The sequence below is a fragment of the Salmo salar genome, chromosome ssa23 (assembly GCF_905237065.1).
Source record: "Salmo salar chromosome ssa23, Ssal_v3.1, whole genome shotgun sequence".
NCBI classification, from domain to species: domain Eukaryota; kingdom Metazoa; phylum Chordata; class Actinopteri; order Salmoniformes; family Salmonidae; genus Salmo; species Salmo salar.
Window position 1 is genome coordinate 30,335,670 of NC_059464.1, and position 144,179 is coordinate 30,479,848.

The 144,179-nt window shown below is 44.0% G+C and overlaps 6 protein-coding genes across 9 annotated transcripts in view; 1 reads left to right on the top strand and 5 right to left on the bottom strand.

Annotated features, from left to right (window-relative positions):
- Positions 1-519: 519 nt before the first annotated feature.
- LOC106584257 (forkhead box protein E4) lies at positions 520-2,151 on the bottom strand. Its single transcript, XM_014169307.2, has one exon. The coding sequence runs from the start codon at positions 2,149-2,151 to the stop codon at positions 901-903; it is 1,251 nt and encodes a 416-aa protein (XP_014024782.1). The 3' UTR covers positions 520-900.
- Positions 2,152-12,930: 10,779 nt separating this feature from the next.
- On the bottom strand, positions 12,931-25,662 carry LOC106584236 (UMP-CMP kinase-like). Its single transcript, XM_045705911.1, is given in 7 exon segments — positions 12,931-13,030; positions 14,300-14,491; positions 19,154-19,252; positions 19,368-19,444; positions 19,736-19,888; positions 20,082-20,228; positions 25,630-25,662. Coding segments are annotated over 7 exon segments (801 nt in total).
- On the top strand, positions 25,108-30,586 carry LOC106584378 (protein FAM78B). Its single transcript, XM_014169614.2, has 2 exons — positions 25,108-26,439; positions 27,639-30,586. The coding sequence occupies exons 1-2, from the start codon at positions 26,177-26,179 to the stop codon at positions 28,159-28,161; spliced, it is 786 nt and encodes a 261-aa protein (XP_014025089.1). The 5' UTR covers positions 25,108-26,176; the 3' UTR covers positions 28,162-30,586.
- A 79-nt stretch (positions 30,587-30,665) lies between these two features.
- On the bottom strand, positions 30,666-34,076 carry LOC106584379 (UDP-N-acetylglucosamine transporter; the record flags this gene model as incomplete). The annotated part of the gene is made up of 7 exons (XM_014169619.2): positions 30,666-31,706; positions 31,808-31,941; positions 32,301-32,419; positions 32,975-33,149; positions 33,265-33,369; positions 33,586-33,740; positions 33,938-34,076. Coding segments are annotated over 7 exons (918 nt in total), but the record flags the coding sequence as incomplete, so codon positions are not given.
- Positions 34,077-42,107: 8,031 nt separating this feature from the next.
- On the bottom strand, positions 42,108-100,308 carry LOC106584380 (neurogenic locus notch homolog protein 2). Of its 3 annotated transcripts, none has more exons than XM_014169622.2 (34): positions 99,925-100,308; positions 90,762-90,843; positions 70,350-70,615; positions 69,449-69,790; positions 64,596-64,718; positions 64,194-64,427; positions 63,886-64,041; positions 63,545-63,730; positions 63,348-63,461; positions 63,137-63,250; positions 62,772-63,005; positions 59,491-59,601; positions 59,188-59,380; positions 58,948-59,093; positions 58,710-58,823; positions 58,474-58,593; positions 58,214-58,366; positions 57,803-58,031; positions 57,344-57,545; positions 57,102-57,255; positions 56,746-56,930; positions 56,513-56,645; positions 56,116-56,367; positions 55,903-56,015; positions 54,725-55,266; positions 52,234-52,587; positions 51,982-52,124; positions 51,554-51,758; positions 51,188-51,269; positions 50,288-50,441; positions 49,844-50,163; positions 48,994-49,141; positions 47,601-47,698; positions 42,108-45,951 (listed from the first exon to the last, which is right to left on the bottom strand). In XM_014169622.2, exons 1-34 carry the CDS (start codon positions 99,995-99,997, stop codon positions 44,578-44,580), a joined length of 7,449 nt encoding a protein of 2,482 aa, XP_014025097.1. In that variant the 5' UTR covers positions 99,998-100,308; the 3' UTR covers positions 42,108-44,577. The 3 variants fall into 3 exon arrangements, with proteins under 3 accessions (XP_014025097.1, XP_014025096.1, XP_014025095.1); XM_014169621.2 differs by having other exon boundaries at positions 51,194-51,269; positions 63,545-63,742; XM_014169620.2 differs by having other exon boundaries at positions 63,545-63,742.
- A 36,443-nt stretch (positions 100,309-136,751) lies between these two features.
- Positions 136,752-144,179, bottom strand: part of LOC106584381 (vesicle-trafficking protein SEC22b-B) — an 8,005-nt gene continuing 577 nt past the window's right edge. Inside the window, exons 1-6 of one of the 2 annotated variants that reach the window (XM_014169623.2) lie at positions 143,931-144,179; positions 139,979-139,990; positions 139,678-139,787; positions 139,332-139,492; positions 138,614-138,760; positions 136,752-137,690 (exon numbers count right to left, since the gene is read on the bottom strand). The exon at positions 143,931-144,179 is cut by the window's right edge and continues 577 nt beyond it. In XM_014169623.2, coding sequence (XP_014025098.1) covers positions 137,536-137,690; positions 138,614-138,760; positions 139,332-139,492; positions 139,678-139,787; positions 139,979-139,990; positions 143,931-144,005 — 660 coding nt within the window. In that variant the 5' untranslated portion in view covers positions 144,006-144,179 and the 3' untranslated portion in view covers positions 136,752-137,535. The remainder of the gene's footprint in view (positions 137,691-138,613; positions 138,761-139,331; positions 139,493-139,677; positions 139,788-139,978; positions 139,991-143,930) is intronic. The other variant, XM_014169624.2, reaches the window with a different exon arrangement.

Below are 144,179 nucleotides of genomic sequence, written 5' to 3' on the forward strand. Positions count from 1 at the left end.
AAACATTTATGCTGTGACATTACTTCCAATAACTCTTACTATAACAACCCATACAAATGATCTTACAAGTCATGCAAATACAATACTGCCTATATTCCCTAGAAGTTTGTAATAAAACAAAAGGTTAAATTATGAGACAGTTGGGTAGGCCTAATTCAACACGATACACTCGGCCCACGATTCCTGATTTGGTCATTTTTATTTACACGCGGGAAACGAATTATATCAACACCATTAACGAAGTTATAAAGTAAGTATGTAGCCTATATTTCAGAATGAATGTGGAAATTCCCTTGCAGGCCTATATCTGAAATATTAATAGAACATATTTTGTTTGGGTAATTTAAATGTACAGGCTATTGGGTACACAGGAAAAACAAATACGGTTTATGGGAATTGGATTTAAATTATTATAATGAGCAATCAAATATTAATTTAAAGTAGGCATAATTTAAATCAGAGGGGTACGTGCAGATCATAGGCATATTCAGTTCAACAGATGCAAGGAACAAGACCACGCTTATCAAAAAATGTATTTATTACACGAACCAAAAACGGTAAATAGCAATGTAGGCCTATTCAACATAATTCACAAACAAATAAACTATTTACTTTTCACAAAATAGAACAGTATATGTGGCTAATGATATTGTTTAAGAAGTCTTCTTTTTGACAGGTGACAATGACTGGAATTGTCCTCGGACAAAAAAGTATACGCAGATACACATTAATATTAATTTCATAAAACACATAAGGTAAACGAACCAAAATCACTGAGAAATGAGCACAACTATAATGGAATGTATTTTGGCATTTCAAACAAAGAAGAGGCGTCACACCTATTCAAATGGAATGTATTTTGAGGCTCTATTGTTGTTTGTCTCTATAGAAATCAGGTCCTCACATATACCGATCTAGTCCTGACGCAAAGTTGGCTTGCCTCATGTAAGAGTTGTTGTAAGAGTTCATTGGGCTGGAGAGACCCAATAGTTGCTCAGTGTGTTCGGCGCAAGATCCGGAGCGCACGGCCGGTAGAGACATCCGGTTCCCGGTGCAGTACACCTGAGAAGTACCTGGAGAGAAACTGGATTGCGTCATGGAAGGCAGGTGGGGAGGGGATGCTGAGGAAGAGTATGGGTAACCGGGTGCCAGGTTTGATGACAGTCCCCCACCGCCTCTGCCCAGTGAATTCCCTGAGGGATTGACAGTCTGCGTCTGGAAGCAGTTGGAGGGGTCAGTGCCAGTGAGGGAGCAGCTAGCTGACATGGTGTCCAGGTCTCCACCGCCTAACCCCAGCGGGTTGAGCTCTCCTCCCTGCATCACTGACTGCTGGCTGATGATGTTGTCGATGCTGAACATTCTTGGCTGTCCTTGACTGACCCCGGCAGAGGTCTGATAATGATGCAGCATCCCCGGGTGGGGGGAACCTGCCAGCTGTGATCCGTAACCCGATCCTATTCCTGGGTACAGGGTGTTGGGGTATGCCGGTCTGCCCATGGAGGTCGAGGTGAACGCGCTAGAACTCTGCAAGTAACCAGGATAAGTGCTTACGTCAGTGCGCTTGAATCTTTTCCTCCTCCGCAGAAAACTCCCGTTGTCGAACATGTCTTCAGCGGCTGGGTCCAAAGTCCAATAGTTTCCCTTACCAGGCCTTCCAGGTTCCCGGGGAATCTTGACAAAGCAGTCGTTGAGGGTGAGGTTGTGGCGGATGGAGTTTTGCCACTTCTTTGAGTTCTCTCGATAAAAGGGAAAACGTTCCATGATGAATTTATAAATACCACCAAGTGTGAGTTTTCTCTCGGGGGAGTTGGCGATGGCCATGGCTATGAGAGCGATGTAACTGTAGGGTGGTTTCCCTCTCTGAACGGGCCTCTTCCTCCGTCGACTCCCCGTGGGCATGAGCTCCTCGGTTTGACCCAGAGCAGCGCCCTCCTCTCGGTCCGTGTTCGGACTAGGTCCCCGGGGCTCAGACTTGATCAGAACCCCGTCCTTCGTCCGGGCCTGCAGCATCAGTGGTGGTGGCGGTAACGGGGAGTCCAGACTCACGTTAGGCGACAAGACCAGCGGGCTGGCCGCCTCGGCTGGCGACTGCTGGGACTCAGCCGTCATGTTACACATGCCCGAAAAGTAAGAGAAATTTGCAAGATTCATAAAAAAATTATGTTTGATGTATGCTTGAAAGGAAAAAAATTAATATTCAAATTGCACCTGAAAAAATGCAGGCACCATAAAGTGAGAGGGATGTCTGCTATTGTTTTGCACAGAGACGGTGCGTGCGTTTTGGGTCCCTCCCTATGTTAATTTGAGTCCCTGTCCACCTCGCCGTCAGTGAGCATTCTCTCTTGCCAGGTGAGTGGCGTGGACAGTTTTATAAACCAGGGTCGAGTGACGACACTGGCGATGGAAAAGGGGGGGTACTGCCCCCTGACAGATCATGATTTTCAGATACCGGTATATCTACTTTTCTAAATTATATGTGGTAAGGAAGTTGCACTGTAACTCCAGGGTAAATAACGTAATGATACTTGACCATTTAATTCCCAGAGTAGGATGAAGTTTGCCTCTTTTTTATAGATATGCCCAAATCCTAGTTTTTTTTCTTGTGACCCATGTCAGTTACATTAAAACAGCTAAAACACTTTTTGTTAATGACATATTCTGAAGTTGGAATGCACAGGGAGCTCTCCCTCCCTCTCTGTCCTCTCCATGTGTCTGAGGCTCTGTGGGTTTGCTCTGGACTGCAGTGTATATCTAGGCCAGAAACAACATGGACAGAGCTGCTCTATGGGATTCCAAACCCAACGCTCAATCCACCAATTGAAAAATAATAACAATCCATTAAAAACAAGCGATTGAGCTGTGAAAGCTTTTGGGGAAGAAAATAAAAATATCCCTCCATTTCATTAGGATGTTTGGAAATTGATAATCAAACTTTCCTCAAGGCAGAGGGGAGGGGTTGTGTTTTGGGACATTGTAATAAGAAACAGCATATTGCACAAAGTCACCATACAGACAAGCTATTAAAACACTATAACATGATAGCACTCCTAATTGATTATTTTGTCAAATTGGGGGTGTTACATTAATAAACCAATAAAAGACACAGAAGATAATGTACCAGGACAACTATTTTGATATACGTTTTCAACATAAAAATTATATTAAATAGCTTCAATGGCTTTATTACAAAAATTATTTGAATGGCATCAAATGGAGGACATACATTTTGCCAGTGAAAATAATAATCTGAAGGTTTGTTTATCTGAGTGTGACAGTGTTAGTAGGTGTGTGTGCATGCGTGTGTGTGTGTGTGTGAGAGAGAGAGGCTAAGAGAGGGGGGGACAGTCAGAGTGTGTGTGAACGAGGTGCAGCGAGACACTGTGTTCAAAGCAAAGGTTAAACCAACACGGCTCATTTATCGGCTCTCTCACAGGCTGATATGAAAGAAATGGTGTAATGAATCAAACCAAAGTCATAAACCATAAACGCCCTCCCTTCTACACTTCTCCACTCCCCACTAAGCATTCCCAACACAAAGTCCCCCCCCCCAGCACCCACCCCAGCACCCACCCCTCCCACAGCTCAGACGCACTAAGCCCAGCTAGCCACTCTCAGCCAGTGGCTAACAGCTTCAGACAGGCGTGGGAGCAGGGGTGTATCCAAGCAGGATCTGCCCCCAGAGCTGTCAGGTCAGGCAGGACAAACAGAGGCTATGGCCAGGAAACAGCCCCTCTGCCCTGGGGCCTATGGCCTCACTGTAATCCCTGTACCCTCCCACCTCCCAGTGTTCACGAAAAACAAACACACACACACACACACACACACACACACACACACACACACACACACACACACACACACACACAAAATCTTATTTTCCCTAACCCTTAACCTTAACCCGTAATCCTAAACCTAAACCTAACCCCTAACCGTAATCCTAAACCTAACCCCTAAACTGTGTAGGGTGCCGTCTTTCAGATGGGACATTAAATGAGTGTCCTGATTCTCTGTGGTCACTAAAGATCCCATGGCACTTATCATAAGAGTAGGGGTGTTAACCCCAGTGTCCTGGCTAAATTCCCAATCTGGCCCTCAATACCATCATGGCCACCTAATCATCCCCAGCATCCAAGTGGCTCATTCATTACCCCTCCCCTCCCCAGTAACTATTCCCCAGGTCATTGCTGTAAATGAGAATGTGTTCTCAGTCTACTTACCTGGTAAAATAATGGTAAAATAAAAAAATACAAGCTTAAAATAGCCCTTGTCCTCATGGGGATGTGGATAAATGCCCTTGTTTTACTATCCTTGTGGGGACATTTTGGGATTTCTGGTCCCCGTGAGGATTGAAGAACAAGTCAAGACCACACACACAGTCTGCCCCTTCACCAACACATTGCACCAGTGCACTCCAGGCACTGTGAGGGAGCAACAAATGTATGGTATATGCAACATGCAAGTGTTTATCTTCATTCAATTCAATTGGTCACTAATTTACAATATGACACATTAACATGAATATTGATAGTTCTGTTAAGAAACCTTTGAGATGCTGTTTGTAACTAATGTAGAGCTAAGAAGAACTCAAGGTGTCAGATATCTCCAAGCATGTCTGAATGCTACTTTGAAGTTCTTACTACATCAACTCACAGACTCCACAGAGACATTTAGAATTTTCACAGCCAGAAAGAGAATAATCATCTCTCCTCTGTTTCTCTCTCTGTGGGTACATGTTTAGCATCACCACATCTGTCTCTCTTCCTCTCTTTGGGAGAAAAAGAGGAAACGGGAAAGGGAAAGAGAGAAAGAGGTCAGGAGGGAAGGAGGGAAGGAGTTAAAGAGAGAATGAGAGAAAGAGAGAAAAAGGGAAAGAGAGAAAGAGGGAAAGAGAGAAAGAGAATCAGGGGAAGAGGGAAAGAGAGAAAGAGGGAAAGAGGGAAAGAGAAAGAGGGAAAGAGAGAAAGAGAGAAAGAGGGAAAGAGAAAGAGAGAAAGAGAGTTGCTGAGTAAACACTTAGAACCCATTCATTCGCGAAGCGGCTCCAGGGGTGGGGGGGTGGGGGGGGGAGCATGAGAAAAATAGGGGGAATGAAAGTGGGACAGAGAGAAAGAGAGAGAAACGCGCTAGAGAGAACGCTACCCTTTTCTTGCCCAAGCTCATCAAGTACGGGCCAGGGCTCCTGAAAACACAGGGATTATCAGAGTACTGGGGCTCTATTGGGCCGGCTAGGCCCTGCTCGCTCCTGCACTGCATGCCTCACTGCCCTGCTATAGCACCGCATATGGTTCTCACACACACACACACACACACACACACACACACACACACACACACACACACACACACACACACACACACACACACACACACACACACACACACACACACACACACACACACACACACACACACACACACACACACACACACTACCTCTCACTCTAACCCACATACATTGTGGAGATCAGACACCAAAATAACTGAATGTACAGAGTGCACACAGAGTCAGAAAGTGAGACAAAGGACTTGTTCTGTTACTCAACTTCACTGTTACTGCCTCAGCGTCAAGTCCAACGGCTAAAGAACTGGGTTATTTGAGGTCATAGGTAATATAGAAATCAAACAAATGCTAACAAAGATTGTGAAACCTCTATGAAACCTATAATGTACTGAAATATAATTCCACTGTCAACTCTTTTTATAATGGCCACAGCAGCTGTCACTGGTTTGTTCAGACTTTGTCCCCGAGGTCGCTGTCAGGTCAGGAAACCCTCTCTGACAGGTATGAGCAACTCACACCCTGCAGCGCTGCACTCATGCCTCAGGAATGAACTACTGACACCAAAAAGGAGGTGACGTCCTGTTTTCAGATACGCAGAGCAGTTCAACAATCAGGTGACGAGGTGGAAGATGTTGAGACGCCAGGATTACTGGAGAACTGGCCAAGCCCTGTTGGCCATGTTTTACATGATCATTATTTTGGGTCATTCTCACTCTCCCTTTCCTACCTATAAAGCCTAGCTAGTTAGCAAGCAATACAAGCAATAACAGATGATGTGTTTTAGTGTTGTCATTGTTTCCAGTTCTGAGTGGAGCATATGTAGGCCTAATTGACTTACCAACTGTGGCCCCAGCTCTTCATTACTTACCCATTTACCTTATAACCCTTCATCCTCTCCTTTCATTTGGTCTGAAAGGAAATACGGTTTCAATTGGCATAAAATACAATTATGACTGTGTTTTTTGTGTACTATATCAAAGCTAAATACACACCTTGTCGAGTGAACAGTTTTTTCCCAGTCAAATCAATCTCCTGGTAGGATTGGAGAGCCAGTGATAGGCCCACCACTCACAGGCAACATGCTCCCACATACCGTCTTTGAAATAAGCAGGTGGCAATAGCCGAAGTGCATGTTTGCAAAGTAGGCTATTGCTACCTGCTTACTTTGCCTACTTTGCAGTTAAGCACTTAAGGCATACATTTGTTTGCTAAATTTTGTTGTTACATGTCACAAACCTCTACCGCAAAATTGTATGCTGTTTACATTAGTCCATGAGCCAGACCCCCACATTTGGGCCGTCGGGCTCACCAATGTCTCGTAATGATTTTCTTCAAGGTCTATGACCCTAGAGTTGGAAAATGTGTGATAACAGTGCAGCAATGACAGCTTTCTCTGTGTTATCACTCTTTCTTTCATCCTTCCATCACATTCATTTTTCCCATAGGGATTTTACCCCATGACAATGTCAGTATTCAACAAGTTATTGCTTACATAATACCCTTTAATCATATGTCATTGGAAAGCTTAGATTCACAGCTATCCATCAGGCACCTTGTCAGAATGTTCAGGTCAACAGAAGTTTGAACGTTGACCTCTAGGGTACATATCAGAATGACCTGTATAAATTGCTTTGAAAAAGGAAACCCTGATTCATTTGTAACTATCTGTACCATTGACATTAGAATGCTGGAAGCTTAGCCATAGAATTCCATCTAGTGGTGCAGCTATATTTTGGAATGGGAACTTTGATGATACAGGCAGCATATTACACACACACAGCTAGAACAGGTTTTAAAAAAAAGATTTGTAGATAGAGGAACATTACAAGATCCAAGCATTAACCCCACATCCACCAACCAACTTAATGGACCAAATTCGCATGACCATACCTGTATGAAATATAATTGTAGTATGCCCAATAATATCTTAACATGTTCATAGTGATGTAGAATACACAACCAAACAAGACAGGTGTGCCGAGTATATAAATATGTTAAATTATTCACAGAATTGTGTTAAGAATGTGCCACAAAAAAACTGTCTGAATCAAATATTTTTGAATATGTTATGATCAATAATTGGAGATAATTTTGATACGTACTCTAGAGGTCAAATGTCAAAGTTCTGTTGACCTGAGCATTCCAAAAATGATATATGATTAAAGGGTATATGTGAGTGTTATGGAATAGGTTAGGTAGGTCAGGTGTTCGGAGCATGATTAGACACTACCACTACCACTTCTACACTCCATCCCCAGGGGGCAGCAGCAACCGGTTTAGTTGATGTGCTCTGCCAGGAAGCCTTGGTAATTATTCAGGTGTGGGCAATCAGAATGATTATCAGTCTGGGAGAGATAGGAGGCCAGAAGCTTCTCAGCCAGCCTTTGCTTGTTTCTTTGTGTTAGTTAAGCCTCTTTAGTTGGCATGCCTTAGTTTCGTTTTTTGTACTTATTTATTTTGTCACCATTAATATATAAATAATCTGCTTGGACTGGCAAACCAAGAGGTCAAGACGGAGCTGGCCCTGAACTCGGAAAGTTTGCTGTCTCTTGGGTACAGATACATATGTTAAATCAGGTTAACTAGGCCTAAGACCCCGAGTGCAACAAAATCAGTAGGCTAGTTATTTGTTTTGTAACATGAGCATTGTCATGGGGTAAAATCCCTATGGGAAAAATGAATGTGATGGAAGGATGAAAGAAAGAGTGATAACACAGAGAAAGCTGTCATTGCTGCACTGTTATCACACATTTTCCAACTCTAGGGTCATAGACCTTGAAGAAAATCATTACGAGACATTGTCACCCTAAGTGAGCCCAACTGACCCTCTGCATGGACAAAATGTTTAGCTGATTATTTGGCGCCACAATACTTCCGGTATTTTGCACCTGTGACATGCGTCGCTTAGTTATTGCACACCCAATGAGCGTTTGAACAATTGGTCATGTGACATTGTTATTCTTATGATTCCTTTTATCTGTGACAGGATGAACTCAAACGTTCAGTCATGAAGATCATCAATGTAATCAAGAAGTACATTTACTTAGGTCTGTATGAAAATAGACAGATTTTGTCAACATATTAGGGTTTTCCTAATGTAGTCTACCCAATAACTAATAATAATAATTTGATGGGTGCTTATATTTGTCCTATTTCACATATGTACAAGTGTGTATTAATACAAATGTGTGAATTGGAAATGTGTTTTTTGTACACCCTCGGAGAGTGGGGTCACGACCAGGGTCTGCCGTTATCAACGGTGACCCTGGAACAATTAGGCTCAAGGGCACATCAACAGATTTGTCACCTTGTTGGCTCGGTGTCACGTCCGTCATATGAAGGAGACCAAGGCGCAGCGTGGGTATCGTTCCACAACATTTATTTTAATGTGAAACTATGCAAGACATACAATAAACTATAACCAAAACAACAAACCGTGACGAAGAGGTGCAACATGCACTAACTCAAAATAATCTCCCACGAAACACAAGTGGGAAAAACAACTACTTAAATATGATCCCCAATTAGAGACAACGATGACCAGCTGTCTCTAATTGGGAATCATACAAAAAGCCCAACATAGAAAAAGGAAACTAGAACATAACATAGAAAAATGACACTAGACAAAACCCCCCAGTCACGCCCTGACCTACTCTACCATAGAAAAATACGAGCTCTCTATGGTCAGGACGTGACACTCGGGGATTCAAACTATCGTCCCAATGCTCTAACTGCTAGCATAGGCCTAATGTAGGCCTAGCTTATGTTATCACTCAAAGTTATTATTCATGTGAATAATGCATGTGCAAAATAACATTTATAAAAGTTTTTAAATAGAAAGCCTCCCATGCATTTCAACAGCCTTTCATGTGAAGGTCATGGAATAGCCAAAAATACTGATCTGATCTAGATTTAGAGTTTTTGGGAGACTGAATGTCCTGCAGAGCTCGGAGAATGGTGTTTAAGATGTTGTAGACATTCCCTTAATACTCACTGTTTAAAGTTGCTACTTCCATTGTTGGACTTCTAATTATATATACCCATTGATTGTTGAAGAATATAATTTTTAAATGCCTCATGAGCTTAGTTCAACTGTCGTACCCCATCAGAACCCCAAATTATAAGCTTGTTTCACTCCAATGTTTGTGAATAATGTAAATGTAAAGCCTCAAAACATGGTTAAAACTATACTTTTGATATAATGGATGGTCAGTCCTTGCATCCATAGCTCTGTATATGAATTTGAGAGTGGTTACATTTCTCCCATCCCCCAGCTTTTTACCTTTGCTTTGTTATTTTTACAATAAAGACTCTAGCTTTAACTTGGCACACACCAACAAAGAGGGCCTAATAACGTAATGCTCTGAGCTCCTGTCTGACAGGGTGGGTCTCGTAGGCCTACCTGCTATTCATAGGGCCACCAAGGAGAAAGATAAGCAAGAGGATCATACTGCATCAGAGAGTTTCTAGGGGAAGAAGAAGAACAGGTTGTTTAGATCTTAAAATAAGATTTTGTCCTTTTCTATGAGATGAAAACTCTCCGAATCTTTCTACAAGCTGTGATGGAGCGAAATAAGTCTGTGTGGAGCATTCCTGGGGGGCTATGTGGCCCAGACTGGAGGAGGATGAGTAGCGGCTTTTGGCAGGAGTGGAGGGGATGAGGTTTGGATCGGGTGGCTGGGTAGTCTTTGTGGGTGTGTGCGTGTGCATGTGTAGAGATGGGGAGGGGTTGTCGACTGAAGATCTATGAAAGTAGCCTAATCTACCTTTCAAATGTCAGAACACAAGGTTCTGAAGATGGGAGTTATTTCCCCCCCATTTTATCAAGCAATATTGTTCTGCGGGACTAAATTAGGTATCAGTGAGGTGACGCAGGCAGACGCGTCATTAGACGTCAGAGTTTCAAAGGACAGAGGAATGAGAGAGAATCACGCTCTGTGAGAGGGGACAAGGAGATCCTTTCAAAGTCTCCTCGCCATCTCTTTTCATAGTGCTAGCTGTCAACAGGTACTTCTCACTCGCTCCCTCTCTCTTCAACGCACTAGACTGAATTCCACTCTATTCTCCACTGAAAAGGGGGTAACAACTAAGAGTTGATCTATCATAACATCCAATATTTCATGCATACAATTTATAACTATTTATTTGATTTACTGAATATCCAAAGTATCTCAACACAAATGAAATCATTATATTGCATGGTTAATACTACAGTATAGATGTAGGACCTTAATTTGAGCCAGTTTACTATAGCAGGAAAATAATCCTCCAGCAACAGGAAATATGAATTGTTATGTGGATTATAACTAATGGACATTTTTGTAGTAGTTGACACATTTTTCGTAAAGGAAAACCAAGTCTGAAATTTCAAAGTGGAAATTACGAACTTCAGAAGCTTTTTTAAACCTCAAACACGATACACATTTTACCTTTCCATCATTGCAGAAAAATGGTTGTCCTGCAACAGGGTGATCAAATTAAGACCCTACATCTGTATATGACAGTGCATCATACAAAAAGTAGACACAAAGTTGTCTCCTGTTGTCTCCATTGCTACAGTATATTCCGCATGCAAATATATTTATTAAATCCAAGGCCTAATCGATTGAATGAGTGCCAATCTAGCCTACTGTTATCACCCTAGACATCAGCAGCAGCACTAGCTGTTCACCTCAAAGCACCTTTTGGCCCTGGCATTACCTGGTGATGACAGACAGACGGACAGACAGACAGTCCACCGGCAGACACCCAGCAGCCCTGATCCTTTATTCCCCAGAGAGAGGGAAGAGCAGTGATAAAACACGGCCTTTACACACACAGACTCAGACAGACAAGATAGGGAGAGCTACACACACGTACACAAGCAATCACAATGTCCCATCCCAGCCTACACATTTATACTTGTGCAAACGCACAAAGGCTCACCCCACATGAGCAAGGAGAGGAGCGCACAAGCACGTGTGAGCTCGCAAACACACGCACGCACGCGCGCACGCACGCACGCACGCGCACGCACGCACACACACACACACACACACACTCACACACACACACACACACACACACACACACACACACACACACACACACACACACACACACACACACACACACACACACACATACACACACTGAGGGCTCCAGTCCCAGAGTTCAACCTTTATCTCCATGAAACTTCATTAAAGCAGAAAGGTCAGCAGCAAACAAGTTTCACAGGTAGACAGGCTGGGTGGTTACACTCTGTACACCCCACCTCCCTAGTACACAGGCAGACAGGCTAGATGATTACACTCTGTACACCCCACCTCCCTAGTACACAGGCAGACAGGCTAGATGATTACACTCTGTACACCCCACCTCCCTTGTACACAGGCAGACAGGCTAGATGATTACACTCTGTACACCCTACCTCCCTAGTACACAGACAGGCTAGGTGATTACACTCTGTACACCCCACCTCCCTAGTACACAGACAGGCTAGGTGATTACACTCTGTACACCCCACCTCCCTAGTACACAGACAGGCTAGGTGATTACACTCTGTACACCCCACCTCCCTAGTACACAGACAGGCTTGGTGATCGCACTCTGTACACCTCACCTCCCTAGTACACAGACAGACAGGCTGGGTGATTACATTCTGTACACCCCACCTCCCTAGTACACAGACAGGCTAGGTGATTACACTCTGTACACCCCACCTCCCTAGTACACAGACAGGCCAGGTGATTACACTCTGTACACCCCACCTCCCTAGTACACAGACAGGCTAGGTGATTACATTCTGTACACCCCACCTCCCTAGTACACAGGCAGGCTAGGTGATTACACTCTGTACACCCCACCTCCCTAGTACACAGGCAGGCTAGGTGATTACACTCTGTACACCTCACCTCCCTAGTACACAGGCAGGCTAGGTGATTACACTCTGTACACCCCACCTCCCTAGTACACAGACAGGCTAGGTGATTACACTCTGTACACCCCACCTCCCTAGTACACAGACAGGCCAGGTGATTACACTCTGTACACCCCACCTCCCTAGTACACAGGCAGACAGGCTAGGTGATTACATTCTGTACACCCCACCTCCCTAGTACACAGGTACTGTCTAGAGACCTATTATTGTTTTTTTATCACTTTCGGTACTATTTTCACAAATCTTAGTACAAAACTCCAAACTGGTCACACGTGTAATGCGGCCAGTCTTTCATTTAAAACCTGTCATTGTGCATTCGGGGCGGCAGATAGCCTAGTTGTTAGAGCATTGGACTTGTAACCGGAAGTTTGCAAGATCAAATCCCCAAGTTGACAAGGTCAAAATCTGTTATTTAGCCCCTGAACAAGGCAGTTAACCCACTGTTCCTAGGCTGTCATTTTAAATAAGAATTTGTTCTTAACTAACTTGCCTAGTTAAGTAAAATACATTTATTTTGGATTGTAAACATCTCTCACCACACAACCATTGATTCAAAATCTAAGTTTGTTGTGAAATGTAATGAGAACATTGGTTTAATCACCACAACATAATGATATCTTTTCAAGTGAGTTGTTTTAACTACCAGTTACCTCCTGAGACGGCCTTCAGCGGCGGCCTGCAGCCCGGATCCTCCAGCGGCGGTCTGCAGCACAGAGCTTCCAGTAATGATCTACAGTCCGATTCTTCTAATAATGATCCACAGGTTGGTGTTACAGAAGCGGAGGGATCTGCGGGCGGAACGGGGGTTACGCCCGGTGCCACCTCCGTTGCTGGAGGATCGGAGGGATAGGAAGGTTCTGGGTTTAGCACCAGAGCTGCCATAGACTTTTGTCACCCTCCCTAACCTCCCCTTGTGTTTTTGTGGTTGTTTTGTTGGGGTGGGGTTTTGTGTGCAGTCGGGGTCTGCACCTTTGGGGGGGGGGAGGTACTGTCACGTCCTGACCCTTGTAAGAGGTAATTTTCTATAGTAGATGGGCCAGGGCGTGACAGGGGGTGTTTGGTTGGTTTTCTGGTTTTCTATTTCTATGTTTTGCATTCTATGTTTTCTATTTTTATGTTGGGTTTTGTTTGGGTTGATCTCCAATTGGAGGCAGCTGGTCCTCGTTGCCTCTGATTGGAGATCATATTTAAGTAGGGTTTTTTTCCTTTTGGGTTTGTGGGTTGTTAATTTTGAGGTGTGTTTTCCTCTCTGCGTCACGGTTTGTTGTTTTAGTATTTCAGTATTTGGTGTATTGCAACGTTTCACTATAAATAAAAAGATGTGGAACTACAACCATGCTGCGCGTTGGTCCGATCATTCTGACAGCCGTGACAGAACAACCCACCCTTAGAAGAGCTGAAAGTAGATTACACCATTTTCACATTATACAGTACACTTATATTACCCAACAAAATGTACCGAAAGTCTATCATTTCCATAATATCTATCCAATGTGTAATCAAAAGTGTGATCAATGAAGACATGCAAAAAAAAACATTGTATTTTTCAGATATAATTGCAACCTATGTGTACTGTCTGTAATGAAAATGAAACAACATTTGGCGCGCATTAATTTGCATCAAGCATGTCTTGAGCATCTGGCCATACATTCTCATCCACATCACAGTGAATGTCCTCATTATTCATGCACCTCGGGGAAAAACCTTTTGGCATGGTGAATCCAAGCTTGACATGGGTCTACATTGATGTCGTCCATGCCTCATCCATGGCCAGGAGGGTGGCACGCTCATGGGGATGGCAATCTACACCTTCCATCTCTATGCTGAAAAGAAAATAGGGTTGAGGAAAGGACAGCATGGGGGCAGGTATAGGTTCATGAATCGGGATGGGCCCCAAACCATGCCTGAACCACCTGCATCTGCATGGTGGAACCTGATATTGTTCCACACAATAACATAGGTGACCCCATCACCTTGACAGGCCTGCTCAATTTATCTGAGAATCACAATGGGTGTGCAGAGTTTTAGGATCCAAGTAATGGCCGATGTCCAACCACACCATCTTCATAGATAGCGGCACACATGGAGATGTTTCCCACATGTTATCCAGGCACTTGGAAGGTAGGCTGATGGATTCCCCATTGGCAAAGTTGTTATTGTTTTCCTCAATGGACTGCTTTATTTCGGCGAGGCTCATGTCATTCCTGGCCATTACCATTTCCACCACGGCCCAATCCTGCTGGTTGGTCTGCACACGGCCACGGCCACCACCATGGGGTCTTCTGTCAATTCTGAGGGTAGAACAGAGTATACCGTCAATAGATCATACTGTAAGACTACTGTAACATGATTTGTGAATTTACATGCATTACAATATGTAATTTACTGTAAGCGTAATGGTAAAGCATAGTGCATATCATGCAGACTTACAGCTTTTCTTGGCAAAATGTTCTCATGATCGAATTGACACTTGATCTTTTCAGATTGAGGTGAACTAATCTGGCAGCCTCTGCCATGGTAAGGCCTTTGTTTACCACATGGTCAACGACGATGGCCCGGACTTCATTAGACACAACAGTTCCCTGCCATCTGCCTCCCTCTCTCTGATGCCCACCTCTTTGACCTCTTTGACGGGGCCCATGCCCACCTCTTTGACCTCTTTGACGGGGCCCATGCCCACCTCTTTGACCTCTTTGACGGGGCCCATGCCCACCTCTTTGACCTCTTTGACGGGGCCCATGCCCACCTCTTTGACCTCTTTGACGGGGCCCATGCCCACCTCTTTGACGGGGCCCATGCCCACCTCTTTAACCTCTTTGACGGGGCCCATGCCCACCTCTTTGACCTCTTTGACGGGGCCCATGCCCACCTCTTTGACCTCTTTGACGGGGCCCATGCCCACCTCTTTGACGGGGCCCATGCCCACTTCTTTGACCTCTTTGACGGGGCCCATGCCCACTTCTTTGACCTCTTTGACGGGGCCCATGCCCACCTCTTTGACCTCTTTGACGGGGCCCATGCCCACCTCTTTGACGGGGCCCATGCCCACCTCTTTGACCTCTTTGACGGGGCCCATGCCCACTTCTTTGACCTCTTTGACGGGGCCCATGCCCACTTCTTTGACCTCTTTGACGGGGCCCATGCCCACCTCTTTGACCTCTTTGACGGGGCCCATGCCCACCTCTTTAACAAGTCCCTTGTCCACTGGCTCTTTAATTTCTTCCTCTCCCTTGCTGTCTATCTGCTCTATGTTGAAAGAAATTGCAAGTGTTCACACACCCCCTTTCATATGGAGACCAACTGTGCTTACCACTATGTGAAATCAATTAGCAATAAGCGTTGGGCTAGTCATTATGTATGGTTATCATGTATCATAGATGTTTATACTTTACAAACACACATTTTATTTCTGTAGTTCTCAAAATCTATGTATAGTAGACAACCTGTTTAAAATCTATAGGTTTACCTAAGCGGTTAAGTGATTAACCATTAAGCACAGTTGGATTAAGTGATGGTCAAATGTATTTAAACAAATGAGAAGAGAATCGTATGAAAAGTATTGTGAGCATTGCATTGTGAAAGGCAATAACGTTATATGAAAGATATTTCTAGATGGAACACTGCTTGGTGAAATAGTTACTGTGTATTTGTTACTGTGTAATAGTTAATGTGTGTTGTACTTTGTCAATTGAAAATGTATTTAAAGTTTTGAAAAAACAGCCTTTTTGATGATAGGTTTCTAGTTTTGTACTGAGTTGTGGAATTTTACCACATACTTGTGAAAATAGTACCAGAGTGATAAAAAAAAACTATATTACAAAAATAGATTTCAAACAATTTTATGTTAAATATTTAAAATGTTGGTATAAATGAAATTTGTCCCCTGCACAGGATTATGGTCATTTTAACATCTCCTTAACAGCAAGTAAAGATCTCCCTCCCCCACACCCCTCGCCCTGTCATTCCATTGTCCTTTACGAGCCCAAGCCCAGCTCAAAGAGCTGGGATCAGCACCCATTATGTTCCACAAGACTTTAGGCACACAAATGGCCATTCACCTGGTAGACACCTAGCTAGCCACCAACACACACCCCTCATTAGTGCAGTGTCAGAAGTTCTGTTTCGCTGGTGCATGTCATCCCAGTCTTCACTTCCTGAGGTGCAAGGTTCCAAAGTAGCAAAGCATTCAATCCTAAGACTCTGAGAAACCCCAGGAATTATGGGATTGTAGACTGCACTCATAAAGCTCACTTCCTTACTATCACTTTATTCAAACAGAAATATGGATTACAAAATAGATGAATGAGTTCTAGGGTTAATTGTAAGGTCAATGTATTTTTGGTCAGGAGGACCATCAAACATTGAGATAGGGAATAAAGAAAAAGGTAAGCATTATATGACAGAGGTCAGGTCAGGATGTCAAAACTAGGACTCCTTAGAAAGATGTCAGCAGACAGGCTATCTGTACATGGAGACAATGGATAGTAAAAGACACACCCATACTACCCTCTATTGGACTGTTGTAGTCAGTGCAGAGGAGCACTCCACTGGCCACGTCAATTAAAAACGTTTACTTTGATCCAAGGTGGTTTATTATATGAAGTAATTCTTCGCTGCTTAGATTACATTGTTGCAACTATAACAGAGATTCTGTAGTAATAGAGTTAACAGTGCACAGTAAGACTCACTATATATACATAAGTATGTGGACACCCCTTCAAATGAGTGGATTCGGCTATTTCAGCCACACCCGTTGCTGACAGATGTATAAAATCGAGCAAACAATCTCCATAGACAAATATTGTCAGTAGAATGGCCTTATTGAAGAGCTCAGTGACTTTCAACGTGGCACCGTCATAGGATTAAACAAGTCAGTTTGTCAAATGTCTGCCCTGCTAGAGCTGCCCCAATGAACTGTAAGTGCTGCTATTGTAAAGTGGAAACGTCTAGGAGCAACAACGGCTCAGCCAAGTGGTAGGCCACACAAGCTCACAGACCAGGACCGCGAGTGCTGAAGCGGATAGAAAAAATAATCATCTGTCCTCGGTTGCAACACTCACTACCAAGTTCCAAACTGCCTCTAGAAGCAACGTCAGCACAGTAACTGTTTGTCAGGAGCTTCATGAAATGGGTTTCCATGGCCGAGCAGCCTCACACAAGCCTAAGATCACCATGCGCAATGCCAAGCGTCGACTGGAGGGGTGTAAAGCTCGCCACCATTGGACTCTGGAGCAGTGGAAACACATTCTCTGGAGTGATGAATCACGCTTTACCATCTGTCAGTCTGACGGACAAATCTGGGTTTTGCGGATGCCAGGAGAATGCTACCTGCATAGTGCCAACTGTAAACTTTGGTGAAGGAGGAATAATGGTCTGTGGGCTGTTTTTCATAGTTCGAGCTAGGCCCCTCAGTGCCAGTGAAGGGAAATCTTAACGCTACAACATACAATTACATTCTGTACGATTCTGTGCTTCCAAATTTGTGACAACAGTTTGGGGAAGGCCCTTTTCTGTTTCAGCATGACAATGCCCCCATGCACAAAGCGAGGTCCTTCCAGAAAAGGTTTGTCAAGATCGGTGAGGAAGAACATGACTGGCCTGCACAGAGCCCTGACCTCAACCTCATCAAACACCTTTGGAATACATTCCAATGTATTGGAATGTATTCCAAAGGTCCCCGCAGCAATGTTCAAATATCTAGTGGAAAGCCCTCCCAGAAGAGTGGAGGCTGTTATAGCAGCAAAGGGGGGGACCAACTCCATATTAATGCCCATGATTTTGGAATAAGATGTCCGACGAACAGGTGTCCACATACTTTTGGTAATGTAATGTACAGCATATCAAATAAAAATGAAAACGTGGTTGCTATTTGCTATGGACCTTTATATAGATAAAAAATATATATCTTGACACAATAGGTTGCAGTGCCCCACACACCAATGGCCACTGCTTTACAACAATCCTCATAATTAAACCCCTTTGCATAACACACTCATTCAAAATAATCATTATTGGCTTGTCATAGAATGTTCTCTCTGCTACCGCACGGCAAGCGGTACTGATGCACCAAGTCTGGAACCAACAGGATCCTGAACAGCTTCTACCCCCAAGGCAATAGTTAGTTAAATACTTAACCAAATAGCTACCCGGACTTTCTGCATTGACCCTTTTTACAAGGACTTTTATGGACTCATTACATATTCTGCTGCTACTGTTTACTATATATCTCTTTATTCCTAGTTACATATCTACCTCAATTACCTCGTACCCCTGCACATCGACTTGATACTGTAACCCCTTGTATATAGCCAAGTTATCGTTAGTCATTGTGTATCTATTATTATTATTATTAAGTGTTTAAGTTTTCTATTATTTCTCCATTTTCTTTCTTGTTGGGAAGGGCCCGTAAGTCAGCATTTCATTGTTAGTCCACACCTGTTATTTACAAAGCACGTGACAAATAAAATAGGCTTTAATTTTATTTGGTGGTGGTAACCATAACCTCAATAGACCCAACTTGCTGTTAGTGCAGGGTTAATTGCATCGGTGGATAGACTGGAAGTTGCAAAATTCTCTTGACTTCAGCAAATACCTGGAGGAGACAGGATACGATTAATTAAGCTTTTCGAAGACAATAATTATTTTCGATTAACAACACCACAATCACACAACACTGTACATAGAAAGAATGAGAGGAGTGTTTCACTTGTCAGACACACATGTTCGGAAAGCTGGGGTGGCCTGCTGAGTTGCCCCAGCAGCTCATAGTGATGTGGCGATCCACATGTGGTCATAGGAAGACAGTGCAACAGATATGTGACACTCTCTGTGTGACTGTGAACAGCCTGGGAACATATTACTCTGCATGTAATATACAGTATTACATTTTGACTATATACAGTATATAGTGTGTGTGTGTGTGTGTTGTGTGTGTTGTGTGTGACCTTACTGACCTCCTCCACACACTGCGAGAGGCATCCACGGCGCATACTTTCCTCTGTTGTTCATACAGCTCTGTGACGGGCCGTGTTGACTGCAGGTATGTCTGGACCCTTCAGCGCAGACCAGGAACATACACGAGACACACATCTTGGCATATCCATAAGACAAGACATCTCAGTACCACAAGAATAAACGCCTGGAGGCTTGTTGTAGGTGAGGCCCTACCGCTTCTCTAGACACCCTCTGTTGTCGTCTTAGCGTCCACTGCTCTTCCCTCAATCCAGACACCTGTCAAAACACAACTGCACACACACACACACACACACACACACACACACACACACACACACACACACACACACACACACACACACACACACACACACACACACACACACACACACACACACACACACACACAGGCAACCCTGCTGACTTTACCATTCACAATACCACATACACAATAGAGACTGACCCCTTTGTCTTGGGTCAGGTCATTTCTTCATATGGACTGCTGCATTTAGAAGAAACGTATCAGAGATCACACAGCTCTTTCCCTGCTATTCCAGGAGATGTAGTTAGTTGCCTCCCACCTGATTGCTGTAGTCAAAGAAGAGGACGAATTGGACGTCAGCCTTCCCCTCCATGACACAGGTCCAGCCCTGGAAGTTGTCTTGGTTACGCAGAAAGCCATCAATTAGGAAGCGGAACTTTGACTGGTCCAGCTGCATCGTTTCCTCCATCGCCTGGGAGAAGGACGGGGGCAGGGGAGTTGGGAGGGTACAAACAAGATCTGATGACTGTATGTAGGTGTCACTCAATTCCTTCTAAAATAATGCTTCGTCCAGCCTTTCTACTCGGCCCAGGAGCAAACTGAAAAAAGGAAAAAACAATAAGGCAGGGTTTACTCAATTAACTGCAAACAAGATGATGAGGTACCTTCCTCAGTAAGTTGATTGTGATCTCCACAGGAACAATCTTGCCATCCTTGATGTGGCTTCTGATCAGCTGTCCATATTCAATTCCCTCCTGACACCTCTCGGCCCACAAGAGGTTGCCTGCAGACAGGTGAGTGCAGCCATAAGCCTGGAATACATGAACAAGTGAAGACCTAAGTAAAAAGGAAAATACACAAGACAAAGCAATGAATTGTTTCATTAAGAAGGACATTGGAATGCAGTGAATAGTTAATACCTGCACTGTGACTTTTCAAACTAGGTTATCCTCTGTTGGATGTCAGTAAAGGGAGGGACCGTGTATGACCGATATGACTGGTGTTTATGTGAGTGCTTATGCCCTTTGAACCCCAATGTTGACATGTCTACATTCCAGCCTAGGTCAACCCAGGTCAGTGTAGAACTTAAACCCCACGGGAAACCCCTATTGGCTCCCAGGGTTATAAACTTTTATAAACTGTAGGTATTACAGAGTTCCAGTCCTCTCAGGAGGACACCTATGACTTAAAATCAGTTGTGGTCAGTGCCATTTAAGATTAGGGACGATTTTTTTTTTCATCCAGAGGGAGCGCTCCTAGTGGCCGGGGACTTTAATGCAGGAAACTTGAATCCGTTTTACCTCATTTCTACCAGCATGTTAAATGTGCAACCAGAGGGAAAAAAACTCTAGACCACCTTTACTCCACACGCGTACAAAGCTCTCCCTTGCCCTCCATTCGGAAAATCTGACCATAATTCTATCCTCCTTATTCGTGCTTAAAAGCAAAAACTAAAGCAGGAAGCACCAGTGACTGTGTTAATAAAGAAGTGGTCAGATGACGCAGATGCTAAGCTACATGAGTGTTTTGCTAGCACAGACTGGAATATGTTGCGGGATTCCTCCGATGGCATTGAGGAGTACACCACATCAGTCACTGGCTTTATCAATAAGTGCATTGATGACGTCGTCCCCACAGTGACTATACGTACATACCCCAACCAGAAGACATGGATTACAGGCAGCATCCACACTGAGCTAAAGGGTAGATCTGCCGCTTTGAAGGAGTGGGACCCTAACCCGGAAGCTTATAAGAAATCCCACTATGGCCTCAGATGAACCATCAAACAGGCAAAGTGTCAATACAGGACTAAGATTGAATCGTACTACACCAGCTCCGACGCTCGTCAGATGTGGCAGGGCTTGCAAACTATTATAGACTACAAAGGGAAGCACAGCCGCGAGCTGCCCAGTGACACGAGCCTACCAGACGAGCTAAATCACTTCTATGCTCGCTTCGAGGCAAGCAACACTGAGGCATGTATGAGAGGTGTGATCGCGTTTACCGTAGCCGATGTGAGTAACACCTTAAAACATGTCAACAATCACAAGGCCGCAGGGCCAGACGGATTACCAGGACGTGTCCTCCGAGCATGCGCTGACCAACTGGCAAGTGTCTTCACTGACATTTTCAAGCTGTCCCTGACTGAGTCTGTAATGCCAATATGTTTCAAGCAGACCACCATAGTCTCTGTGCCCAAGAACACTAAGGTAAACTGCCTAAATGACTACCGACCCGTAGCACTCACGTCTGTAGCCATGAAGTGCTTTGAAAGGCTGGTCATGGTTCACATCAACACCATTATCCCAGAAACCCTAGACTCACTCCAGTTTGCATACTGCCCCAACAGATCCACATATGATGCAGTCTCTATTGCACTCCACACTGCCCTTTCCCACCTAGACAAAAGGAACACCTATGTGAGAATGCTGTTCATTGACTACAGCTCAGTGTTCAACACCATAGTACCCTCAAAGCTCATCACTGAGCTAAGGACCCTGGGACTAAACACCTCCCTCTGCAACTGGATCCTGGACTTCCTGACGGGTCATCCCCAGGTGGTAAGGGTAGGTAACAACACATCCGCCACGCTGATCCTCAACACTGTGGCTCCTCAGGGGTGCGTGCTCAGCCCCCTCATTTACTCCCTGTTCACTCATGACTGCATGGCCAGTCATGACTCCAACACCATCGTTAAGTTTGCAGACGACACAACAGTGGTAGGCCTGAGCCCCGACAATGAGACAGCCTATAGGGAGAAGGTCAGAGTCCTAGCCGTGTGATGCCAGGATAACAACATCTCCCTCAGCGTGATCAAGACAAAGGAGATGATTGTGGACTACAGGAAAAGGGAAACCGAACACGCCCCCATTCTCATCTACGGGGGCTGTAGTGGAGCAGGTTGAGAGCTTCAGGTTCCTTGGTGTCTACATCACCAACAAACTATCATGGTCCAAACACATCAAGACAGTCTTGAAGAGGGCACCACAAAGCCTATTACCCCCCAGGAGACTGAAAAGATTTGCCATGGGTCCTCAGATCCTGAAAAAGTTCTACAGCTTCACCATCAAGAGCATCCTGAGTGGTTGCATCACTACCTGGTATGGCAACTGCTCGGCCTCCGCCCGCAAGGCCCTTACAGAGGGTAGTGCGAACGGCCCAGTATATCACTGTCATGACGTTGGCCTGTGGGTAAGGTTTATGACCCCCCCCCCATAAATACCTTTCTCCCTTCCCCTCGCTGACCCTACTGAAAGACTTGAATAGCCTGTGTTAAATATAGAGAGTCTGGGAACATCAAACAAATGGGGAAAAGGAACCATATTTTGGTAATAAAACCAGTTGGAAATATGCTTGGGAACGTAATGAGTTTGTATGTCAGTTCGGTTGTCATCTGAGACATTATGACTGATGACAGGACGACATAAACTGTACCTGAGAAAGTATACACCCTCTAGTTATCAGAGTAACATGGAATTGTTATGCAATTGAAATGTTTGATATTGAAATTGTTTGTTAGGAGATTAAATGTAATTTTAGCTTCCAAATGAGAGATTTGGGTTTTCATAAGGAAAGTGCCCTGCTTGATCAGTGGCCCATCCCTGTGAAGAGGAGGGGTTATAAACGATGAAACACATCCTTCCCCCTCTCCACTATATAAGCCTTTGACGAAAAGATAACCAGGTTGTTCCAGTACGTGAGGTCTGCAGCCTCTACGTTAGAAGGACACACGTCAAGTACAGAACTAAGCCAACCTCGGCGTGAGCTTTGGTGGCGAATGGTATGAACTTTGAGCTTATTCACTACAGAAGTGATACTTCCTAGCCGTTGAGTTAGCAGCGGCCGCTGTAGACGGGGGCTAGGAAAGGACGGGCGACGGATCCAGTCTAACAGACAGACAAAGATACCACCACGTATCCAATTTACCACCAGAGACATTCTTCCGAGGACAGGAAGATCTGTTGGCCAACCCGGCCAGCATCTACGACCAATCTACCGAAGCGCAGCTCAGAGTAAATATTTATTGCATTTTCCTTTTCCAAATGGGCGGTAATTTAGAATGCATAAGATAATGTATTTACGATAGCATAGCTGCTGTTTCTTCGTTCCTAAGTCTTCCCGCTCTTTCATTCAAGCCCAACCCCCTTTCCTTTGTGTAACCAGCCATGATACAGGTTCCATCCACCAGGACGTTTTCTGTATGACATCATTTGTATTCTGTGTATATGTAATTCTGTGTGATTAGTTTAGGTATTTAGTAAATAAATAATTAAACCCAATTTTGTATTGCTGATTCAACTTGTTAGCCAGGGTTCGTGAAGATAGCCAAGAATTTACAACTTTCATTATGAGACTGAAAATAAGATAAGGGTTAATATTGACTGCTATCGATGTAAAATATGACTAAGTATTTTAAGAGTTTATTCGGAAGATAACGACTCTATAAACGTTCTTCCGTGGTGCCCCGACTTTCTAGTTAATTACATTTACATGATTAGCTTAATCAGGTAATATTAATTACAGAGAAAGGATTTTATAGGTTAGCATGTCATATCACTTAATCCGGCATAGCCAAAGACACGACATCACTGTGGCCAAGCTTCCTGCCATAAAGGACCTCTATACCAGGCGGTGTCAGAGGCAGACCCTAAAAATTGTCAAAGACTCCAGCCACCCTAGTCATAGACTGTTCTCTCTGCTACCGCATGGCAAGCGGTACCGGAGCGCCAAGTCTAGGTCCAAAAGGCTTCTTAACAGCTTCTGCCACCAAGCCATAAGACTCCTGATTGAAAGATGAACTGAGGTCCACTCTCCAGTCCAGTTGGTGGTGGTAATGCACCTTAAAGTTGGTTGCCAACCGCCATATAAAGTCCAGATAAGAAGAAGAAGCCTGAAGGAGGAGAGATGAATAGAAACAAACTCAGTTTACCCTTTCATCTGTGGATTAATTGTCAGAGTAGAGGACCTTGTGCATTTCAGGGAAAATACCAAACCAATGTTTATATCCCAGGACAAATTAACTAGCAACAGCAAGCTAGCTAAATTGCCATAAATGTTTAATGATTTTCGACCAGTCCCCAAACTAATATAGTTAGTTCAGAGTTCGTTTTGATATTTCAACCTGCATGTCCTGATCATGTCTGGTGTGTGTGAACAAAATCAACAAGCACGCGAGCGGTGTGGTCAGCGTGTTGGCAAAGGGATCACTGAAGGATGACATTAAAGTCCCAGGGTGCCAGTAATGGGAGGTGCTTTGTTATTACCGTCTACATCAGATTCACTGGCAGGGCCAATGTCATAAACTGAAATGCCATGTCAAATGTCGCTACAAGTGTAGAACCTCCCATTTGTCCTAGTTAACTGAAATTGGGCAGCCTTGTCTGCTCAGAATGCCACGCCTACCTTTATTTATGTAAAGAACTCGACTGTGGTTCATCATCATGTCAAACACATATTAGTAGGCTTTTCATGAAGGGTATAACTTGTGGCCTTAAATCAGAAAATTACTATTTATTTTTTAAGAATATCAAGCTCTCCTGCAAAAATCGATTTAAATTTGCCCTAAAATTATATGATATAGTCATACAATTATAGCCTAATCGTATTGATTGTGCTGCCTTCAAATAATTGCTATAGAGTAGACAATAGCCTGCCATTGCATAATTGGTGTGAGTATGTCGCTCATTAAAAATTAAACCATCAATTGGTCAGGCATAAGCTATAGCCATTCAAGCTATGGAGGAAATGTACAGACTGTTACTGCCAAATAATGGACCCCGGCACTACCACGCGCTCAGTCTCCCTCTGCTTTTCATTGGTTCACTCATCATCATCAGCACCAGGGAAGCTGAACAGCGCCAGAGGACGCATTGCTTTCGGAGAAAAGAGGAGACAAGACAGAATCCCTAATGAATCCTTAATGTGTCTGAGTTCATCAAGCCATGCGGCGACAATTTGATACATTGATTGTCTGATTGGATAGAACTGTGGTAGGCTATATAATTTATATTTTCTTAAACAATTGTTTTTCACCCGCTGATTTATCGAGGCGAGAGGCTGTTGTTCAGCCAATTCTGCAGAGAGGAAGCAAGCGTTCAATGAAAAATGCGGGAATTCTCCGCTTTGGCCTTGTTTTCATCCATCGTTTTACTGTCATAGTGAGGAATGCCGGGTGGTGTAGATTGTCAATGTCATCGCTCCGATCAAGTGCACCTTGTGAGCCGCCAGCGCCGCATCAACAAGCATCACGACCACCACCCGACGGGGACATCGACACGACGCCTCTGAGTCCGCCGCTCTCCTCCGGCTTGTGACATGACAGCCCGGGGAAGAAAGAAGAGGATCAAGCGGCACAGACCTGCAAGTGGACGTGTGGATTTGAATACAAAGGCCGCGGGTAACAATCATTTTGAGGGGCTGGAGCCCACGGAAGCCCGGACTGCAAGAGAGGGCAGTGCCACACAGACACCGACAGGCTACACCTGCGATACGAGACATAGAGAGGATCCCATATCACCAACTGCTGTTATTTCATCTGTTCCCCTATCCCAAGATCAGGCCACCTATCTGTTTTGTCTTCGTGCGTAAATGTGGATGGAACTTATTGCGTTTTTGGATGCAAAAAATGCATTGACTAATGTGCCATTTTAACTATAGCGTCTGGAAGTCGATGGGACGTGACAGAGATTGATGACACATTTATCCCAAGTCCAGTGTTATCATCCCGTCAAGTCCCCCTGACTAGAACTATAACCTCATCATGGGCTGCATACAGAGCATCACCTGTAAGTCGCGCATCAAACGCGAAAATATAGTGGTCTACGACGTTTCCGCCACTATCGACCACTGCCCAACAATCATTGAGGAGAACTCGCCTATAGTGTTGCGCTACAAGACGCCCTATTTCAAGGCCTCTGCGCGGATAGTGATGCCCCCTATTCCCCGTAATGAGACTTGGGTGGTGGGTTGGATCCAGGCATGCACCCAGATGGAATTCTTCAACACCTACAACGACATCGGCATGTAAGTTGAGTTCTCCTCCTGTTTTGTATTCCCCCATCAGGAGGCTAGCTGCTGACTGTCCTTTGTCACAGGGGACTGATGCTCCACCCTCCCCCTGGTGATATGTCCTAAACTGTCACCTCTCTGGTGCTCTGGGCAGGTGCCAAAGCAAAGGAACAGACCTTAGTCACTGTTCCAGTGTGTGTGTGTGTGTGTGTGTGTGTGTGTGTGTGTGTGTGTGTGTGTGTGTGTGTGTGTGTGTGTGTGTGTGTGTGTGTGTGTGTGTGTGTGTGTGTGTGTGTGTGTGTGTGTGTGTGTGTGTGTGTGTGTGTGTGTGTGTGTGTGTGTGTGCGTGTGTGTGTGTGTGAGAGAGAGAGAGACATCTTAAATGCCACAAATCTCTAAATCGGTTTTGTGAGGCATCAAAAATGACGTGAATGCAATGCAACAGTTGATGTATGGCTGTGTGGGTGCATGTGTTGCAGAGCATTTGTGCACACAGCAGGGTAACTATGCTGTCACCGTCTTTCATTCAAACGCCCACCAATTGATTCTGTTCCTGTGATTTCAGCATCAAAATAGAAACAACTGAGGAGCTAAACAACTGCTTCTAGACACATTGTGTTCACAGAAACAATGGAGGGAGAGAGAGATGCACTGACACTCCCACGCTCCCTCCTCTACCGGAGACACAATCACACACCCACTGACGAGCAACACATACCTCCGCCTCCAGCACTGCCTGGGGGTATTTTTCACTGGAGGAAAAATATGTGAGGGGATGTTTAACCCTGGCTGGAGGTAGGGTGTCTGGGGGACGCAGAAAAACACAGCGTACAGACAGATGGAGTTATTCTGAGGGGGAGACAGTGGCATCAGGTCACACCAGCTGACACCCCCTCATTGGCCAACAAACAATGAGATATGAATCTACTACTAACGCACTGAACACATACAGTATGGAGCCCTGAGGTAGAAAAGAGATGGACATGCTGATTCCATTTATCACACATACAGTATGTATTTGTTTGTCTTCCTCTGTTCTCTTCGAGAATGTCTAATTCCCAAGTGTGTTTGTGTGAAACACCTAAAGCCTTTTGAAACTTCTCGTGACCCTACAGTGTTCCAAGAAACAACACAATGTCAATCAGGGACCAACTAAGAACAGGCTCCAACCCACCATCTGTTAAACTGTAATCTGACCCTTTGTCCTCCTGCAGGTCTAGCTGGGAGCTACCAGAGCTGTGTGAGGGTCTTGTGAGGGCCATCAGTGACTCAGATGGGGTGAGCTACCCCTGGTACGGCAACACCACCGAGACGGTCACACTGGCGGGGCCCACCTCCAAGCCCTCTCGCTTTACCGTCAGCATGAACGATAACTTCTACCCCAGTGTGACCTGGGCAGTGCCCATCAGCGACAGCAACCTTCCCCTGCTCACCCGCATCAAGAGGGACCAGAGCTTCACCACATGGCTGGTGGCCCTCAACACGGCCACGCGGGAGAAGATCCTGCTGCAGACGGTCAAGTGGCGCATGCGGGTGGACATTCTGGTGGACCCTGCCATGCCCCTGGGCTCCAGAGCCACCCTGATGGGCCGGACACACCAGGACCAGCCCCGCGTCCTAACCCGCATGGAGCCTATCCCCCCCAACGCCCTGGGGAGGCCCAATGCCAACGACGCCCAGGTGCTGATGTGGAGGCCCAGGAAGGGCCCGCCTCTGGTGGTCATCCCTCCTAAGTAGAGAAGGAAGGAGAGAGGGAGGGGAGGTGGAACTATGGGTCTGGACATCCAGCCATGATGAGATCAATATGGACAGCTGCCTTAAATCTCCACCACTGCCTTTGAGTAGAGAGGGAGAAGACCATTGCCTGGATCGGGTATAAATACAGGACAGACCCACAGACGGTCCTCTGCCTTAATAAAGTCATTTGGCCTGGAGAAGCAGGGAGGACTTGTGGGTGTGCCAGGCCCAGCAGGCTTCAGAGTAGGCTACACTCCAGGGGAGCAGCCTGTAACCTATTGCACACCATGCTGCCTCACCGAGATGACAGAGCAGCCATCTTTAATCACAGATTGCTCTGGGTCTATGACAGTGATGTAGAGGGCTGTGTCTCAAATGGCACCCTATTACTCTTTGGCTCTGGTTAAAGGTAATGCAGTATGTGGAGAATGCGCTGCCATGTGAGACTAGCCCAAGGTGTGAGAGGCACAAGAGTACATGTATGTGGCTTTATGGGTATAATACAGGTGAGATTGAAGTGTATAATGTATTTTATATGTAAGAACAAAGATTGTGGTATATTTAAAGTCAGCCTTCATGCTCAGTACAGTAACAGAAAGGGATGGATGTGTTACTGGGAGAGGGGAAAGACAGGGTCTCTAAAGTCATCTACAGCATCCCCAATGAGAACAGCAGTGTAGGCCAGGCCAGGTAGTAGATGAGTTTCATTACAAAACGCTATATATTCATTTTCAGAAATGTTGCTAAATTAGCTTTTATTGTTTAAAGAAATAATGAAAGAGATTGATGTTTTTTCACTATCTAATCATGGCATGTTCAATGACAGACATGCATTTGTTTAAATCTATCACTTGATGGTTTCATTTCAGAGACAAATTATATTTTTGTTGTGCAAAATGCTATATATCCACCTCACTCTCTGAGAAATAAGTAGTTACGCTAGGTTTTATAGAATGAAATGTAACAAATAGCTACATTTTTAATAAAGAAATGTACAAATGATACATTTGTGATATCTTTATATATTTTACTTTACAAAAATAATTAAACACAGTAATATGAGATCTATATGTAAAACATTTACATTTGACATTTTAGTAATTTAGTAGATGCTCTTATCCAGAGCTACTTACAGTAAGTGCATTCATCTTAAGATAGGTAGGTGACACAACCACATATCACAGTCAAATATACAGGATAGAAACATTCCATTCGAGCTAAACAATGGATATATAGCGTTTTCCCCACAAAAAACATTTTCATACATATCTAAAATCTATGAATAAAAAATATGAGAAAAGTAATATTTTATACACACATGAAGGTGAAAAAAATATTTCTGGTGAAAAAATACAAATGTAAAAAATTGGTGGATATAGCGTTTTGGAAATCAACTTTTCAGATGCAGAAAGGAGACTGAGTGGGCCAGGCCAGGTAGTAGATGAAGAGCAGACTGAGTGGGCCAGGCCAGGTAGTAGATGAAGAGCAGACTGAGTGGGCCAGGCCAGGTAGTAGATGAAGAGCAGACTGAGTGGGCCAGGCCAGGTAGTAGATGAAGAGCAGACTGAGTGGGCCAGGCCAGGTAGTAGATGAAGAGCAGACTGAGTGGGCCAGGCCAGGTAGTAGATGAAGAGGAGACTGAGAATGTAATGGGCGTGTTCCTCTGCCCAGGTTTTGCTGACGCATGCCAGATCTTACGTGTGAATATTTTAAGTTTCAGCTAACCACAGCATTATGGTTGCGTTCCCCTGTTCAGACGTTGCATGCATCAGCCAATGGTTGCATGCCACATCATCAACTGTGTCATCGACTGACAGATTGCCATAACATATGATATGGTTAGCTGATACGTAAAATACCTATCTAGGCGTAAGTTCTGGCAGGCGTCAGCAACGCCAGGGCAGAGGGACGCACCCTACGTTATAGCAATCTGTCAGTCGATGACACAGTCAATGACGTGGCATGCAACCATTGGTTGATGCATGCAACGTCTGAACAGGGGAATGCAACCAATATGAACTCCTCATGCTGCTCATTACTGAGGTGCAAACCATACTAGCCTTTACACTGACACACACATCCCCTCTGTGACTAAACACACATGCAGACACACACTTATGCACACATCCCCTTTGTGACTACACCCAAGTCATTATCATAGAAGAGGGACGAGTGGGATATTACAAACCATTTGTTTAGATTGGAGGTCATATCACATACCGTGTATGGTGGCCACTGTATGGTGACAAACGTCCATTGAGAGCCAGTCACTCACAGTAACAGACGTGCCTGAGAACAGAATGACTCGGACTGGAGGATGTAGTGGGACAATGTGGGGTGGTACTTTACAGGGTTTCAGAATGGATGGGTGGGAGCTTTTGCATGCAAGCAGTGTTTTTAATTCAATAAAATGATTCAAGTAAAATGTATTTTTTATAGAACCTATTTAAATCTCTCTTTTTAAATTCCCCCCTCAGTTGCACATTGACAGTTCATGGGTGTATGTGTTACAGGGGGTCTCATGCACAATATGCACTCACTCAGAAAATGTATTAGTGGCAGAAACAATAGGGAGTGCATCAGTTTGACTGTGTGTGTTCATATCATGGCTCAGAGCACTTGTAAAACTTCTACAAGGGAGCATTATATGACACACAATGTTACAACAACAGAGTCGTGATATAGAATGACACACTCGTCTTTGACATAGGAAACATTTCCTTTATGGACTTCGTGTTCCTAATGATTGGTAAATACAGTAATAAAGTCAACCTTCCCCACTTCCCCAAATAACACACAAATCACGTTACGCCAATGCGTGGAAAAGTACAGAGGTCTACAGCAGTGAAGCAGTAACATAGTTCATCAGTATGTCTGCAGAGTCCAACACATCCGGACTATTGTCACAAGTCATGAGTGAACATTATGGCCTTCAGGGAAATGCACAAGTCAGAAAACTTCCCTGCCTGTGTCTTTGTTTTATCCATCATCTTCATTATTAAGATGACAATAATATAAAGACAGGGGACCCTACCCAACCAGTTTTGACCCAGTGCAATAACCTGCCTGGCAGGTGTGTCCAGTACACTGCTGAGCTTGGTCATGACTCATGGGTCTATTTCTCTGTGGTGGCAAATTCCTGATCACACTTTTTTAGTCGAGGAACTTATTGGGCTGCGTTTACACAGGCAGCCCAATTCTGATATTTTTTTCACTAATTGGTATTTTGACCAATCAGATCAGCTCTGAAAAAGATCTGATGTGATTGGTCAAAAGACCAATTAGTGGAAAAAAATATCAGAATTGGGCTGCCTGTGAAAACACAGCCACAGTGTCTGAGGCCCATGTCAACAATGCCTCTAGGCTAGTGTCCTTCGCTCCTCCTCTTTTCTCTCTTCCGCTCCACTGTTTTCTTCTCTTCCCTGACACCCCCTTCGGTCCTCGGTGATGTCCCCTAGGCACGCCTGGGGTTGGGGGATGGCTTGTCCTCGTAGCCATACAGGAAGGTGGCCACGATGACCAGTACTGCACCAAGGAAGAACACACTGGAGAGGACACAAATAAATGAAAAACACAGCATTACACATGTCAGAGCCAAGGGACATTAAAATAGGAAATTGAAATAACCTGGCTAGAATGTGTGTACTTTGTGGGGTCGAAGTCCTGCAGCCAGAAGTAGGATATGAGGGTTGACAGGATGATGGAGAGTGACGTGGCAAAGCCCTTCAGGATGTTGTCTGCATACTTGATGACAGCTGCTATAACCAGCCCTCCTAGTGCCTAGAGAAACACACACCAGACATGGAGTGGATGAGCAGAGTGGGGTAGTTTGGGCAAAAGGGACACTATAATACTGCTAGGCTTATACATTTGGAATCAGATCAAGCAATATTCCCTTAGTAAAGAGGCACGGCAATATTAATTCTGCAATATTAACAGAGCAAGCTTTTTCCACTTAAAACGGAACACTATTTGACTGGAGTCTGGTTAAGTGGGTAACACTCTCACCTCTGAAACCATATACTTATAAAAAACGTAACATTATTTCTCCACATTGGTAGCTTGCGAATGAGTATTACATTTGGCTAAATTTGACCTAAAGCTGATAGGTGAAGTGAAAAGACAATAGTGAGATGTACCTGCAGAGCCACCACTGTCCAGGTGATTGTGTTGTATCCTTTGAACATCCCAGATTCCCGGACTCTCTCCCCATCGTACGCAAACATCCCCATCAGACCAAACACCAGGCCAAACATTCCTACAGCCAGACACACAGGTCAGATGATATGACAGTTTGAACTGATGTAGGAATGATAGGAAGGTAGATTTAGTATAACCCGCCCGCGTTCATCAAAAAACAATAACCTGTGGTGCTTGACTGGAAAGCAAAGACAAATCATGTCTACATGCATAGACATGAATACATTCATGCTAAAAACACTACACTCATCCATTCTTTATGAGGATGAATCAAGTCTCTTCTCTGTACATACACTCGATACAGGAAACTAGCACAAGTTCACACCAGGAAATGAATCACAGGAGAATTAACACACGCTTCACACGTTCAGAGGTAAAAATAAACTCAGCAGGAAGACTCATTTGGCAGAAAAGGAGCTGAGAGACAAACACAGTGTTTCTGTGCAGTGAAAAGGAAAAAACACTGTAAAACCTCCTTTAAGGACCCGGTAGAGATACTGAAGCTCTGTCATAAATAACATATCTTTAAAAATAATGGGGCAATTCTGGGATGAAAAAGTGCCCTTATAGCAAGAAAAACCTACTATAGTAGAAACCTTTCATGCTTGCTGACCCAGTTGGATGTTGCGGACCCAGACGCTCTGTTTGGTCTCTTTGAGGATCCTCTCAAAATAAACCCCAGCGAAGCCACTGGAGCAGCAGGCCACCAGCACCGCCACCACGCCCACAAACTGGGACCCTTCGGACATCTGCTCCTTCTCAGTGTCTCCGAGGGATTCAGAGGGCCACTAGACATCAGACACACAAAAACACACACACTTGCACTAAAACAATTTAGTCACTGAAGTGGGTAAATGCAGGTTTCAAAAAAGTGGATTGTAAAGGAGTTAGAGTAGAGTTTACCTGCACAAGTGCGACCCCAGCCATGAGGATGAGCAGGGAGAGCCACTGGTACACACCCAGCCTCCGGCCCAGCATGCACACTGAGAACAGGGCTGTGGTGAGGATCTTCACACAATTACAAAACAGACACACACACACTCAGTGGAGGCTGCTGAGAGGAGGACGGCTCATAATAATGGCTGGAACGGAGCAAATGGAATGGCATCAAACAGATGGAAACCATTTCACTAATTCCGCTCCAGTCATTACTATGTGCCTGTCCTCCCAAATTAAAGTTGCCACCAACCTCCTGTGCACACACTCCATAACAGGTTGTCTTACCTGGTAGGTGGCAGCGTCCAGGTTGGACAGAGCCACATAGAGCAGGTTGTTCTGTAGGGTGTAGATCCCAAAAGGAATGGCCAGCTTCAGGGTCTCTATAGGCTTGTGAGTGATCTCTTGCCTCAGAATACTGTTCAGAGCCCGAACATTGTAGCCTGAGAAACACAGCCAGACAGGAGAGAGTGAGAGAAGAAACCATTACATTGGACAGTGTATGCCATGTGTATCATGTACATATATGACTAATACAACTTGAAACTTGAGATGGAGACAAATGGAGGGTCAGCTTGCCTAAATGTATACTTGCACATGTATATTTTTGAACAGTTGTATTTTCTTTGAGGACACTCACTGTGCCCCTTGAATATGAGCAGCACACAGGTGATGATCTTCATGAGCTCAGCCACCACCACAGCAGAGGCGGCCACTGCCCTTAACCAACACAAAAATATCCTGTGGCGTTCTGCATTAGCATCGAATAGCTCCCGTGATATGCAATTTTTCAGGGAAGTTAGAAACCAATACACAGGCAGTTAGAAAAGCCAAGGCTAGCTTTTTCAAGCAGAAATTTGCTTCCTGCAACACAAACTCAAAAATGTTCTGGGAAACTGTAAAGTCCTTGGAGAATAAGAGCACCTCCTCCCAGCTGCCCACTGCACTGATACTAGGGAACACTGTCGCCACTGATAAATCCACTATAATTGAGAATTTCAATAAGCATTTTTCTATGGCTGGCCATGCTTTCCACCTGGCTACCCCTACCCCGGTCAACAGCACTGCACCCCCCACAGCAACTGCCCAAGCCTTCCCCATTTCTCCTTCTCCCAAATCCAGTCAGCTGATGTTCTGAAAGAGCTGCAAAATCTAGACCCCTACAAATCAGCCGGGCTAGACAATCTGGACCCTTTCTTTCTAAAAGTATCTGCTGAAATCGTTGCAACCCCTATTACTAGCCTGTTCAACCTCTCTTTCGTGTCGTCTGAGATTCCCAAAGATTGGAAAGCAGCTGCGGTCATCCGCCTCTTCAAAGGGGGGGGGGACACTCTTGACCCAAACTGCTACAGACCTATATCTATCCTACCCTGCCTCTCTAAAGTCTTCGAAAGCAAAGTCAACAAACAGATTACCGACCAATTCGAATCCCACCGCACCATCTCCACTATGCAATCTGGTTTCAGAGCTGGTCATGGGTGCACCTCAGCCACGCTCAAGGTCCTAAACGATATCTTAACCGCCATCGATAAGAAACAATACTGTGCAGCCGTATTCATTGACCTGGCCAAGGCTTTCGACTCTGTCAATCACCACATCCTCATCGGCAGACTCAACAGCCTTGGTTTCTCAAATGATTGCCTTGCCTGGTTCACCAACTACTTCTCTGATAGAGTTCAGTGTGTCAAATCGGAGGGCCTGTTGTCCGGAGCTCTGGCAGTCTCTATGGGGGTGCCACAGGGTTAAATTCTTGGGCCGACTCTTTTCTCTGTATACATCAATGAGGTCGCTCTTGCTGCGGGTGAGTCTCTGATCCACCTCTATGCAGACGACACCATTCTGTATACTTCTGGCCCTTCTTTGGACACTGTGTTAACTACCCTCCAGACGAGCTTCAATGCCATACAACTCTCCTTCCGTGGCCTCCAACTGCTCTTAAATACAAGTAAAACTAAATGCATGCTCTTCAACCGATCGCTGCCTGCACCTGCCCGCCCGTCCAGCATCACTACTCTGGACGGTTCTGACTTAGAATATGTGGACAACTACAAATACCTAGGTGTCTGGTTAGACTGTAAACTCTCCTTCCAGACTCACATCAAACATCTCCAATCCAAAGTTAAATCTAGAATTGGCTTCCTATTCCGCAACAAAGCTTCCTTCACTCATGCTGCCAAACATAACTTCGTAAAACTGACCATCCTACCGATCCTCGACTTCGGCAATGTCATTTACAAAATAGCCTCCAATACCCTACTCAATAAATTGGATGCAGTCTATCACAGTGCCATCCATTTTGTTACCAAAGCCCCATATACTACCCACCACTGCGACCTGTACGCTCTCGTTGGCTGGCCCTCGCTTCATACTCAACGCCAAATCCACTGGCTCCAGGTCATCTACAAGACCCTGATAGGTAAAGTTCCCCCTTATCTCAGCTCGCTGGTCACCATAGCAGCACCCAACTGTAGCACGCGCTCCAGCAGGTATATCTCTCTGGTCACCCCCAAAGCCAATTCCTCCTTCGGCCGCCTCTCCTTCCAGTTCTCTGCTGCCAATGACTGGAACGAACTACAAAAATCTCTAAAACTGGAAACACTTATCTCCCACACTAGCTTTAAACACCAGCTGTCAGAGCAGCTCACAGATTACTGCACCTGTACATAGCCCATCTATAATTTAGCCCAAACAACTACCTCTTCCCCTACTGTATTTATTTATTTATTTTGCTCCTTTGCACCCCATTATTTCTATTTCTACTTTGCACTTTCTTCCCTGCAAATCTACCATTCCAGTGTTTTACTTGCTATATTGTATTTACTTCACCCCCATGGCCTTTTTTTGCCTTTACCACCCATATCTCACCTCATTTGCTCACATTGTATATAGACTTATTTTTCTACTATATTATTGACTGTATGTTTGTTTTACTCCATGTGTAACTCTGCGTTGTTGTATGTGTCAAACTGCTTGCTTTATCTTGGCCAGGTCGCAATTGTAAATGCGAACTTGTTCTCAACTTGCCTACCTGGTTAAATAAAGGTGAAATAAATACAATTTAAAAAATTAAAAATAAATAATATGGATATAGTTAGTATGCCAAAAGTTCCCGGATGTTGCACTAAATTCGCCAAAATACGAAGTATAAAAGCAGTGGACACTATTTCCGTGCTTTTACGGCCCATAATGCAATTCTTCAGAAAATGGACGTGGCTTCAACGTTTTAAAATTTGAAGCAAATGGCGGAAAATATGCAGGCACAGTCCGACGAGAGCGGATACAAATTAATTGCTTTAACTAATTATGACAAATGTTAAGAAAATGTTGAGCAATGTAATAAAGTCATGACTTTTCAAATAAGTTACGTTGGCTGGCAATTTGTTAGCAACGCTATCCTTACCGCAGTATGTACCGGTATGTTGGCTAGTTACCTAACTTTAGTTGGCTACTAATAACGTTACATCGAACTTGCCAGGCAGTATATTAACTATCTGCTATCCAACTACCCAACGTTTATTGACTTGATTATTCACATTATTAGCTAAGTGGTATAGCCGTTGTGCGTTTCAATGGGCATTGTTAATTCTGGCTATCTACTCCAATTTCAGAGTGCTCTCATCTGAGTGTGGCAGAGCGCAGAATAACGGATGAATACCGGTTGAATATGGCCGGTGTCAGTAAACAGCATAATAATATTGTTGCCAACAACACAGTTACAGTCACCAACGCTCTGGATAACATGAAAACTGCCGAACCAGCCCTGCTTAGGCCAAGTAAAATGGTCAGAGTGAAGTGTTCTCTCATTTGTGTCTGGAAGTAGCTAGCCAACGTTTATTAGGGATCCCTCTTCATGGGGTCCAAACATATTAAAGCACTTGCATTACATAAGTAGAAAGATAAAACAGTACATCATATAACATTATTACACTACTACATATATACAATACAAAATGTTTGATACCACTATACAATAATATCCCAATGCATGTCTGTACCTTTGTGTGTGTCTCTTCACATTCCCCATTGTTCCATAAGGTGTATTTTTACCTGTTTTTTAAAATCTGATTCTACTGCTTGCATGAGTTACAGAATGTGGAATAGAGTTCCATGTAGTCATGGCTCTATGTAGTACTGTGTGCCTCCCATAGTCTGTTCTGGATTTGGGGACTGTGAACAGACCTCTGGTGGCATGTCTTGTGGGGTATGCATGGGTGTCCGAGCTGTGTGCCAGTAGTTCAAACAGACAGTTCGGTACATTCAGTTTGTCAACACCTCTTACAAAAACAAGTAGTGATGAAGTCGATCTCTCTTCCACTTTGAGAGATTGAGATGCACGTCATTAATGTTTTTATCATTATAATTTTTTTAAGGGGTGTCGTTGGGGCTACAGGTTAGCAATGAACCCCGAGCCGGGATTGCTAACAAGGCTGGAAATTCAAAACATCAAAAATCTAATAATTTCAATTTCTCAAACAATCAACTATTTTACACAATTTAAATGATAAACATCTCCTTAATCTAACCACATTGTTCGATTTTCAAAGAGGCTTTACGGCAAAAGCATAAAGTTAGATTATGTTAGGACAGTACATAGCCACAAAAGTACAAACATGCATTTTCAATTCAAGGTCAGGCGTCACCAAAAGCAGAAACCAGCTTGAATTATGCACTAACTTTTGTCAATCTCCATCAGATGACACTCCTAGGACATTATGTTATACAATACATGCATTTTTTGTTCCATCAAGTTCATATTTATATCCAAAAACAGCATTTTACAGTAGCATGAAATTCAGATTTTTTTCTTCTCTGAAATGCTTCCGGTGAACATAACAAAATTACTATTCGAAAACATTGGTAAATTATAATATTGTCATTCAAAGAATAATATATTATCATCTCGTAATTGCTACCGAATGGCCAGATCTCAAAATAACTTTACTGGGAAATCACATTTTGCAATAAACGGGGTACTATGCTAAGAACAACAGGCTATGCTATACAGTTAGCATCATCTAAAATCGATAATAACATTGTAAATACCCCCTTACCTTTGATTATCTCCATCAAAAGGCAGGATCCCAGGTCCGGAAGGCATTCCAGGTCCGGAACAAATGTGGTTTCTTTTGACAAAGTTCATAATTTATATCCAAATAACACCAAGTACTTAGCGTTCATTATGCTCCCACAAAACGTGGTGGGGGGCTGGTAAAATCACGCCGAAAAGCTAAAAAAAACCTAGTAAATAATCTATTTATGTTCGTTCAAACATGTCAAATGTTGTTTAGCATTAATCTTTTGTTCCATTTTTAACGTTAAACATCAGTAATATTTTCACACAACCTATCCTATGTCTAGATAAACAATGAAGACAAACTCACGCTTCTCAGATTTATGCGCAGGCGCAAAAAAATGAAGTGATGACATGTCAACTTCCTTGGATTCTAATTTGCTCTCTGTTTATCATAGACGCTTCAAACAACTTTATAAAGATCGTTGACATCTAGTGGGAGCCGTAGGTGTTGCGAAATGAATCCTTTCTCACTATGGTATCTATAAAACAATGACACTAAATAGTACAGTCACAAAATTCACATTTTTTTGGATCTATTTTTCACAGGTTTTTGCCTGCAATATGAGTTTTGTTATACTTACAGACACCATTCAAACTGTTTTAGAAAATTCAGAGTGTTTTCTATCCGAATGTGTTAATAATATGCATATCCTAGCTTCTGAGTTGGTGTAGGAGGCAGTTAAAAATGGGCACATATTTTTTTCAAAATGTCTCAATACTGCCCCCGAGCCCCAACAGGTTAACCCTATCTGATCCTACCCCTGGCCAACGACCTGAGAGGACGGTAACCCTATCTGATCCTACCCCTGGCCAACGACCTGAGAGGACGGTAACCCTATCTGATCCTACCCCAGGCCAACGACCTGAGAGGACGGTAACCCTATCTGATCCTACCCCAGGCCAACGGCCTGAGAGGACGGTAACCCTATCTGATCCTACCCCAGGCCAACGACCTGAGAGGACGGTAACCCTATCTGATCCTACCCCAGGCCTACGGCCTGAGAGGACGGTAACCCTATCTGATCCTACCCCAGGCCAACGACCTGAGAGGACGGTACAATACCACTCAACACACCCTGTAATTATTTTCTTTTTTCCTGAATTCAAACCTCGTACCCCCAAGTACTTCTCTGCAGCTGCCACCATAACATCTATTTTCTGTGACTTACGTTCCATCTCTGCGGTACAGTTGATAACCATTGCTATGAACACTAGGAAGCCAACCTTACTGAAATATATCACACATTGGCCTATCCCTCTGTTCTGGCACAGATCTACTATTCACAGGGATCCTCTCAGAATCCCTCACCCTTGATCCACGCTCCTCTACTTTCTTCACTGTCTCAGCATACATCTTCTGCACTACTCTGACCCTGGCCACCGCAACCTGCCTCCCTTGCACCAGACATCGCAGATCCCCAGCAACATGGGCACCTGTACAGATGACACACACAACTTTTCTCACCAAAACTATGCATTTCTCTGTCCCGTGTCCTCCTGCACACGTCCCACATCTTGGAATCTCCATCCTACAGTGCTGCCACATGCCCATAAGTGTGACACCTATAATGTGAATTATGGATTTGATGCTCTTGAACCAGTGTCTCGAACACAGCCCTTGTCTGTGAATTTGGAGAGGAATTGAGTCATGGGTAACTGCATCTACCTCAGTGAACTGCATATGTGGAGTGTGTCTGGAAGTGGGGGTTGGAAAACAAGTGGGAGGATCAACACAAGTGGGTCTATCAAAAACTAACAGCTAATTGGGCAGATCCTTTTCCTAACCTTAACCTCATTCTCGTAACCTGCTAGGGTAGTTCTCCTAACCCGCCACATTAATTCACCTAACCTGCCATGTTTATCCTAACCTGCTACCCTAATTCTCCTAACCTGCTACATTAGTTCTCCTAACCTGCCACGTTAATTCTCCTAATCTGCTATGTTAGTATTCCTAACCTGCCACGTTAATAATACGAACCTGCTTAGCTAAAAGGATACAAGGAAGGAAGCAGCCACATCAAACAGTCTTGAGTGGCAACCAACCTGCCCAATTAGCTGTTAGGTTGACACACTTGCTGGTGTTGAGCAGTTACTGTACACCTTGCACACATCAACAACTGACACCCACGAAGCAACGTTACCCATCGCGCCACCCTACTTCAAGTCTCAGAGCGAGTGACGTCACTGATTGAAATGCTATTAGCGCGCACCACCGCTAACTAACTAGCCATTTCACATCGGTTACACTCACTTTGACCTCCTCTTTTTTCCGCAGCAACCAATGATCCGGGTCAACAGCATCAATGTAACAGTGTAGGTTCCGTCCCTCTCTTCGCCCCAACCCGGGCTCGAACCAGGGACCCTTGCACACATCAACAACTGACACCCCACGAAGCATCGTTACCCATCGCGCCACAAAAGCCGCAGCCCTTGCAACGCAAGGGGAAACCCTACTTCAAGTCTCAGAGCGAGTGACGTCACTGATTGAAACGCTATTAGCGCGCACCACCGCTAACTAACTAGCCCTTTCACATCGGTTACACTTGGATTAATTAGGTCTTTACTGTGTTCTCCACTTTCACATGAAGTGGCTATGCTACACAAAGTCTGCGGACAACCTTTCAAATTAATGGATTCGGCTATTTCAGCCACACCCGTTGCTGACAGGTGTATAAAATCGAGCACACAGCCATGCAATCTCCATAGACAAACATTGGCAGTAGAATGGCCTTACTGAAGAGGTCAGTGACTTAACGTCATAGGATGCCACCTTTCCAACAAGTCAGTTTGTAAAATGTCTGCCCTGCTAGAGCTGCCCCAGGCAACAAGTGCTGTTATTGTGAAGTGTAAACATCTAGGAGCAACATCGGCTCAGCCACGAAGTGGTAGGCCACACAAACTCACAGAACGGGACCGGCGAGTGCTGAAGCGCGTAGTGTGTAACAATCGTCTGTCCTCATTTGCAACACTCACTACCGAGTTCCAAACTGCTTCTGGAAGCAACGTCAGCACAGAAACTGTTTGTCAGGAGCTTCATAAAATGGGTTTCTAAGACCGAGCAGCCGCACACAAGCCTAAAAGCAACATGCGCAATGCCAAGCGTCGACTGGAGTGGTGTAAAGCTCGCTGCCTAGTGGAAACGCGTTCTCTGGAGTGATGAATCACGCTTCACCATCTGGCAGTCTGACGGACGAATCTGGGTTTGGCGGATACCAGGAGAACGCTACCTGCACCAATGCCTAGTGCCAACTGTAAACTTTGGTGGAGGAGGAATAATGGTCTGGGGCTATTTTTCATGTTTCGGGCTTGGCCCCTTAGTTCCAATGAAGGGAAATCTTAACGCTACAGCATACAATGACATTCTAGACGATGTGTGACTGCAACTTTGTGGCAACATCAGCACCCGACCTCACTAATGCTCTTGTGGCAAATGGAAGCAAGTCCGCACAGCAATGTTCCAACATCTAGTTGAAAGCCTTCCCAGAAGAGTGGAGGCTGTTATAGCAGCAAAGGGGGACCAACTCCATATTAATGCCCATTATTTGCTTTAATTATTGCTTTATCAGTGAATTGGTTCAATGCCAATGTAATACAGAAAACAAATGTTATAATATGCATTGTTTTGAACAGTTTATTCATTTTCATTTCTAAAAACAATTTGTGTTTTACCATGAGAATGACACGTACGTGCACAATAGGCAGATATACAGAAATAAAGTCAGACTTTTTAGATCTATAATATGTATCATTTCTTTTATTTCAAATCACAGGTTTTGTTCTTTATAAACGCATATTTTCCTCATCATACAAATATGAGGGGAAGCTACTTCATATAACGTATATATATATATAATGGTTAGCAGAAAAAGTACAAACATACAAAACTTGTTTATATACAGCACGTAAAAAAATAGCCTTGCATAATGCGGCATTTAGGTGTACATACCATGCTCCATGAGGTCTGCTGATTTGATTATGTGGATAGTACATCAGAAGTAATTTGTAGTGGGGGATATTAAGTGCCAGATAGGGGAATGGGAAAGGACTTTGGGGATTTTGGTATGTAGTTTTCATAAAGGCACTCACAAGATGCCTTACCATGTGTGACGGGGCGGCAGGTAGCCTAGTGGTTAGAGCGTTGGACTAGTAACCGAAAGGTTGCTACATCGAATCCCCGAGCCGACAAGGTAAAAATCTGTCGTTCTGCCCCTGAACAAGGAGGTTAACCCACTGTTCCTAGGCCGTCATTGAAAATAAGAATTTGTTCTTAACTGACTTGCCTAGTTAAATAAAAGGTATAACAATAATCATTGACTGTATTTGGATTTTGCTCTGTCAAAGCCACATTAATCTTTCAAATACAGTAACAATAATCCACTTTGATTAGACAACATTTCCAAAGAACACTTTCAACAGTCACCAATGTCATGGATATACAACGATTTGCAATTAATCACTTTGGTCTTAGAGACATTGATGTTCCATTTATCGGTACAAAATAGAAACAATCAATGATTGTCTAATCACAGAGCATTCACATAAGGCTGTGCTCATATGAGAAACATAAGGACGACAAAAATACTCATTATACAATTGTTTTTATCTTAAAAGACTTGGTTTATGAATCACAAAAAAAGATACACAAATACACTAATTGTAATTAAGCAAAAAAGTGATTATATAATTTTGGGAGAAATACTGTACCTCAACGCTCAACTGGTCTAACAAAGTGATTGATTTAGTAACATCATGTAAAGCATCTTTGTCCTCGTCTTATTTCACACACCATAGTGAAACCCCCATGGTGAGAGAACATAGAGAGAGACAGTGCAATTTCAAATGTTGCCTTTTTCTCTCATTTGGTATTTCAGTCACAATCTTTTCTTTTGTATCCATAACCGTACCATACATCTTAAACTCTTCAGTAACACAGATTCTCCTGACACAGAACACCACAGCCCCCACTAACTGACATCCTCCCTAAGGTGTAGGGGAGAGACAGAGGCTACACTGTAACAAAGGCAATAATGAAAAACAATACAGGAACTTACACCGAGTGTACAAAACATTAAGAACTCCTGCTCTTTCCATGACATAGACTGACCAGGTGAATCCAGATGAAAGCTATGATCCCTTATTGATGTCACTTGTTAAAATCACTTTTTAAAAAAAATCAGTGTAGATGGGAGACAGGTTAAAGAAGGATTTTTAAGCCTCGAGACATATTTTGTATGTGTCATTCAGAGGGTGAATTGGGCAAAACAAAAAATGCAAATGTCCTTGCATAGGGTATGGTAGTAGGTGCCAGGTGCACCAGTTTGTGTCAAGAACTGCAATGCTGCTGGGTTTTTCATGCTCAACAGTTTCCCGTGTGTATCAAGAAGTCTGTTCTTAGGGCAAAAGAAGGGGTGCATCTCAATATTAGGACCGTGTTCCTAATGTTTGGTATACTCAGTGTACATGACAACTATTTACACCACAGTTTAGCTTAGAACCACACATTGAAGAGATGTATCTGCATGTTTTTAGCTTGTGTGTGTGTGTTTATAACCACACAATAGCCCCTCAAATAGCATCACCACATCCTAATCAAATACATTCCATAATACGAATCCACAAGGCAGTCTTCGCTTAATGAACACATCTTAACATAAGCGAACGTAACCCATCATATAAAAAGTCAAGTTAATTTTCAATGAAACAGTTATGTCCTTGGCAGAGGTCTACATAAAACAGTGAATGAAATTGATAGCACGTTAAATGAGCAATTATTTCCTTAAAAAAAATGTAAAAAAATAAGTCTCAGCCCAAAGAAACATCCCAAGAGGGATGACAATAAGAAGCAGAGTTAGGCAATATCCAATGTCGATTCTGTCTTGGTGAACAGTCCATTTTCCTTACATGATCACCGTTTGGCTCTGGTTCCTTGTTTGATTTCTGATTGATCCGTCACTTTTAAAATGTCAAAGGTACTTAAACAGTTTTTGGTTTTAGTTGACAATACTCCTACAAGACTATACACTATCTTTAAGTGCAAAATTGAAGAAAATCGTGTGACAATGAAGTGTAAAAGTGATTACTGTAACCAGAGAGACAATAAGACAAAAACAAATGACGAAAGAAGTGATGGATAAGAGTTTAAGTGTTGTAACTACAAAGATCAACAAAGCATTTAAGAGTTGGGCACTTTAAGAGAGTCCTCTTGTCTATGCAAACACCTGCATGTTGCCACGCTGAGGCTGCTGGGGGTTCTGTTGTGTCTGCTGGGACTGCGGCTGCAGCTGCTCCGGAATGTGTGTGTGATGGAGAGGCGGCAGTGCATGGGGGTTCCCCAGGGGGGTGGGGCTGGTGGTGACGTCAGACCAGTCTGAGTTGGAGTGGGGGGAGGAGGAGGACCAGGGGTCAGGGGACTCAGGGGAGGGGGTGAGGTAAGGGTGCTCGCTGGGCGGGTGAGCCGGATACCCTGGGGTGGTGCCCTCCGAGCCAGCCGTAGCGTAGCTGTGCTGAGAAGGAGGGGTTGGGTACTTATCCACGGGGCTCTGCATAGCCTGATAGGGAGGGAGCTGTTGGCGGGACTGGCCATCCTGCACCATGCCGTGGGCCAGGCCATGGGGGTGAGGGAGGCTGTGAGACAGGCTGTGCTGGAGGCTCACATTGGGCATTTGGTACAACATGCCCTGGGGGCAGTGCAGGTGAGTAGGGCCCTGCTGAGATTGGGGCTGGCCCTGGTTTTGCCCCTGGGACTGCACCTGCCCAGGCTGGGGCTGCTTCAGCAGGGCCTGCCCGCCCCCCGGCGCCATCATCTGGAAGGTAACAATGGGAGGCAGCTGCTCGCGGCTCATGGTGACATTCATAGGGGTGAGCAGGCCTTGGCCGTGGTGCTGGGACATGCTAGGGTGGCCACTCCCCATCTGCTGGGGGAGGAGGCTGAACATGTGGCCACCGTAGCCATGCTTCAGGCCCACCCAGCTCTGCTGCTGGCCCAGCATGTGGCTGACTGGGGGCAGCAGGGGCCTGGAGGAGGGGCTGCCCAGGAGCGGAGAGTTGGTCGTTTTGGAGGCCCCGGCAGCATCTCCTATGTATAAGTGTGGAGACTCCAGGGAGTCGACAGGGGACATGGTGACTGAGCTCTCCAACAGCCCTCCTGCAGCTTTAGTGCCGTTGCCACTGGCTCCTCCCACTGCAGGCCCCTCTCCTCCCGTTGGCTTCTTTCTCCGCTTGGCCTTCATGTCTTTCAGCTCTTTTGCTGTAGCCCCACCCACCCCTCCAACCTTTGCCCCGCCGCGCCTGCTCTTCTTGCCCTGGGGTCCGGGGCGCATGCCCATGTAGCCAGCGCCATTGCCTCCACAGACCAAGGAAGAGTGTCCCCCGCCCATGTGGTTGGGGCCATTGTGAGGGCTGTGGACCAGGTTGTACTGGTCAAGCAGACGTACGATATCATGGTGCATGCGCTCCTGTGCGGTGTCACGGGGCAGCCGGTCCAGGTGGTCTGTGATGTCCCTATTAGAGTAGTGGTCCAGCAGAACCTGGGCCGCCTCAAAACTACCCTCTCTGGCTGCCAGGAACAACGGGGTCTGCTCCTGAAGGAACACAACAGGAGAAACAACCCATGTAGGCATGTACCAAGCTAATAAAACATTATCCTCGTGATAGAATATGGGACATACAGTGCATTCAAAAAGTATTCAGACCACTTCACTTTTTCCACATTTTGTTACGTTACAGCCTTATTCTAAAATGGAATAAATACATTTTTCCCCCTCTTCTCAAATCTACCAATACCCCATAACTTAAATATCACATTTACATAAGTATTCAGACCCTTTACTCAGTACTTTGTTGAAGCACCTTTGGCAGCGATTACAGCATCGAGTCTTCTTGGGTATGACATTACAAGCTTGGCACACCTGTATTTTGGGAGTTTCTACCATTCTTCTCTGCAGATCAGTCGCTGCACAGCTATTTTCAGGTCTCTCCAGAGATGTTGTATCGGGTTCAAGTCCGGGCTCTGGCTGGGCCACTCAAGGACATTCAAAGACTTGTCCCGAAGCCACTCCTGCGTTTTCTTGGCTGTGCTCTTAGGGTCGTTGTCCTGTTGGAAGGTGGAACTTCGCCCCAGTCTGAGGTCCTGAGCAGGTTTGTATCAAAGATCTCTCTGTACTTACCTCCATTCATCTTTCCCCTCAATCCTGACTAGTCTCCCAGTCCCTGCCACTGAAGAAAATCCCCACAGCATGATGCTGCCACCACCATGCATCACCGTAGGGAAGGTATTGGCCAGGTGATGAGCGGTGCCTGGTTTCCTCCAGATGTGACACTTGGCATTCAGGCCAAACAGTTCAATCTTGGTTTCATCAGACCAGAGAATGTTGTTTCTCTTGGTCTGAGAGTTCTTTAGGTCCCTTTTGGCAAACTCCAAGCGGGCTGTCATGTTCCTTTTACTGAGGAGCGGCTTCCATCTGGCCACTCTACCATAAAGGCCTGATTGGTGGAGTGCTACAGAGATGGTTGTCCTTCTGGAAGAGTTCTTCCACAGAAGAACTCTGAAGCTGTCAGAAAGACCATCAGGTTCTTGGTCACCTCCCTGACGGCCAGCTCTAGGAAGAGTCTTGGTGGTTCCAAACTTCTTCCATTTAAGAATGATGGAGGCCACTGTGTTCTTGGGGACTTTCAATGCTGCAGAAATGTTTTGGTACTATTCCCCAGATCTGTGCCTCAACATAATCCTGTCTCAGAGCTCTACAGACAATTCCTTAGACCTCATGGCTTGGTTTTTGCTCTGACATGCACTGTCAACTGTGGGACCTTATATAGATAGGTGTGTGCCTTTCCAAATCATGTCCAATCAATTGAATTTACCACAGGTGGACTCCAATCAAGTTGTAGAAACATCAAGGATGATAAATGGAAAGAGGATGCACCTGAGCTCAATTTCAATTCTCATAGCAAAGGGTCTGAATAAGTTATTTTTGTAATTATTTTTTCCCCAAAATTTCTAAAAACCTGTTTTCTCTTTGTCATTATGTGGTATTGTGTGTAGATTGATGAGGGGAAAAATGTATTTAATCAATTTTAGAATAAGGCTGTAACTTAAAAATATATAGAAAAAGTGAAGGGGTCTGAATACTTTCTGAATGCACTGTAGCTTGACTTAAAGACTACTTTTGAGGTTTGAAAACATGTGCAATACAAGGTAGAGACGTGAAATGCAAACTGAGGTAGTACAAACCTTGTTGTCCTGCATGTCTCTGTTGGCTCCATTCTTCAGCAGCACCAGAGTGGCCTCCACATTGTTCACAGCAGCTGCCCAGTGCAGAGCAGATTTACCTGAGCGAGAGAGGAATATGAGTCAAAGACAGACATGCAAATTGCTCTGTTACGGCACAAAATTATTTTGACTAAACACTTTTTATTTTTTTGAGAAGGTTGGTCCTCAAGCAATGGCATGACCGAAATGCAAATGACAAAACCGCAACACAAATTCATGACCCAGCTTTAATGGAATTGTAATGGTAACTGGGCTCCATTGAGAGCAAGATTGAAACCATGGGACTATAAGGTTCTGACTTTTTTAAATAGTTAAAACAACACAATTCATCTTTAGATGGTTCTTCATATGTCTGTGAAGTAAAATGTTTGATAGTTAATTTTAAGTGAATAAATGAAAAACTAAAAAGTTCTCTCTGCATAAAACTATTTGAACTTGCCACTATAAGGTTCTATCTGCAATCCAATCACAAGCCTGAACAAATAGACAGACCAATCAGAACACGTTCTTGCCATCTCTCTCCATGTATGGGCTAGTCTAGCCAGCAATAATGGCACATAAGCAAAAAACAAGTAAATGTTGTCACATAGTTATTCAGTGATGACAGTAATTTGTCTGATTATCATAATAAATTTCTTGATATATTTGATGTGTTTTGACTGTCTTGGTAAAATAATGTTATTCTATAATTTATAATGTATTCAAATAGCTACAGTTTTCTGTCTAATCCAGAAAGAAGCTTGTGGCTGAACCCAGATTGACATGTCAGAGCCATAAGGTTCTATCTGCAATTGCATCCCCTTAAAAAAAACAGATTTACAAATGTCTCAGGATTTTGATATTCTGCACTTTAGGTACCTATAAGGTGAGGACCTTAATGGGTTATGAAAGAAGAATTCACTTCAAAACAGTTCTGAGATCTGAAAACGATGCTTAATAGGGGCGGTAGGTAGCCTAGTGTTTAGAGCATAGGGCCAGTAACCGAAAGGTTGCTAGATCAAATCCCCGAGCTGACAAGGTAGAAATCTGTCGTTCTGCCCCTGAACAAGGCAGTTAACCCACTGTTCCTAGTTATCTGCAGTTAACTGACTTGCCTAGTTAAATAAAGGTAAAAAAAAATAATCTCAGAACTATGCTTTCTGCAGATAGAACCTTACAGTACCAAGGTCTTTCCTAATTCTTGCCCTGTATGGCAGTGCTCAATGAGAAAATCACTAAAACAACATTTCCTATTTAAGTATTACTGAACAGTTAAGTCTCAGTTTAGAACAAATCTCTAATCCCAATGGGATCACCTGTATAAAACAAATGTAAAATCATACAATATACATGTAAAAACAATGCCAGTGCTCACCGTGGTCGTCGACAGCGTTGATGTCAGCGTGGCAATGTACCAGTTCCTCCACCATGCCTTCCACAGCCAGCCTGGCAGCCAGGATCAGAGGTGTGGTTCCATCGTTCATCCTGGCATCCAACTCCGTGGCCCGGTTACGAATCAGGATCTGAGAGGGGAACAGTGTTAAAGGGGCAGTGCAGTCAAAAACTTTATTTTCCTCTGTCATGTTTTGTACACTCAGTATATATTTAACAGTGGTTTAGATTCTCTACACTATACATTTTTTGTTTTATCATAAACTGAAATTAGGTGAACTATTAGAAATTTAGCAACCAGGAAATGGCGGAATGATTTCTGCATATTGCACATTTAATGATATTTCCACACTGAGGTTGTAATAACAATGTAAGAGCCTAATAATTTATTTTATTTTTTTTAAACACCTGGAATTTCAATATTTTCAGGTGGGATAGAGTTTTTGGCCCACAGAATGACATCACAATCTGATTATTCTGACCAGCCCCACTAATGGCTGCACCTATGCCCAGTAAAGTGAAATCCATAGATTAGGGCCTAAATCATTTATTTAAATTGACTGATTTCCTTATATGTAACATAGTAAAATCTTTGAAATTGCTGCATGTTGCATTTATATTTTTGTTCAGTATATTTTAAGTTATTTTCCATTAAATAAACCCACAGTGATATATTAAACATACAGTGATGATTTCCAAATAACATTTAAAAGACTGCATGGAGACTAACTCGATAAGCGCAATATGATTTTTGAACTGGTGCCCATGTGAGCGCAGTACGAGGAATATGTTTTCAGCTGCTCCAATGAGTCTCTGTATTTCTAGCCTCTCACCTGGAACACTCCCTGGGCATCGGCTGCCACAGCAGCGTGGAGAGGGGTGCGACCCATGTTGTCGTGAGCGTTGGCATCTGCCCCAGCGTCCAGCAGCCTCTTGGCAGCGTCGGCCCGGGCGTAGCGAGCAGCCAGGTGGAGCGCTGTCTCCCCGGTGCGGTCTGTCTGGGCCATGAGTGTTGCACCCTGGGTGATAAGGTCTGAGATGGCGTTGGGACATGGCTCGTCTCCCCCGCTCTCTTCCTCCTCCTCCGCCTGCAGGCCGCAATCAGATGCCCCTCCGTTTCGGAGAGAGGCCAGCATCAGGGGGGTGAAGCCATCTGGACAATAATTTTGCCATTTGGTCAGCGTCAAAAACAACAGAGTTACATACACAGCAATCACTTCTCAGTTAGGTATCCTTACACTTGATTGACACCAATCCTATTCAATCTTAAACTCTACCTGGTCCTTTGACATTGACATCCAGGCAGTCTGCCTCCAGATCAGTCTGTGGTGGAGTGAGAGAGATGTCAGCAGCCTTGTGGTGCTGCAGGGTCCACTCCCGTCTGTCCACTCCTCCATCCACACCCATGGGCAGTAGGGGCTTGTCCTCAGTCTGGGGGAGAGGGAGGCAAAGGAGGAGAGATTTTTAGACACTGACTCAATGCCATTATGTATAGTAGGGTTATTCCGCCAATTAGGTGCCTTTAGAGTAGTGATACTTCGTGGATTTCACCTAATTTTACCTTTCTGACAAAGACCACATAAAAATAAATAAAAAATTCCCATCTCAAGAGGTTAAATAAAACCTAACTCTGGGTAACAGGGTTGACGTGTTATGCTCAACTCGCTCAGTTTTCCACCACAAAGAGTACAACCAGCTCACCTGCTTTGACACTAGGACATTGACTGTTCAATGTCTCTTTCGAAAAAATCTTTAAAAAGGAATATTTTCACCATCTGGAAACAAGAGTTCAGTTCACGTAAAAAGGTTGACCTTAAAATTAATCACTTATCACATGAAATAAATTATAACCTGTAGAAATGACTATGTTAAAACAACAAAATAACTAGGGCTTTACAATGTTGGAGAAAAGTTGGAGTTAAGATCTTCCTAGAAGTCACAGAGGATGCTTAGAAGGACATGTCAAAATGTCCCGGATTTATTTAATTTTCCATATAGTTTATATTAGAAGGGCACTTCCTTTAATATACAAGGCTTTCAGATATTAATATTTGTCCAACATTTCTACTTAAAATATCAAAGGGAGGCAAAAGTCACTCATTTCCTGGAACGACTCAGTAGCTGGTGAGCGTTCTGACCCAAAATGGCTGCCAAGAATGGTTCCTCTTCTCGCTCACCCTTACTTTCTTTGGCGGAGCCTCCTCTTCCATCCACCTCTGGCCTCCATCTATCATCCCTCCATCCTGGGTCTTGAAGTTCCTGCAGGGAGGAGAGGAAAAAGAGGTCAGTGTGTGGCTCAGGAGAATTACACCCTACATTATGGTACACCAGTCAAACATTTCTCTCAGTTCAGTACCATTCTGAACATACTAGAGCCCGGTACAGTATAGAGGTACACATTTGTCTTTATTCCCGGTGTAGTGCAGTAATTTAATAAAACAACAAATATATATTGACCGTATGCAGGCCCTGGTCAAATGTAGTGCACTATACACGGAATAGGGTGCCATTTCAGACGCAACTTCTGTCTTTTCTCCACTCACTTCATGCCGAAGTCGTCCTGGCCCACGGGTTCTCGCCTCTTGTCATCCTTCTTGGCCAGGAAGCCATCGGGGAGCCAGAGGACGCCGTGTTTGCGTTTCCTCTTGGCGGCCAGCACGCCCAGCACCAAGATTAGCAGGATGATGACGGCTGCTCCCACAGCCAGGTAGAGCAGGAAGTTGGGCTTATAGGGTTCCGTAGGGTCACCTGGTGGTGGAGGAGACATGGAACTCTTAAGTAGGTGATGCTATCTGAAATGGGCTCTGCATTCAGAGCATGGAACCGAGTGTCCATTTGGTACCAAAGAACATGATAAGTGGGTTTAATCAGGTCTGTAATCAAAGATAATTGTGTGCTGATGTAACATAACCATTAGGGTGTTTTAAAGGTGTCTCAGAAATCACACTGGGAAGAAAGGAGAGGGACTTACTGTTGACAGAGACCACAGGGTAGGGCAGCTCAGATTTCAAGTACTCAGCAGCGATGAAGGATGCAGCCAGCTCTGTGCTGGAGAAGCAGTCCATGGAGCGCTCAGAACACTTACGGTTATCGATCTCCAGGTACACCTTAGACCTGCAGCAAACAACTTCCGTTAGTCTTACTTGCCAACATTCAAGACTATACACACACCTCATCTTATCTAGTAGAGAAAGAGAGACAGGATAAATACACATCTCCTTACCCGATAACCTCCTTGTCTAGCTCCCGTTTGCCTCTAAGCGTCATTGTAGAAGGTTGTCCTTCATTGCCGTCGTCGTGCTCCAGGCCGTAGTACGGATACAACATAGGTTTCTGCTGGTCGTCCATCTTGACACGGAGGTTGGTATGCAGCAGGGTTCCCAGGGAGCGCAGGAAGCCTCTCATGTCTCCCATTAGCTCCTCGGGCTGCAGTAACACTACGATCACCAGCGTTCCGTCAGCCACCTCAGCAGGGGTGTCCCCAGAGCAGTCCAGGCCATCCCAGCCACATGCCTCCGTGTTACAGCCCTTATCACAGATCTTGTTGGCATAGTGGGCCGCACAGTACTTATCATACCTGTATATAGGACAAGGGAGAGGGTTGGGGAATTCAGAAGACTCTAGGAGGTCCTATGGGTTAATAAGCTTTGAAGTTTGAATGTAATTAATAAGACATATACACTGAGTGTACAAAACATTAAGAACACATGCTCTTTCCATGACAGACTGACCAGGTGAATCCAGGGGAAAGCTATGATCCTTTATTGATGTCACTTGTTAAATCCACTTCAAAATCAGTGTAGATGAAAGAGAGGAGACAGGTTAAAAATGTATTTTTAAGCCTTAACCTGTTAGGGCTAGGGGGCAGTATTTACACGGCCGGATAAAAAAAACGTACCCGATTTAATCTGGTTATTACTACTGCCCAGAAACTAGAATATGCATATAATTATTGGCTTTGGATAGAAAACACCCTAAAGTTTCTAAAACTGTTTGAATGGTGTCTGTGAGTATAACAGAACTCATATGGCAGGCAAAAACCTGAGAAGATTCTGTACAGGAAGTACCCTCTCTGACCATTCCTTGGGCTTCTTGGCTCTGTTTATTGAAAACTTAGGATCTTTGCTGTAACGTGACACTTCCTACGGCTCCCATAGGCTCTCAGAACCCGGGAAAAAGCTGAATGATGTAATTCCGGCCCCTGGCTGAAAAACATTAGCGCCTTTGGTAAGTGGTCTATCAGAGGACCATCAGACTGAGGTGCGTGCACGGGGCGACACCATGTTTTATTTTCTCTCTCTTTGTACTAAAACACGATTTCCCGGTCGGAATATTGTTGCTTTTTTACGAGAAAAATCGCATAAAAATTGATTTTAAACAGCGGTTGACATGCTTCGAAGTACGGTAATGGAATATTTAGATTTTTTTTGTCACGAAACGCGTCGAGCGCGTCACCCTTTACCCTTTCGGATAGTGTCTTGAACGCACGAACAAAACGCCGCTATTTGGATATAACAATGGATTATTTTGAACCAAACCAACATTTGTTATTGAAGTAGAAGTCCCGGGAGTGCATTCTGACGAAGAACAGCAAAGGTAATAACATTTTTCTTATAGTAAATATGACTTTGGTGAGGGCTAAACTTGTTGGGTGTCTAAATAGCTAGCCCTGTGATGCCGGGCTATCTACATAGAATATTGCAAAATGTGCTTTCACCGAAAAGCTATTTTAAAATCGGACATATCAAGTGCATAGAGGAGTTCTGTATCTATAATTCTTAAAATAATTATGTTTTTTGTGAACGTTTATCGTGAGTAATTTAGTAAATTCACCGGAAGTTTGCGGGGGGTATGCTAGTTCTGAACGTCACATGCTAATGTAAAAAAGCTGGGTTTTGATATAAATATGAACTTGATTGAACAAAACATGCATGTATTGTATAACATAATGTCCTAAGATTGTCATCTGATGAAGATCATCAAAGGTTAGTGCTGCATTTAGCTGTGGTTTGGGTTTATGTGACATTATATGCTAGCTTGAAAAATGGGTGTCTGATTATTTCTGGCTGGGTACTCTGCTGACATAATCTAATGTTTTGCTTTCGTTGTAAAGCCTTTTTGAAATCGAACAGTGTGGTTAGATTAACGAGAGTCTTGTCTTTAAAATGGTGTAAAATAGTCATATGTTTGAGAAATTGAAGTAATAGCATTTCTAAGGTATTTGAATAACGCGCCACGGGATTCCACTGGCTGTTACGTAGGTGGGACGAAATCGTCCCACTGGCCCTAGAGAAGTTAAGACATGGATTGAGCATGTGTGTCATTCAGAGGCTGAATGGGCAAGACGACAAATGGAAGTCCCTTTGAACGGGGTATGGTAGTAGGTGCCAGGTGCACCAGTTTGTGTCAAGAACTGCAACACTGCTGGGTTTTTCACGCTCAACAGTTTCCTGGGTGTATCAAGAATGGTCCACGACCCAAAGGACATCCAGTCAACTTGACACAACTGTTGGAAGCATTGGAGTCAACATGGGCCAGCATCCCTGTGGAACGCTTTCGACACCTTGCAGATTCCATGCCCCGACGAATTGAGGCTGTTCTGATGGCAAAAGGGGGCGTGCAACTCAAAATTAGGAACGTGTTCTTAAATGTTTGGTATACTCAGTGTACATGTGTATTGATGTCTTTATGTTGTTGCAAACTCTTGTACTTACTTGCAGTAAGACTGTGCGCTCTCCTGACACTCGAAGCTGTCGAAGAGGCAGCCAGAGTTGTCACAATCGGGGTCACATCGACCGTTGCGGAACAGCTCCCAGCAGGGCACCGGGGCGGTGCAGTTGACCCATGGCTGGCGCCAATGTAGAGAACAGTCCCCTCCGTCCCATTGGCACTCATGGCTGTTGCACTGCGGGTCACACACCTTATCCCCAGAATGCTGCTCACACTCTACGTAGGGGCAGGAGGCGGGGGTGCTGGGGGACGGATCGAAGATGACATTCTCACAGTGCCTGCCTGAGAAGTGGGCTGGGCAGTGACAGCTGTACTGGTAGTGTGGGTCCTTCATACAGGTGCCTCCGTTCAGACAGGGCCGGTTCTGGCAGCTGTGGACGGTCTCGCAGCGTGGCCCACTGAAGCCTGGCTGGCAACGGCAGTGCGGACGACCAACCTGAGTCTCCTGGCAGTGCCCGCCGTTCTGGCAGCGCAGCTTGGCACAGTTGTAGCCCTCCACCTCTCCACAGTTGAAGCCAGTGAAGCCCTGAGGGGTCGGGACAGAGTGGGCATCAGACATGTGAACAGACTGGCTAGACAGATACCTGTGGTCTCTGTTTTACATCTCTAACATGCATTACTGCAGTTGACTAGTCAGAAAAGCTGGGAGAATCTACTAAGTTTGGTACCTTCCTACAACACTGCTGTTCTCAGTCATACCTGACCTGTGTTGTTTCACCCTCTGAAGCAAGCGTGACAATAAGGAGAAGGAAGGGGTTAGTGGTTTGGAAAACAAGCCAGCAGGTCAGGGTTTCCCAAACTCGGTCCTTGGAAACCCAAGGGGTGCACGTTTTGGTTTTTGTCTTAACACTACACAGCTGATTCAAATTATCAAAGCTTGATGATGAGTTGATTAATTAAATCAGTGGTGTAGTGCTAGGGCAAAAACCAAAACATGCACCGTGTTTGGAAACCCTGCAGTAGGGAAAGAATACTCACTCCATATCTACATTAGAGGTAAATACAATTTATACAGCACAATGCAATTTCTATGCAGTTGGAAATCCATTCAAAACAAAGAGAGAAAGATCAGCAAGCTGGCACATGCAGTACTTTGTAACACAGCAGTCTGGCAGTTGGAAAACAAACATTGAAAAGGGTAGAGTACCGTTATATGACTTACTGGTTGACAGATGCATGTGTATCCATGCACTGAGCTCATGTTCATGGAGCAGGTGCCACTGTTATGGCACGGCTTCGACTGGCACAGGTCCACCATGGACTCACAGTGGCGTCCTAGGACAACAGACAGACAGACATGTCATGTTATACAGCATGAATGTGGGGTAAGCTAGGTAACTTGATACGTTCTAACATATACAGAGGGGCACTCTACCTGTGTAGCCCAGGCGACAGCGGCACTGGTAGTCATTGGCCAGCTGTACACAGTCCAGGCTGCCAGGAGAGTGACAGGGACCAGAGAGACACTCATTGACGTCCCCCTCACAGTGTTCCCCAGCGAAGCCAGGGGGGCAGGAGCAGGTGTAGCGTCCCACCCCGTCCACACACTGGCCCCCGTTCAGACAGCGAAGCTCCCAGGAGCCAGGCTTGGGAGCACAGTCGTCCACATTCACCTCACACTGAACACCTACAGAGAGGGGGTGGAGAGAGAGAGGAGAGAGGGAGGCAGGGAAGACCATCAGTTCAGAGGTCAGAATTATAGTTGTACATTACGCAAAACCAATGGGCCAGAAAGAGATAGATAAAGCAAGAGAATCTTCCGGTATCTTTACCATTAGTGCCAGGTGGGCAGGCGCAGGAAAAGCGGTTGATGAGGTTGATGCAGGTTCCTCCGTGGTGACAAGGATTAGAGTGACACTCATCCACATCATATTCACAGTTCACCCCCTGGTAGCCAGCCTTGCACTGGAACAGAAAAATACATTTTTAGATGTTTCCCTGGGTGCAGTACACTAAGTGCAATACTTAGATCCCACACGCAGACACACATTCATACACAACTTACCATACACTCATATGTGCCCTGGTAGTCCATGCAGGTGGCCCCGTTGCGGCAGGGGTTGGAAAGGCACTCATCCACCATCTCGTTACAGTAGCTGCCCGTGTAACCAGGCAGGCACTGACACTGGTGGGCATTACCCACGTTCACGCAGCGACCCGAGTGCTTGCACACTAACTCCACTTGGATACCTGGCCGAGACAAAGACACACACAAAGACACGTTAACCAGAGACGCATTATGCGTAATATATCTTCATCAAAAATGGTCATTATCTTTACCTATATAAGTTCCATAGTTCACTGGTGACAGAGAGGTGGCTGAATGAAAGAAATGGTACTATAGAGGCAGTGCCTGCTCACCGTTCCGAGCAGCATAGTCCTGACAGGACATGTTGGGGACATCACAGTACATGCCAGTCCAGCCCACAGGACAGTGACACAACCAGGTGGTCTCTGACTGGGAACAAGACCCTCCATTTTGGCACAGTGGCTGGCTACACAGGTTCACAAAGTTCTGCATGGAGAGAAAAGTGAGTATAAAATGTTAGCATTGATTTTCAAATGAAGAACCAGGCAAGAACCATACTACACACACACTCTACCTGGCAGTTCTGTCCATTGTAGCCCACAGGGCAGGTGCAGCGGTAGGAGCCCAGGCCGTCAGTGCAGGTTCCTCCGTTCTTGCAGGGCTGAGAGTCACACTCATTCTGCTCATACTCACAGAAGGTGCCGTAGAAACCAGGCCGACAACGACACGAGAAGGTGTTGATGTCATCAACACAGGTCCCGTTATTCAGACAGGAACTAGAGGAAGGGAGAAACAAATTGAGGGAGAGAGAAAGAGAGATGTAGTCATGCATGATGGAAAGTCGAACATATGTAGGTAGATAGGAATTCCTTGTGTGTTGCAAAGGAAATTCATTTTCAATAAATGTTCTATACATCTAAATGGGTCTCAATCCACATATCAAAAAGGAAACTCATTGAAGGATAATTCTGAGTGCATCTCAACGTTAAACCCTTTAAAATAATAACTATAGTTACAGTCCTTTGTAACCCACCTCTCAGTGCATTCTGGGATGTTGTGTTCACAGAGGATTCCGTCGAAACCTGGCCGGCACACACAGACAAAGCTGTTGACGTAGTCCCGGCACACAGCTCCATTCTGGCACGGCTGACTGGCACACTCGTCCACTTCTGCCTCACAACGTTCACCATCAAACCCTTGCCGGCAGTCACAGGAGAACCCTCCCACTTCGTCCACACAGGAACCACCGTTCAGACACGGGTCTGAGAGGGAGCGAGAGATACAAAAAGAAAGGGTTGGAGTCAGACAAGAAGTTTAAAAGACCCTGAATAGTAACTAACTACGGAGATGAGTGTACAAGGTGCTCATGGAGAGTACTCAATATGCAGTAGTATACGTGTTGATAGTACAAATTAAAGTAAAAGAGAGATGTGCGATAACTCACTGGGGGAGCAGTCATCGATGTTGGTCTGGCAGTTGAGACCGCTGTAGCCTGGTCGACACTTGCACACGTAGCTGCCCTGGCTGTTGATGCAACGGGCCCTGTTCTGACACGGGTTCTTCCTGCACTCATCCACATCCTCAGTGCAGCGGGGGCCTATTCACAAACATACCATTTCAATTAACATCAACGCAACGACTGAATGGTAGAAAATGTCCCCCAACACACACACAAATCTTTTCTCTCTTTCTATGAATACTCACCTTGCCAGCCTCTGGGACATCGACAGGTGTAAAAGGTGTAGTCCGGGGTTGGCTGACACACACCTCCCCTCTCACATGGATGAGACGCACAGGGAACCAACTCCTCCTCACAGTGTTTTCCTGTGGACGCACATAGCAATATTGGTAATATCCAAAATGCCCACGATACAAATCAACTCAGCTCCAACAGAGGGAATGTGTCCAGGATAGTACAGTAGTGTGGCTGGTGTTGTTACCGGAGTATGGAGGATCACACAGGCAGCTGTAGGTGTTGACTCCGTCCACACAGGTACCATGGTTCTCACACGGGCTTGATGCACACTCCTCCATGTTGAACTCGCAGTTCACACCTGAGGGGAGAGGGATGTTTTTAACTAAAATGGTGAACAGAAAAACACATGTATCTGTTAGGTATTGCAGTTTAATGGGATCATCTGTATATTAATAAAGGATAAATGAAACCCTGATTCAGACCTGTGAATCCGGGGCGACACTGGCAAGAGTATCCGTTGAGTCTGTCCACACAGCTGCCGCTGTGCTGGCAGGGGCTGGACTGGCACTCATCCTTCTCCTGGTCACAGTGCTGCCCCACCCAGCCAGAATCACACTCACAGTTGTACCTACATACAGACCAGGGGAGGGGTAGGAATATTATTTTACATGAAGTACGTAACTCAAGAAAAAGATAGAGCGATAAGGTGAGGAGAAGCGTACCCGCTCTGCTGCTCTACACAGTCTCCGTGTACACAGGGCTGGGGGGCACAGTGGTCGGTGCCAGAGTGGCACAAGGGGCCGTGGGTGCCAGGGGGACACTGGCAGATGAAGCCGTTTACCTTGTCCACACACGTACCCCCACTCATACACGGGCTGGAATTACACTCATGGATGTCCACGTCACATTTTGCACCTGTGAGAGAAGGAATTCAGAAAGTTCATTCATTCACTGGGGAAAAAAATCAGGTTGTCATTAACATGGAAATGCATCTGAATAGTTGAGAGGGAGGAGTGTGTGTTAACCTGTGTATCCTGGAGCACAGACACACTTGTACTCGTTGATCCCGTCCTGGCACTCTCCATATTCACAGGGGTTACTGGCACAGTCGTCAACATTGAACTCACAGTTCACCCCTGAGAAGAAAACCAGAAGACAAACCATTTAGTCTTGAGTCTAATGTAAGAAAGGAAGGATGCATTTTGAAGTTACTTGAACAGGCTCTCCATAACACAAGGTAAATGCAGTTCCAATGGCCTCCAACAGGGGGAGCTGTGGACTAGCTGATAGTGCTTAACAGGTGTGTTCCAAAGAGAGCTGAGTGAGTGAAAGTGTGTGACCTAAGCTAGCCAACTGGCTGGCTGACTGACTGGCTGTATGTGTCTGTCCCGGTCGGTGTGTGTGTGTGTGTGTGTGTGTGTGTGTGTGTGTGTGTACAGCACCAGTGCTCTGGCCGCACTAATCCCCCCCAGGCCACGGCAGCGTGCTGGGCACAGCAGGACAGAGCTCGGCCGACCCTTATGACCGTTCCACTCCTGTCTGAGTGCATTGAGCTGAGAGCTGCAGGAAGCCCCTTCCACACCACAGAACACAACAGAACTGAGTAGGAACTGCTGGTGTTTCAGGTTCAGAGCAGCACAGCACAGAGCTTTTGGGCTGAGAGCACCTTGTGAGCAGCAGTGTAAGTTGGGGCTACATGACACCAATGAAGTCATGGTCTACTAAAGTTTACAAACTATAGTTTGGTCAAGACCAGAGTTTTACACATAAGTGTTTTCCCTGTGATTTTTTCAGCAGCTGTGGCTAAGGTAGTGGGGTCGGGGATACCCCACCAGGAGATTTGTTTTGGTAGAATGACTGCGAGGCCACTTCTGGTGACTATTTAAAAGGACATTCTACTCCAAAACGTATTTACATTTTAGTCATTTAGCAGACGCTCTTATCCAGAGCGACTTACAGTAGTGAATGCATACATTTCATGCATTTTTGTACTGGCCCCCCGTGGGAATCGAACCCACAACCCTGGCGTTGCACACACCATGCTCTACCAACTGAGCCACAGGGACAGCCACAGTATGAACTTAAAGTTGTGCTCTGCTGCTCCTCTCATCCTTCTTTGTGCTCTTGCTCTACCTCAGGGGTGTCACACTCATTTTGCAACACGGGCCACATTCGGTATTCACTGAGGTCCGGAGGGCCGCAAAAAAAAATGGTCCTCTATCCAAGAGGTCTTCAACCTTTTCTTGCCCAGGGAACCCTCCCAGGCAAACCGGCGACCTAGGGAACCCCATCATAGAATACGTTTTAACAGGTCTTTTCTTATCATCAGGTATAATGGATAATGGAAAGGAGAAGTGATCAACATTTAAAAATGTATAGATTTGGTAGATTGTTTTAATGTCCATACATAATTGGAAGAGGAAGTGTAAACTAACACAGCCAATAAGATAGAAAGGTAACTCCAAACACGTTTTCACTAAGATCAGCTATTTAGCTGGTTAATCAAAGGTTAGACATACATTTTTGCCAACACATGGCTAAGTCAAGAGAGCTAACCAGCAGCGCTTGTTGCAAAAGCAGTGTTCTAAAATGTTATTTGTCATATGCGCCTAATACATTGGGTGTAGACTTTACTCCAGTGATCCAGTCAAATACTCCAGTGAATGTAATTTGTTGAGAAATAAAGTAATTAGAAATAAAATTAATCTCTTTTCTACTGTATGTAATTACATTTGTTTTTCTATTGTTGCTAGCGATATTTATAAAACATTTTAAATAAACACGTTTTTCACAACAACAAAAACAATGTAATTTTTTTAATGCAGACCCCCATGCAATGCAGACCGCCGGTTGAATACACCTGCTCTATGCATCACTTTTGGCATTTTTGACGCTCCCTGACTGTCTAGCTTTTGTTTCGATGACTGTTAGCGAACAGGTCAGAGTGAAGGAACTATAAATGTAAGTACACTACATGACCAAAAGTATGTGGACACCTGCTCGTTGAACATCTCATTCCAAAATCATGGGCATTAATATGGAGTTGGTCCTCCCTTTAGCTGCTTAAACAGCCTCCACTCTTCTGGGAAGGCTTTCCACTAGATGTTGGAACATTGCTGCAGGGACTTGCTTCCATTCAGCCACAAGAGCATTAGTGAGGTCGGGCACTGATGTTGGGAGATTAGGCCTGGCTCGCAGTCGGCATTCCAATTCAGCCCAAAGGTGTTGGATGGGGTTGAGGTTAGGGCTCTGTGCTAGCCAATCAAGTTCTTCCACACCGATCTCAACAAACCATTTCTGTATAGACCTCGCTTTGTGCATGGGAGCATTGTCATGCTGAAACAGGAAAGGGCCTTCCCCAAACTGTAGCCCCAAAGTTGGAAGCACAGAATCGTCTACAATGTCATTGTATGCTATAGCGTTAAGATGCCCCTTCACCGGAACTAAGCCCGAACCATGTAAAACAGCCATTATTCCTCCTCCACCAAACTTTACAGTTGGCACTATACATTCAGGCAGGTAGCATTCTCCTGGAGTCCGCCAAACCCAGATTTGTCCATCGAACTGCCAGATGGTGAAGCGTGATTCATCACTCCAGACAAAATGTTTCCACTGCTCCAGAGTCCAATGGCGGCGAGCTTTACACCACTCCGGCCGACGCTTGGCATTGTGATCTTAGGCAAGTGTGCGGCTGTGCGGCCATGGAAACCCATTTCATGAAACTCCTGACGAACAGTTCTTATGCTGACGTTGCAGTTTGGAACTCGGTTGTGAGTGTTCCAACCGAGGACAGACAATTTTTACGTGAGCTTGTGTAGCCTACCACTTCGCAGTTGAGCAGTTGTTGCTCCTAGACGTTTCCACTTCACAATAACAGCACCGGGGCAGCTCTAGCAGGGCAAAAATTTGATGAGCTGACTTGTTGGGAAGGTGGCATCCTATAACATGCCACATTGAAAGTCACTGAGCTCTTCAATAAGGCCATTTTTGTACCAATGTTTGTCTATGGAGATGGCATAGCTGTGTGCTCGATTTTATACACCTGTCAGCAACGGGTGTCACTGAAATAGCCTAATCCACTAATTTTAATGGGTGTCCACATACTTTTGTATATAGTCATTTCAATGCCATTCGAGATCGTTTTCCCCCTATTATTTTACTTCATATTTTTGGGAGAGGCAATGGTTTAGCAGATGTAAGTTTATTTTTCTGTTTGTCCAAACATTCTCTTGTTGTTTTCCTCTTATTACAAAGTTTTTGTTCAATAAAATGAGAAATATTCAACCCATTTTCTGTCTCTGCTCACCCGAGGTGCCAGGCAGACAGTTGCACTGGTACTTGTTGACCAGGTCGATGCAGCGTCCACGGTTCTGGCAGGGGTTGCTGTGGCACTCCATGACCTGGACGTTGCAGATAGAGCCGGTGTAGCCCGGGTCACAGTCACAGGAGAAGGTGGCGATGCCGTCACGACAAACCCCGTGGTGACAGGGCTCTGGGTCACAGTCATCTATGTTCTCCTTACACAGCGGCCCCGAGAAGCCTGGCGAGAGAAACCAAACATTGAGTAACAGTTAAAGATTCCCTGTATTAATGCTTTAGTTTAGACATCATGTTTAAAAATGCGAGAAAGGTACGTTAATTAAAGTTGAGATAGTGAAGGCTGTCTAGTACCTTCAGCACATTCACACTCGTAGCCGTTGGGACGGTCGATACACTTGGCCCCGTTGAGACACGGTGTGCTGGAACACTCGTCAATGTCGATCTGACACATCTCCCCACTGAATCCTAAAGGCCAGGGACGAAACCCAGCTTCAAATACTGTAGATACAAACCTTCTGAAACACTATGACAAATGAATTTGATTAGAAAAAAGCAGACGAACCTAGAGGGCACTGGCAGACGTAGCGTTTGACTTGATCCAGACAGGTCCCTTGGTTCAGACATGGAGAGCTAGCACACTCGTTGATGTCAATCTCACAGTGTGTTCCCTCAAATCCTGGAAACAGAGAGCGAATATTTCACAACAGTACTGTGTGTGTGTAATTAGAAAGAGATTTGGGAATCACTGATCACACACACCTTCCATACAGATGCAGCTGTAGTCTCCTATGCGGTCCAGACAGGTGCCGTCATTCTGGCAGGGGCTGGACGCACACTCATTGATGTCTGTCTCACAGCGCGGCCCATCATAACCTCTCGCACAGTTACATGTGAACGAGCCATCTGTGTTCACACACGATCCTCCATGCTCACAGGGGTTTGGACCTGAGGGGAAGCCTGAGAGAGGTTAGATACACAGAACTATAAAGGAGTAACGAAAGTACCAAAGGGAAAGGAAGGATTTTTCTTAAAGAATAGTCTGTATAGTCAAATTACAAAAGCACTCTAGGTATCATGTGTTCTGATCTGTCCCTCCTCACCTATGATGCACTCGTTGACGTCGTCATTGCAGGTGCTTCCTATGTAGCCTGGGGCACAGTTGCAGTTGAACATGCCGTTGATGGGGTTGGTGTCGCACTGCGCCCCGTCCCGGCACGGGCTACTAATGCAGGCATCGTTCACGTGGCAGAGCAAACCTGGTAGGGAATACTCAACAGTCAGCCTGTGTGTTTTCTGTGCTTATTAGATACCCCTTGGGGATTAATACACTCCGTTTCAATTTATCCATCAGTCTGTCCATAAGAGATGTCTGTATATATCTATAGTATAGACAGGCTTTGTCCCACACCTGTTTTTCCATAGGGGCAGACACAAAGGAAGGATGCCACACGGTCAATACAGGTGGAGCCCTTGGTGCAGGCAGCCGTAGCACAGTCATCTATGTTCTCAGAGCAGTCCAGGCCACTCCAGCCATTGACACATACACAGGTGTAGCTGCCCTGGATGTTGCTACAGGTCCCCCCGTTCTGACATGTGTTGGGCTGCAGGCGACACTCATCCACATCCTCAGTACAGAACTGACCTGTAGGGGGAAAACAGTTGGACATTCGAGAAGAAAAAACTCCCCCAATTTGGACACAGAGAGAAACCACAGACAAACCAAAAAACACAGACCCTGAACGAAAAACTGAAACAAAGAAGAAAAGCCAACCAGACAGACACAAAACCACGGACTATTCTTTATCCTTACCAGTCCATTCTGGGGGGCATTGGCAGTTGTAAGTATTGACACCGTCCATGCAGGTCCCTCCATTTCGGCATTGATGGTCGGGGCAGTCGTCAATGTTGTTCTCACAGTTAGTACCATTGAAGCCTGCCATGAGAGAGACAAAGACAGATATGATACTTAGGCTAATTACACTACATGAAAGCCTGCACTATAGGCCTACCTCTCGCCAATCGGATGGCTCAGATTACCGTGTCTGCAGTAAAGTAGCAGGCAGAAGAAATCTACAGCAAAGTTGATACTGTGAGATTTCAAAATGTTTAAAACCATAACTAGAGAAAGAGTGTCAACGAATACAGCAAAGAGCTGCTGTTTTTATAACTTCATGTTTAAGTTCTTACTCAGCACTGTCAACTAGAGGTGGACCGATTAATTAGGGCTGATTTCAAGTTTTCATAACAAATCGGTAATCGGCATTTTTGGACGCCGATTATGGCCGATTACACTGCACTCCGCGAGGAGACTGCGTGGCAGGCTGACCACCTGTTACCCGAGCGCAGCAAGGTAAGTTGCTAGCTAGCATTAAACTTATCTTGTAAAAAACAATCATTCTTCACATAATCACTAGTTATCTACAAATGGTTGATGATATACTAGTTTAACAAGCTTGTCCTGCGTTGCAAATAATCAATGCGGTGCCTGTTAATTTATCATCGAATCACAGCCTTCTTCGCCAAACGGGTGATGATTTAACAAGCGCATTCGCAACAAAAAGCACGGCCGTTGCACCAATGTACCTAACCATAAACATCAATGCCTTTCTTAAAAACAATACACAAGTATATTTTTTTATGCCTGCATATTTTGTTAAAAGAAATTCATGTTAGCGGGCAATATTAACTAGGGAAATTGTGTCACTTCTCTTGCGTTCTGTGCAAGCAGAGTCGGGGTACATGCAGCAGTTTGGGCCGCCTGGCTCGTTGCGAACTGTGTGAAGACCATTTCTTCCTAATAAAGACCGTAATTAAATTTGCCAGAATTTTAGGGATGCCCCCTGTTCGATAAAATACGGAACGGTTCCATACTTCACTGAAAGAATAAACATTTTGTTTTCGAAATGATAGTTTCCGGATTTGACCATATTAATGACCTAAGGCTCGTATTTCTGTGTGTTTATTATATTATAATTAAGTCTATGATTTGATATTTGAGAGTGCAGTCTGACTGAGCGGTGGTAGGCAGCAGCAGGCTCGTAAGTTCTCATTCAAACAGCACTTTACTGCATTTGCCAGCAGCTCTTCGCAATGCTTGAAGCACAGCGCTGTTTATGACTTCAAGCCTATCAACTCCTGAGATTAAGCTGGCAATACTATAGTGCCTATAAGAACATCCAATAGTCAAAGGTATATGAAATACAAATAGTATAGAGAGAAATAGTCCTGTAATAACTACAACCTAAAACTTGTTCTGAGCAAGGAACTTAAACGTTAGCTTTTTTACATGGCACATATTGCACTTTTACTTTCTTCTCCAACACTGTGTTTTTGCATTTTTTAACCAAATTGAACATGTTTCATTATTTATGAGATTAAATTGATTTCATTTATGTATTATATTAAGTTAATATAAAAGTGTTCATTCAGTATTGTTGTAATTGTCATTATATATATAAAAATAATTGGCCGGTTTATCGGTATCGTCTTTTTTTGGTCCTCCAATAATGGGTATCGGCGGTAAAAATCATAATCGCTCGACCTCTACTGTCAACACTTTGTATTCAACACTTTTATAAGCCATAAAATGCACGTTCTTCCCATTTCCACTCAGCGCTACAACAAGCACTGCAGCAGTGAGTAGGAAAGGGTAATCGATAGGCTTGCGTTCTAGTTGTTATTAGCAGCTTGGATCTTTTTTCATCTTTAGGAATATTTCACTTTCTTTGTTCATAGAAGTAACATGAATTTGTGCATGCAGAAATAATGAGGTGCGACTGGAGTTGTCATCATCCGCTGGAAGATGGTGTCCCTTTTTGGTGAGAGTCAGTGGAGGAAAGAGAGGAGACTGACCGACCATCAGATGCAGGCATCATCAGCTCAGTAAAATGAAAAGCCTCAAGTAATACAACAACGTATTTATTACCAGTGTGATCATATAGAATACCTCCTATTTTGAAATATATTTTTTTAAATGGTCCGTACAGGGCAATTCAAGCAAAGCCAGTATGCAGTGATAACATATTGGGCCTATAGCTTACTGCACAAACATCATTGCTACAGAACTGTTTTTAATTTGTTAATGTTGCTTCGGCTTACATTTTTTAAGTCATGTTAAAAACAAATCTGAGCGGTAGATCTAGGCTTGCATTTTGACTCAGAAAGTGATCTTGACTCAGAAAAGGTTGGTAACCACTGTTCTAGAGCTTTCCCTGTTAACCTCTTGGGGCTAGGTGGGACGCTAGCGTGCCACCCGTGGTGCACTCCATCAACAGCAGGTGCATTTCAAGAGCGGCAAATTTGAATCCAAATAAATGTCAAAATTCAAATTTTTCAAAAATACAACTATGTTACACCATTTGAAAGATAAACATCTCCTTAATCTAACCACGTTTTACGATTTCAAAAAGGTTTTACGGCGAAAGCATAAATTTAGAGTATGTTAGGACAGTACATTTACAAGAGTTGTGTGTAATGTTTTGTCAAGTCAAAGACAGGGTCACCAAAACCATAAAACCAGCTAAAATGATGCACTAACCTTTTACAATCTCCATCAGATGACACTCCTAGGACATTATGTTAGACAATGCATGCATTTTTAGTTCTATCAAGTTCATTTTTATATCCAAAAACAGCGTTTTACTATGGCATTGATGTTGAGGAAATCGTTTCCCTCCAATAACCGGCAGTCAAGTCAGCGTCAGAAATTAAATAATTAAAATTAGAAAACATTGTTAAAATATTATATTGTCATTTAAAGAATTATAGATTTACATCTCTTGAACGCAATCAACTTGCCAGATTTAAAAATAACCTTACTGGGAAATCACACTTTGCAATAATCTGAGCACTGCGCCCAGAAAAATACGGCGTTGCGATACAGACTAGACGTCATGTTGGGGAGATCTAAAATCGAAAATACTATGTAAATAATCCATTACCTTTGATTCTCTTCATCAGATGTCACTTCCAGGTATCACAGGTCCATAACGAATGTAGTTTTGTTCAAAAAAGCTCATCATTTATGTCCAAAAATCTCCGTCTCGTTAGCACATGATGTAAGCCAGCCGGACTTCTCGTCATGAACGAGGGGAAAAAATATATTTCCGTTCGTTCAAACATGTCAAACGTTGTATAGCATAAATCATTAGGGCCTTTTTAACCAGAACATGAATAATATTCAAGGTGGACGAATGCATACTCTTTTATAACCTATTGGAACGAGGGTACCCAACATGAAGTAGCGCGCCAGGTGTCTAATGGGACATCACCGTTCCATGGCTCTTGTTCGGTCAGATCTCCCTCCAGAAGACTCAAAACACTTTGTAAAGGCTGGTGACATCTAGTGGAAGCAATAGGAAGTGCCAAAATATTCCTAAACCCCTGTGTTTTTCAATGGGATAGGTTTAAAGTCAATACAACACATCAGGTATCCACTTCCTGTCAGAAAATGTCTCAGGGTTTTGCCTGCCAAATGAGTTCTGTTATACTCACAGACACCATTCAAACAGTTTTGGAAACTTTAGAGTGTTTTCTATCCATATATAATAAGTATATGCATATTCTAGTTACTGGGTAGGATTAGTAACCAGATTAAATCGGGTACATTTTTTTTATCCAGACGTGCAAATGCTGCCCCCTAGACCCAACAGGTTAACACTATCAACGTTTCCCTTTACTGTGGCAATTGTGATCGAATCAGCGTAATTAGTCACTTTTAATGCAACTATCCGAACAAAGCTAAAGCTTGCGCTCAACAGACCTGAAATTTGCCCAGTGCCCAATTTTTTTTTGAGGGAACATTGGTTGGCACTATGCATTCAGGCAGATAGCATTCTCCTGGAATTCTCCGGACTGCCAGATGGTGAAGCATGATTCATCACTCCAGAAAACACGTTTCCACTGCTCCAGAGTCTAATGGTGGCGAGCTTTACACCATTCCAGCCGACGCTTGGCATTGTGCATGGTGATCTTAGACTTGTGTGCAGCTGCTCGGCCATGGAAACCCATTTTATGAAGCTCCCGACAAACAGTTCTTATGCTGACGTTGCTTCCAAAGGAAGTTTGGAACTCCGTAGTGAGTGTTGCAACCGAGGACAGAGGATTTTTACGCGCTCCGGCGCTTCGGGCACTCGGCAGTCCCGTTCTGTGAGGTTGTGTGGCCTGCCACAGACATTTTACAAACTGACTTGTTGGAAAGGTAGCATCCTATGATGGTACCACATTGAAAGTCACTGAGCTCTTCAGTACAGGCCATTCTACTGCCAATGTTTGTCTATGGAGATTGCATGGCGGTGTGCTCGATTTTATACACCTGTCAGCAACGGGTGAATCCACAAATTTGAAAGGGTCTCCACATACTTTTGTATATATAGTGTATTTCACTACTATCAGTCTTGCTGGCAATCTCTGTCATATAATGTATAATTTACATAGTGATGACAAGTTATATTGTAAACAGATAACATGGGCTAGGGTTGACAGTTGATTGTTGTGCCCACAAAGCGCCATTGGGAACAGTAGGGATTTAATACATAGTGTCTAGTATTATAGCGCCAGTAGGATTCTAGTGCTTGGACCTCAAACATTGATTGCATCAAGCTGCATTCATACAGGCCTCACTAGGCCTTTCTCCATCTTTCTTTCTTTCCCTCTCTCTCTTACCTGGCAGGCAGTGGCACCAGTAGCTGGTCTCAGAGGTTGGGCGACACGTGCCCCCGTTGAGGCAGGGCGAGGGGGAGCAGGGGATGTAGGGGGTCTCACATTGGCGGCCAGTGAATCCGGGGGCGCAGTTACACCTGTAGGAGCCGGGGGTGTTGACACACCGCCCTTGGTTCTGACACACCGGGGCAGAGGCAGCACACTCGTCAGTGTCGTTGAGGCAGCGAGGACCCAAGTAACCTGGAGGACAGGTACAGCCGAACTTGCCCCCAGGCGGAGAGCTGCAGGTGCCTCCATTAGCACAGGGTCCTGACAGACAGCTGTCCTCACGATTACAGCGCATGCCTGGACACACAGGGAGAGAGGCAGTGGAAAAAGAGATGAGTGGGCCGAGGTTATATAACAGAGAAATAGGGGAAACAGTGGGGAGGGGGATACCTAGTCAGTTGCTCAACTGAATGAATTCAACCGAAATGTGTCTTCCGCATTTAACCCAACCCCTCTAAATCAGAGGTGTGGGGGGCTGCCTTAATCGACATCCACGTCATCGGTGCCTGGGGAGCAGTTGTTGTTGGAGTTTAACCGTCTTGCTCAAGGGCAGAACGGCAGATTGTTCCACCTTGCCAGCTCAGGGATTCAAACCAGCGACTTTTCGGTCACTGGCCAAACGCTCTTAACCGCTAGGCTACAGTGCCTCATGTCCTTGGTTACTTATCATGGCCACAACATACAAAACAGACTTCTGATCAATGCAAAAGCTAAGGACTGTCCTGAATACATGCACCAAACAAATGATGACATAGTAGAAAGAATGGATTTGAACTAGTGAACTGCACAGCACTTAGCACTTATCAAGAGCGCTTGTACAGTATTAAGCAACAGTTTGAGTCAAAGAGAAGCTGACCTGTCCATCCGTGGGCACACTGGCACTTGTACTTGTCGAGGGAGAGCAGGGTGCAGACTCCTTGGTTGGCACATGGGTTGTTGGGGTAGCAGGTGGAGTTCTGGGGGGTCTGGCAGTGCTGCCCGGTGTAGCCCAGGGGACAGGAGCAGGTAGGGCTGCCCGGGATGCCCGACACAGCCACAGAGCAATTCCCCCCATTCAGACAGTAACCAGGGTGACACGGGTCTTTGTGATGGCAGTAATCACCCAGGAAACCTGCGGCACACCTGTGGACAAAGGACAACAGAAGTTGTCTCATCAATACATCACAGACAGGACATTATCAGCTATAGAAACCTACAGAACAAACACTATAGATCAAAGAGGAACCAGGAGCAGCAATAGTGGACAACCATGCAATGATTACATCAAGCTTGTGACTCTGCAAACTTGTTTGATGCATTTGCCGTTTGTTTTAGTTGTGTTTCAGATTATTTTGTGCGGGGTAAAGATTGACAGCAAGGTCAAGTTCTCAAAATATTTAAAAGCAGAAGGATGCGACGAGGTGGTGTTAGATGGAAGTGGCAATTTACCACAGGTGGACTCCAATCAAGTTGTAGAAACATCAAGGACGATCAATGGAAACAGGATGCACCGGAGCGCAATTTTGAGTCTCAGCAAAATGGGGGACTATGTTCAAAAAGTGCTGTAATTTGTAAACTTTACCCTCAAATTAAAGCTGACAGTCTGCACTTTAGCCTCCTAGTCATATTTCAAATCCAACGTGCTTGAGTACAGAGCCAAAACAACAATAAAATTGTCACTGCCCCAATACCTCTGGAGCTCACTAAGTCAGAGAGGGTATGTGGGATAACGTAATGAATACAGGGAAAAATACTACACTGAACAAAAATAAAGGCAACATGCAACAATTTCAAAGATTGAGGTACAGTTCATTTAAGAAAATCACTCAACTGAAATAAATTCATAAGGCCCTAATCTATGGATTTCACATGACTGGGAATACAGATATCAATCTGTTGGTCACAGATACTGTACCTTAAAAAAAGTAAGGGTGTGGATCAGAAAACCAGTCAGTATCTGGTGTGACCACCCTTTCTTTCCCTCATGCAGCGCAAGATCTCCTTCGCATAGAGTTGATCAGGCTGTTGATTGTGGCCTGTGGAATGTTGTCCAACTCCTCTTCAATGGCTGTGCAAAGTTGCTGGATATTGGCGGGAACTGGAACACGCTGTCGTACACGTCGATCCAGAGCATCCCAAACATGCTCAATGGGTATCAGGTGAATATACATATCAGGTGAATATACAGGCCATGGAAGAACTGGGACATTTTCAGCTTCCAGGAATTGTGTACAGAGCCTTGAGACATGGGTCCGTGCAATATCATGCTGAAACATGAGGTGACAGCGGCAAAGGAATGGGACAACAACGGGCCTCAGGATCTCGTCACTGTATTTCTGTGCATTCAAATTGCCATAGATAAAATGCAATTGTGTTTGTTTTCCATATCTAATGCCTGCCCATACCATAACCCCACCATCTGCCCAGTACAGTTGAAACCAGGATTCATCTGTGAAGTGCACATTTCTCCAGCGCGCCAGCATTGGTGAGCAAGAAGCCAGATGTGGAGGTCCTGGGCTGGCGTGGTTACACGTGGTCTGTTTGTGTAAGGCCCGTTGGAAATACTGCCAAATTCTAAAACGACATTGCTTATGGTAGAGAATTTAACATTCAATTCTCTGGCAACAGTTCTCGTTGACATTCCTGCAGTCAGCATGACAATTGCACAATCCCTCAACACTTGAGACATCTGTGGCATTGTGTTGTGACAAAACTGTACATTTGAGTGGCCTTTTGTTGTCCCCAGCACAAGGTGCACCTGAGAGAAATACGTTTTTTTGTACGTATGGAACATTTCTGGGATCTTTTATTTCAGCTCATGAAACATGGGACCAACACTTTACATGTTGCGTTTTTATTTTTGTTCAGAATAGTTGGACTAGTCATGTTCATGTCACTGGAGCTACTGTAAATCATTTGAATAGAGCTGAGCAAGGGAAAGGGTGACAGCAAGGTCAAGTTTTTTTTTTTTTAAAGCAGAAGGATGCAGCGATGTGGTGTAAGATGGAAGTTGGCCAAGTGGCAAAAACAAAAAACAATCATATGTGAAGTTGCAAATACTTGTAAACATAAAAACAAGGACGTAAGGCCAGCTCACCATCGCTAGATAGTGAGTTTAGTGTGTGTGTGTGTGTGTGTGTGTGTGTGAGAAGTCACAAGACATAGAGAGAAGAACAGAGAAAGAAATGCCCTGTGTAAAGTGATTTAACGACATGACTAACAGCAGAGTGGGAATTACAATATTGCACAAAAGGACAAATGAAAACTGCACCATACTTTCACTGTCTCTTCACTTCTTGACATGACCCTCTCAGTTTGACATTGTCATTTTGTACTGAGTCAGCTCGAAGTCTGTGTATATTGTATTTTGTATTGTCTATTTTCTTAAGTTCTGTCTGCTGGTTGTGGTCACAGACCGATTGAGGTTGAAGCATGATCAGTGGTCACGCTGCTCTAGACAGACATGGTCTCAGGGCTCTTTTGCTTCTCAGCACACCGGAGTGTGTGTCTGGCACACTGCCAACACACTGTCAAGAGACTCTCAGCCAGAGTAAACTGCTGACTATCAGATATAGGTCTTCACATCTACCTCCCTGAAGGGGCTCAGCGCAGGCGGCTGGTGACATCTTAATTGGGGAGGACAGGCTCATAGTAATGGCTGGAACGGAATAAATTCCATTCACTGACACACGTCCCCCCTCCCTCCCACACTTCCTTTTCTCAAAAAGGAATACATTTTTATTTCACAGATCATTGAATGACAAACATGTAAGAGCACAGTAAAACGGGAATAATTATAATCTTTTGAAATGGAGATGGGAATAATTTTTAAATGTAGTCTCACATGTACTATATATATATTCTGCACTACACCCAAACACAGCTTGAAAATATTAGGTTGAGAGAGCATGGGAAACTCTGACTGTCATGATTCATGACAGTGAGAATTCCAGAGTAGATCGATTGAAAGTGTATAAGTGTAACCCTAATATTTATCACACAGTCCCAGGCTTCAGAGGATTCACATACCTGTTTTAACATGCTTGTTTCACACATACACAACCTTAAAAAACAGATCTTCAAAGAGCTGTAACACAGACCTCCTCACCTCTCGCCGATTGGACACGCTCCACAGGCATGACTAGGCTACTTCCCTATAATACCTTCTCATCCCTCAATCCCTCCCTTGTCTCCTCTCCGTCTCAGCACTCCTCTCCTCGTCTTTGGTTACACTATGCCCTCACCCCACCCAAATACACACACAACTAAGCACAGCCTGTCAATGATATCACAACAATACTGCTACCCTGGGAATTCACACTCCCCTCTACTCTACGCCAAGGCAACCTCTCAACCCTCTGAAAGAATCATGACACGGCCCCTGACATAGATCACTTTAGCAGCCTGTCAAATAAAGCTGACCATGTCCATGTAGGTAATCGTTTTATATTTCAGAAGACCTATAATGTATGAGTAAAGGGGAACATGATATTTAACAAAAAATAAAATCTCTCTGGAATTCAACTGTGTTGAAAGAAAAGATGATATAAGTTTGATTTCATTTAATTGGGTTTATCATTTCTGTATCATTTCTATTTCTGTTGACAGAAAGAAATGTCTTGTCCTTCAGCTTTGTATGCTGTATTTAATATAATATTGCCCCCTAACCAAAATCCCCCTACAGCTAAAGAACAAGGCTGTGAATGACACACAGCATTATTTTTCGCAGGAAGTTTCTAGGTGAAAACAGGAGAGGACCTAATATGACTTCGTCAACCATTTTGAAAAGAAGGTCGATGACATCCGATCCTTGTTTGTTAAGTCAAACGACACCGCTGGTCCTGCTCACACAGCCCTACCCTGTGCTTTGACCTCTTTCTCCCCTCTATCTCCAGATGAAATCTCGCGTCTTGTGACGGCCGGCCGCCCAACAACCTACCCGCTTGACCCTATCCCCTCCTCTCTTCTCCAGACCATTTCCGGAGACCTTCTCCCTTACCTCACCTCGCTCATCAACTCATCCTTGACCTCTGGCTACGTCCCTTCCGTCTTCAAGAGAGCGAGAGTTGCACCCCTTCTGAAAAAACCTACACTCGATCCCTCCGATGTCAACAACTACAGACCAGTATCCCTTCTTTCTTTTCTCTCCAAAACTCTTGAACGTATCGTCCTTGGCCAGCTCTCTTGCCATCTCTCTCAGAATGACCTTCTTGATCCAAATTAGTCAGGTTTCAAGACTGGTCATTCAACTGAGACTGCTCTTCTCTGTGTCACGGAGTCTCTCCGCACTGCTAAAGATAACTCTCTCTCCTCTGCTCTCATCCTTCTAGACCTATCTGCTGCCTTTGATACTGTGAACCACCAGATCCTCCTCTCCACCCTCTCCGAGTTGGGCATCTCCGGCGCGGCCCACGCTTGGATTGCGTCCTACCTGACAGGTAGCTCCTACCAGGTGGCGTGGCGAGAATCTGTCTCCGCACCACGTGCTCTCACCACTGGTGTCCCCCAGGGCTCTGTTCTAGGCCCTCTCCTATTCTCGCTATACACCAAGTCACTTGGCTCCGTCATATCCTCACATGGTCTCTCCAATCATTGCTATGCAGACGACACACAATTCATCTTCTCCTTTCCCCCTTCTGATAACCAGGTGGCGAATCGCATCTCTGCATGTCTGGCAGACATATCAGTGTGGATGACGGATCACCACCTCAAGCTGAACCTCGGCAAGACGGAGCTGCTTTTCCTCCCGGGGAAGGACTGCCCATTCCATGATCTCGCCATCACGGTTGACAACTCCATTGTGTCCTCCTCCCAGAGTGCTAAGAACCTTGGCGTGACCCTGGACAACACCCTGTCGTTCTCCACTAACATCAAGGTGGTGACCCGATCCTGTAGGTTCATGCTCTACAACATTCGCAGAGTACGACCCTGCCTCACACAGGAAGCGGCGCAGGTCCTAATCCAGGTACTTGTCATCTCCCGTCTGGATTACTGCAACTCGCTGTTGGCTGGGTTCCCTGCCTGTGCCATTAACCTGTTAGGGCTAGGGGGCAGCATTGACACGGCTGGATAAAAAACATACCCGATTTAATCTGGTTACCACTCCTACTCAGTAACTAGAATATGCATATACTTATTACATATGGATAGAAAACACCCTAAATTTTCTAAAACTGTTTGAATGGTGTCTGTGAGTATAACAGAACTCAAATGGCAGGTCAAAACCTGAGAGATTCCTTTACAGGAAGTGGCCTGTCTGACCATTTCTGGAACTTCTTTGCCATCTCTATCATTTACTAAGGATCTCTGCTCTAACGTGACACTTCCCACGTCGTCCATAGGCTCTCAGAGCCCGGGAAAAAAGAGAATGTCGTCATTCCAGCCCCAGGCTGAAACACATTATCGCCTTTCTCAAGTGGCCCATCAAGAGACACTAGCTTATGCGCGTGACCCCGACCGCCCCGCCTTTGGGATTTTTTCCTCTGTTTGCCGAAAAGGAGATTCCCTGTCGGAATTTTATCGCTTTTCTACGAGAAAAATGACGTAAAAATTGATTTTAAACAGCGGTTGACATGCTTCGACGTACGGCAATGGAATACTTTGAATTTTATTGTCAGGAATTGCGCCAAGCGCGCGACACTTCTTTACTATTTCGGATAGTGTCTGGAACGCACGAACAAAACGCCGCTATTCGGATATAACGATGGATTATTTTGGACCAAACCAACATTTGTTATTGAAGTAGACGTCCTGGGTGTGCATTCTGACGAAGACAACAAAAGGTAATGACATTTTTATAATAGTAAATATGATTATGGTGAGTGCTAAACTTGCCGGGTGTCTAAATAGCGAGCCCGTGATGCCTGGGTTATGTACTTAGAATATTGCAAAATGTGCTTTCACCAAAAAGCTATTTTAAAATCGGACATATCGAGTGCATAGAGGAGGTCTGTATCTATAATTCTTAAAATAATTGTTATGCTTTTTGTGAACGTTTATCGTGAGTAATTTAGTAAAATGTTAGCGAATTCCCCGTAAGTTTGCGGGGGGTATGCTAGTTCTGAACGTCACATGCTAATGTAAAAAGCTGGTTTTTGATATAAATATGAACTTGATTGAACAAAACATGCATGTATTGTATAACATAATGTCCTAGGGTTGTCATCTGATGAAGATCATCAAAGGTGAGTGCTGCATTTAGCTGTCTTCTGGGTTTTGGTGACATTATATGCTGGCTTGAAAAATGGGTGTCTGATTATTTCTGGCTTGGTACTCTGCTGACATAATCTAATGTTTTGCTTTCGTTGTAAAGCCTTTTTGAAATCGGACAGTGTGGTTAGATTAACGAGAGTCTTATCTTTAAATGGCTGTAAAATAGTCATATGTTTGAGAAATTGAAGTAATAGGATTTTGAAGATTTTGAAAATCGCGCCACAGGATAGCAGTGGCTGTTACGTAGGTGGGACGAATTCGTCCCGCCTAGCCTAGAGAGGTTAAACCCCTACAACTCATCCAGAACGCCGCAGCCCGTCTGGTGTTCAACCTTCCCAAATTCTCTCACGTCACCCCGCTCCTCCGCTCTCTCCACTGGCATCCAGTTGAAGCTCGCATCCGCTACAAGACCATGGTGCTTGCCTACGGAGCCGTGAGGGGAACGGCACCTCCGTACCTTCAGGCTCTGATCAGTCTCTACACCCAAACGAGGGCACTGCGCTCATCCACCTCTGGCCTGCTGGCCTCCCCTACCTCTGGCCTGCTGGCCCCCCTACCTCTGGCCTGCTGGCCCCCCTACCTCTGAGGAAGCACAGTTCCCGCTCAGCCCAGTCAAAACTGTTCGCTGCTCTGGCACCCCTATGGTGGAACAAGCTCCCTCACGACGCCAGGACAGCGGAGTCAATCACCACCTTCCGGAGACACCTGAAACCCCACCTCTTTAAGGAATACCTAGGATAGGATAAAGTAATCCTTCTAACCCCCCCCGCCCGTAAAAGATTTAGATGCACTATTGTAAAGTGGTTGTTCCACTGGATATCATAAGGTGAATGCACCAATTTGTAAGTCGCTCTGGATAAGAGCGTCTGCTAAATGACTTAAATGTTAACAAGACAACAAACTATGTTGGCCTGTGTAGTCTACTCGCTGCAATGTGCTGAAGCATGTTGAAAGAAACTAATAAAACCCATTAACAAAAAAAGAAAATGGGACAAAACAGTGCACAAGGACCTACAGTCAAATACAGTCCAGACTGCTCCTCACCACACAGTAGTCAGTAGTCAGGAAGAACTCAGTGGTTCTGCAGCCAAACTCATCTATAGGATTCTTTGTTATCTCCATGTGGGATTTTTCATTCCCTCCCGCTCAACCTTCTTCCCTGTCCTTCTCTAAGTGCAGTTCACAGCAGCTTTCCTCTCCCTCTCTTCTCGGGGTGTCAGGTTTCTACAGCTGGTTCACATTAGAGAGCCCCGGTCCCATCAATGCACCTCCTCTTCCTCGGCTCTCTGATGGCTGACCTCTCCCTGTCCTGTCAATGTGGGCGTGGGTTAGGGCTTGCCTCTCCAACTCTCTCATGGACCCCCGCCTGCTCACTGATGCCTAAACTCCATCATTGGTACTCTACCCTGCACGTTAGAGACTACTGTCCTATGCAGTGCCGTCGGGAAGTATTCAGGCCCCATTACCTTTTCCACATTTTGTTATGTTACAGCCTTATTCTAAAATTGATCAAATAAAAATCCTCATCAATTTACAAACAATACTCCACAATGATAAAGTGAAAACAGGTTTCGAAATTTTTGCAAATGTACTCAACATAACTGAAATACCTTAAGTATTCAGACCCTTTGCTATGACACTCAAAATTGAGCTCAGGAGCATCCTGTTCCCATTGATCATCTTTGAGATGTTTCTATAACTTGGAGTCCACCTGTGGTAAATTCAATTGACAGTGCATGTCAGAGTAAAAACCAAGAGATCAAAGGAATTGTCAGTAGAGCTCCAATAGACAGGATTGTGTCGAGGCACAAAACTGGGGAAGGGTACCAAAACATTTCTGCAGCATTGAAGGTCATCAAGAATGCAGTGGCCTACATCATTCTTAAATGGAAGAAGTTTGGAACCACCAAGACTCTTCCTAGAATGAGCAATCGGGTCACTCTGACAGAGCTCCAGAGTTCCTCTGTAAAGATGGGAAAAACTTCCAGAAGGAAAACTCTGCAGCACTCCACCAATCAGGCCTTTATGGTAGAGTGGCCAGATGGAAGCCACTCTTCAGTAAAAGGCACATGACAGCTCACTTGGAGTTTGCCAACAGGCACCTAAAGACTCTCAGACAATGAGAAAAAAATATTGTCTGGCCTGATGAAACCAAGATTGAACTCTTTGGCCTGAATGCCAAGCATCACATATGGAAGAAACCAGGCACCATCCTTACTGGGAAGCATGGTGGTGGCAACATCATGCTGTGGGCTTGTTTTTCAGAGGCAGGGACTGGGAGACTACTCAGGATCGAGGGAAAGATGAACGGAGCAAAGTACAGAGAGATCTTTGATGAAAACCTGCTCCAGACCACTCAGGACCTCAGACTGGGGTGAAGGTTCACCTTCCAACAGGACAATGACCCTAAGCACACCAAGACAATGCAGGAGTGGCTTCGGGACAAGTCTCTGAATGTCCTTGAGTGGCCCAGCCAGAGCCCGGACTTGAACCTGATCGAACATCTCTGGAGAGACCTGAAAATAGCTGTGCAGCAACTCTCACCATCCAACCTGAGGGAGCTTGAGAGGATCTGCAGAGAAGAATGGGAGAAACTCCCCAAATACAGGTGTGCCAAGCTTGTAGCGTCATACCCAAGAAGACTCGAGGTTGTAATCTCTGCCAAAGGTGCTTCAATAAAGTACTGAGTAAAGGGTCTGAAACCTATGTAAAATGTGATATGTTTTTTAAAAGCCCGTTTTTGCTTTATCATTATGGGTTATTGTGTGTAGATTGATGAGGGGAAAAAACGATTTAATCCATTTTACAATAAGGCTGTAACATAACAAAATGTGGAAAAGGTAAAGCGGTCTGAATACATTCCGAATGCACTGTACATAGTCATTGACCACTGGTCAATTTAATAATGTTTACATCCTGTTTTACCCACTTTATATGCATATACTGTATTCTAGTCATGGACATCCTATACAACTACTGCTGTACACACCTTTTCGATTCATATACTGTCCATATATTCTGATACGTCCAATTTCTTGCTCTTTTTTAAACTTTTGAGAATTGTTTTACTGTCATTGTATTGCTAGAAATTGCAGCACTGTGAGAGCTAGAAACATAAGCATTTCTCTGCACCGGTGATAACATCTGCAAATCTATGACCAATCAAATTTGATTGGATGTAGGGCTGACCCCATTTAGTCGACTGGTTAATTGTTTTGTTGATAGAGATTTTTTGAGTTGAGCAGTGGCAAATATATATATCAAAAAAACTATTATGGCACACGAGACACCTGTCTGACTCACACATTTACAAAGTTTGTTTGGTTACGGTACTCTCTGTTAATTGCATTCAATATATTATTGTTACAGTCTTATCGTTGTCATTGTAGGAGTGGACATGTTTGCAGAGCGCACAACCTAGGCTACACTAATTTCATTCCTTTTAAGAGTTGTCAATTTATTCATTGTCTTTTGTTTGGAGCGCTACTGTCAATCTTGAGTAACATGCTGACCACACCGCTCCCATTACGTAAAATAAATAAATGTAGACATACACTACCGGTCAAAAGTTTTAGAGCACCTACTCATTCAAGGGTTTTTCTTTATTTTTTACATTGTAGAATAATACTGAAGACATCAAAACTATGACATAACATGGAATCATGTAGTAACCAAAAAAAGTGTTAACCTCTTACATCTAGACGTTCCGCTAGCGGAACACCTGCTCCAATATCCAATGATAGGCGTGGCGCGAATTACAAATTCCTCAAAAATCCCAAAACTTCCATTTTTCAAACATATTACTATTTTACACCATTTTAAAGACAAGACTCTCCTTTATTTAACCACACTGTCCGATTTCAAAAAGGCTTTACAGCGAAAGCAAAACATTATAGATTATGTCAGCAGTGTACCCAGACAGAAATAATCAGACACCCATTTTTCAAGCTAGCATATAATGTCACAAAAAACAAAACCACAGCTAAATGCAGCACTAACCTTTGATGATCTTCATCAGATGACACTCCTAGGACATTATGTTATACAATACATGCATGTTTTGTTCAATCAAGTTCATATTTATATCAAAAAACAGATTTTTACATTAGCATGTGACGTTCAGAACTAGCATTCCCACCGAACACTTCCGGTGAATTTACTAAATTACTCACGATAAACGTTCACAAAAAACATAACAATTATTTTAAGAATTATAGATAGAGAACTCCTTTATGCAATCGAGGTGTCCGATTTTAAAATAGCTTTTCGGTGAAAGCACATTTTGCAATATTCTGAGTAGATAGCTCCCCATCACAGGCTAGCTATTTTGACACCCACCAAGTTTGACCCTCACCAAACTCAGATATACTATAAGAAAAATTGGATTACCTTTGCTGTTCTTCGTCAGAATGCACTCCCGGGACTTCTACTTCAATAACAAATGTTGGTTTGGTTCCAAATAATCCATAGTTATATCCAAATAGCGGCGTTTTGTTGTGCGTTCAAGACACTATCCGAAGGGTGACGAGGGGTTACGCGCCCGACACGTTTCGTGACAAAAAAATTCAAAATATTCCATTACCGTACTTCGAAGCATGTCAAACGCTGTTTAAAATCAATTTTTATGCGATTTTTCTCGTAAAAAAGCGATAATATACCGACCGGGAGTCGTTTTCGTTCAAAGACTGATAATAAAAACATGGTGTCGGCTCGTGCACGCGCCTCCAGTCTCATTGTTCTCAGATCGACCACTTACCAAATGCGCTACTGTTTTTCAGCCAGAGACAGCAGAGTCATCATTCACCGTTTTGCCGCCTTCTGAGAGCCTATGGGAGCCGTAGGAAGTGTCACGTTACAGCAGAGATCCTCAGTTTTCAATAAAGAGAGTGTAGAAGGCCAAGAAATGGTCAGAGAGGGCACTTCCTGTAAGGAATCTTCTCGGGTTTTGGCCTGCCAAATGAGTTCTGTTATTCTCACAGACACCATTCAAACATTTTTAGAAACTTTGGTGTTTTCTATCCAAAGCTAATAATTATATGCATATTCTAGTTTCTGGACAGGAGTAATAATCAGATTAAATCGGGTATGTTTTTTATCCGGCCGTGAAAATACTGCCCCCTAGCCATAACAGGTTAAAATAGATAGCCCTATTTGGTAAAATACCAAGTCCATATTATGGCAAAGAGAAAGGGCAGTCCATCATTCCCTTAAGACATGAAGGTCAGTCAATCCATAAAGTTTCACAAACTTTTAAAGTTTCTTCAAGTGCAGTCGCAAAAACCATCAAGCACTATGATGAACCTGGCTCTCATGAGGACCGCCACAGGAATGGAAGAACCAGAGTTCTCTGCTGCAGAGGATAAGTTACCAGCCTCAGAAATTGCAGCCCAAAAATACTTCAGAGTTCAAGTAACAGACACATCTCAACATCAACTGTTCAGAGGAGACTGTGAATCATGCTTACATGGTCAAATTGCTTCCACGAAACCACTACTAAAAAGGACACCAATAACAAGATGGGGAGACTGATTGGGCCAAGAAACAAGAGCAATGCACATTAGACCGGTGGAAATTTGTCCAAATTGGAGATTTTTGGTTCCAACCGCCGTCTTTGTGAGATGCGGTGTGGGTGAACGGAGGAACTCCGCATGTGGTTTCCCACCGTAAAGCATTGAGGAGGAGGTGTGATGGTGTGGGGGTGCTGTGCTGGTGATACGGTCTGTGATTTATTTAGAATTCAAGGTACACTTAACCAGCATGGCTACCACAGCATTCTGTAGCGATACTCAGCCCAAACCAGATGGGATGGCGTGAGACTATAATTTGTTTTTCAACAGGACAATTACCCAACAAACCTCTAGGCTGTGTAAGGGCTATTTGACAAAGAAGAAGAGTGATGGAGTGCTGCATCAGATGACCTGGCCTCCACAATCCCCCGACCTCAACCAAATTGAGATGGTTTGGGATGAGTCGAACCGCAGAGTGAAGGAAAAGCAGCCAACAAGTGCTCAGCATATGTGGGAACTCCTTCAAGACTGTTGGAAAAGCATTCCAAGTGAAGCTGGTTTAGAGAATGCCAAGAGTGTGCAAAGCTGTCATCAAGGCAATGGGTGGCTATTTGAAGAATCTCAAATATAAAATACCTTTTGATTTGTTTAACACGTTTTTGGTTACTACATGATTCCATGTGTTATTTCATAGTTTTGATGTCCTCACTATTATTCTACAATGTAGAAAATAGTAAAAATAAAGAAAAACCCTTGAATGAGTAGGTGTTCTAGAACTTTTGACCGGTAGTGTACATGTTATTCAAGCATTTCATCCAAACTGCATACCCTGGTGCTAAAATAAATTGTAAAAAATGTTTACACTTGATGTGCTGCATGTCCACACTCCAATCTCTTCATTGTTTTTTAGGAACATATACCCACATGGGTGATAGAAAGCTGTACTGCGGTCCACACTCCAGTCCAGTTAGTGGTGGTAATACACCTTAAAGCTGGTTGCCAACCGCCATATAAAAAGTCAGAAGATGACTGAAGGGGGAGAGATCACTAGAAACTAACTAGGTTGACCCTTTTATCTGTGGATTCATTATAAGAGTAGAGGACCTTGTGCATTTCAGGTAAAATAAAAAAACAAATTAGCTAGCAACAGCAATCTAGATATCTAAACGGCCCTGAATATTTCATTCATTTCGACGTGACCCAAATTAATATAGTTGGTTCAGAGTTTGTTTTGGTATTTCAACCTGATCGCGTCTGGGGTGGTTGGACAAAAATCAACATGTGCGCGATGGCGGACACACGCATGCCTGATTATGCATAGAAGTAGGCCTAGGCCACCTGGCCTGCGTGCAAATTGTGCCCATTTGGGGGATCTGATACTAGGTCTGATTGTCTTCATTTCTCATAATTTTTTTTATTAGCCTCAAAAACAGCAAGTTAACAAAGTCTGTTTTTACATCAATTGAGAATGACAATAGTTCTCTCAAATGTAGCCTATATGAACATCTTTCCAGTGCTTTCCCTTTTGATAACCACTCAGCATGAAAGAGAAAAATGTCATGCTCTGATCCTGTGGAAACGTCATAATAAGTAATCAGGTAGGCATATTTTATCAAGGGCTTGACTTGGACTGAAATAGGTTCTGGTACTCATTCTGTTTATATTTAGGTGCAGGAGCTCCACAATACTTTTAAGATAATATTCTATAAAGAGGAACAGGAGCTCAAGCAGTAGAACATTTGAGGTGCTGGTACTCAGCTCCGGTGAGCTCCTGCCCAAGTCAAGCATTGCTTCTTATCCCTTCCGCAAATTTCCTAAAGCTGTGTCTGTCCCGAGCTCACTGGTGCAGGAAACTGAGGGCCCAGAATTGTATATGCAATGTTGAAAGTTTACTAGTGCAAGCTTCAGGTGGACCCAAGTTAAATAGTTGATACAATGTTTCAAGTTCAATGCAGACAGGCATGTGTAACCAATGTGATTTATAGGATATTTATTTTAAAAATTAGGATATTTTCTACCTGCAGGCTGCAATGTTTTTATTTGTTGGCTTTATGGAGGCTATTTTCACATTGTTGGAAATGGCAATAGAAGTTACTTTTTAGGTTTGTATCATTTTAACTTGGATTTGTATAGAATTTTGATTAACCACATGCCAATGATATTAAGATATGAAGAAGTTATAAATTAAATGAAACTGTTTCACGAAAATGTGCATATGAAAACCATAACTTGCACGCAGATCGGTAGAAATGGTAGGATAAATTGGCATTCCACATGAGAAAGGTTGCCGACTCCATGTGTAGCCTATAACCAGCAACTTCAGGAGAGTGATGGCAGAATCTGAAAGCCAGCAGGAGCGGGAGAATAGTTGGGTCAGGTTTTTTTTCTTCTGGTTATCTAGATCTCTGGTGCCATTTTGAGGCATGTCTTATTTCATCAACCTGTAAGCTTAAAGCATCAGACAAGCTCAGTGCATATAATTTATTTTATTAAAACACATAGGGTGTGTCTATATATGGAAAAATAAAAGTTGAAAAATTTCGACCAATAGATTGTTTTTAGCCAAGGACAGCCCTATCTCCTCCTCTCCCGTCGACCGTCACACATAGACCAGGCTGCATAAACAAGGTGCTCCTGCTCACATTTCACACTCGCCGCTTTGGCTGGTTGGACTGGAGCGGAGGTGGTCTCTCTGGTGCAAGTATGTAGTGTGTGTGTGTACACACACACACACACACACACACACACACACACACACACACACACAGTATTCTACAGTAGAAAGTTTCAATTCAAAACCAAAAATAATGGTGTAGGTTGAGAAGATTTTGAGATGTGTGCCTTATGAGATCTAGGCTATAGGACACGGTATAATAGGAAAAGTCTTCCTTGGTTTCTTTACAATAACACAATTTGTCTCATCCCTTTTTGCTCAATACCTTCTATGCTCTTTACTCAGAGGAAATGTTAGAGTAGTATTTTTGGAAGCAAACACTTTCATAAAGAGCAGAAAGGCTGCAAAAACATCAAGTGATTGGGGGGGTGCGAATTTGCGAACGGCAAGAAATGAAGAGAAAATGTGTGGCTTGTAGGGAGATGGGAGAGAAGGAATGAAAGGCAGGAGAGGAGAGAAAAAGAGACTGTCAGAGAGTGGAGACTGACTTTGGGCTGTGGTAAAATAGCACACTATATTTAAAAGAACACTCCAAAAGAATCAAGATCCGACAGACTGAATAAGGAATCCATTTTGATTCTGTATGCTCCATCTGCTTTCCTCTGTTGTGTGGTGTCATTTAGTTATGAATCTCTAGGAGGCCTGAGGCCAACATCTTTCATTGAAGTCATGCAACCACTGGGCATTTGAACTTCACAGGGTTAGCCTACTTTGTTGTCATTATCACCACAGCTCGTCACTGCAGTGTCTTGTGGGTTTAGAATCTGGTTGTTACATTCCCCACTATTCTGTAGGGCTTCCTCCCTTTCAGATTGAGAGTGGGTGTAGGGGTGAAACACACAAAAAGGGACAGTCCCTCTTGGCCAGGAGGCCATGTTGACCCTATCTAGTGAGTTGACAACGATGAATGGTCTCATCTCCACCCCATCAAGACCCCTGCCATAGACCATACACACAGGCCTAGTCATACCCCACTCTAACATCCAACAACACCCCCACCGGCAGACCCCTTTCTTAGCCCTCTGTGCCAGCCACACTTCAGCTCTTTCCCTGCCCCACTGTCCCAGGGCCAGCAACTATCTTGTCTCAAGGTGCCCCTGGGCCTGTCTTCAGTCTCTTATCTGTGTGGTTTCATTATGTCAGTACATCTCATTGAGCTGTGGTGGGCAAGTGGACTGGGTGAAAAATCAACGCCCTGGGTTTGTTTCTTCAAAATCACAAGGTTTTGTTAACCTGTTATGGCTAGGGGGCAGTATTTTCACAGCCGGATAAAAAACGTACCTGATTTAATCTGATTATTACTCCTGCCTAGAAACTAGAATATGCATATAATTATTAGCTTTGGATAGAAAACACTCCAAAGTTTCTAAAACTGTTTGAATAGTGTCTGTGAGTATAACAGAACTCATTTGGCAGGCCAAAACCTGAGAAGATTCCATGCAGGAAGTGCCCTGTCTGACAATTTCTTGCCCTTCTTGATTATCTCTATCCATTACAGAGGATCTCTGCTGTTATGTGACACTTCCTACGGCTCCCATGGGCTCTCAGAAGGCGGCAAAAAGCTGAATCGTGGCTTTGCAGGCTCTGGCTGAAAAAAAGTAGCGCGTTTGGGTAGTGGCTGGTTACAGTACTGTGAGACTCAGGCTCGTGCCCGGGTCGACCCCATGCTTTGTTTTCTTTCGTCTGTTTACCTAAACGCAGATGCCGGTCGGAATATTATCGCTTTTTTACGAGAAAAATGGCATAAAAATTGATTTTAAACAGCGGTTGACATGCTTCGAAGTACGGTAATGGAATATTTAGAAATCTTTTGTCACGAATTGCGCCATGCTCGTGACCCTTATTTACACTTCGGATAGTGTCTTGAACGCACGAACAAAACGCCGCTGTTTGAACATAACTATGGATTATTTTGAACCAAACCAACATTTGTTATTGAGGTAGCAGTCCTGGGAGTGCATTCTGACGAAGAACACCAAAGGTAATCAAACTTTTGTAATAGTAAATCGGAGTTTGGTCAGGGCTAAACTTGGTCGGTGTCTAAATGGCTAGCCGTGATGGCTGGGCTATCTACTCAGAATATTGCAAAATGTGCTTTCACCGAAAAGCTATTTTAAAATCGGACATATCAAGTGCATAGAGGAGTTCTGTATCTATAATTCTTAAAATAATTATGTTTTTTGTGAACGTTTATCGTGAGTAATTTAGTAAATTCACCGGATGTTTGCGGGGGGTATGCTAGTTCTGAACATCACATGCTAATGTAAAAAAGCTGGGTTTTGATATAAATATGAACTTGATTGAACAAAACATGCATGCATTGTATAACATAATGTCCTAGGGTTGTCATCTGATGAAGATCATCAAAGGTTAGTGCTGCATTTAGCTGTGGTTTTGTTTTTTGTGACATTATATGCTAGCTTGAAAAATGGGTGTCTGATTATTTCTGGCTGGGTACTCTGCTGACATAATCTAATGTTTTGCTTTCGCTGTAAAGCCTTTTTGAAATCGGACAGTGTGGTTAGATTAACGAGAGTCTTGTCTTTAAAATGCTGTAAAATAGTCATATGTTTGAAAAATTGAAGTTTTGGGATTTTAGAGGAGTTTGTATTTCGCGCCACGCCCATCATTGGATATTGGAGCAGGTGTTCCGCTAGCGGAACGTCTAGATGTAAGAGGTTAACTCAGGTTTTGGTCATGGGTTTGCCTGGCCACTCAGTGTGTGTTATCAGCTACTGTGGTTGTGTGTGTGCTGGTCTGCTGGAGTAGAGGAGAAGCGGTACGGAGTGGTTGCAGTGAAAGGAGTGAGGGAGAGAGAGATTAAGCTAACGCAGTGCTCCTCCACTCAGCTCTCCCTCCTCCCTTGTGCTGGAGTTTCTGGTTCTCTCCTGTTTCACCTGAGGCTATGGGAGGCTCAATGGGGATAGGAAATTACATCATGGCTCTCATTAGGGCAAGCTCATGACGAAAGAGAACTGACATATATAGACAGGGGTAGAAAGGTTGGTGAGGTTAAGTCAGTGGGGCAAAGGCAAGGGGTAACAGAGGATTTCAGGGTCTGAGACAGACAAAAAGTAGGGTGGAGGGGTTAAATGAAGAGAAAGAGATGGTGGAAATAATGAAAAGGGGGATCAATTGAGGGAGAGAGAGAGCGAAGGATTAAGAGGCCAGGTGAGATGTGTCCAGAGGCATTTAGCCCGACGGAATGAGGGATGATTGATAGAGTGATGAGGAAGGGGCAGTGACAGGGTAATTTCTGTCCCTCTTTCTCCTCCTCATCCCCCTCTCTCCCCTCCCACACCTCTCATCAGTGACAAGTCAGCTCTGAGATACTCTCCTCAAATTACTGCTAAAGAGACATCCTCCTTTCTTTACTCCCTCTTTTATTCCTCTTTACTCCCTCTTTTATTCCTCTCTCTGCCCCAAGCTAAATTCTATCCTGTGTAGGGTATATTTATATATATATATATACCCTACACATATATACATATACAAAATATGTTTAATTGGAAACCTTTTAAGTTTACTAGTAAACTACCAGAATTTTGATAACTCAAGGATTTGATGTAATTTCTCTGAAGACATCAAGTGGCCCTTTTGGGTCCTTCAGATTATCACATGCATCTCCCTGGCCCTCTGTGGGCTTATCACATGTCAAATATATCAAATAATAAATAAAGATCAACACACTTTGCTCTGACTTACAAGTACACTTGGGCACTAACAAAAGCCCAGGCTCAACAGACAGTGACACACAAACACACAGTGGTGACACACGCCTCTTTCTCACACCCTGGCTGAAGGCTTGCAGTCCCACCGGTTCAACAGCTTAAACACACCCTGCTCTGCCAGCCAGCCTCTCCCTCCCAGACTCATCTTTCTCTCATTAGGTTCTCAGTAAGCAAAAAGACAGACAGAAATGAGTGCTTGGGTGTCACCTCCACAAAAAAGCATTACTAAGCATCAGCTGAATGTTCCCCTATTTCCTTCTCTGTATCCACCTGTTCCCTTTGCACAAAAGTCAACTGGCAGCCATCAATCTGTCTTGGAGCACATGCCTCGTCCCCCAGTGTTCGGCCTTGTCCTAAAGACAGCATATCAACACAACAGTAGTCGTTATAATTAACTCTGACCCCTGGGCTGCTGCACAGTCCATAATTGCACTTGTCTTGAGGGGGATGGACCAGGCACTGTTTTTTCACTGCTTGCCTTAATATGTTGGAAGTCTAATAAACACATAATGGGATTTTCACACAATGACTCTTGAGGTTAGCCAGCGGGCCGGCAGGAGGGAGGGATCTGGGACTGTGTGTGCGCCGTCTGACTGGTTAATCAGTCTAACAGTTGCCCTCCTCTGTCACCCAACTGGCCTTGGACTGAAAGACTCCTCTCTTCAGGAGGAGCAACCCGCTGCCCAATATGGGACAAAGGATTAAATGAATTCAAATAGATAATAGAGAAACTTCCTTCTGGGGCAGTCAGCCAGTTACACAAGTCACCGTTAAAACCAGTGTGTGACTCAAGCGGTCTGTTCAGTGTTCTTTGTCTTGGGCTCACTTGTCCTCCTACTCACTCTCATTACAACCACTGATGGTGAAAGCTAGGCCTAGCTCAGGTCAGTGTCTTGTTCTACATCAGAGGCGAACACAATGTAGGATCCTATAAAATCCATAAAGCGGAGAACGCAGACGGAATCACGGAATCTAGACATTAAAACGGAATTCAACAACATTCAAAAATGTATTGAACTTAGTATGAAATCAAATAATGTATTCAACTTACTACATGTATTAAATTTGCCCAAGACATTCAAAAATGATTCAGTGATTCTTATTTCCTTCAACTTTCTGAAGAGGCAACACACAGGAATGCCCGTGCGTTGACTATTTATTCTGTTACTATGATTTTATTTAGCAAATATTTGTCTTACTTTTTAACTCTACGTTGTTGTGGATGAGCTGGTAAGTAAGCATTTCACGGTAAAGTCTACAACTGTTGTATTCGGTCCATGTAGTCAATAAAATGTGATTATCCAGTGGCGATTTATTTAGCAAACTCTGCAATTACATGTGTGGTACAGAAACACAGCTAACCAAACAAGTCTCTTGCTGGTGCTCAGTTGAATTAAAGGGCATCTACATTTATTAGATTTTTCCCAGACCCCAAAAGTGGTCTCCTGATGGGGTTTAAGCACTTAAAACATCCAAAAGATGTGATTTTGAGAGCGAAACCCCCCCAAAAATGAAACCTGGAAAAACAAAAATGGAAAAAACAATTTGGGAAAAACATAAAGCAGACTTTATAGGGCTCCAATAATAACCTCCATACACCTGTAGGGGAACATATTTGTTTTACAGTTGAATTGAAAACATTGACTATAGCCTAGATGTTTTCTATTTATTTCGGAAGCAGCAAACTTTTCAGATTCCACAGGTCTGGGAACAGAAACAGAGCGTGACTCACATCCCATTACATGCAACGTGATAGGTTCATGACCGAGCTGTGTGTTTCTATAATTGGTGTATAGATTGGGAGTGTCCGTTCTTACTATGCTAAGTAAATTCATAATTACAAGCACTGTCAAAGGCACTAGGCATATATCATGACAAACCGAAATAATTGCAGACCTTTATAGAACATTAAAAAGCAATACCCAATCTGGATTTAGACAGTCAACCATTGAATACAGTAGAAGAGTCTTGATTAATTTGGCAACACGAGACTCCTTTGAAAATGTACGACTTGGGAGATCCCCGTAATCTCTACAAAAAAACAGCTTGGAGGTGGAAGTATGCTTTGGTGGGGCTGCCAGTATTGTTATTACTCAGTGATCCTTGGGTTGGTACTGGACCCAACAACCACCTGAAGGGTTTCTCCTCGGCCAAGCCAGTCTTACCTGCAGTATCCTGTCCCGTTGGTGAAGGTGGCACACGTAGCATTGTTGACACATGGCTTAACAGCATCCAGACACTGGAGAGCTGCAACAGACAGGAATACAACACGTCAGTCAAGAACACACAACCTGATGAATAACTTTAGTGATTCTTTCCAATAGGCCTTCATCTATCTGTTTATTCAGAATCCTCTTGAAAACATGCATTTAAAAAAAATCCTAATATATTTCAGTCTTATGCCATCCAAACTCAAGCACATCTTACCACTCCTGCCACCCAACCCCAGGTGATCATATTAATATAGGAAACTACAAGAGCCACATGGGCCAGCCAGTGAACATGCAGCAGACAGAGACATCAGTGAGCCTTGATAGAGACCACAACGTCTCATCTATGTCAGGGTTTCCCAAACTCAGTGCTGGGACCCCCCCGTTGCACCTTTTGGTCTTTGCAGCACTACACAGCTGATTCAAACCAACTCTTCATCTAGCTTTGATATTTTGAATCAGCTGTGTAGTACTAGGGCAGAAAAACAATATATATGTGCAGGGGGGGGGGGGGGGGGATTCTGGGAAACTGCTAGTCAGACACTCAGGCTCAGCATGACTTCCCTGTCAAAATAAAGGTTGAAAAAAATACGTAGAAAAATAAAAACACTTCCTCTATTGTGTGAGGAGGATGCAACCAGAGACGGCACTCAAGTGCTCCTGATGCATACCAGGTGGTAGTTAGGCTTGGGCAGTATACCGTATACCGGGGTATTTGGAAAAAGTCACAGGGATGTTTTTTTTAATACCGTCAAAACTATTTATTTGAAGTTTTGTATCTACTTTATTAATGAATACCTGCAGTCAATTTGTGCAGAATGTTAGGAGATGAAGTACGCAATCTGCTTCATTTCACCCGTCACATTATTTTACATTATGAAGCTTACCGTAGTTCCCCAGAACAGTTGAACCAGTCACGTGTTTGTTTGGAAATAGCACAACGGGAGACGTCCATAGCGTTCTATATCTATCGTCAAGTCTCCGTTGTGCTGCGCACATGAGGTGATGACGTTTCACTTGTATGCAATTCACTACTAAATGTTTGCCATCAGATATCTTATAATGCCTTTCTGCCAGAAGTCAAAGAGCTCTGGATGAGTTGCCTGGACAGCTCCAATTTTTTCCTTGTGATACCTACTAGTGTTTTCTCCCCCTCCTCCGTTCTTCTCCCCTCTGCTCCATGTACACATGCTGCTATTCCTTCAGAAACGCATGCATCACAATTTTGTTAATTTGTACAATTTCTCATTCGCTTTCACTTGTAAAATGTCCACACTCACTAAAAACGACATTCGGTAGCTACTAGCTACGCTTGTACAACTTAATGAGCTGGATTTGCACGTCTTTGCAATTAGTTTGTTAATTGTCTTTGTGATTTTGCTATTAGTTTGTGTACATTTTGTTAGCATTCCGGTAAGAGACGTCCAATGGGCTTTTATTGCGTTTTTAGCACACCGTTGTGTGCTATGATAGTAATTCCATAAATCCCAGGAAAAGATAAGGACTGTATGACAATATAAAAATCTGGATACCGCCCAAGCCTAGTGGTGGTATGCCAAATAGCATGTTGATGTTGCCAATATCAATTTAATATGTGGGCTGATAGTGTTGATTAAACTCGAGGTATGAAAAAAGCTGACAGCATTTCAAACCATCGTGCACCCACTTAAATATATACATTTTAACAGGAAGGAAAAGAATATGTGAAGGAAAAGAATATACTTCTTTTTTTAAATAATTCCCCCCCGCTTTTCTTCCATTGATGTTTGATTTAACTTAGTCTGAATCTTAGCCTGGGGTTCACTGTCATAATCAACCAGGGGGGGCCCCAGCACCGAGTTTGGGAAACCCAAAACACAGTGCTCTTTCCTGGAAGAAAGGGCAGGTCAAATGACTGCACAGCAACGCCAATCCTCACATGACAGCCACGTCATCAATGCACAGGAAGTGTGCTCAGCATTAACACTACTTCCTGTGACAAGACTGTCACATATTGTATGCACCACTCTGAAAGGAAGAAGTACATGAACGCTCACACACACACATCTGGAGCTACTTCTACTTTAAAGGACAAGCCTAGTAATTTGAACAACCGAGTGCTGGTTGGAATCAGACTCCAAGGTCCAAGAATCACAGATATAAACTCAGTCAATCATAGTGGTTATTGGTTCAAATCAAATTTAGGAACAATGGTATTAAACACAACCACACTACAATTTAGAGCAACAGAATGAGCCTGGAACACCTGAGGCAAGAGACACATGTCATAAGGCCAGTAAATATCAGCTGACATATCACACCAGATACTGCTGTGCTGCATACAGCTAGGCTGTGATATCATGTGTGACTTTGCATGATGACTGACCACGAACATAATACCCCCCATTACTCATGTTACGAGACTGTAAGACATCACAGATCACACTGAGGTCACACCCTGTGTGGATCCTTCACTTTCATCTCCATATGACTGATCATTCAAGGCTAACTTGTGATAGGAGGTTAATGCACATAGCTTAGCCTATAGGCATAAATAGGCTATGCATTGATTATTAATGGGATATTTGCATGAAAATGCATGTCAAGAAATTATATACAGTACTTAGGCCTAAAATGTATTTGGAAGCTCTAGAAGCAGACATACTTTTCCTATGCCGTCTCATTGGTGGTCACTGTGGTTAAAAAGAGGTGGCAAAAATATGCACATGATTGAACAGTGAAGTTCGCATCTGGGGTTTCACTCTCTCTACTGACATTGGCTCATTAAATAGGAAATACTTCAGAAAAAAAACTGCTCCAGCCAGCCACAATTCTTAACTTTTCAGACACGAAGGAGAGAAATAGACAGAAAGCAGGAAGCAAAATATACAGGGGTAAAGAAAGACAGTAGACAATGAGCAACTGAGGATAAGGATATCAAAATAGTATAAGGAGGAGTGCTAAAAAGAGCAACAGGGAGAGAAAGGGTGAGGAGAGAGTGAGCAGCAGAGAAATCTCTTTCCCCTGACTGATTTGACGAGCTCCAGTCCACATACATGCACGCTGTCACAACGCCAGACGTAATGATCTCACAGGATTTGGGACAGGCTGACACTAATTACTCCATTTCCATTCTGAAGCAGGCCACCAGCCCGGGCTCTGGGAGAGGGTGGGGAGGGAGGAGAGGATCCCCCCATTGCAGCTCGGCCCCACCACTCTCACACAGACGCAACAAGCAAACAAACAATACCACCACGCGTCACAGACCCCGCTGACAGATAACTTTTACCAGCCTGTTGTAACTACAACTGACATTCTTTCTTCTCCCTAATGGAGGCTCTCCTACTCTATCAGTGAAAGCTGGTTTAGGGGAATTTTCTTATGATTGTAGACATGATAAGAACCAGGCGGCTAAGGAAAACAGGGAAATTGGGGTTGGTTGAAGGGGGGGGGGCAAATTGTATTTAACACACAGATGAGACGACTAAAACATACTCATCGTCCTTCAGGCCAGGCTAGTAGGCCAGACACACATACAGAGAGAGTGCCAGTAATGATGACTCCACTACACACGTAGTGGCGCGAGAAGGAGCATGTGTGACTGTGGTCAGACAGACTGTGTGGGCTAGACAATGGAATCCCAACATTCGTAGAAATGGAAGTGAATCTCTCGCTCGCTCCCTCTCGTTTTGTCTCTGTGCACTGTATGTTGTTCTCTGTCCATTTTAAGAACAGAGCAAGGACATACAAACGAAGAGTATGTCTAGTCAGGGTCATGGGCTTTGGCATTTGGCTGTGCAGCTGGCTGGCACACGTTGGTTCCTCCCTCAACACACACCACTGCTTTGTCACTGAATCCACTACAAAACCCTGGGAGGGGAGGCTCTGTTAGTTGAGTCTGATTGCGGAGAGGGAACGAGTGACGGATTTGGCTTTGAACTAATCACTGAGGAGATGGGGAAGTAATTACGAAACACTGACAAAAGAGTGCACACGAATGGGCGTCCCCGAGCACAGGCTCCAGTCCCATATTGGAGAGGACAGGAAGTTGTTCGCACCAACTGAGGAAGTAGCCCAGTTTCCTGGAATTGCTATAGCCTATATCCGTTGGCAAAACAAATCAAATTTTATTGGTCACATACACATGGTTAGCAGATGTTATTGTGAGTGTAGCGAAATGCTTGTGTTTCTAGTTCCCGACAGTGCAGCCATATCTAACAGACGACAAGCAAACAGTTGCCATGGTAGGGCTCCAGACTAACATTTTCCCCTGATGGCACTGGTGCCACTAAGTTTTCAGTACGTGGCACCAGCCCATGATTTGGTTGCACCAATTTTTTTCCACAGCGTCACACAATAGAACAAATGAGTATCATATTATAGCGTAATTCGCAGTGATTTGTTAAAAAGTTCAATAGTCTACTGAGATGGTATTCAAGAAGTAAGTTGTTTCATCATCTTTTCATGTTGTGATTCTAAATATTCTCATGTGCAACCTAATCCAGTGATTGTCATGCATGTTGGGTTGACAATTAAGCTATTGTTGTTATATTTTATTGTTAAAAATAGTGTTGCAGGGGCCTCCTGAGTGGCACAGTGGTCAAAGATACTGCATCGCAGTGCTTGAGGCGTCACTACAGACCCGGGTTCGATCCCAGGCTGTGTCACAGCTGGCCGTGACTGGGAGACCCATGAGGCGGCGCACAATTAGCCCAGCGTCCTCTGGGTTAGGGAGGGTTTGGCCAGCCGGGATGTCCTTGTCCCATCACCCTCTAGCGATTCCTTGCGGCAGGCCCGGCACCTGCGAGCTGACTTCGGATGCCAGTTGTATGGTGTTTCCTCCGACACATTGGTGCAGCTGGCTTCCAGGTTAAAACCTGTTGGGGCTAGGGGGCAGTATTTTCACGGCCGGATAAAAAACGTATCCGATTTAAACTGGTTACTGCTCTTGCCCAGAAACGAGAATATGCATATTATTATTAGATTTGGATAGAAAACACTCTAAAGTTTCTAAAACTGTTTGAATTGTGTCTGTGAGTATAACAGAACTCATATGGCAGTCAAAACCCTGAGACAAATCCTAACAGGAAGTGGAAATCTGATGTGTGGAATCACTTTCAAGCCTTTGCCTATGAAACACACAGTGAGTTAGGATTCATTTAGCACTTCCTAAGGCTTCCACTAGACGTCAACAGTCTTTACAAAGTGGTTTGAGTCTTCTCCTGTAAAAACTGACTGAACGAGAAGCCTGGAAAGTTTGTCATAGGGGGAAGGCGATTACTACTATGATGCGCGTGCATGTGGGTACTCTTTCGTTCCGAAACGTTTTGTAAGACAATGCAATCGTCCGCCTTGAATATTATTGAAGTTCTGATTGAAAAAGGCCCTAAAGATTTATGCTATACAACGTTTGACATGTTTGAACGAACGTAAATAAAAAAAGATATACTTTCGTGGCGACATGTTCCGCGCGCTTCGTACATTTTGAGTAGCCTTCGAAACGCGCTAACAAGAAGGCGCTATTTGGACATAAATTATGAACATCTTCGAACAAAACAACATTTGTTGTGGACCTGGGATTCCTGGAAGTGCCTTCTGATGAAGATAATCAAAGGTAAGGGAATATTTACAATAGTATATTTGATTTTAGATGACTCCAAGATGGCGCTAGTCTGTATCGCCTAGCCTATTTTTCTGAGCATAGTACCTCGTTTATTGCAAAGTGTGATTTCCCAGTAAAGTTATTTTGAAATCTGCCAATGCGGTTGCATTCATGAGATGTTAATCTATAATTCTTTGAATGACAATATTATATTTTACTAATGTTTTCGAATAGTAATTTTGTAAATTGTAGCGCTGATTCACCGGCAGTTTTGGAGGCAAAATATTTTCTGAACATCACCGCCATTGTAAAATGCTGTTTTTGGATATAAATATGAACTTGATAGAACAAAACATGCATGTATTGTCTAACATAATGTCCTAGGAGTGTCACCTGATGAAGATTGTCAAAGGTTAGTGCATAATTGTAGCTGATTTTCTGCTTTTGGTGACGCCTGTCTTTGCATTGAAAATAGCTGTGTGTAATGTTTTGTCAATGTACTGTCCTAACATAATCTAACTTTATGCTTTCGCCGTAAAGCCTTTTTGAAATCGGACAACGTGGTTAGATTAAGGAGATGTTTATCTTTCAAAGGGTGTAAAATAGTTGATTGTTTTGAGAAATTTAAATTATTCGATTTTTGCTGTTTTGAATTTCACGCCATGTATCTTGTCAAGCAATCCCGTTACCGGGATCCGAACGGGAAGGGGTGGCCCCAACAGGTTAAGCGAGCAGTGTGTCAAGAAGCAGTGCAGCTTGGCAGGGTTGTGTTTCGGAGGACACATGACTCTCGACCTTCGCCTCTCCCGAGTCCGTACGGGAGTTGCAGCGATGGGACAAGAATATAACTTCAAATTGGACAAAATTGGGGAGAGAAAAGGTTAAAAGTACCAAAAAATAAGTTAAATAAATAATTATTGGATTGCAGAATCGTAAAAAAAAAAAAATTTTAAATCAATAGGATAAACTTCCCTGGATGTGCACTAATATCATAGGCTAATTTATTTGGGGTTAAAGCTCACCGTATGCTTCCAAATTGAAAGAGTTTGTGCATATATTATGACTCAATTGTGTGAGGTTTTGGTTAATTTTTGTCTTTGGAAGGTTTTTTTCAGCAGTTTGTGCACACAAAAAAACATCTTGAGGCAAGTCGAAGTTCAGTAACCGAAGTCTACGCCCCTTCGTCGGTGATTGGTCAACAGTACTACTCCTAGTTGACTTAGCATGCACAAAAAGTAAGCTAAACGACTTTGCCCAAGGGTTACTTATGTCTGTGGCCCACAAAAACAGCAGCATCAACATCAAGCTGGGTTTGTACTAGGACTAGTAGGTCACAAAGAACGAGGGAGGTGACAAATTGCCCAGTTCCAATAGCAACAGTAAAGTCCTGATGATAACTTTGCTGTTACAATTAGGAAGAAGAATTAGCACCCCTGATCTAAATCTGTGTACACAGAGGGCCATCCTCTGCAGGCGGAGTGGCCTTCACACTGCAGTGCTGGGGTGTAGTGTAGAGCTGTGGACATGGGCACCAGCGCTCTGCCCTCATGGCTCCAGGATTATTGAGCTCTGCTGGGGCAGGAATGTAGGACATCTTAATTCTCTGTTCATTTGCTAACCTGCTCAACAGTGCAGTCACAACTCTCTGTAATCACCCCCACTCTTCACAGCAGCACCTCCCATTAACCACACCAAGCCCCCCTTTGCATCAGATCGCCTCCACTCGACTAAAATCCTATCTGGAGCACACTCCTATTCCGTTCTTATCACACAGCTGTTCTTTGCTGCTGTAACTTGAGGTAATTTACTACGACAACAACCAAAAGAAACAGGCAAAAAAACATGTGTTTTCTTCTAATATGTACATACAGCTTAGGGAGGAGAATGGGTTAGAAGAAGAATCAACAAACACAGAAAAATATTTCAATTGTCTGGAGGCGGACTGAGCTGGGATGAACTGATGCTGCGACCACTGTGCCCTCCACTGGCATTGTGAAGAGCCAGTGCTCAGCAGCTCAGTAATGCAGGCAGGTCAATAAACAGAAGCTTGTGTTCCACGTGGAGGGCGCAGCATGTCACAGATAAATCACATTTCACACCATGCTCCAGCATGGGTCAGACTGCAGAACAAGCAATGCAGTAACAGGCACAATCACTGGGCTTTTCATTGCACAGGCATGCTGTAAGGACTGAGTAAATACATGCAGCCATGGACCCACGCAGTGGAGGCAGGCAGGCAGCACCACGTCGTGTGCCACAAAAAAGTCAAAGCTTCATCCTCAAGGGACATCATCTGCTTGACACAATAGGGAGGCAACAGCCGATTTCTATGCTGTAAGAGTGGATGGGTGAGTGAGTGTGTGTGTGAGAGAGGGAGAGAGAGAGAAAGCATGAGGGGTCAGAGAGAGAGAAAGAGGGAGGAATGTGAAACACCAACAGGAACATTCCACCCACTTCTTCTCCTGCCTGCAGCAGCTTTACATTGTCTTGTGTTCTTGTGTGTCAATCCTCTGTCCAAAACGTGAGAAATTACGATCATGAGGTGGAGGCAGAAACATGGCTCATGTAATCACTTTTATGTTAATGTCTCTTACCTGGCTGGAATTCATGTGTTTTGCTATTAACCACCATTTCTGTGCTATGACTGAATCTGTAGCAGTACTTTGATGAATTTGGGAACTATCACAAAAGGAGCAATAATAGTACAGAGCAGATGGTAATAGTAACAATTTCAGTATGGATATCATTGCCATTAGCCCAATTATTAATTGTGTAACGATTAAAAGTACTGATTAATAATACTACTGTTAGAGTTATGATAATTGTGATTATCATCAATATGTCATGTTATAGTTGTGTTGTCATAAAAAAATGAGTCAAAAGTAGCCAATCAGCAATAAGCATTAAAAACACGCCCAAAAAACGAACAAAAGAAGAACAAAAATGTCAAATCTATACTCCAAACTCAAATTACAAAATATATATTTATTTGTAGCTAACACAACAAAACCATTTTGAATTCCATTCACCCTAACTATATTGGGCGAGCGCGCTGGTTAACTAACATATGGGCAGCGCTGCGAGACATCGAGCATAGGTGTCAATAGCTAAATTGTTGCAACTAAATTTAATTTCTAATTAAACACCATCCACAAATCTTACTTGATACTGTGCGTGTACTGTCGGTTACACTAGATTTGAGATAGACGTATACAATGTATTCTAAAGAACAAACTGCCAAAAAAAAAGTACAGTTGTGCTGTAACTTTTTCCCATTCTTCACCTTGTTGCGAGCTGCTACTGGCTACTTTATTTGTTACAAAGTTACTAAACTGATGCATAAGAGGCACGTGACAAAGTATTAATATCGACATGTGTTACTTTGGATCCAAAAGTCGCCTAATCAGCCCCTGTTATTATGCAGAAGCGTGTGCAGATGCTTCGCCCCATGCCAGCACTGATGCTAAGTCATTAGCGAGAGAATACGATTTAGGTCATAGAAATGTATCAAAAGCAAAACTTATCTCAGTAACTTACCCAAAGAAAGTCTAACGCAACAGACGACGATGACTAATACTTTGCCCGAAGAGAAAACGGGTAATTGGCCCATATTTTCTGTAAAATCCACATAGAGTCGCCAGCGCGAGGCTGAGCTCTGTCTCCGGTTAGGTGAACTAAACTTCTAAATGTGTCGTCAAGAACAATACTATTACGAAGTTAAAATAATAAAGACCCCGTTCCCCTTGTTTCGTCCACGTCTGTTTTTTCTTTAAAATCTTCGTTTTTGTTTCTATTTTCCTATAAAAGACAACAGCACTGTAGTCAGTTTCTTCACTCCTCACCTCGTCACTGAAGTCACTAAGAGGAAAATCTATTCCTCCGCAGAAGTTACAGAGAAGGATCTATCTGAGCAGTATATATGAGTGTCGGCACATTTGAAGATACACTTGACACTCACTAAATCAACATTGCATTACAAATTGATTACTGAGATATTTTAGTGTTTGTAAATGTGGAACTGTTTTAGAATTCCACTTTTCGAATTTTACTTTTATTTTTCTCTGTCGCCGCGGCGGAGGAATTTTCACATATTTTCTACTTCTCAAAGCTTCGTATGACTGAAATTTAACCCGTTCATAGATGTTTTTCTCTCTCCACATTGGGCCTAGATGTTGACGCTTTTCCGTTCAGCCTTTTAACTCCCACTCTTTCTTAATTGTACTACTATAGGTTGCCCTCATTGGCAAGTTTACTGGTATTTGTGACTCATGAAGGTGATCAGAATATTTCCCTTCAATAACTATACCATTGTGTTTACTGTCAATGTTGTTTTGATGAACAATATTACTTTCAATAACCAGATTAGTAAAACAAATAAGCAACATCAATAAACGTGCAGTCACAATGCAATCTGGTAGCCTACAGTATATAGTGTGATAGGCTATACATTTGAATAATTGTAGGCCTTGTCATACAGTATTATAAATAGGCTGTCTTGTGATTTGTGATAATATAGCCTATTTCCATCATGAGGTTTAAGAACAAGAGCAGCACTTTATTGTTATCATTCAACCTCCAATATAACAATAAACTGAATTACTTTATATTCACAGATACTAACAACAGTTATTGCAGGCTATTATGGTCACATCCTTCTGATCCAGGTGTAAATCACTGACTCATGACCTAAACACAGAACTCATCCCATTGTTTGTTTTTGACACCCTGTTAGAGAAACTTTGCAGGACCCCTGCTGTTGGGACCATAGACATTAAATCCAGGATGTTCGTCTGTCCCTATTGACCCCTCATGAAAGAGCTGGGACCAGGGGGAGCAAATTGATCTCCTCAGGGGTTCCACCTAAATCAAATCAAATCAAATTTTATTGGTCACATACACGTGTTTAGCAGATGTTATTGCGGGTGTAGCGAAATGCTTGTGCTTCTAGCTCCGACAGTGCAGTAATGTCTAACAAGTAATATCTAATAGTTTCACAACATATACCCAAAAAACACGTACATCTAAGTAAGGAATGGATTGAGAATATATATAGATATATGTCAGAGTGGCATTGGACTAAGATACAGTATAGTATAGAATACATATGAGATGAGTTTCTTTGTTGACTACGAACTTGCTTTACCCAGTGGGACAGACTATGTTTGTTCTTACACTCGGGACTCTGACTCTCTATTGGTTACACAGACTTTTGGCCTCCCATCCCATTCTAACCACCTCTCGCCGGCTTTGTATTAATGTTACCTGATGAAATTGCTGTACAATATGATCTTGTTGCTGTCTGATGCACATTCAGATGTCATAAATCAGCACTGCAGAGCTCCCCTCTCCTATGCCGTGCCTTGATTGTATTACTGTTGATGATATCTGGAAATGTGCATGTACATCCTGGCCCTTCTACCTTTGCTAGCCCCAATTGTGACTTGTGCTCTGATATCTGCTTCACTGATTTCTGCTCCTGTAAAAGCCTGGGTTTTCTGCACGTTAACACTAGAAGCTTATTACCTAAAATGGATCAATTGAAAGTGTGGGTTCACCCCTCCAATCTAGATGTGTTGGTAATTAGTGTTTTGAATACTTATAACCTTTCTGGTTATAACCTTTTTCGGCAAGATAGATCTTCCAAATGTGGGGGAGAGGCAATCTTTACCATGGATCGCCTTCAGTTGTCTCCACCCCAAACAATTTGATGGTTTAAACTTTCAAATAGCTCTTTGTTGACTGTTGCGATGATCCTCAATTTTTTATTTAACCTTTATTTAACTAGGCAAGTCAGTTCAGAACAAATTATTATTTACAATGACGGCCTACCAGGGAACAGTGGGCTAACTGCCTTGTTCAGGGGCAGATTTTTACCTTGTCAGCTCAGGGATTCGATCCAGCAACCTTTCGGTTACTGGCCCAACGCTCTAACCACTAGGCTACCTGCCGCCCCAAAATTATTGAAGTGGCTCGTGTTTCATTTCCTTAAAGTGGCCAGTGATTCCTAATTTATGTCTATAGGCAGCAGCCTCTGATGTGCTGGAGATGGATTTTTAACAGTCAGTGGTGTAGTATAGAATACAATACAGTATATTCATATGAAATGGGTGATGCAATATGATAGCACAATTTAAAACATTTACATTTACATTTAAGTCATTTAGCAGACGCTCTTATCCAGAGCGACTTACAAATTGGACTAAGATACCGTAGAATAGTGTGGAGTGCAGTTTATACATATGAGATGAGTAGGGAACATTATTACAGTGGCTAGTGATCCATTTCTAAAAGTGGCCAGTGATTCCTAATCTATGTCTATAGGCAGCCGCCGTTGATGTGCTAATGATGGCTGTTTAGCAGTCTGATGGCCTTGTGATAGAAGCTGTTTTTCAGTCTCTTGGTCCCAGCTTTGATGCACCTGTACTGACCTCGCCTTCTGGATGATAACGGAGTGAACAGGCAGTGGCTCGGGTGGTTGATGTCCTTGATGATCTTTTTGGCCTTCCTATGGCATCGGGTGCTGTAGGTGTCCAGGAGGGCGGGAAGTTTTTCCCCCGGTAATGCGTTGGGCAGACCGCACCACCCTCTGAAGAGTTTTGCGGTTGTGGGCGGTGCAGTTGCCGTACCAGGCAGTGATACAGCCAGACAGGATGCTCTCAACCTAACTCTATTGTTGCTGTAATCAATGTCAAGACAAGCCTTAAGGCAGCAGGGTAAATGTTAGGTAAACCACAAAAAAACTAACAAAATTGATCACACATTTGCTCGCTTTCTATTCCTTTATTTACAGTAACATCCATTTATCTTTCTCTCTGTTCTCCCATCTGGCTTCATGAAACACTATGTATTCTCTTTTAACAGCCAGGACACAAATTCACTGCTGTAGAAACAATTCATGCAAGTAAAAAATATCAAAAGAGTTTAATGATAAATCATGAGTGGGCCCTGTGAAAATACACTCTATCCCAAATGTGAAAATCCCAAGTTACATGAAAATGACACAGACTTAAACTGGCACTATGCAATACATTTCACAATGGAGTCTGCGGTCATATGTGTCAAAAGTCATGTAAAAGGAAGCATTACAGTTGGTCACTGTCTAGTGTACTGTTATTCATATGATGTGGCCTTCCGAAGTGTGTATGAGAGTGTGGGCCTCTAGCTTAGCCATGTGCAGAACTAGACGATTACTGCAGTTCCTCATCACTATTGCACTGATGAAAAAGAAGCAGGGACTTAAGAGAAAATAAATTAATAAAATAAATTAATAAATACATCATAATAGAGTTGGAAAACGCCTACTTGATCAGCTATAACACATGGCATTATACCTCAGCATCAACTCTGAACAATGGATGTACTACTAGAATACGGGTTGCTGTATGACTCTGCTTTAGTTTTTGCAATCCTTTCTTGGTGCATTGGTGTCTGGCTGCCACATGCTCATTAATTACTGTTCTCACAAAAAACTCTAGTATTTTTAATAACCAAGGACATATAGCCTGAAACTACCCCACTCACTTCAGAGTCTTTGATTGAACAGTGCAGTGTCACAAAGGATGACCTGAACAATTCGTGTTTGAGTCCGTAGCACCCATTTCCTGATGTGGGAGGCAAAACAAGGATACAAGCTATTAAGATAAAGAAAATGATCTGTTCAATTAAGGAAGATGTAGGCCAATAGATATTGAAATGTTCTGTATAGTTCTGTGTATGTATACTACTGGAGATTCAACATGTGTGTTTGCCAATCGATATCGGAGCAGTGCAGTTCACACCAGTGTAGTGATCATCAGGAAGACTCCAGCTGTCAGACAATAGATTTATAGCAGTGGACATTGGTGTCAGGGGGCAGATAAAGGGCTGCAGAGTAATTGCCCGTGGATTGGTCCCCCCCTCACACCACAACTCCCCCACCCCGATTTGATAACCGTGGGAAACCAAATCACTGGTTGTCATTTTAGAAATAAATGCTTCAACTATGCCCCTACGTTCTGTAGGGGCATAGTTGGCATGCAAGAGGAATATATAGTTAGACATGTAGACATGAAGTCTGATGGTTGGTGGAGTTGTTTACATGTAATTCACTACACTCATCTACAAAACATGGCGCCTTGTGGCCTCCTGGACTGATCCACTAAACAGAGGTGAATACATACAAATGGATAGAAATAGTTATACAGTTAGTGATAGCTGCCGTTATTTAATTAACCTCATTCATCAAACATGGCCCCTCATTGTGGCATCCTAGACTGGTCAACAGAACAGAGACCAACAAAGATCAAAGACCACAGGACAGTGGACCTAAAGTGTTGAAAGTTTGGACACAGCTACTCATTCCAGGGTTTTTCTTCACTTTACTATTTTGTACATTGTAAATTAATAGTGAAGACATCAAAACGATTAAATAACACATATGGAATCATGTAGTAACCAAAAAAGTGTTAAACAAATCAAAATATAGCCACCCTTTGCCTCTCAACCAGTTTCATGAGGTAGTCACCTGGAATGCATTTCAATTAACAGGTGTGCCTTGTTAAAAGTGAATTTGTGGAATGTATTTCCTTCTTAACGCATTTGAGCCAACCACTTGTGTTGTGACAAGGTAGGGGTGGTATACAGAAGATAGCCCTATTTGGTAAAATACCAAGTCCATATTATGGCAAGAACAGCTCACATAAGCAAAGAGAAATGACAGTCCATCATTACTTTAAGAAATGAAGGTTAGCCAATGTGAAAAATTTCAAGAACTTTGAAAGTTTCCTCAAGTGCAGTCGCAAAAAAACATCAAGCACTATGATGAAACTGGCTCTCATGAGGACCGCCACAGGAAAGGTAGACCCAGATTTACCTTTGCTGCAGAGGACAAGTTCATTAGTTACCAGTCTCAGATATTGCAGCCCAAATAAATGCTTCACAGAGTTCAAGTAACAGACACATGTCAACATCAACTGTTCAGAGGAGACTGTGTGAATCAGGCCGTCATGGCCAAATTGCTGCAAAGAAACCACTACTAAAGGACACCAATAAGGAGAAGAGACTTGCTTGGGCAAACACGAGCAATGGACATTAGACCGATGAAAATCTGTCCTCTGGTCTGATGAGTCCAAATTTGAGATTTTTGGTTCCAACCGCCGTGTCTTTGTGAAACGCAGAGTAGGTGATCTCCTTATGTGTGGTTCCCACTGTGAAGCATGGAGGAGGAGGTGTGATGGTGTGGGGGTGCTTTTCTGGTGATACTGTCTGTGATTTATTTAGAATTCAAGGCACACAACCAGCATGGCTACCCCAGCATTCCTTTTGTTGACCTTCCTGTAAGATTTTACATTTAGATTAGATTAATTTATTAGTCACATGCACAGGGACGCAGATGTAATTGCAGTGAAACTCATAAGCTCAGAAATCCAACAGTGCAGGTCAAAAAGAGAAGAGAATGAAACAATAATAAAAATTATATATATATATACTGCTCAATAAAATAAAGGGAACACTTAAACAACACATCCTAGATCTGAATGAAAGAAATAATCTTATTAAATACTATTTTCTTTACATAGTTGAATGTGCTGACAACAAAATCACACAAAAATAATCAATGGAAATCCAATTTATCAACCCATGGAGGTCTGGATTTGGAGTCACACTCAAAATTAAAGTGGAAAACCACACTACAGGCTGATCCAACTTTGATGTAATGTCCTTAAAACAAGTCAAAATGAGGCTCAGTAGTGTGTGTGGCCTCCACATGCCTGTATGACCTCCCTACAACGCCTGGGCATGCTCCTGATGAGGTGGCGGATGGTCTCCTGAGGGATCTCCTCCCAGACCTGGACTAAAGCATCCGCCAACTCCTGGACAGTCTGTGGTGCAACGTGGCGTTGGTGGATGGAGCGAGACATGATGTCCCAGATGTGCTCAATTGGATTCAGGTCTGGGGAACGGGCGGGCCAGTCCATAGCATCAATGCCTTCCTCTTGCAGGAACTGCTGACACACTCCAGCCACATGAGGTCTAGCATTGTCTTGCATTAGGAGGAACCCAGGGCCAACCGCACCAGCATATGGTCTCACAAGGGGTCTGAGGATCTCATCTCGGTACCTAATGGCAGTCAGGCTACCTCTGGCGAGCACATGGAGGGCTGTGCGGCCCCCCAAAGTAATGCCACCCCACACCATGACTGACCCACCGCCAAACCGGTCATGCTGGAGGATGTTGCAGGCAGCAGAACGTTCTCCACGGCGTCTCCAGACTCTGTCACGTCTGTCACGTGCTCAGTGTGAACCTGCTTTCATCTGTGAAGAGCACAGGGCGCCAGTGGTGAATTTGCCAATCTTGGTGTTCTCTGGCAAATGCCAAACGTCCTGCACGGTGTTGGGTTGTAAGCACAACCCCCACCTGTGGACGTCGGGCCCTCATACCACCCTCATGGAGTCTGTTTCTGACCGTTTGAGCAGACACATGCACATTTGTGGCCTGCTGGAGGTCATTTTGCAGGGCTCTGGCAGTGCTCCTCCTGCTCCTCCTTGCACAAAGGCGGAGGTAGCGGTCCTGCTGCTGGGTTGTTGCCCTCCTACGGCCTCCTCCACGTCTCCTGATGTACTGGCCTGTCTCCTGGTAGCGCCTCCATGCTCTGGACACTACGCTGACAGACACAGCAAACCTTCTTGCCACAGCTCGCATTGATGTGCCATCCTGGATGAGCTGCACTACCTGAGCCACTTGTGTGGGTTGTAGACTCCGTCTCATGCTACCACTAGAGTGAAAGCACCGCCAGCATTCAAAAGTGACCAAAACATCATCCAGGAAGCATAGGAACTGAGAAGTGGTCTGTGGTCCCCACCTGCAAAACCACTCCTTTATTGGGGGTGTCTTGCTAATTGCCTATAATTTCCACCTGTTGTCTATTCCATTTGCACAACAGCATGTGAAATGTATTGTCAATCAGTGTTGCTTCCTAAGTGGACAGTTTGATTTCACAGAAGTGTGATTGACTTGGAGTTACATTGTGTTGTTTAAGTGTTCCCTATATATATATATATATATATACACTGCTCAAAAAAATAAAGGGAACACTTAAACAACACAATGTAACTCCAAGTCCATCACACTTCTGTGAAATCAAACTGTCCACATAGGAAGCAACACTGATTGACAATAAATTTCACATGCTGTTGTGCAAATGGAATAGACAACAGGTGGAAATTATAGGCAATTAGCAAGACACCCCCAATAAAGGAGTGGTTCTGCAGGTGGTAACCACAGACCACTTCTCAGTTCCTATGCTTCCTGGCTTCCTCCATGTGCTCACCAGAGGTAGCCTGACTGCCATTAGGTACCGAGATGAGATCCTCAGACCCCTTGTGAGACCATATGCTGGTGCGGTTGGCCCTGGGTTCCTCCTAATGCAAGACAATGCTAGACCTCATGTGGCTGGAGTGTGTCAGCAGTTCCTGCAAGAGGAAGGCATTGATGCTATGGACTGGCCCGCCCGTTCCCCAGACCTGAATCCAATTGAGCACATCTGGGACATCATGTCTCGCTCCATCCACCAACGCCACGTTGCACCACAGACTGTCCAGGAGTTGGCGGATGCTTTAGTCCAGGTCTGGGAGGAGATCCCTCAGGAGACCATCCGCCACCTCATCAGGAGCATGCCCAGGCGTTGTAGGGAGGTCATATAGGCACGTGGAGGCCACACACACTACTGAGCCTCATTTTGACTCGTTTTAAGGACATTAAATCAAAGTTGGATCAGCCTGTAGTGTGGTTTTCCACTTTAATGTTGAGTGTGACTCCAAATCCAGACCTCCATGGGTTGATAAATTGGATTTCCATTGATTATTTTTGTGTGATTTTGTTGTCAGCACATTCAACTATGTAAAGAAAAAAGTATTTAATAAGATTATTTCATTCATTCAGATCTACGATGTGTTATTTTAGTGTTCCCTTTATTTTTTTGAGCAGTATATATATATATATATATATATATATACATATTTACAACTGTAACAATGATAAATGTCCATTGGGGCCAGGGTAAATGTCCATTAGATAAGAGATGCGGCCTGAGACCTTCATCTCCGTAGTGTCTCCACACACATACAGCAACCCGTATTCTAGTAGATTTTGTGTGGAGACACTGGTCTCCACACAAAATCCCATACAAAACTCCATCAGGTTCTACAGCAGCACACAATATCATATTGCACTTCATGTTCATACATGCAAATCTGCTTATTTCAAAACCTCAACAGAATAAGTTGGTTAGCAGCACATGAGGCTCTTGCTTGTGCTTGTGTTGTCATTGGCGCGCCAACGTGCCAAGTCATGGCGTTCCACAGTGGTCAGGATTAGAGGGTCAGTGAGCGCGAACCGAGGACCCAGTGACCAGGCAGGCAGGATATAGGCTGGATGCCTTCAGAGCAAATGGGTCCTGCTAAGGGGGATGTGGAGAAAGCAGTGGTTGGCGGGGAAGCAGTTTGAAGGTGTGAGGTTCTTTGGGGAAGTGGGAGGGGAGGCATAGGTCCTGAAAGGTGACCTGGGTGCTGGCAGGGCCAGGTGGGCTAGAATGTGCTGTTGTGCATGGGATCTTCCCTGAGCGGCCCTGCCGTCACCCCACCCTACTCTACCCTGGGCTATTTATACTGCACTGTGGGAAAAGGATGGCCCCAGCAGTGTGAGCTGGATTCTGCAGGGTTTATTTCTCAAAGTAATATTAATGACCCGGAGGCTCAAAGACATGAAACGTGGAACTGTCTGCCACAGGGTCCAGGTCTGCTTGTAGGGTGGTAGGGTTGAAGCTGATGTGACTGGAGCAGATTAGTTAGAGGAATAATAGGGGGAGTCCTGAGGTCAATACCAGGACCTCTTTAATACCCCATAACAAATGCATGTGTATGTTGGAGTCATTTGACTTGGTATATGGGCTGAAGTTGGACTTCATAGTGCCAGCTCCCTCCTCCCTGCCTCTCTAGCCCCAGGGTACACTGAGGTCAAACTCATTTACCATAGTCCATGACATTTTAACCACACTAACACACTGACTGGGTGAGAATGTGAGAGAGGAAGGGAGTGGGAGGGGGGAGAGAGAGAAAAAATGAAAATAAAATGGCGGGAAAACATTGTACAGAGAAGTACTGGTGCTGTAAGTCAGTGACGAGTGTTTATCAGGCTTTTGCAAGTGAATGCACTGGTGTGTATATGAGTGCATGTGTGTGTGTTTGTACTTGTACGTGTTTGTGTGTGAGAGTTTGACACACTGAGTAGGCTAGTAGCCAATGCTCAAAAAGGGCTTTGGTTTTTGATATTCCCCTTCCCGAGGTATCACAAAGCACAGCCATGTTTTTCACTAAGGTCTCCCATATAAAAATACAAATGTTTTTAAATGGTTAAAGTGATAGATATTTTTGACACACCCCCTTAACTCAAACAGTGCAGGATAATGCCTGGCTGGGGGGGGTGACAGTGACAACCTAAGCTCATGTAACCCAATATTGTAAGCTCTGATATTGCAAAAGAAAATGAGCAAGTAGTCAGTTATCTGCACTAGATACACAAACAACAACATTAGGATATCTTAATGCATCTTGGAAATATAGACCTGTAAACACACAGATACAATAGTCTGAAATATCAACTATGAATATTTATGATGAATGTAAACTTCACTTTTTGGTAGCTGTTCAAATTTGCTCTCATTCAGTGCTGTATAGTGCCAGTGTAGGCTGCTGAGGGGAGAATGGCTTATAATAATGGCTGGAACGCGCAAATGGAATGGCATCAAACACCTGGAAACCTTTTGATGTATTTGATGTATTTGATACCATTCCGCTGATTCCGCTCCAGCCATTACCACGAGCCCGTTCTCCCCAATTAAGGTGCCACCAACCTCCTGTGCTATGGTCCTGCTTGAGAAAAAGGCATACATGTTTTTTGATGTTATGGCCATTGTAACCAGCTCTAAGGCAAGTGGGCTCAGACACTGAAAATTGTCATTTTTCCCAGTCAAAGGTTCCTCTGTGGATGTTATATGTTTAGCCCCTACTCTTGCAATTACGTTAGTGGGCCCCCCTAGATTTCAATCCAAATCCAATATGGCTGCCACATTACCATTAAATGGTGGTTTAATCACCTGTATCTGTACATGTTTTAAATGAGAGCCATTTTTCAGATTTGTGTACTGAACTTATGACCTGTACTCAATACTATTTTTGTGTATGTCAACTACTGTATGTTAAGAATCCAATATGCCCACCATATACACTCAAACACCTTTATCTGGATATATAAAAAGGCAGCAGACAGCTTGGCATGGCAACACCAAGTATTCTTAGTCACAAGCCTCTTTGAGGATCAATAAGACAACTAGGAGGCTCCAATGAAAGGTAAGAAAATCCAACCCTGGACTCTAACATCCTCTCCCTAACTCTACAACTTGCCCCTCCAGGATTGGGCTCTTAAGTCAACTCCTTATCATTTAGAAGTGAGCTTTGATTCATTGCTAGTCCAATACATCTGCCTGAATCCAACATGACCTTATGCTGGCTCACTGCATTTGTGATGCATATTAGGATGTTCCGGTGCACTCTTATCCTGTTTGGGTTGACCTGCCACATTGCTTCTTCCAGACAATCATATCCACTATCCTGACTGTCTGGCCTGGAGTTGCTGTATATGTTGACTTGGTGACAGTTATGGTGTATGGGGAGGATGCAACCACACATGACAAGCCAAAAGACAGGTGTTCACTACAATGAACCAACACAACCTGAAACTCATTTGATAAGAAATACCATCAACTTATTGGGCCTTCATGTCATAGGACTTGCACCTCCCCAATGTCAATATCATCCTGAATCTCCCAGAACTGTCCATGATAGGCCCACTCCACCATCAGTCCTCCCCTTAGGCAGTTAATAGAGACAGAGACACCATGGAACTGGACTGCCACATGTCAGTACGCCATTCCACAGCCAAAATGCTGTCTGGAAATTTCTGCCGTGTGTACCTATGTGTTCTCATATGTACCTATTTTGCTACCAACCCTGGCTGGCCAGCCCATGTGACACTTGAACTGGACTCACATGTGAAGAATGAGCTTTCATGCTGGGGTGACTCATGCATTGGTTTGGGAAACTACAGTAATCCCAACATCCCTGTACGGACATGCCATTTATGGCAAACAAGAGGCACTGTAGGATGGTAAAACTAGCTGTATGGGATCATTTATGGTGGCTGGGTATTGACTGTGAGATAGTGGTCTTTGTGGACCATGCTTCATCAGCTCCACCTCCTCTGCAACCCTTTTACTGTTTGTCAAAGCCCAGGGATCATCTTCAAATGTATATGTGTGTGGAGCTGTGCTTCGTCCCTCACAACCAACGCTTCTTAGTCATAGTCTATGACCTACACTCCAAGTAACCTCTAATTAACCTGAGGTCGCCCTCACCGGTCCAGTTACTCTCCTCATCTCCTGCTGGGCATGCTCCAGTCTGCAATCAATGCCAACCACTCACAGTTAATATCAGCCAAATTATAATCCTATCTGACTTCCAAAGGAATATAAAGAAATATGTAGGATGTGACCTGCAAGACTTTTTGCGACATTCAACATAAAAAACTCCACCCACAATTAGGCATTGGAAAGTTTGCCAAGTCTGTTTGTGACAGCCCTTTCACAGACTTTCCTTCAGAACCAGACAACCACCCATTCTACTACTGGAGTATCCCCAGCATCATCATTCAGGCTATGATAACATTCCTGTAGTTCTGGGGCCATTGGGTCTCTTTGGTATACAAGCTGCATCTGCTAACTGCCTATAGCGAACTGTAGAAATGGAAACTGATCACACCACAGCCAGTCATACAGAAAGGATACTACCCTTGTCGCTGCAGATTCCACAGAATGACCAGTTAGCTGTGCAAGCTGATCAGACCCAGAACTACAACCCCCACTGGCTGCTGGTCATGGCCCCAGAACTACAACCACCACTGGCTGCTGGTCATGGCCCCAGAACTACAACCACCACTGGCTGCTGGTCATGGCCCCAGAACTACAACCACCACTGGCTGCTGGTCAGGCCCCAGAACTACAACCACCACTGGCTGCTGGTCATGGCCCCAGAACTACAACCACCACTGGCTGCTGGTCATGGCCCCAGAACTACAACCACCACTGGCTGCTGGTCATGGCCCCAGAACTACAACCACCACTGGCTGCTGGTCATGGCCCCAGAACTACAACCACCACTGGCTGCTGGTCATGGCCCCAGAACTACAACCACCACTGGCTGCTGGTCAGGCCCCAGAACTACAACCACCACTGGCTGCTGGTCATTGCCCCAGAACTACAACCACCACTGGCTGCTGTTCATGGCCCCAGAACTACAACCACCACTGGCTACTTTGTCTCCACACCCGTTAAGGACACACTCATGTCCTGGTCACCTCAAAGACTTTGAATCAACCTTGCATACTTAGTTGAGGTGGGGAAAAGAGGGCTATACATATAAACTATTAGGGTAGCTAACTGTTGTACTATGGTTGCTTTCCTGTAACTTGGTTATGCTAATGTGTGCTTGTGTCGTGAATTATATTTTGTGGAATTTCCCATTGTTGATATGCTGTAAGTGTGTGAATGAGATTAAAACATGAACACACATTGAAAAACTAGTTGGCTTCAGCTATTCAAACACAACAGAGTCATGTCAGTGCCACTCATAGTCCTAGATAAGATATACCAAGAGCCTTACAAAACCATTTTAAAGACAGAATAACACAATACAAAATTAACAGGGGCTACTTACATTCAGGCAACAGTGTTTGAGTGTAATCATGTTGGACATATTGGATTCAGAAAAAAAAAAATTCATACCAACAGTATTTATAGGCATGAGTGTTGTACACAATAATAAAAAAAAACATATTTACAGGTGATTTAACCTCCATCAAAGTTATTGTGGTAGCCATATTGGATTTTGGACGCCATATTGGATTTGAGGCTCAATAGGAAGATCATCTGTGATGGCCTCCTGATTTAATTGCAAGACTAGGGGCTACATTTTCAAAATCCTTTAAGGAACATGTCTGAGCCCACTTAGTTTTCTTAGAGCCAATTACAAGTCACAACATCAAAAACATTGTAACTGTATGCATTTTTGTCAGGCAGAACTATACAGCGCTGAATATCTATCAATTTAACCACTTTTGCAATACATGGGAGACCTTACAAAGAGACCTTGCAGATATGGAAACACATGCTTGTGTTTTGTTATATCTTGGGTATAGGTATCTAAAAATAAATGTGGGGCTTTGCCACTAGCCTAGAGATAGTGTAAAGTGAGTGAGCCTGTCGTTTCTCCAGGCGGGGGTTAATTGTATCATAAATTCACGAGTTGTTAGAGGACAGGCATGACTGGTATTCACACCTCACCGTTCTAGCTCAGAGAAGAGGCCAGGGATCCACATAGGACACTATTAATAAACTCAGATGGTGCATCACCATCTCAAAACAAGAACCATAGGCCTCCACAGTCAGGTGAAATTGTAAATGGTCTGTATCTCGGTGTACCCAATATAATGGCAGACAGTGACCTAATATCTGATCCATTCAGACATACAGTACATAGTGCACATTTTCTATTTCTGTTGCCAGACCTGTGACTTTGCCATAAATTCTCCCATTGTGATGTGTGTTTAGGGCCACACAGCAACAGACACAATACCTGCATGTGATCATGGTGGGAACAAATCTGTTGTAAAGCAATGGTAAGCAAATGGTTTTATTATGGAGCAAACGGTGTCTTGTTGTCCATACTGTATACTCTCATGTCTCATTATGACGGCTGTGGACTTGTGATGGGGTGGTAAAGTACACAGAGGGTGATGGGGGAAGCAGGCCCGGAGAACAGCCCTGCTCCACGCTGCACCGTGGTCCTCTGTGAGAAGAGGACAGTTCCCAGGCCCCCGTGTGTACGTTGGAGGGTAATAACTCAGAAGGTCCCCCTTACTTCCTCTTTCGGCCCTCGCTTTTACGACCCCGTCCACTGCCGTACAGCTGCTGCCTCCATGTGCCTGGATGGGAGGGAGTGTGAGAGAAGAGGAACAGGAAGGGACAGGGAAGCATCAGGACAGCTGGGAGGAGACACACTGGTTGCATGACATTGATTGTTATTGATATTATTCAATACTGACCAGGGGAAAGGAGGAACTCCCATTTACTGTCAGCATCATATAATTATCCATAACAGTGGGTGACAATACTTTTTGAAATTATATTTTTCCGTTATAGTAAATATAATTATATTGAAGTTGTAGAACTACAATAGAGAGCCTTGTACTACTATAGTAAAAATTGATACCACTCCATGGAAGTTTCAGGGACACATGCACATTTAAACTCATGGTAATTTACACAGGACAGTTGTGTGTGTGTGGGCCTTTATATCCTCACATCCTGTCTGGTAAGGCTCCTGGTCTGGACTGAATCCATGTTTCATAAGCTTGAAATACCGATCTGTCATTGAATTTCCACTCAAACAAGGTCTACAGAATGTGGCTCGGATGTCATAAATTTCAAGGTGCTGCTGCTTTTTAAAGTAAAACGTGCAGGAGACATGAAGGACTAAGGGTACCTATTCGTCTGTTTGCAAGTCTTTTTTGCAGTGAACTTCTTTAATGAAGTAAGCGGGGCATGCATTGCCTATTGTGTCTATGTCACTGTGGTCTAAATTTGGATGCTATGCGCTATGAACTTAACATGAATGTGTGTGTACGTATGTTGTGTGTGTGTCTGCCTGTGTCTGTGTATATATATATATAATCCGTTTATGATGCGTTTAGTGTGTGTGCAGTTTTCCTGACCCCTGATCACACAAAGTATTTTAATCCAATCAGCTTCCTATTCACATAACTGTTACGCACCCCCTGCTGCCATGGTAACATACAGAGGAGGGAAAAAGGACAGAAAGTAGAGCAGTATATTGCTCTCACAAGTCTTTCAGTCTTTTTATCAGCCTGACATTTTAGCTCTCCCATAGTAAGGATCATGCCATAGGGTGGAATTCTACTCCCCCTTCCCCCTATGCTGCTCATGCTACATATAAGATATGTGTCTGAGGTGAAGACATTGCATAAATCATCACATACTAATTTTCTACTTTGTTTCCAAATGAGACTTTTACAGTTTTGGAGAACTTACAGTATGTGGACACATAACAGGGGAGACAGGGGCAGTGAACTTCATGTATGAACTTCAGTAGGCAGGAGATCACTATTGTAGAAGAAGCAGTCTGATTTAAAACAAAGTTACTCGAAACAGAAGTCGATGTTGATGTTCCTAAAACATAATTGAGATATGGAGGATGACAGTACGGTAGCCGATGTCGGCTCTTCCTATCATTGTGAAGCAGAATTCACCAAGCATTGGATTGTTCACCCACTAATAGGGAACGTGAGCTGGGATTGGACCGTCGTGAGACAGGTTCGTTTTACCCTACCCTACATCTATAAGATGTGCTCAAAAATATAGTTAATGTGCTTTTTATGTCGGTTTTTACGAAGTTATGTTTTTTTAAACCCTGCCCTACTAGTAAATTTGGTTCGTTGGAGGTTGTGAATACGTACGTTTTTTCTTTCCCAGTGGTTCTGGGAACGAAGCTATAAGTATCCTGACTGGTAAAACTGAACATTTTTTTTACATTCTGAGAACAGAAGTGAACATTTTGCTTGTTCTAGGAGTGTAAATAGTGGGTGTGGCCAACACCTGAACACACTGAACAGGAAAGAGGACAGAGAGAGTTTTGTTGACGCTGAGAATGGAATGTATATGTTTTTAAATAACATTCTTATAACGTTCTTTCTTGTGGTTTCTATGGAAAGTTTTCTTAATGTTCTGAGAACATGACATTAAATAGAACCATGAGGAAACCTGCAGAAAATATTATGCCGAGTACAGAAATTCCCACAGAAGAACGTTGTTTCTTAACGTTCTCTAAACATTCTGAGAACATGACTTTAAATAGAACCATTAGGAAACTTGTAGAAAACGTTATGCTGAAATTAAACATTAGTACTGAAAATCAACACAGAAGAACGTTTTTTCCTAACATTATCAGAACAATTTGAGAAAACATGTCTTTAAATAGAATCATGAAGAAACCTGGTGGAAATGTTTTGCTGAAGTACTGAAATTCCCACAGGAGAACATTGTGTCTTAACATCCTCTGAACTATTGGAGAACATTCCCAATGTCATACCAGATGGAGAACATTCCTAGAACATGACCAAAATAAATGTAACCATGTTTGAACTTTTAGAAACATTATGTTAAAGTAATACCAAGAAAATAACGTTATTTTGTCAAGATCCTTAAATGTGATGAGAAAGTTCCAAAGCCAAGTAACTATCCAGCACCATTCCCAGAACGTTGTGGGAAGGTTGTATGCAAAATAACCATAGGACAACCACACTCACAAAACTCACCAAACTCTAAGAAACACCAAACTTGGTGGGTGATAAGTGCCTCAGTAAGGAATAGCACAATTTTGATATCTTATTTGTCAGGAGCCATGAGTTTGATTATAGGAGAGCCCATTTGTTTGTGTAGGCTATGGCATCTCATGAATTGAATGCCAGTTTACAAAAATGTTTTAATTTACTGTAGCTAGTCATACAACAGCCTACACAGCATCATATAGACTAGGCCTACCTGGTCTGGAAGTGATAGACTACCTGTACAAACCTTGCAGCAGCGTTAATCTTCCACCTTGAATCATCCATGTAGCCTAAATAATTAACCTTATAATATAGATGCGGGCAGCAATGAACGAGGTCAGATAGGACACAAGATCAGTTGGATAACAAAGCATGTTTAGCAGCACTGAGCCATGCATGAGAGCACCAGCTCTTCCAGATGACTGGGTGATCACGCACTCCGTAGCCGATGTGAGTAATACCTTTAACATTCAGAAGGCTGCAGGGCCAGACGGATGACCAGGACGTATTCTCAGAGCATGCGCTAACCAGCTGGCAAGTATCTTCACTGACATTTTCAACTTCTCTCTGACCGAGTCTGTAACACCTATATGTTTCAAGCAGACCGCCAAGGTAACCTGTCTAAATGACTATCGCCCCGTAGCACTCACATCTGTAGCAATGAAATGCTTTGAAAGGCTGTTCCTGGCTCACATCAACACCATCATCGCAGACACCCTAAGCCCACCCCAATTAGCATACCGCCCCAACAGATCCACAAGATGATGCAATATCTATTGCACTCCACACTGCCCTTTCCCACCTGGACAAAAGGAACACCTACGTGAGAATGCTGTTCATTGACTACAGCTCAGTGGTCAACACCATTGTGCCCTACAAGCTCATCACTAAGCTAAGGACCCTGGGATTAAACACCTCCCTCTGCAACTGGATCCTGAACTTCCTGACGGGCCACCCCCAGGTGGTGAGGGTAGACAACAACATATCTGCCATGCTGACCCTCAACACGGGGGCCCATCAGGGGTGCGTGCTTAGTCCCCTCATGTACTCCCTGTTCACCCACGATTGCGTGGCCGCGCACGACTCCAACACCATCATCAAGTTTGCAGACGACGCAACGGTGGTAGACCTGATCACCGACTACAATGAGCCAGCCAAAAGAGAAGAGGTCAGAGACCTGACAGTGTGGTGCCAGGACAACAACCTCTCCCTCAGAGGAGTTGATCATAGACTACAGGAAACGGAGGGCCGAGTACGCCCCCATCCACATGAATTGGAGAATGGAACCAAGATGGGGTAGCAGTCGGACGTGTGTTTTGTCTTGTCCCGTGTAAATATCGATTTTCCTTGTTTTTTTTGTTGTTTATATTTCGTATATATTTTAATATCACTTTCCATCTACGGACAGAATATCCTCTCCTGCAACCCGCCTCACCCAATGTGGTACGGATTTGCTATTTTTTTATACTTAAGAACCGGAACCCCCATCAAAAGCTAGCCAGCTAACTGGCTACTAGCTAGTAGTCAGTTAGCCATTGCTAGGCCCATCTCACGGCAAGCCGAAGAGGCCCATCAACTGACTCCTCCGTCGCGACGTCCCCTGAATGCCCACCCGCTAGCCTGCTAGCGGCGGCCCGCTAGCTGTCTAGAGCACATCGGACTATTAGCTTAAGAGGCCCATCGGACAAATTCTTTGGCCACTATACCTATTTTGCCAATTGGCCTGGTTTACCACACGGAGCCCTGCTGATCCGTCCTCTGAACCGGAACCCCCAAACTCATTCCGTCAGTAGAGGATGCATGGTTATTCTTTAAAAGTGCTATCCTCACAATCTTAAATAAGCATGCCACATTAAAAAAAAAAATGAACCAGGAACAGATATAGCCCTTGGTTTACTCCAGACCTGACTGCCCTTGACCAGCACAAAAATATCCTGTGGCGTTCTGCATTAGCATCGAATAGCCCCCGTGATATGCAACTTTTCAGGGAAGTTAGGAACAAATATACACAGGCAGTTAGGAAAGCAAAGGCTAGCTTTTTCAAACAGAAATTTGCATCCTGTAGCACAAACTCAAAAAAGTTCTGCGACATTGTAAAGTCCATGGAGAATAAGAGCACCTCCTCCCAGCTGCCCACTGCACTGAGGCTAGGAAACACTGTCAACACCGATATATCCGCAATAATTGAGAATTTCAATAAGTATTTTTCTACGGCTGGCCATGCTTTCCACCTGGCTACCCCTACCGCGGTCAACAGCCTGCACCCCTCACTGCAACTTGCCCATGCCTCCCCCATTTCTCCTTCACCCAAATCCAGATAGCTGATGCTCTGAAAGAGCTGCAAAATCTGGACCCCTACAAATCAACAGGGCTAGACAATCTGGACCCTCTCTTCCTAAAATTATCCGCCGAAATTGTTGCAACCCCTATTATTAGCTTGTTCAATGTCTCTTTCGTATCATCTGAGATCCCCAAAGATTGGAAAGCTGCCGCGGTCATCCCCCTCTTCAAAGGGGGAGACACTCTAGACCCAAACTGCTATAGACCTATATCTATCCTACCCTGCCTTTCTAAGGTCTTCGAAAGCCAAGTTAACAAACAGATTACCGACCATTTCGAATCCCACCGTACCTTCTCCGCTATGCAATATGGTTTCCGAGCTGGTCATGGGCAACTCATCCTCCTCTTCAAAGGGGGAGACACTCTAGACCAAAACTGCAACAGACCTATATCTATCCTACCCTAGCATTGTTGCTTCTTTCTGTAATAGTAAGGGTTTGTTCTTCTACGCCGTCACACCGTTTAGTATGGTCTTCAAAAGCCAAATTAACAAACAGATTACCGACCATTTCGATTCCCACCGTACCTTCTGCGCTATGCAATCTGGTTTCCGCGCTGGTCATGGGTGCACCTCAGCCATGCTCAAGGTCCTAAATTATATCATAACCGCCATCGATAAGAGACATTACTGTGCAGCCGTATTCATCGACCTGGCCAAGGCTTTCGACTCTGTCAATCACTACATTGTTATTGGCAGACTCAACAGCCTTGGTTTTTCAAATGATTGCCTCGCCTGGTTTACCAACTACTTCTCTGATAGAGTTCAGTGTGTCCGGACCTCTGGCAGTCTCTATGGGGGTGCCACAGGGTTCAATTTTCGGGCCGACTCTCTTCTCTGTATACATCAATGATGTCGCTCTTGCTGCTGGTGATTCTCTGATCCACCTCTACGCAGACGACACCATTCTGTATACTTCTGGCCCTTCGTTGGAAACTGTGTTAACTCTTGACGACTCTGACTTAGAATATGTGGACAACTACAAATACCTACAGTGGGGGAAAAAAGTATTTGATCCCCTGCTGATTTTGTACGTTTGCCCACTGACAAAGAAAGGATCAGTCTATCATTTTAATGGCAGGTTTATTTGAACAGTGAGAGACAGAATAACAACAAAAATATCCAGAAAAACGCATGTCAGAAATTGCATAAATTGATTTGCATTTTAATAAGGGAAATAAGTATTTGACCCCCTCTCAATCAGAAAGATTTCTGGCTCCCAGGTGTCTTTTATACAGGTAACGAGCTGAGATTAGGAGCACACTCTTAAAGGGAGTGCTCCAAACCGAAGCTTGTTACCTGTAAAAAAGACACCTGTCCACAGAAGCAATCAATCAATCAGATTCCAAACTCTCCACCATGGCCAAGACCAAAGAGCTCTCCAAGGATGTCAGGGACAAGATTGTAGACCTACACAAGGCTGGAATGGGCTACAAGACCATCGCCAAGCAGCTTGGTGAGAAGGTGACAACATTTGGTGCGATTATTCGCAAATGGAAGAAACACAAAAGAACTGTCAATCTCCCTCGGCCTGGGGCTCCATGCAAGATCTCACCTCGTGGAGTTGCAATGATCATGAGAACGGTGAGGAATCAGCCCAGAACTACACGGGAGGATCTTGTCAATGATCGCAAGGCAGCTGGGACCATAGTCACCAAGAAAACAATTGGTAACACACTACGCCGTGAAGGACTGAAATCCTGCAGCGCCCGCAAGGTCCCCCTTGCTCAAGAATACATATACATGCCCATCTGAAGTTTGCCAATGAACATCTGAATGATTCAGAGGACAACTGGGTGAAAGTGTTGTGGTCAGATGAGACCAAAATGGAGGTCTTTGACATCAACTCAACTCGCTATGTTTGGAGGAGGAGGAATGCTGCCTATGACCCCAAGAACACCATCTCCACCGTCAAACATGGAGGTGGAAACATTATGCTTTGGGGGTGTTTTTCTGCTAAGGGGACAGGACAACTTCACCGCATCAAAGGATGGGGCCATGTACCGTCAAATCTTGGGTGAGAACCTCTTTCCCTCAGCCAGGGCATTGAAAATGGGTCGTGGATGGGTATTCCAGCATGACAATGACCCAAAACACACCGCCAAGGCAACAAAGGAGTGGCTCAAGAAGAAGCAAATGAAGGTCCTGGAGTGGCCTAGCCAGTCTCCAGACCCTAATCCCATAGAAAGTCTGTGGAGGGAGCTGAAGGTTCGAGTTGCCAAACGTCAGCCTCGAAACCTTAATGACTTGGAGAAGATCTGCAAAGAGGAGTGGGACAAAATCCCTCCTGAGATGTGTGCAAACCTGGTGGCCAACTACAAGAAACGTCTGACCTCTGTGATTGCCAAGATGGGTTTTGCCACCAAGTACTAAGTCATGTTTTGCAGAGGGGTCAAATACTTATTTCCCTGATTAAAATGCAAATCATTTTATAACATTTTTGACATGCGTTTTTCTGGATTTCTTTGTTGTTATTCTGTCTCTCACTGTTCAAATAAATCTACTATTAAAATTATAGACTGATCATTTCTTTGTAAGTGGCCAAACGTACAAAATCAGCAGGGGATCAAATACTTTTTTCCCCCACTGTAGGTGTCTGGTTAGACTGTAAACTCTCCTTCCAGACTCACATTAAGCATCTCCAGCCCAAAATTAAATCTAGAATCGGCTTCCTTTTTTGCAACAAAGCAGCCTTCACTCATGCTACCAAACATACTCTCGTAAAACTGACCATCCTACCGAACCTTGACTTCGGCGATGTCATTTACAAAATAGCCTCCAACACTCTACTCAACAAATTGGATGCAGTCTATCACAGTGCCATCCGTTTTGTCACCAAAGCTCCATATACTACCCACCACTGCGACCTGTATGCTCTCGTTGGCTGGCCCTCGCTTCACTCTCGTCGCCAAACCCACTGGCTCCAGGTCATCTACAAGTCTCTGCTAGGTAAAGCCCTGCCTTATCTCAGCTCACTGGTCACCATAGCAGCACCCACTCGTTGCACACGCTCCAGCAGGTATATCTCACTGGTCACCTCCAAAGCCAATTCATCCTTTGGTCACCTTTCCTTCCAGTTCTCTGCTGCCAATGACTGGAACAAACTGCAAAAATCACTGAAGCTGGAGACTCATATCTCCCTCACTAGCTTTAAGCACCAGCTGTCAGAGCAGCTCACAGATCACTGGACCTTTTTATAGCCAATCTGTAAACAGCCCATCCAACTACCTCATCCCCATACTGTATTTATTTATTTATCTTGCTCCTTTGCACCCCAGTATCTCTACTTGCACATTCATCTTCTGCACATCTATCATTCCAGTGTTTAACTGCTATATTGTAATTACTTCACCACCATGGCCTATTCATTGCCTTAACTCCCTTATCTTACCTCACTTTCCGGCTACCCGGATAAAGCACTAAATAAACTTCAGTTAGTGCTAAATACGGCTGCTAGAATCCTGACTAGAACCCCAAAATTTGATCATATTACTCCAGTGCTAGCCTCCCTACACTGGCTTCCTGTTAAGGCAAGGGCTGATTTCAAGGTTTTACTGCTAACCTACAAAGCATTACATGGGCTTGCTCCCACCTATCTTTCCGATTTGGTCCTGCCGTACATACCTACACGTACGCTACGGTCACAAGACGCGGGCCTCCTAATTGTTCCTAGAATTTCTAAGCAAACAGCTGGAGGCAGGGCTTTCTCCCATAGAGCTCCATTTTTATGGAATAGTCTGCCTACCCATGTGAGAGACGCAGACTCAGTCTCAACCTTTAAGTCTTTACTGAAGACACATCTCTTCAGTAGGTCCTATGATTAAGTGTAGTCTGGCCCAGGGGTGTGAAGGTGAACGGAAAGGCTGGAGCAACGAACCGCCCTTGCTGTCTCTGCCTGGCCGGTTTCCCCTCTTTCCACTGGGATTCTCTGCCTCTACCCCTATTACGGGGGCTGAGTCACTGGCTTACTGGTGTTCTTCCATGCCGTCCCTGGGAGGGGTGTGTCACTTGAGTGGGTTGAGTCACTGACGTGGTCTTCCTGTCTGGGTTGGCGCCCCCCCTTGGGCTGTGGCGTGGCGGAGATCTTTGTGGGCTATACTCGGCCTTGTCCCGGGATGGTATGTTGGTGGTTGGAGGTATCCCTCCAGTGGTGTGGAGGCTGTGCTTTGGCAAAGTGGGTGGGGTTTCATTGGATGGGGCCACAGTGTCTCCTGACCCCTCCTGTCTCAGCCTCCAGTATTTATGCTGCAGTAGTTTATGTGTCGGGGGGCTAGGGTCAGTCTGTCACATCTGGAGTATTTCTCTTGTCTTTTCCGGTGTCCTGTGTGAATTTAAATATGCTCTCTCTAATTTCTCTTTCTCTTTCTTTCTTTCTTTCTTTCTTTCTCTCTCTCGGAGGACCTGAGCCCTAGGACCATGCCTCAGGACTACCTGGCTTGATGACTCCTTGCTGTCCCCAGTTCACCTGGCCGTGCTGCTGCTCCAGTTCCAACTGTTCTGCCTGCAGCTATGGAACCCTGACCTGTTCGCCGGACGTGCTACCTGTCCCAGACTTGCTGTCCCAGACCTGCTGGAACCCTGACCTATTCACCGGATGTGCTACCTGTCCCAAACCTGCTGTTTTCAACTCTCTAGAGACAGCAGGAGCGGTAGAGATACTCTCAAAGATCGGCTATGAAAAAGCCAACTGACACTTACTCTTGTGTTACTGACTTGTTGCACCATCGACAACTACTATGATTATTATTATTTGACCATGCTGGTCATTTATGAACATTTGAACATCTAGGCCATGTGCTGTTATAATCTCCACCCGGCACAGCCAGAAGAGGACTGGCCATCCCTCATAGCCTGGTTCCTCTCTAGGTTTCTTCCTAGGTTTTGGCCTTTCTAGGGAGTTTTTCCTAGCCACCGTGCTTCTACACCTGCATTGCTTGCAGTTTGGGGTTTTAGGCTGGGTTTCTGTACAGCACTTTGAGATATCAGCTGATGTAAGAAGGGCTATATAAATACATTTGATTTGATTTGCACTCACTGTATATAGACTTTTCCTACTGTATGTTTGTTTATTCCATGTGTAACTCTGTGTTGTTGTATGTGTTGAACTGCTATGCTTTATCTTGGCCAGGTCGCAGTTGCAATTGAGAACTTGTTCTCAACTAGCCTACCTGGTTAAATAAAGGTAAAATTAAATTAAATTAAAATTAAATCCTACCTCACTTGCACACACTGTATATAGACTTTCTCTATTGTATTACTAACTGTTTGTTTGTTTATTCCATGTGTAACTCTGTGTTGTTGTTTGTGTCGCACTGCTTTGCTTTATCTTGGCCAGGTCGCAGTTGTAAATGAGAACTTGTTCTCAACTAACCTACCTGGTTAAATAAAAAATGTAAATAAAATAAAATGGGGCTGTAGTGGAACAGGTTGAGAGCTTCAAGTTCCTCAGTGTCCACATCATTAAGGAATTATCATGGTCCACACACACCAACACAGTGGTGAAGAGGACATGTCAACACCTCTTCCCCCTTAGCTGGCTGAAAGGCATGGGCCCTCAGATCCTCTAAAAGTTCTACAGTTGTACCATTGAGACTATCTTGACTGGCTGCATCACCGCTTGGTATGGCAACTGCTTCTCATCCAACCGCAAGGCGCTACAAATGGTAATGTGTACAGCCCAGTACATCACTGGGACCGAGCTCCTAGCCATCCAGGACCTCTAAACCAGGCAGTCTCAGAGAAAGGCCTAAAAATGGTCAAAAACTCCAGCCACTCAAGTCATAGACTGTTCTCTCTGCTACCGCATGGCAAGTGGTACAGATGCACCAAGTCTGGAACCAACAGGAACCTGAACAAGCCATAAGACTGCTAAATAGCTAGTTAAATAGTTCATCAATAGCTACCTTTAGTTTCTGCATTGACCCTTTTTGAACTAATGCTACTGTTACATTTTATTATCTAGCCTGTTGCCTAGTCACTTTATCACTACCTACAATATATGTACATGCAGTATCTTCCTCAATTACGTCGTACCCCTGCATATTGACTCGATACTTACCCAGTATCCAAGTTATCGATACTGACTATGTATTTATTCCTTGTGTTATTATTTTTATATTTTTATATTATTTTATATTTTTTTCTCTCTGCAATGTTGGGAAGGGCCCGTAAGTAAGCATTTCACTGTTGTTCTACAACTGTTGTTTACGAAGCATGTGATAAAAAAAAATATATATTGATCTTTCAATACCACAAGGATGACGCAAGTGAAGTTTGGTCTAGTGCTATAGGTTGGTTATATTTGAATGCAGCAGGTAATCATTTTTAAACTCATTACAGAGCATTCGGAAAGTTTTCAGACCCCTTGACTTTTTCCTACATTTTGTTACATTACAGCCTTACTGTAAAATTGATTCAATCGTTTTTTTTAACTTATCAATCTAAACACAAAACTACATAATGACAAAGAAAAAACAGGTTTTTATAAATTTTAGTAAATTTATAAAAAATCTAAAAGGAAATATCAAATGTACATAAGTTTTCAGACCCTGTACTCAGTACTTTGTTGAAGCACCTTTGGCAGCGATTACAGCCTCAAGTCTTCTTGGGTATGACCCTACAAGCTTGGCACACCTGTATTTGGGGAGTTTCTCCTTTCTCATTGTTCCTTGCAGATCCTCTCAAGCTCTATCAGGTTGGATGGGGAGCGTCGCTGCACAGCTATTTTCAGGTCTCTCCAGAAATGTTCGATTGGGTTCAAGTCCGGACTCTGGCTGGGCCACTCAAGGACATTCAGAGACTTGTCCCAAAGCCACTCCTGCATTGTCTTGGCTGTGTGCTTAGGGTCGTTGACCTGTTGGAAGGTGAACCTTCGCCCCAGTCTGAGGTCCTGAGCGCTCTGGAGCAGATTTTCATCAAAGATCTCTCTGTACTTTGCTCCGTTCATCTTTCCCTTGATCTTGACTAGTCTCCCAGTCCCTGCCTCTGAAAAACATCTCCACAGCATGATGCTGCCACCACCATGCTTCACACTAGGGATCGTGCCTGGTTTCATCCAGATGTGACACTTGGCGTTCAGGCCAGAGTTCAATCTTGTTTCTCATGGTCTGAGAGTCCTTTAGATGCCTTTTGGCAAACTCCAAGCGGGCTATCATGTGCCTTTTACTGAGGAGTGGCTTCTGTCTGGCCACTCTACCATAAAGGCCTGATTGGTGGAGTGCTGCAGAGATGGTTGTCCTTCTGGAAGGTTCTCCCATCTCCACAGAGGAACTCTGGAGCTCTGTCAGAGTGACCATCGGGTTCTTGGTCACCTCCCTGACCAAGGCCCTTCTCCCCCAATTGCTCAGCTTGGCCAGACGGCTAGCTCTAGGAAGTCTTGGTGGTTCCAAAATTCTTCCATTTAAGAATGATGGAGGCCACTGTGTTCTTCGGGATGACTGCTTATAACAGCGCGACGTATAGGCCAATCCATGTAGTTATTTTTGACCAAGTTACTCAAGGCCTCGTAGTTTCTGTGTGCCAAATTAGAAAAAAAGTGACCAATCTATGCTTGAGTTATTTGACCATGCCAAGGTTTAAAAAAATCCAAGAATAACAGTGTCTACAATGGAGCAAGTGGACCACGCCTGAGATGGTTTCACTGGCTTAATCAAAGGGAATGTGGAACCACGCCGCAAACAGGTAGACCTAGGCCTACTGAACGTAAAAAGGCACTGCTTTACTGATCTTAATTGCTACAGATAGGCTATAGAAGGCCCACTGCTGTGATATTTACAGATGTTTATCATTTAAATCCCATCTTAAAACATGTTAAAATGGTGGTCAAATGGCTCCACCATTTGAGAGTTGTTATGCTACACTTCTCCAGGTGCACCCCTCAGCTTTAAGTCTATAACTAACCAAGTGGCAGGGCTACCGTTTAAATGTATTTTTAATTCAAGAGTTGACCTATAAAATGTGATCAACTAGGTAAGCCTTACATGGAGTGGATTGGCTATTTGATGGGAGCCATGCAGTGTTGTGCGTGTCACTTTTTGCACGTGGAGATGACGAGAATGAGGTTGATGCATAAGAGCAGGAGGAGAGTGCCTGATATTAACAAGCACAAAACTGGACATGTTCAAATTTAGTAGGATCAGGTTCTCAAAATCAAAGACTTGTGTTCTGATGACATTGACAATGCGTCTAGACATATTTTAATTGTGACGTCGTGTGTAGTTGTTATGTTTATGATAATGACAGCTCAGTTCATTGAGTCTGGGGACAATTCACGGACGTGTTTTTAACAGAGCTATTAGTACTACCACAATTAACAGGTGGGTAAATTGCCTTATGCCGTCCAGTGCTATCAAGTCAGTGCAAGTGAAGGAAATAAGGCGAAGAGAGAAAGTTAAGATTTCAACACCGGTGTTGCTTCGAGGACCGGAGGTCTATCATTGAGCAGCTGGAGAAGGAGGCTCAGAGGACTATAATGCCTTCTCTTAATATAGAGAAAGGCTGTGCTCCAGTCCTCCTCAACTTCCTGAGAAGTCTAACTGATGAGTACATCCCCTGTCTTTCACTCTGCTTGCACAGTTATCTTCTGCACATCTATCACTCCAGTGTTTAATTGCTAAATTGTAATTATTTCGCCACTACGGCCTATTTATTGCCTTAACTCCCTAATCTTACCTCATTTGCACACACTGTATATAGACTTTCTCTATTGTATTATTAACTGTTTGTTTGTTTATTCCATGTGTAACTCTGTTTTGTTGTTTGTGTCGCACTGCTTTGCTTTATCTTGGCCAGGTTGCAGTTGTAAATGAGAACTTGTTCTTAACTGGCCTACCTGGTGGAATAAAGATGAAATAAAAAAATATATATTAAAAAAGCTCACAGAAAACAACAACAGTCACTACACACAACCTTAACCCTCACTTAAACTGTATCCCTAACTCTAACCATAAGCCAACAACAAATGCATCATGTGCCACAAAAAAGGACTTAGGAAAATTGCAATTGGCTTGAACAGGGCAGCACGGCTGGCCCTTGGATGTACACCGAGAGCTAATATTAATAATATGCATGTCAATCTCTCCTGGCTGAAAGTGGAGGAGAGATTGACTTCATCACTACTTTTATTTATGAGAGGTATTGACATATTGAATGCACCAAGCTGTCTGTCTATACTACTGGCACACAGCTCGGACACCCATGTATACCCCACAAGACATGCCACAAGAGGTCTCTTCACAGTCCCCAAGTTCAGAACAGACTATGGGAGGCACACAGTACTACATAGAGCCATGACTACATAGAGCTCTATTCCACATCAAGTAACTGACGCAAGCAGTAAAATGAGATTTAAAAAACGGATAAAAAAACACCTTATGGATCAGCGAGGACTGTGAAGCAAACATTGGCACACACACACACACACACACACACACACACACACACACACACACACACACACACACACACACACACACACACGATGACATACGCACTATACATACACATGGATTTAGTACTGTGGATATGTGGTAGTAGTGGAGTAGGGGCCTGAGGGCACACAGTGTGTTGTGAAATCTGTGAATGTATTGTAATGTTTTAAAATTGTATAAACTGCCTTAATTTTGCTGGATCCCAGGAAGAGTAGCTGCTGCCAAAGCAGCAGCTAATGGGGATAAATAATAAATACAAATACAAATGTACTTGGTAATCACTTTAATGGAGTAGACACCTTTGTTCTACCTAATGGCTATCTGGTGACTCCGTAACTTCTTTAACAGCAGTGAACACAAACTAAAATATGTTTATTTTCTTATCCAGCCAATGAAGAGTGATCCAGCATGTCATGAATAATAATATCTCTTCATTTAGGGTTCTGGTCAAAAGTAGTGCATTATATGGGGAAAAGGGTTTAATCAGAAAGACTTATTTGAGCTATTGACAAAACACTATAATGTTTGTTGGCTACAGCTCTCCATAATGTGCCTGAAGATAATTAAGATTGTGACTCAGACGGTCCTCAAGATTCTGCTGCCAGCGCTGGCTTGTATCCTTGGGCTGAACCTGAGGAGTGAGGTGACCTCCCCAGAGTCCCAGTGCTCTCTGGCAGAGTTTGACACCTCTTCAGTGAGCCCGGAGGACAGAAGGCTGCTCGCTTGTGAGATGAAATACTGGTCCAAGCTGATGAGGAGGAGTCACCTAATAGGTATGTTCACAGTAATGTTTATACATCACATCACCTTATTTTACGAGCCTAGCATCCATTACCCATAGACCTACTTCATCAATCCAATGCACTCTGTAATTTCAATTTCTGGGTACAAACGCTGCCCCTGAGGTTGTGGGTCTTGGTGAAATCTTTAACTGGGTAATCCACAAACATAGAAAACATATACACTACCATTCAAAAGTTTGAGTTCACTTAGAAATGTCCCTGTTTTGAAAGAAAAGCTAAATTTTTTGTCCATTAAAATAACATAACACATCACATCAGAAATACAGTGTAGACATTGTTAATGTTGTAAATGACAATTGTTGCATAGGCGTACAGTGGCCCATTATCAGCAACCATCACTCCTGTGTTCCAATGGCACGTTGTGTTAGCTAATCCAAGTTTATCCTTTTAAAAGGCTAATTGATCATTAGAAAACCATTTTGCACTTATGTTAGCACAGCTGAAAACTGTTGTGCTTATTAAAGAAGCAATAAAACTGTCCTTCTTTAGACTAGTTGTGTCACACCCTGATGTGTTTCACCTGTCCTTGTGATTGTCTCCAGCCCCCTCGAAGTGTCGCCCATCTTCCCCATTATCCCCTGTGTATTTATAGCTGTGTTCTCTGTTTGTCTGTTGCCAGTTCGTCTTGTTTGTTCAAGTCAACTAGCGTTTTGTGTATCAGCTCCTGCTTTTTCCAGTCTCTCTTTTCTCGCCCTCCTGGTTTTGACCCTTGCCTGTCCTGATTCCGAGCCTGCCTGACCACTCTGCCTGCCCCTGACCTTGAGCTTTCCTGCCGACCTGTACCTTTGCTCCCCTCTGGATTACCGACCTCTGCCTTACCCTGACCCTGAGCCTGCCTGCCACCCGATACCTTTGCCCCACCTCTGGTTTACTGACCCCTGCCTGCCTTGACCTGTCTATTGCCTGCCCCTGTTGGAATATTAAACTATTGTTTATTTGACGTGGTCTGCATCTGGGTCTTACCTTCATACCTGATAGTACGAACTGGCCATGACTGACCCAGCAGACCCGGACCAGCTGAGCAACACCATCTCCTCCCAAGGAGCCTCCATTGGTAGGCACAATGAATTGCTTTGTGTGTTGATGGAGGGGGTCCAAATGTTGGCTGAGCGCCATGACCAGGCGTTGGACATGCTGCTGGAGCAATTCCGCAAGTCATCTGGGAGGCAGCCTGCCAAGGTGGTAACCCCACCGCCCCTCAGCAACTCGGCGGTTAGCAGCGCCGCCCAACCGGCCATTCCACCTTCCCGGGAGCCCCAGTTACCTCCTCCGGAACACTTTAATGGAGAGCCGAGCACCTGTCGGGAGTTTTTTAGCTCAGTGTACCCTCATTTTTTAGCTTCAGCCCTCCTCCTTTCCCTCGGATCACTCTAAAATAGCCTACCTCATCACGCTGATGTCTGGAAGGGCTTTGACCTGGGCTACTGCCGTATGGGAACAGCAGCTGGCCATATGCGCGAGCCTGGAGGGGTTCGTGGGAGAGGTGAGGAAGGTCTTTGATGCCCCAATCTCCGGGAGAGAACATGCCCGCACTGTGGCCGACTATGCGGTGGATTTCCGTACGTTGGCAGTGGAGAGTGCGTGACTCGCCTCCGAGTCATTCCGGAAGTCCCCAATGGTCCCATGGCCGAGAGCACCCGAGATTTCCCAACCTTCCTCAAGAGTCACCGAGGAGGGCCAAGACACTGTTTCCCGAGCCCCTGCAACTAGGCAGGGCTGGGCTGTTGCCAGTAGAACGGCAACACTGGATCAGCACAAGGAGCTGTCTCTATTGCGGGACTTTTGTTCATTTTGTGTCCTCGTGGCCGGTAAAAGCTTCCCTTACTCGCATCCCTTTTCATGTCATTCTGGTTTGGGGAAACCAGTCCAAATCTCTCTGGGTCCTCATTGACTCTGGGGCCGAATAGAGCTTTTTGGACGCCACACTGGCTTCCAAGCTGAACATCCCCATTCCCATTCCCATGGATGTTAGAGGGTTGGACGGGCGCTCTATAGGTCGTGTTACCCATAACACCACTCCCATCAACCTACAGGTGTCAGGGAATCACAGCGAGACCGTTCAGTTCCTGCTCATCAAGTCCCCCCAGATCCCCTTGGTTTTGGGAGTCTACTGGTTCCGGTGACACAACCCACTCATCAACTGGTCTACAGGTGCCATCATGGACTGGAGTCTGTCCTGCTACGCCCATTGTCTGAAGTCGGTGCAACCTGCCCCGGGACGTCTTCCTGGATCCTCGGAGGTGGTTCTCTCTCTGCCATTCCCACGGAATACCAGGATCTCTGGGAGGTGTTCAGCAAGTCCCGGGCCACTTCCCTTCCGCCGCACTGTCCCTATGACTGTGGGATTGACCTTCTCTCTAGCACCACGCCGCCCCAGGGGCGTCTGTACTAGCTGTCGGGAGCTGAAACCATGGCTATGGAGGACTACATTTGGGACTCCCTAGCTACTGTATTTATCTGTCCCTCTTCTTCGTGGAAAAGAAGGACAAGACCCTGCGCCTGTGCATTGACTACCGGGGACTCAATGGTATCACTGTTAAGAACCGTTATCCACTACCGCTCATTTCCTCGGCCATCGAGCCGCTTCAGGGGGCAACTGTGTTCTCCAAGCTGAATCTACGTAACGCCTACCACCTGGTGCGGATACGAGAGGGGGACGAGTGGAAGACCGCCTTCAACACAGCCAGCGGCCACTATGAATATCTGGTCATGCCCTTTGGCTTCACCAACGCCCCTGTTGTGTTCCGGGCTCTGGTAAATGACGTTCTCCGCGACATGCTGAACCGGTTCGTCTTCATCTACATTGATGATATCCTTGTCTTCTCCCAGTCCGAAGACCTTCCTGAAGACTAGTATGGCTATCCTGCATAATAAGGAAATTTCTCGATGTAATAAGCACTTTACTAATAGCCTCTTTTGCCTGGAATTCCTTGCTAGAGGAATTTGATTGATCTGACACAGACTAGCCGATGACTGTGTGAATATTACACTCTCTCCTGAGCTCAGCTCAGAAAATTGAAGACTCAAGTCCTGAAAGGTTGAGGGGGACTGGGAAACAGTGACAACACCATCCACAAACCAACCAAGGGAACTTCCTACTGCTGAAGATTTGCTCTCCACTTTTGAGACCTCTGTCTTAAAGATGTTCACAAGGCTGCTGAACACCTCTTGATGGCTGTTGTCTAGATCAGGAAGACAGATAGCTGGTAAAGGTTGGCTCTCACTGGGAACTCTACTGAGTTGGGTGGTGGGTAATTGTTCCTCACCAGTGGAAACGTCCTTTTGCAGAGTGTCTGAAAACTCCTGAAGAGGAGCATCTTTAGCCATGCCTTGGTCTGGAGCAAAAAGTGTAAGGTAGTCCATACAGCCATAGACTCTGTGGGCAGCAGAGAAGACACTCCTCTGTGAAAACTCTGTCTCTTGGTTATTGAGAGAAGCTGGCTCATCACATGATTCACATGACTGTGCTATGGCCTCCACGTCCCCCATAAATGTATTAATAATCCCTTTGGTTGTGGAGGTTACAGGCATTAGAACTATGGGAGCAACACAAGAATGCCTTCAGGAAATAAGCACACCAGAAGAGCTACTGACCTTCCTCATAAGTATGGTGCTCACCGCTGCAAGGGCGTTAGACTGGAAGTCAGGGCTAGAGAGATTCTGAAGGTTCTGGACACCGCACTGGTATAGGATCCAGAGTCTTTGAGAGAGTGCGTGGGCTCTTCTTTTCCAGGTGAAACATCAAGTTCAGGTTGAAGTTTAGATAGAAAATGAGACCCCAAGATTTTAATCTTCTTGGTTAAATCCAAAAGAACATTGAAGTTCTCTGCCATTATGTCCATACTCTCCACAATGACATTAAGGAACTCATTGGTCAAAGGGTCCATTAGGGGCTTAATCATGTTCACACACTACCTTGGCTCAGCCTTTCCATCAAAGCTGTGCATTAGTGTCTGTAGCTGGACCGAGACCACATGCACCATCTCCCTGCCTGCTGCTAATCCACCAGCATCATCACCATCTAACATTATGGGGGAGAATCTACCCGAGCTGGCCTGCATTGCCACTGAGAGGCCAGCATTGAGCTGGTTGACCAACTCCCCAACCATAGCACAGGTGAGCTGGAATGAGTTGGTGTAGGCAGGGTTTAAGTGAGCCTCACCGAGGAACAGTAGGAATCTCACCTCCGTTATACCAAAGAGATCCTTCTGTAGTCACACTCTGCATAAAAGTCTGGGACCTTGAACATACAATAAATGCACAAACTTGAGATTGGAGACCAAAATTAGCACACTGATGGTTTACTTATGTCAGTGTAGTTCACCAAACGATCTCCACTACATACGTGGGCACTATTCTTCTTCTAGAATCCCTAAACCAAATAACATGGTTTTGGGGCTGAGTTTGATGTTCATACGACATCACAATTAGATTTGTTTTACTCAGAATGTCACAGTAGCTTCATTCAGCAATCTACAAACACATAGCCTATTAGCTATATGATTAGCTGCTACACATTAACTCACATTAACTCACCCCCGGGATTAAAAACTATAATTTAAAACATACATAGGGATCTGTTAGCAGAATAAGTATTTTATTAACAAAAGGTCTGTTTTAAAGCTAATTTCCCTTCACATTTTGCCATGACTCATGCCATGTTAATATGATATATGAATAAGAGTGAGGTCAGGGCCCCTGGGCACCAGGGCTGGAGCCAATTAGAATTGAAGGCAGTCAATCAGGAAGTGATTCAAAAATTTTTTACAAAATATAATAAATAAATAGCTTCTACTCCTCAGTTTATTGAGAAGCCATTGAAAATAAAAGCAGTTTTTGATAATTTTTAATTGTTATTTAAGTTTATTTCCTGAATTTGAGCACATGCCCTCCGTGCACTGTCGGTAATTCAGCCATGATTACTACAAGTTTAGATAGCTGGCTAGACTAACTAGAATAATTTACCAATCAAATTTATTTTTTTACTGACATGGGCTAATTGAGTGACTGTCAGTAAGTGACATACAGTACCATGAAAAAGTATTTGCCCCCTTTCTGATTTTCTCTATTTTTGCATATTTTTGATAGAGAATGTTATCAGATCTTCAACCAAAACCTAATATCAGATAAAGGGAACCTGTGTTTACAAATAACAAACAAAACGTATACTTATTTTATTTACTTAATTAACAAAGTCATGCAACACCCAATTCCCGTGTGAAAAAGTAATTGCCCCCTTACACTCAATAACTGTGCCACTTTAAGTTGCAATGACTGCAGCCAAATGCTTCCTGTAGTTGTTGGTCAGACTCTCACATCGCCGTGGAGGAATCTTGACCCAGTCTTGCATGCAGAACTGCTTTAACTCAGCGACATTTGTGGGTTTCAAGTCCTGCCACAACATCTCAATAGGGAATAGGTCTGGACTTTGACTCGGCCATTCCAAAACTTCAAATTTGTTGCTTTTTAGCCATTTTCATGTAGACTTGATTGTGTGTTTTGGATCATTGTCTTACTGCATGACCCAGCTGCACTTCAGCTTCAGCTCACAGATGGATAGCCTGACATTCTCTTGTAGAATTCTCTGATAGAGCAGAGTTCATGGTTCCTTCTATTAAGGCAAGTCGTCCAGGTCTTGAGGCAGCAAAGCATCCCCAAACCATCACACTACCACCACCATGCTTAACCGATGGTATGAGATTCTTACTGTGAAAGTGGACTTTTTTTTGGATGACATGGGACCCATTATGCCTGGCGAAAAACCAAACAATGCATTCATTTACTCTCTCAAGTGCTCATATGAAGCATATGGGCTGATCCCAGCAATGTAACACAGACTAGAATAATGATTACTATAGTGATGACTGCAGGCTGTGTGTTATCAATTTGAGTCCATTAAGTAACATCAGTATCATTTGGCTCCCGAGTGGCGCAGCGGTCTAAGGCACTGCAACTCAGTGCTAGAGGCGTCACTACAGACCCTGGTTCGATTCCAGGCTGTATCACAACTGGCCGTGATTGGGAGTCCCATAGAGCGGTGCACAATTGGCCCAGCATCGACCAGGTTAGGGTTTGGCTGGGGTAGGCCGTCATTGTAAATAAGAATTTGTTCTTAAATCACTCGCCTAGTTAAATAAATAAAAATATCTGACATGTCCTTCCTGTGAAGACTCTTAGATATGATAAGATCTAGTTTGTCACTACAAGGTTAGTCACACACACTTCCCTTGAAGATGTGTATATCTTGAAGAAGAGAGGTGAAAAGGTTAGGCTGTGCCCTGTGGTTAGCTCTGCACGCTATTGATGCCAGAGACGGAGAAGAAAGCGAGGCATCACACTCACTCCTTTATTCTGGTTCATATACAGTCAATGAACTAAGCAGACCAGACCCAGCTGCTAATGCATGGGTGCCAATGGGAGAGCCACCCTTTAAGCAGACTGGAACTGTGAGCATTTTTGTCAGTGGTAAACGGCTTGAGTGGGACATCTTAATTTATCCAAAACCATCTTAGTTGACGCTACCCTCTGCTGCTTCTCATTTCTGCTATGCCACTTCCTGTTCAAACTATGTCAGCAGAAACAGGCTGCAGTACTTTCTAAATGTATGTAGTGCATTTAGTGTTTTTTTTTCTACCCCAGAAGCAGCAGTATATATTTTCCAGCCATTACTACCCATTTTGTGCAGCAAACGTCTTTGCCGCAACAGTGTTTCAAGCTGCAAGAGTTTGCCATTTTCAGTTGCAAGATTATCATAAGCAAAGGACACCAGCTGCTGGCTGGGATAGGCATAGCTTGAAGAGCTGATGTATGAACCAGGAGGCCTTCCAGTAGTTGGTCCTTTTAAACAAACACAACGATTTGAATGCATCCCCTCACTATAGGTCCCTTATTTAGAAAACTGAGCTGTTGACACATCTTCCTCTTATGCATTTAGAGGGCTGACTTTGACCTGGTGGTAAGTAAGGACCACTACTGGCTATGTGTCCAAAGTTCATGAATAAGCACAGCACCGGGCAGGAACACAACAGTTTCTATTAGTACTGTATAATATGTACATCAGTGGAGGCTGCTGAGGGGAGGACAGCAATATGTCTGGAATGGAGTGGTATCAACCACATGGAAACCATGTCTTTGATGTGTATGATACCATTCCATTTTTATTTATTTAACTAGGCAAGTCATTTAAGAACAAATTGACTCCATTCCAGCCATTATTATGAGCCGTCCTCCCCTCAGCAGCCTCCACTGATCTTAATTGATCCTGATTTGGGAGCAACTTTGTATTCTCTAGTAGAAATCAAATACTTTTGTACAAATCACTTTATTCATAGAAAATGAAACAGTTAAGTTCAAATTCATTAACCCTGCCACAATTAGCATAAGCCAGCTACATAGCATGTGCTAGCTATCGTTCTCATCTAGATAAAACATGTTTTTACATGGAGCCTTCAACTTGTGTAAACTTTTTCCAAAATAAAATAAATTAACCCTTTAGACATCAACCGATGAATATGTCTGGAGTTAAACTGTTCCACTCAGTGTGGAGATGAAGGTGAATGAGAAATATTATTTCTGCAGCCAATACCACAGGTAATGTGATTGGTCACCCCAGTAAAGCAGGTTAACATTTAAACAATCTCCACCAAACCAACATCATAACAGTAGTGTTATTAACGCCAAAGCCCTTATGATGTCCTCTGGGTAAATAGAATTATGTAGATTGTTTCTGTACTGCTACACAGTATACACGATTAAATCGATAAGAGAAGAATTGTTATCATACAGGTTTTGGTGACACCCACACAGGAAAATAAAATGTCCTCTGTCACAAACTCACACGCAATACAAGCACTCAACTCCAACGCATAACCACTACAGGATGACTGTGTAATTGTTAATAAAACATAAAATTTGTAATTACATGATAGATCTATGGACAGACAGTTGGAAAAATAACATGCAGTGTCTGTCTCTACTTCAACAGTCTTGTGTTAAAAGGAGGGATCCCATATTGGATGGAATGTAAGACCACAGCTAAACTCCTATCAGCTCTTCTTCTCCAACCCCTCCTGTCTCCTCTCCTCTCTCAGAGCCACCAGAAGCGGACGTAGATGATGAGCATGATGAAGAAGACCCCTCCGGCAGCCAGCTTAGCATAGGTGGAGCGAGTGTTCAGGTACTTGGCATCACTTCTGTACTTCTTCGACAGGCTGGACAGATTACTGGCCTTGGAGTCCAGAGCTGGATGTGATGCGAGTGGATCCAGGTGAGCAAAGAGAGGGAACAGAAACCAGAACAAATCCTCATTTAACACAAGTGAGAATGGCATCTGCTTCCTCTTGTGACTTAAACACTATTCTTTGTCACAACTTGACAAACAGTATGTAGCTGTGAATTCTACCCAACATAATTTACATTTTAACAATGTGTTTTGCAGCAATGATGTGCATTCATGATAATGGAATAAGCCCTGCCCAAGTTAGACATCAGAGAATCACAGATAAAGGTTTGTGTAATAGAGGTGTTTCAGTTATACATCGAGGACCTACATCAGCCATGCTCAACTGGCGGACCGTGGTCCGGATCCGGACACAGAAAGGTGGTCAAAACAGACTTTGGGCCCCCTCCCCCAAGGTGCAATTTCAAATTTGATAGTGTATGGGCAGTTTTCCTCTTGTTATGTCATTCACTGACAGACCTTAGATAGTAGGGTTGGGCAGTATTCAGATGTTCATACCTTCATTCCGTTCCTGTACCAGACTGCAGAATATGGTATTACCAGCAGTGCACACAAGGGGTGCTATTTCTTTCCACATAAAAATGTAACTTAATAATAATAATTGACAAACAAAACACATTTAGGCAACAGGGAACTTGATCCAGGGGTAGATTGATTGTCTCTGCTGTAACCAAGAAGCTTGATCTTGGAAGTTAGCAAACTTCGGTTGTCTTCGCCAAGAAGAGGGGTGTGAACATTTTTAACAGTTTTGAGTCGGATGGGTTGCGCGGTGGGGATTGTTACTATGCCGATAAATGACCATATCCATCCGGACCTTTGCCACTGAGGACATTTGTGTGACCAGACCTTCTCAAATAGTAGTTCAGTACCCCTGACCTACATTATTGCTGTAAATCTATAAGAAGGACAAGTAAACAGACATTACCAGACAAGGCCTCCCCTCGTTGCAACACTTCCTCAATGTTGGCCACCATGATCCTCTGGACATCCTGCAGCTCTGTGTTGATGCTGCCCAGGTTCCTGCGGGCTCGGCTGTCTATGTACGACTTCTTGGTCTTCTGAATGTAGGTGTCTGTCGACAGAGAGAAAAGCGTTGCAGGAATTTATGGCATATTTTTTCATAATTCATGCTAGGGTTTCCTTTAAAGGTTCATCGCAGTCAAAAATATGATTTTCCTATGTTTTATATATCTCCACACTACGAGGTTGGAATACTACTGTACAATTCAGAAAATTATGATAATGCCATTTTAGTGTAAGAGCTGTTTGAAAAGACTGCGTTTAATGTTAGCCTGTTGTGGTGGGATGGAGTTTTGGCCTGCCTGGTGACATCACCAGGCGGTAAATTAGTTAATAGACCAATAAGAAAGAGAGTTCCAAACCTGTCTGCCAATAACAGCTAGTTTAGATTTTTTCCCTCCCCACTCAGACCACCTCCAGACAGTGGTAGCAAAATTCTTGCTTGGGAAATTGCTATTTGCTAAGAAGCTATTTTTGACAATTTTAATTGAAAACAGAGTAAGGTCGTTAATTGTTACCCAGAAATAATTTAATATTGAGATAAGAATGGCTGCATTGGACCTTTAATCAACGTTGGGTTGTTAGTAGGGATTCTAATGATGATATATTTAATTGAATCTCACCAAACTCAATGAAGGAGTACGGTCGGGACACAGTGGGGACTTTCTTCCCGTGCTGTTCGTGGAACTCTGCCTGCAGGTCTTCCAGGTAAGCAAAGGCAAGTTTTTTGTGAAAGCTTGCTTCAGACAGCACTAGGTAAACTACTCCTTTTTCTATGACGTAGCTGTTGGGAGAAGCATAAAGGGAAACATGAGAGTGGAGTGTCTGAGAAGCATACAAGTCAGTGGATACCTGCTTATTACTGCATGGTATAAGTATGTTAATGGTATGTTAATTGTAATGAGTGTTTTGCCAAGAGAGAGTGCGTGAGTGTCTGTGGCGTCTTTCCTCTAACTGGTTTGAACTCACTGGAAGGACATGGAGCCAGCCTCTAATGTGCAACGTGTGGGACTCTGGTCGTTGAGTTTCCTAAACAGCTGTTTAGCCTGGCTCTGGTACTGTTGCAGGTCCCGACCCAACTAAACCCAGAGGACAGATCAAGATTATGTAACCAAGCATATTTAAGAGGACACTGAACCAATGATTGGGATCAATATAAATGTTATCGACAAAGAAGCGGGTGGTATGGGTATGGTAAACACAGTAACACATCACAGGAACAATATGTATGACGTCCAAACATTGGTTACAGTGCAGAGAAAAGACCAACCTTCTCACTTCCCTTTGGGAGAGCAGATAGGAAAGCAAGGGAAACGTGTTAAAGTTCTTCAAGCAGGTGGCAAGACTCATATGTAGCCTACTGCAACTCAGAAATACTACACGTCCTAGAAATACATGGCTGCCTGATTTGCTACAACTACAACAAAGTTACAAGGATGAATGAAGTAGACCATCACAAATTGCAAATTAACTAAAGGGAGCAGAATTTACTCAATGGACTTAGTGTATCTCCTCTGGTTAATCAAATCGCTATCACAACATCATTCAGCAGAGTATACAAAATGCTGTTCTGCATTGAGCATTGATCTTTGACTCACTACCTACACGATCACAAGTATGTGGACACATGCACGTTGAACATCTCATTCCAAAATCATGGGCATTAATATGGAGTTGGTCCCCCCTTTGCCGCTATAACAGCCTCCACTTTTCTGGGAAGGCTTCCACTAGCTGTTGGAACATTGCTGCGGGGACTTGCTTCCATTCTGCCACAAGAGCATTAGTGAGGTTGGGCGATTAGGCCGGGCTCACAGTTGGCATTCCAATTCAACCCAAAGGTGTTCGTGGGGTTGAGGTCAGGGCTATGTGCAGGCCAGTCAAGTTCTTCCACACAGATCACAACAAACCATTTCTGTATGGACCTCGCTTTGTGAACGGGGGCATTGTAATGCTGAAACAGGAAATGGCCTTCCCCAAACTGTTGCCTCAAATTTGGAAGCACAGAATCATCTAGAATGTAATTGTATGCTGCAGCGTTAAGAAGTCCCTTCACTGGAATTAAGGAGCCTAACCATGAAAAACAGACCCAGACCATTATTCCTCCTCAACCAAACTTTAAAGTTGGCACTATGCATTGGGGCAGGTAGCATTCTCCACAGGCATCCGCCAAACCCATATTCGTCCGCCGGACTGCCAGACGGTGAACTGTGATTCATCACTCCAGAGAATGTACTTCCATTGCTCCAGAGTCCAATGGTGGCAAGCTTTACACCACTCCAGCCGACGCTTGGCATTGCGGATGGTGATCTTAGGCTTGTGTGCGGCTGCTCAGCCATGGAAACCCATTTCATGAAGCTCCTGACAAACAGTTATTGTGCTGACGTTGCTTCCAGAGGCAGTTTGGAACTCGGTACTAAGTTTTGCAATCGAGGACAGACGATTTTTACGCACTTCAACACTTGACAGTCCCGTTCTGTGGTCTTGTGTGGCCTACCATTTTGCGGCTGAGCCGTTATTGTTCCTAGACGTTACCACTTCACAATAGCAGTGCTTACAGTTGACCGGGGCAGCTCTAGCAGGGCAGAAATTTGACTAACTGATTTGTTGTAAAGGTGACATCCTATGAAGGTGCCTCGTTGATAATCACTGACCTCTTCGGTAATGCCATTTTACTGCCAATGTTTGTCTATGGAGATTGCATGTCTGTGTGCTCGATTTTATGCACCTGTCAGCAATGGGTGGCTGAAATTCACTAATTTGAAGGAGTGTCCACATACTTTGTGTGTGTGTGTGTGTGTGTATGTATATATATATATATACACAGTTGAAGTCAGAAGTTAACATACACCTTAGCCAAATACATTTAAATTCAGTTTTTCACAATTCCTGACATTTAATCCTCGTAAAAATTCCCTGTCTTAGGTCAGTTAGGATCACCACTTTATTTTAATGTGAAATGTCAGAATAATGGTAGAGAGAATGATTTATTTCAGCTTTCATTTTTTTCATCACATTCCCAGTGGGTCAGAAGTTTACATATGTAACCGATGTGAAATGGCTAGTTAGTTAGTGGTGGTGCGCGCTAATAGCGTTTCAATTGGTGACGTCACTCGCTCTGAGACTTGAAGTAGGGTTTCCCCTTGCGTTGCAAGGGCCGTGGCTTTTGTGGCGCGATGGGTAACGATGATTCGTGGGTGTCAGTTGTTGATGTGTGCAAGGGTCCCTGGTTCGAGCCCAGGTTGGGGCGAAGAGAGGGACGGAACCTACACTGTTACTGTTACACACAATTAGTATTTGGTAGCATTGCCTTTAAATTGTTTAACTTGGGTCAAGCATGTCGGGTAGCCTTCCACAAGCTTCCCACTAAGTTGGGTGAATTTTGGCCTATTCCTCCTGACAGGGCTGGTGTAACCGAGTCAGGTTTTATAGGCCTCCTTGCTCACACACGCTTTTTCAGTTCAGCCCACAAATTTTCTGTAGGATTCAGGTCAGGGCTTTGTGATGGCCACTTCAATAGCTTGATTTTGTTGTCCTTAAGCCATTTTGCCACAACTTTGGAAGTATGCTTGGGATCATTGTCCATTTAGAAGACCCATTTGCGACCAAGCTTTAACTTCCTGACTGATGTCTTGAGATGTTGCTTCAATATATCCACATCATTTTCCAGCCTCATAATGCCATCTATTTTGTGAAGTGCACTAGTCCATCCTGCAGCAAAGCACCCCTACAACATGATGCTGCCACCCCTGTGCTTCACGGTTGGGATAGAGTTCTTTGGCTTGCAAGCCTCCCCATTTTTCCTCCAAACATAACGATGGTCATTATGGCTAAACAGTTCTATTTTTGTTTCATCAGACCACAGGACATTTCTCCAAAAAGTATGATCTTTGTCCCCATGTGCAGCTGCAAACCATAGTCTGGCATTTTTATGGAGGTTTTGGAGCAGTGGCTTCTTCCTTGCTGAGCGGCCTTTCAGGTTATATCGATATAGGACTCATTTTACTGTGGATATAGATACTTTTGTAACTGTTTCCTCCAGCATCTTCACAAGGTCCTTTGCTGTTGTTCTGGGATTAATTTGCACTTTTCGCACCAAAGTACGTTCATCTCTAGGAGACAGAATGCGTCTCCTTCCTGAGCGGTATGACGGCTGCGTGGTCCCATGGTGTTTATACTTGCGTACTATTGTTTGTACAGATGAACGTGGTACCTTCAGGCGTTTGGAAATTGCTCCCAAGGATGATTTTTTCTCTGAGGTCTTGGCTGATTTCTTTAGATTTTCTGATGATGTCAAGCAAAGAGGCACTGAGTTTGAAGGTAGTCCTTGAAATACATCCACAGGTACACCTCCAATTTACTCAAATTATGTCAATTAGCCTATCAGATGCTTCTAAAGCCATGACATCATTTTCTGGAATTTTCCAAGCTGTTTAAAGGCAGTCAACTTAGTGTATGTAAACTTCTGACCCACTGGAATTGGGATACCCTGAATTATAAGTGAAATAATCTGTCTGTAAACAATTGTTGGAAAAATTACTTGTGTCATGCACTATGTAGATGTCCTAACCAACTTGCCAAAACTATAGTTTGTTAACAAAACATTTGTGGAGTGGTTGAAAAATGATTTTTAATGACTCCAACATAAGTGTATGTAAATTTCCGACTTCAACTGTATATATATATAACCTTTATTTAACTAGGCAAGTCAGTTAAGAACAAATTCTTATTTATATTGACGGCCTACACCGGGCCAATTGTGCGCCGCCCTATGGGACTCCCAATCACTGCCGGTTGTGATACAGGCTAGATTCGAACCAGGGTGTCTGTAGTGACGCCTCAAGCTCTGCCTTAGACCACTGTGCAGTGCCTTAGATCACTGCGCCACTCGGAAGCCCAAATATAGTGCATCTCTTCCTCTAGCTACATCACATAAACTGACTAAATCTGTCCATTATGTTTGGCTGCTTGTTACTCTGACAGCTGGAATAAGACCATCTGGATACAATCAAACAACTAGCTAATAATATGGTTTTATTATGAAGTAGGCCTGCATAGATAGACACCGAATAGATTATAAAATACATATTGCACACGTAGCTAGCAAGCTATCTGACAAGCTATTTTCCAATAGTTCGATAGCTACATTGAATTGCTAGTGTTAGCTAACTAGCTAAAATAGCTTATGTTATCTGACATTGACAGGGAAAACCATCAATAATAACCTGTTCGTCCTCTTGCATTGATGCGGCCAGCGGCAGTCCATCCGCCAACCGAGCGATCATTGTCAGCAGCACCATTTTGGGATTGAAATGTTTTATTCTCAACCAGTGTTGTTAGCCACAGTGTGAAAGCTATTATAATGACAGACAGCAGCTAGGGGTGTGTTCGTAAATTCAATCTGGAGAGCCAGAGTGCGCTCTTGGCGTTAGTAAATTCAGAGCGTTGTCAGATTGCCCGTTCGTAAATTCAGT

Bases quoted from the DNA above. Each gene is read 5' to 3' on its own strand.
- LOC106584257 (XM_014169307.2), bottom strand. From the start codon at position 2,151: ATGAATCTTGCAAATTTCTCTTACTTTTCGGGCATGTGTAACATGACG.
- LOC106584378 (XM_014169614.2), top strand. From the start codon at position 26,177: ATGGGCTGCATACAGAGCATCACCTGTAAGTCGCGCATCAAACGCGAA. The intron at 26,440-27,638 runs GTAAGTTGAGTT...GTCCTCCTGCAG, and splicing joins ACCTACAACGACATCGGCAT to GTCTAGCTGGGAGCTACCAG.
- LOC106584380 (XM_014169620.2), bottom strand. From the start codon at position 99,997: ATGGGCCAATTACCCGTTTTCTCTTCGGGCAAAGTATTAGTCATCGTC. The intron at 58,594-58,709 runs GTAACAACACCA...GTGCGTCCACAG, and splicing joins GTGTGATCCTCCATACTCCG to GAAAACACTGTGAGGAGGAG. The intron at 51,759-51,981 runs GTAAGTCCCTCT...CTCCACCACCAG, and splicing joins CCCTGTGGTCTCTGTCAACA to GTGACCCTACGGAACCCTAT.